This window comes from Myotis myotis, unplaced genomic scaffold (genome assembly GCF_014108235.1).
Source record: "Myotis myotis isolate mMyoMyo1 unplaced genomic scaffold, mMyoMyo1.p scaffold_m19_p_13, whole genome shotgun sequence".
Classification (NCBI taxonomy): domain Eukaryota; kingdom Metazoa; phylum Chordata; class Mammalia; order Chiroptera; family Vespertilionidae; genus Myotis; species Myotis myotis.
This window is the reverse complement of record NW_023416317.1, coordinates 58,211,049-58,352,393: the sequence shown is the minus strand read 5'-3', so window position 1 is coordinate 58,352,393 and position 141,345 is coordinate 58,211,049. Positions and strand designations below refer to the sequence as shown.

General features: G+C 50.4%; 4 protein-coding genes across 16 annotated transcripts in view; 2 read left to right on the top strand and 2 right to left on the bottom strand.

Moving 5' to 3' along the window:
• The window catches only part of CCDC12 (coiled-coil domain containing 12), a 39,089-nt gene extending 22,355 nt beyond the window's left edge, over positions 1–16,734 (bottom strand). Inside the window, exons 1-3 of one of the 2 annotated variants that reach the window (XM_036333771.1) lie at positions 16,557–16,734; positions 15,123–15,250; positions 14,079–14,279 (exon numbers count right to left, since the gene is read on the bottom strand). In XM_036333771.1, coding sequence (XP_036189664.1) covers positions 14,079–14,279; positions 15,123–15,250; positions 16,557–16,692 — 465 coding nt within the window. In that variant the 5' untranslated portion in view covers positions 16,693–16,734. The remainder of the gene's footprint in view (positions 1–14,078; positions 14,280–15,122; positions 15,251–16,556) is intronic. The other variant, XM_036333770.1, reaches the window with a different exon arrangement.
• NBEAL2 (neurobeachin like 2) lies at positions 16,608–43,889 on the top strand. 6 transcript variants are annotated; one of them, XM_036333757.1, is made up of 54 exons: positions 16,608–16,741; positions 23,304–23,392; positions 23,463–23,591; positions 23,980–24,061; positions 24,143–24,270; positions 24,477–24,559; positions 26,233–26,318; positions 26,414–26,696; positions 26,826–26,932; positions 27,427–27,507; positions 28,755–28,838; positions 29,069–29,167; positions 29,571–30,178; positions 30,260–30,392; positions 30,526–30,642; positions 30,824–31,145; positions 31,346–31,428; positions 31,530–31,622; positions 31,933–32,107; positions 32,230–32,363; positions 32,858–33,017; positions 33,220–33,322; positions 33,480–33,633; positions 33,729–33,887; positions 34,006–34,165; positions 34,338–34,423; positions 34,575–35,090; positions 35,860–36,038; positions 36,135–36,294; positions 36,439–36,576; positions 36,666–37,025; positions 37,122–37,271; positions 37,358–37,515; positions 37,698–37,822; positions 37,907–38,042; positions 38,479–38,639; positions 38,733–39,049; positions 39,146–39,241; positions 39,612–39,736; positions 39,820–39,960; positions 40,081–40,211; positions 40,406–40,515; positions 40,618–40,735; positions 40,835–40,932; positions 41,007–41,123; positions 41,648–41,728; positions 41,812–41,909; positions 42,026–42,198; positions 42,305–42,399; positions 42,620–42,736; positions 42,831–42,989; positions 43,065–43,213; positions 43,534–43,669; positions 43,748–43,889. In XM_036333757.1, the coding sequence occupies exons 1-54, from the start codon at positions 16,691–16,693 to the stop codon at positions 43,847–43,849; spliced, it is 8,235 nt and encodes a 2,744-aa protein (XP_036189650.1). In that variant the 5' UTR covers positions 16,608–16,690; the 3' UTR covers positions 43,850–43,889. The 6 variants fall into 6 exon arrangements, with proteins under 6 accessions (XP_036189650.1, XP_036189649.1, XP_036189654.1 ...); XM_036333756.1 differs by having other exon boundaries at positions 23,968–24,061; XM_036333759.1 differs by lacking the exon at positions 16,608–16,741 and adding an exon at positions 22,655–22,736 and having other exon boundaries at positions 23,968–24,061.
• A 918-nt stretch (positions 43,890–44,807) lies between these two features.
• Positions 44,808–47,990, top strand: LOC118668539 (death domain-containing membrane protein NRADD-like). The gene is made up of 5 exons (XM_036333772.1): positions 44,808–44,933; positions 45,799–45,877; positions 46,853–47,042; positions 47,152–47,294; positions 47,374–47,990. The coding sequence occupies exons 2-5, from the start codon at positions 45,835–45,837 to the stop codon at positions 47,691–47,693; spliced, it is 696 nt and encodes a 231-aa protein (XP_036189665.1). The 5' UTR covers positions 44,808–44,933; positions 45,799–45,834; the 3' UTR covers positions 47,694–47,990.
• Positions 47,991–50,164: 2,174 nt separating this feature from the next.
• Positions 50,165–138,377, bottom strand: SETD2 (SET domain containing 2, histone lysine methyltransferase). Of its 7 annotated transcripts, XM_036333763.1 has the most exons (22): positions 138,171–138,377; positions 132,348–132,440; positions 122,260–122,275; positions 115,405–119,750; positions 113,324–113,455; positions 111,304–111,432; positions 105,209–105,332; positions 104,356–104,433; positions 102,454–102,551; positions 100,781–100,907; positions 97,298–97,432; positions 96,165–96,284; positions 94,113–94,775; positions 69,760–69,808; positions 68,345–68,528; positions 66,091–66,760; positions 59,892–60,020; positions 58,830–58,969; positions 55,562–55,673; positions 53,031–53,111; positions 51,300–51,401; positions 50,165–50,966 (listed from the first exon to the last, which is right to left on the bottom strand). In XM_036333763.1, the coding sequence occupies exons 1-22, from the start codon at positions 138,206–138,208 to the stop codon at positions 50,805–50,807; spliced, it is 7,728 nt and encodes a 2,575-aa protein (XP_036189656.1). In that variant the 5' UTR covers positions 138,209–138,377; the 3' UTR covers positions 50,165–50,804. The 7 variants fall into 7 exon arrangements, 6 of the variants coding, with proteins under 6 accessions (XP_036189656.1, XP_036189657.1, XP_036189658.1 ...); XM_036333764.1 differs by lacking the exon at positions 132,348–132,440 and having other exon boundaries at positions 122,260–122,299; XM_036333765.1 differs by lacking the exon at positions 132,348–132,440.
• Between the last annotated feature and the right edge of the window lie 2,968 nt (positions 138,378–141,345).

Here is a 141,345-nt window from a genome sequence, read left to right as displayed (position 1 = left end):
TCTTAGGACTCAATCAGCCTGTGTGATTCCAGAGGCACCACCCTGAGCACACTGTGCAAGGGGAGGCGCTGTCCTTGAAAGGACAAATGTTTTCTGCTCCAGCCACACGCTTTCTCTAGACAGAACGGTTCTTTCCAGCCCTGAGTCAAAGCAGCCCTGGAGTGTGGCTTTTACTCCCCACGGGGCGTCGTTACCACAGCAACTGTATTTCCTCTTGGAATTCTTTCAAAAATTCAAGCTGTAGATTCCCACCAAAACAAAACCGGAGAGAAACCAGGGGAGCTGGGAGCTGGGATTAAGGGAAGGCCCCTGAGGGAAGGAGGCCACACATGAGGCTCTGGCCAGGTCAAGCAGAGACGGGGCTGACGGCAGGTGTCCGATGGCAGGTGTATTAATCCAGAAGCACAGAAACGAAGGGCAGGCTTGCTGACTAGAAGTTTATAGGCCAGGGGTGTGACTGCACCGCGACCTGCCCAGTTAGGAATCTATCATCAGATCACCGGGGAGGCTGCTTTCTGCAAGACCCTGTTCATCGCCCAGACCCGCCCCTCCAACCTTCCAGAGATTCCTCCTAAATGCCTGCAGGGTGAGCCTCAGGGCACGGAGCTCGGCTTCACCTTTGCTGTCTAAACTCGGTAGCTGGGACCTCATCCAGCCCTGGGGCTTCACCTGCCTCCCATCGGAGCCCAGATCCTGCCTGCCTCTCTCCACGGAGAGCTCTAACTGTCACCCCAGGCTTACACAGCCAAAACCAGAGGAACTTCCCCTTCAAACCCACTCTCCCTGCAGGGCTCATCTCAGAGGCAGGCACCCTCACCGCCCGTCTATCCAGTCGCCCTGGGAGGGCCACTGCCTCATGGGGGGACTCACGCAGCCACCTCCGACCTCCACACAGTCAGGCCTCCAAGGGCTCCCCACCCCCATTATGGAGTGGGGTCCAGCCTCAGGGGCCCCGCCTCCCGGGCCCTCTCTATTCTCAACCCCACCTTGCCCCCCAGCCCTTCACTCCGACCCTGCCACCCAGAGGTCCTTTCTGGCCCTCAAAAAGCCAAGCGAGCTCCCTGCTCAGCCAGAAATGCTCCCCCCTAGATCTTGGTATCCCCTTTGCCACTTGCCTCCTCCCCGCCCCACCCCATCTCCCACACCGAGATCCTTCCATGCTCACAAGTTCCTCACTTATCCCCTTTTACATGCACACTGTCAGCCACCCCTCCTGTGGGAGTCCCGTGAGGCAGGCCCCTGGCACTCCCTGGTGCTCAACAAACATGTGCTTGGGGCCCTAACCGGTTTGGCTCAGTGGATAGAGCGACGGCCTGCGGACTGAAGGGTCCCAGGTTCGATTCCGGTCAAGGGCATGTACCTTGGTTGCGGGCACATCCCCAGTGGGGGATGTGCAGGAGGCGGCTGATCGATGTTTCTCTCTCATCGATGTTTCTAACTCTCTATCCCTCTCCCTTCCTCTCTGTAAAAAATGAATAAAATATATTTTTTTTAAAAACAAAAACAAACATGTACTTGGGGGCGGCTGCAGAGTTCCCACAGTGAGGACGGCAGCCATGCTCCAGGGAAAGGAGGTGCTCAACTTCCAGTGACAGAAAGCCAGAGCGATCAGAGATTCCAGAAAAACGAACCATCTGCGGAACTTAAAAAATGCATGGACTTCTAGGCTCTACACCAAGATCTACACCCAAGAAAGAAGGTCTGGGGTGGGGCCAGAGAAGAGATTGCAAACTGTTCCCCAGGTGACCCAGAGGCACAGGGAGGTCTAAGAACCTGACTGAGCAAACATCTTCATTTCACACGCGTCAAGGCCTCAGCGAGATGACTCAATGCAAAGTGCCAACACCGGCTCATCAACAGGTGTCTGTGCTGGGAGCCCCACATGCCCGCCCACAAGGCCTCCCTCTCATTGGCCGAGAAAGTCGGTCCTTGGGAAGAACAGGCACTGACTGTTCCCCATCGTGGCTGCAGAACTTAGAATACAGAGCTTAGAACACTTAGAATACAGAGCTCTATCCACTTCTAAGTTCCCCATCGTGGCTGCAGCTCTGCAAATCCGCTTTCTCGCTAATGTAATCCTTCACACGAAAAGGGAATTTCACCTTCAAAGAGGTCAGGGCTCTGCTGAAAAAGCCAGGGGACAGGAGGGCGTCCTCTTTGCTTCCAATGGAAACAGGGCCAGTGGCACCCACGGTCACTCAGCAAAGAGGACTGGAGGACCACCCACCCTTCCCCCTTAGAAAGGGCCAGCGTGCAAGGCCCCGAGCTAGACACTTCACAGCCACCCTCCCCGCACTCCCGGCTACTGAGGGGGTCAGGAGCTGTCTCCATTTTTCAGACAAGGAGAGGAAGGCTCCAAGTTTAAAGCTCTGTTCCGAGTCCCACAGATGTGATGAAGAGAGCTGAGATTTAAACCACATCTGCCTGGCTCCAAAGCCCACTCGCTCCACTCGCCACGCGGCTCCCACCAGTGCTGGGGTCGAGCCCCAGCGGGTCCAGGGGTCCCCAAAGGTGTGGACGGAGTCGGCGAAGAAGGAATGACATGGAGGCAGCGTTCAGTTGATCATCATAGCCAGGTTCTGTGTCCATGTTCTCTTGCTAGGTTCTCCAGGTTCTCCAGCCAGGTTCTGTAGCCATGTTCCCTCGCTAGGTTCTCCAGCCAGGTTCTGTCCAGGTTCTCCAGCCAGGTTCAGTCACCAGGTTCTAGTCAGGTTCTCTTGCCAATTTCTGTAGTCAGGTTCAGTCCAGGATCTTTTGCCATGTTCTCTCCAGCAAAGTTCTTCTGTCTGTAGGTTCTGTCTTCTTAGTTCTGTGTTCTAAGCTCTGTATTCTAAGTTCTGAGTTCCAAGTTCTATGTCTTGCTGTCTTGTTGCATCTGTATTTATACCAGTTGATTCAATCCTATCAATCTCTATTACAAAGGTTAGGGCGTTTCTTATCTTCATTCCAGGGAGTAAAGATTATGTAGCTTAAGCACGATTGTTCGTAGTTAAAGTGATTAATTACCCACCTGGCACTTAGTTAAGAGGTTTTATTCCCTCCCTAACTTCAGGGGAAAATCCCTACCTGGGGAAACAACCTTTCTCAGAGAGGAGACCTTGGTTAAAACACATAGTGCCAAGAAGGTGAGCAAACATATTAAGAACAGTATGCCATATATGCCAGGTCCTTTGAAACAGCAAGGATGGACCGGCTCCCGGCACACCAGGTAGCCTGATGGCAATTTCTGTCTGTGATGGAGACCTGCTTGTTCACAAGCACCTGGAGTGAGGGCTAGAGAGGGACGCGGGGACAGAGCTCTGCATCGCCATGAGATCCCTTCAGCCCCAGGTTTCCTGGTCGATTAAACAGGGATAAACCAAGAGCTGCCTCAAAGGGCTAACTGAGATCCCGTCACACACTGCCAGGTAAATGCTGTGACAGCCAGCCTGCAAAAGGCCCCACACACGACCTCCTCAGCTGACTTTGCAGCCAGGCTGTGGGCATGGGGAGTGCCACATGGGGTTGGAGACAAAGGCAATTCCTGAGGGGTGAGCAGGATACAGACAAGTCAGACTCCTCACCCAGCACACCGGGCTCTTCCCTACCCACCCCCCACGTCCCCCAACACTTGCTAGCCCCCCCTCCAGCTCCTCTTCTGCCCTCATCCCACACTGGTCAGGACCCCTGCCCATGCACCCACATCAGCAAGTATCAGCGTGTTCCCCTCTCCTACCTTGGCACTGCTCCCTCCCACACTGCCCCGTGCCTGGATGCTGGAGTGTGCAGTTCACAACTACACTGCTCTGAACTGTAGCCAGGAGGGAGCATCTGCTGGAGACACTGGCCGTTAAGACTGACCACTTCAGCCGAAACCGGTTTGGCTCAGTGGATAGAGCGTCGGCCTGCGGACTGAAGGGTCCCAGGTTCGATTCCGGTCAAGGGCATGTACCTGGGTTGCGGGCACATCCCCGGTGGGGGATGTGCAGGAGGCGGCTGGTCGATGTTTCTCTCTCATCGATGTTTCTGACTCTCTATCTCTCTCCCTTCCTCTCTGTAAAAGATCAATAAAATATATTTAAAAAAAAAAAAAAAAAAAAAAAGACTGACCACTTCAAACCCTCTGTTCCAATTCTAGGCTCCAAGGCTGATCTGATGGTCAGCGTCTCCACCTAACCTCTTAGCTTTCAATAAGCGGGAGTTTAGGTAGAGACATGGTCCTCATAAGTGAGGCTAGATGGAGCAAGTCCTCAGAGATGCTGTCCAATAAGACAGCCATAAGTCAAGGGTGGCTGTTTAAATGTACAGTAATTAAAACGGAATAAACCTAAAATCAATAAAATGTCACATTAGCCACATTTAAAAAATATTTTTATTGATTTCAGAGGAAGGGAGAGGGAGAGAGAGATAGAAACCTCAATAATGAGAATCATTGATCAGCTGCCTCTTGCACGCCCCCTACTGGGGATCAAGCCCACAACCTGGGCATGTGCCCTTGACTGGAATTGAACCTGGGACCCTTCAGTCTGCAGGCTGACGCTCTATCCACTGAACCAAACCAGCCAGGGCACATTAGCCAGATCTTAAGGCAGAAGATCTATGTGGCCTGCAGCTATGGTGCTGGGCAGCGTGGTTTACACACAGAATACCACCAGCATCGCATCCGGTTCCAATGAACAGAGCTACTCTCCAGGGCTGGTCTCCAGAACCCGTGAAAAACAGGAACTGCTGCTGAACCTGCAAGTTGACTGCCAGACCTTGGCCCTGAGGTCACGTCCAACCCCTGAGGGGCTGGCCTGCTGCCCAACCAGTCCGCCTGTCTTAGGGCAGAGACAGCACAATCCAGGCCAAATGCTCAGGAAATCCAACAGCCAAGGGCAAGTGTTTGTGCCAAGTTCATTACCTTTTGGAGTCTCCACTTAGCTGCTGAGGAAGAGGGAGGGAGGAGGACGGTGTGGCCTCACACTGCCCAGTGGTCAGCACCACAGAGATGCCCCAGAGCTTCATCGGCACAGCCGGGACCTTCTGGATGAGTTCCAAAACATGAGGTTCAAATACAATACAGAAAAGTGTGCCTGGGCTGGCCGCCCTCCCAGCCGGAAGCCCCAATGCACCCGGAGCCCTTTCAGACCTCACCCGCCCCCATCACTGCCAACTGCTTGCTGTCAAACCCTCTGGAGCATCCCCCACTGCCCCCCTGTGTACCCATGGATGCTCCCACCTCTGACCTGCTCCCCTGGAACACTCCTTTCAGCTACCTCAATACTCGCTTCCCAGCCCCCCTCCATGGCCCAGCTCAAGTTCCACGGAGTCTTCTTATGAAGCATCCCCAGGAAATGAACCCCAGCAGCACTAGACTGTATGTCATCCTCTCACCCATCAACCTTGCTGGCGGGCCTGCAGGACCCGCTTTAGGCAGTGCCTCAGCTCCAGAGTCCCTGCCCTCAGGGAGTCTTGCATGGGCTAGAAGCCAGGAGAGTCACTTATGCTCCATGACTCTGACCCTCTTCCAACCTCATAAATCCATCCCATCAGGTGGGCTAAAAGGGAGCGCTCTGTAAAACTGCTGCTGAACTGCATGGCTACACCCCTTTTCTTTACTGAATATATGGGAAGTTCATGACCCTAAGCTAACCTCCACCTGTCACAGTCTTGGGACTGACCCCTCCATAATATCACGATGACATCATGAGTTTCTATTCTGGAGGTAGGAGGAGGAAGAGACCACAAGGGAAATCAACCCCATGGCTGAACTCCACCCTGAGCACAGCCACGTGCACAGCAGGTCTCGGGCATGGCCTGCCACTGAGTGGCAGCGGACTAGCCAGGAGCCACCTGCGGGGCCAGCGGGCACTCTCCATCCGCAGAGCAAGCTGAGTGAGCTCGGCGCTGGAGTCTGCCCAACAGGGGCCTTGTCCACACATCAGAAGACTGAACCAAAAACGGGGAGCCACTTCCTTCCTGAGGGAGGACTCCTAGCTGCCAATCTGCTGGCCGCAGGCAGGCCATCCTTTGTCCCCAGACTCACCATTCACAGGTCCCACAAGAAATGACTACGAGCTAGAAAATTAACTCAAAATTTAGACCCTTGACTGTCTTTCTTCCCTAATAGGAATGTCACTCAAGAGCTGTGGAGACTAAATGACATTAAAAGCACATGTAGAAAAGAAAAAATAATTTGGATTTCATCAAAATTTAAAAACTTTTGTGCATCAAAGGACACTACCAAGAGTGAAAAAACAACTCGCAGAATGAAAGAAAACATTTGGAAATTCCATAACTGATAACAGTATAATATCCAGAATATATAAAGAACTCAACAACAACTCAAACAATCCAATTTTAAAAAATGGGCAAAGGACATGAATAGATTCTCCAATGATTGTACAAACAGCAAATAAGCACATGAAAAGATGCTCAACAGCACTAATCATTAGGAAAATACTAATCAAAACCTCACACCCAGTAGGATGGCCATAATTTTTTTTTAAGGCAAAAATGTAGAGAAATTAGAACCATCTTGCATTGCTGGTGGTAATGGGAAATGGTACAATTACTGTGGCAAACAGTTTGGTGGTTCCTCAAAAAGTTAAACACAGATGCCCGGCGGTGTAGTTCGCTGGTGGGTTGAGCGTCGACACATGCACTAAGAGGTCACTGGTGCGATTCCCATTCAGGGCACATGCCAGGGTTGCAGGCTAGATCCCCAGTGTGAGGTGTGCAGGAGGCAGCCAATTCTCATCATTGATGTTTCTATCTCTCTCTCCCTCTCCCTTCTTCTCTGAAATCAATAAAAATATATTTTAAAAGTTAAACATAGGATATGACCCAGATATGCCGTCCCTTAGGTATATACCCCAAAGAATTGAAAACGGGGGCTCAAACAGATATTCATACAACAGCAAAATCACCACCACACCAATGGCAGCACAGGTCACAACGAAGATATCATCAGCAGATGAACGGATAAACAAAATGTGGTATCCTATATAATAAAAGGCTCACATGTAAACTGTCCCCACGGGCGGGAGTTTGACCGACCGGGAGTTACCGGGGGTGGAGCGGAACATGGCGGGCATCAGCAGCGCGGTGCTGGCAGCGGGCGGCAGTGGAGGCACTGCCGGCCCCAATGGGCCCCAACAAAAGCAGGACTGCGGCGGGATGGTGAGGCAGGTGAGCGGGCGGTGCCAGGCCAAGGTGGGTGCAAGCGGGGCCCCTATCGCCCCTCTAGTTGCCCTGCAGATTGGCCCTGATAGCTGGCCAGGCCTAGGGACCCTACCCGTGCACGAATTTTGTGCAATGAGCCTCTAGTATGCATATAATGGAGTATTATTCAGCCTTAAAAACGACTGAAATTCTGTAACATGCTAGGATATGGATGAACCTTGAAAACTCATGGTAAGTGAAATAAGCCAGTCACAAAAGGACAAATATTGTACGATTCTACCTACATGAGGTATAGAATAGCTAAGTCAGAGACAGAAAGTAGATTAGAGGTTTCAAGAGGCTGGGGTAAGAGAAGAACGGGGAGTTATTGCTTAAGGGGTGCAGAGTTTCTGTTTGAGATGATGAAAAAGTTTAGAAATAGTGGTGATGATTGTGCAACATTGTGAATATACTTAATGCCCCTGCGAAATGGCTAAATGGCAATTTTTATGTCACATCTATTTTGCCACAATAGGGACAGAGACAAAAAAAGGAACTGAGGCACGTAGGCTCCACCTGTCCTCGCCAGCAGGGAGAGGGACAGAAGCTGAATCCAGAGGGATTAAGGCATGTACGTAGAGGCAGCTTGGACTTGGGCCTATACTCTTTTACTGCTATTGTTTTTGAGCAGGTAATTGACAAAACATAAAGGGTATCAGAAAGTATAAAGTGAGGCTTGGCCAGGTAGCTCAGTTGGTTAGAGCGCCGTCCTGATATGCCAAGGTTGCAGGTTTGATCCTCAGTCAGGGTACAGACAAGAATTAACCAATGGATGCATAAATAAGTGGAACAGCAAATCGATGCCTCTCTCTCTCTCTAAAATCAAGAAAATAAAAAAAAGAGGGTCACCACCTGTCCTCATGGTCCCTTCTAACTCTAGCACTCACCTGGGACACCTCTTGGTTATGTGACCTTGGACAAAACACTTCCCCTTTTATCGGTCTCAGTGTTTTCCATTATAAACTAACCCTTCTTCCTTCTTCTCAGGGTTGTCATCAAGACCAGATAAGATAAGCCAGGCAGCTGGTATCACCAACCATGTTAAATCTGAAAACACTGAAGCAGTTAGAGCTGCAGAGGGAACAGGTGCACTATGCACTCCCCATCTCTTTCCTTTTCTCCACAGCACCACCTCCATCTACCACTACACATGTCTGCTTGACCGCCTTCTCTCCAGCTGCAAGGGGGCTTGCTGGGGCAGCTTTGTTCACTCACTGCTAGACCCCCAGTGCCTGAATGGCTGGTGCACAGCAGGTGTTCGGTATCCACCTGTGGAAGAAATGAATTACCAGCTCCAATAACCCATTTTGAACCAAACCAAACACTTTATCACCTGCTACTGATCTCCACTGCTACCACAGCCTGGTGACTGAAAGCCAACAATATGTTCCAATTTCCCCTTCCATGCAGGAAAAGGACTATATGGGGGGAGGGGATTAAGGGCTCCTGGAGAGAAAAGACACACCAGGAAAGGAAAAAGCTTCCAGTGGAGTCAAGAATGTGGCTTCACAATAACTTCTTTTTATTGTTTAAAGTATTACTTGTCTCCTTTTTCCCCAGGACCCCCCCCCCCACTCCCACCCACGAGGGAAAGCCCCCACCGCCCCAGGGTCTGTGTCCATTGCACAGTAACTCTTGTGGCTTAAAAAGAATGCAAGGAAACGACAAAGGCAGTGACCTCTCAATTCCAAGAGAAAGCCATGTGATTTCCCAATGCAGCTTTTTCAGAAATGAGCTTGCAGCCAACAGCTTTCTGAAGCCAGAACTGTTAAGAGTAAACCCAATTAAAGTAGCCATTAGTATGTCAACCATGATAACACAGAAGAAATGGAAAAAAATTCCTAGAAATACACAATGTACTGAAACCGACTCATAAAGAAATAAAAAATGTTATATATAGAAGCCTAATATGCAAATTGTGCCCCCGGGAATTCAATCGCTCACTATAACATGCACTGACCACCAGGCGCAGCATGGAACAAAGGAAGACCCCAGCCAGCAGCTGGGGAAGGGAGGCCCCGGCCGGCACCCAGAAGGCCCCGACCGGCCCTGATCGCCGGCCAGGCCTAAGGACCCTGCCTGTGCACAGATTTCGTGCACTGGGCCTCTAGTAATTAATAAGGAAACTGAGTAAGTTATCAAAAATTTCCCAACAAAGAAAAACCTGGGGCTAAATGGCTTTGCTGGTAAATTCTGCCAAACACTTAAAGAAGAATTAACACCAATCCTTCTCAAACTCTTCAAAAATAGTGAAGAGGGAACACTTCTTAACTCATTTTAAGAGGTCAGCATTACCCTGATTCCAAAGCCAAAACACTACAAGAAAACTACAGACCTGTATCCCTCATGAACACTGATGCAAAATCCTCAATAAAATACTAGCAAATTGCCCTGGCCAGTTTGGCTAAGTGGATTGAGCGTAGGCCTGCGGACTGAAGGGTCCTGGGTTCAACTCCAGTCAAGGGCACATGCCTAGGTTTTGGACTCAATCCCCAGTGGGGGGTGTGCAGGAGGCAGCCAATCAATGATTCTCTCTCACCGATGTTTCTATCTCTCTCCCTCTCCCTTCCTTTCTGAAATCAATAAATATAAAAAATACTAGCAAACTGAATTCAGCAGATTAAAAGGTTTATACACCATGACCAAGAAGAATTTATTCCTTAAATGCAAGGATGGCTCAACATACAATAATTCATTCATGTAATACAATAGAAAGGAAAAGGAACACACACATGTTCACTCAATTGATGAAAAAAAGCTTTTGACAAAATTCAACTTCCTTTCATAATAAAAACATTTAACAATCTAGAAATAGAAGGAAACTTCCTCAACATAAAGCCATATTTGAAAAACCCATATCTGAACATCACACTCAATTGGGAAAGACTGAAAGCATTTTTCTAAAATCAGAATCAAAACAAAAGGATGCCTACTTTCACCACTTCTACTCAACATGTTACTGAAAGTTCTAGCCAGAGCAATTAGGCAAGAAAAAGAAATAAAAGGCATCAGAACAGAAGTATAATTATCTCTGTTCACAGATATGGTTTTACTAGAGGCCGGGTGCACGAAATTTGTGCACGAGTGGGGTCCCTAAGCCTGGCCGGGGATCAGGGCTGATCAGGTTCCCCACCACCCTGCCTCCTCCTTCCCTCGCCGCCTGCATCTGCCACCACCCACCCCCAGTTCCCCATCCCAGCTCGGGGCCTGGCCCCGATTGGGCTATCGGGACCTGCTGGCCAGAGGGAGGTACTGGGAGGTTGCCCAGCAGGCCCTGATCAGGCGATTGGGGCCTGCCAGCCGGGGAGAAGGACCCAGGAGGTTGGCCACCGACCCCAAGGAGGGAGCCGGCCTCAGCCCCCCTGGAAAAGGGGCCACGTCTGCCGCCACCCACCTCCGGTTCCCTGTCCCAGCCGGGGGGCCTGCCAGCTGGAGGAGGTACCGGGAAGTTGGCTGGCAGGCCCCATCAGTGATCGGGGCCTGCGGGCTGGGGCAGCTCCTGTGTTGAGCATCTGCTCCCTGGTGATCAGTACGCATCCGTTTTAACAGTCACTTAGGCTTTTATATACAGAAGGTCCTCAGGTGACGTCAGAGATCCGTTCCCACAGCGTGACGTAATGTGATTTTCACCATAAGTCGGAACCCACCTACATAAGCACCTACATCACTGACATGGAGCACACACACAGCAGTAATGAAGTGAAACAGTAAAAAAAATTTAAAAGAAAGATAACAATTCCTGACCTTTACTTGTGGTAAATAAATAATAAAAAACATAAAGCACATATGTACATACATCGAAATGACGGAACTATTTTTTTTTTATAAATAAATGAGATGGCGACGTAACACGAAACGACGAACACTGAGTCCGACGTAACCCGAGGACTGTCTGTATATGGTTAAGATATCCAGAAAACCTAAAAGAGGCTACAGAAGCTGTTAGAACTAATAAATGAATTCAGCAAAGTTCCAAGATGCAAAATCAACAGAAAAAATATCAATTGCATTCTACAGACTAACAATGAAAAATCTGAAAAGAAATTTAAGAAAACAATCTCATTTACAAATGCACAAAAAAAGGATAAAATACTCAGGAATAAATTTAACCAAGGAGCCCTGGCCAGTGTGGCTCAGTTGGTGGGAGTGCTGTCAAAAATTAACTGAGAATGGATCAAAGTACTAAACACAAAAGCTAAAACTATAAAACTCTTAGAAAAAAACATAGGCGAAAAGCTTGATAACCTTGGATTTGACAATGGTTTATTAGGCTTGACACCAAAAGCAGAATCAACAAAAGAAAAAAATAGATAAATTAGACTTGATGAAAATTAAACTTTGTCCATCAAAGCACATTATCAGGAAAGTGAAAAGACAACCTTGGGAATGGGAGAAAAGTTTCAAATCACCTGTCTGGTAAGGGGTTAATAGACAGAATATATTACGTACTATAACTCAACAACACAAACCCAACTTAAAAATTGGCAAGAGCCACATAAACATTTCTCAAAAGATACACAAATGGCCACCATTGCACGAGAAGACGCTCAACATCATTAGGGAAGCATGAGTCAAAGTCACAATGTGATACCATTTCATACCCATTAGGGTGGCTATAACCAACAACTGCAATTCTTGTGCACTGCTGCTGGGAATGTAAAATGAGGAGGTTGCTATGGAAATCAGTCTGGCGGTTTCTTAAAAAGTTAAACATAGAATTGCTATGTGATCCCCAAATTCCACTTCTGTGTATATACTCAAAGGAATTAAAACTAGAGACTCATTCATTCCAACAGTCAAAAGCTAGGACAACCCAAATTAACAAACAAATGTGGTGCACACAGTTGGCCCTTGGAGAACACAGGCTCGAACCACATGGGTCCCCTTATAAGCGGACTTCTTTTCAATAAATATAGTCGGCTCTGGGCATCCCAGGTTTCCCACCCTTGAGTCAAACCTTGGATTGAAAACAGTATTTTGACCCAAAGTTGAGAAGCCATGTATGCAGAGGGCTGGCTTAAGATCTACACAGATTTTTGATTGGGGGGGGGGGGGTCAGGCACCCCTAATCATTGTTCAAGGGTCAACTGTACATACGATGGAATATTGTTCAGCCTTAAAAAGGAATGAAATTCTGGCACATGGCACAACATGGAAGAGCCGTGAAGACGTTAAGCTGAGTGAAATAAGTCGGTTAGAGAAGGACAAATGCTATAGAATTCTACTTATATAAGAGATCTAAAGTAGCCCAATTCATACACAGAAAGTAGAATGGTGGTTGCCAGGGGCTGGGATAAGAGGGGGATGGGGTTTGATTCTGATATTTAAAAGGTAGTTTCCATTTGGAATGATAAGACTATCCTGAAAACAGTGGTATAGTTACCTACCACTGTAAATGTACTTAATGCCACCGAATTGTACATTTTACATGGTAAATTTTGTTATGTATATTCTTACGATAAAAAACAACCACCACCAGGCCATATTTCAGCCCATTGAGAGAATTCCTCTTCAAGGCCAGTTCTCCTGATGGCCTTGGGCCCTAAAGATGTGGATGCCATCTTGTCCTTTGTGTTGACCTCAAACCCAAGCCAACAACACAGGTTGACTAGCTGCTGTCAAAGCGCCGAATGAAGCCCGAGAGCCCCCAGGCCAGGTGGTTTGTGGGGGCAACTGTGGGACGTGCTGACAAGTTGCCAACAAAAGCAGATGCCGATCGGGCAAGCTTCACTGCTACGGGGTCCCCCTTCGGCTTTCCCACAGAACCGCAGCCCGCCACGCGGAAAGTAGCCAGGGGCCGGGCTGACCAGCCTGGTGGTTTTTAAGCTGGAAAGCGGAGTCCCTGTCCCCCGCCACTCCCCGCTTCACCCATCTAGACAGTTCATGCATTTTGTTGAGTTAGGACAGTTTCCATCCATCCAAGAGCAGAACCAACCACCTCCACCCCTCCGCTGTCTTTAGGCCTTTTCACACAGATTATCCTGTGAAATCTCAAAACACTCCGGTGGGGATGGATGTGTGGGGGTTATGAAGAAGACGGGGGCTCACAGCGATGCAGCAATGTGCCCCCAGGCCCACGGCCCCAAGAGCAAGGGCCGGGGTTTGCACGGCGCTCGTGAGCTTCAGGCTCTGCTTCTTCGATGACTCCGGGAAGATAAGGAGGAAGGGAAGCAGCCCGTCCTGGCGTCCAGCAAGAGGAGGGGGAAGCTGGCAAGTGTGGCGGCCCGTCGGCTTACAAGTCCGCCCCGAGAAGCAGGCCGCGGAAGAACCGAAGAACCGAGCGCCGTGCTCTCGCCCTCGGGGCCACCCTGACCCAGCAGCGGGTCTTTCCCTTTGGAGGCTCGTACTCAACGGGTCCAGCTGGGCGCCTCGGGGCGGGTCTGCGACTCCTGGGGCTGCACCTGGGACGGCACCCGGGCTCCAAGGGGAAGGCCGGCGGGGTCGTGGGGAAACGGGAGTTTCTGCGCCTGCAGACGCGAACCAGCCACGCCTAAACCAGCCCGCCTCGGAAACGGTCGCAGGCTCCGGAGACCCAGGAGGGCAACATCCAGCAGGCAAAACGGGGTCCAGCCCTGGCTGGTTTGGCTCGGTGGATAGAGCGTCGGCCTGCGGACTGGAGGGTCCCAGGTTCGATTCTGGTCAAGGGCATGTACTCTAGGAGAGTCTTTAAAAAAAAACAAAAAACCGAAACGGGGTCCACTGCGCCCCGACCACTGCCCCGCCGCCCACCCGCGAGCACCAGCCTGGAGGGGGCGGACGCCGACGCCCCGCGCATGCTCCAGCCGCGCGCGCATGCGCGTCCCCGGCGGCGGCCTTTTCCTAGTTCCCAGCCCTCTCGCCCCGGTTCCGAACGCTGGCTGCCACAGCCACGGCCCTCACCCCCCACTCCTCACCTTGCGCCCGGTTTTCTCCCGCAGGGCCTTCAGCCGTTCCTTTCGCCGCAACGCTTCTTCCTCTAGCCGGCCCACACCGGCCGCAGCAGCAGCCATCTTGCCCGCCAATCCCTCCTCTCCGTCAGTTTTACACTGCGCAGGCCCAATGAGTAGATGACTCTCACAGCCAATCCGAGGACGAAAATGAGAGAGCCGGAAGTCCTGAAAGCCAATCAATGCTAAGTTGCTCTAGGGGGGCCCGCCCCCTCTCTCCCCTACTACTCGCCCCGTCGGTAGGGGGCGGGCAAAGCTTGAGGCGTTCAACGTCAATCAGTGAGAAAGCAGCAAGTGGCATCAGACCTGAGCGAAGGAGAATAGAGCGCGTCGATCGCTCAGGTTTTGCCTAAGCGCTAACCACAGCTCACTCCACGCCGGCCCCTTGGAATGCGCTGACCCAACCTTTGCGCACTTGTTCTGATTCTTCAAGGCTCCAAAGCCTTCAAGAAGCCTCGTCTGACTCGCCACTCCGACCCCAGCCTAATAAGAGGTCTACCTCTCCCTTTGTGTCCACTAGCAGTGGCTCTTGGGATGTCCATGGGCCCCTAGACCCTTCTGTGTCCACTCTCAGCTCAGACAAAGCCTGCGCAATGCAGGGCTTGCCTGGATGGCAATTTCCCTTCGGGCTCATGGATGGTCCTCTCCCATCTCTCCAACACCCCTGGAGTAAAAGTACCCGGGGTCAGACTACCTACCCTGGAGAAGAGCAATCCCCAGCCTGGGCCCAGTGGGCCCCAAGGAACCCCTAGAGCTTAGTTCCCCGGAACTAAGGGGAGAGTTGGTTTGGCCTCGACTGCACTAGGTGGCCACCAGGGCACTGCTCCCTAGCAGGCTCTTCCCTGCATTGGTCAGTATGCCCTGACCACCGAGACCCCTTTGGCTGAAGCGAAGATCTGACAACATGTTGGGGTCCTCAGAACTCCATCTCCTCCCACCTGAGAAGACAAATGCCCCTTTGCCACAGACCCCCGCCTTGTTCCCCCACATGACCTTCTGGACCTCACGAACCTGGGTCTTTTGGCTCCCTATCTCCTGCATCAGGTGGGGTGCCTGGTATGCAGGTAGCAGATACAGGAAATGTCCACTCAGTGGCAGGATGGACGGGGCAGGAGAAAAGGCCAGTGTAGAGGGGCTGCCTAAGAAGCCAAGAGGACAGAGCAGGATGAGGATGGAAATTGGAATGGGGATGGGGATGGGGATGGGGATGGGGACAGAGTCTGTCTTCCCAAGGTCCAGGGGCTCCAGACTGGTCAAGTCCTCAACTGGTCAAGTCCTACACCCTCTCTGGGCCCCACAAACTTCCCTCCAGCCCCAACAAAGGGCCTGGCCCCTCCTCAACACCAGAGGGCCCCCTCAACTCCCAAGCCAGCTGGAAAGGTTGATGGAAAGAAGTCTAGGGGTGAAGGTGGCAGGGCCCAGCAAGGAGTGAGTCAGGCCTCTTGTTCCTGTCCATGCTGCCCCTGGCTGCCCAGGTAGTCCTAACTTGGCCCCCTCTAGGCTTCAGTTTCTCCTCCTTGCCTCTAACCTCTTAAGGTGAAAGAATTCGAAGTATGTGAAGCAAGCACTGAACCTGGAGTGGCCTGTGCTTCCACCAGCACATCTAGGAGGGCTTCCTGGAGGAGAGGCCCCGCGGAATTGGCTAAATCTCCCAGGAATGTGCCCCACTGATGAGGGAACTGCTCTTCCAGGTCATTTCCGGCGTGTTCTCCTGCTCTCTGACCCCCATTCTGCTCCACCAACAGTCCATGCAAAAAAGTGGCACTCAGGCCCGAGCCGGCTTGGCTCAGTCTGCGGACTGAAGGGTCCTGGGTTCAACTCCCCATCAGGGCACAGGCCCAGGTTGTGGGCTTGACCTCCAGTAGCGGGCGTGCAGGAGGCAGCCAGTCAATGATTCTCATTATTGATGTTTCTCTCCCTTCCTCTCTGAAATCAATTTTTAAAAATGGTGTGTGCTTGTTTGTTTGTTTGTTTTAAGTAGTACTAGGTCTTCCTATAAAACGCTTAAAGCAGCTCCTGCACGTGGTCAGCTCTACAAGTGGTCGCCATGGTTATTGTTACAATTACTTGTTGAAGGACACTGGGCGCTGCGCGCGGCCCGCAGCTCCTTCCCCGCACCCCGCAAGCCTTTCCTTTGCACACAGGGTGGCAAGCCCGGCCGGGCGGGCTGCATCCCGGGACAACTCGGGAACCCCGGACCCGACAGTCACGGGGCTCTGGGGGAGCGCGGGCTGCGGGGGCGGGGCTGTGGGGCGCCCCACCACCACCACCCCCCGGCCGCCCTGACCTCAGGCTCCTCCTCCCGCCCGCTCTCCGCCCCGTGCACGGTCCCAGGAGGGGCGGGGCGGCGGTGGCGGCAGCCCAGTGCAGGAAGCGGGCGGAGGCCGGCGCGAGGAGGAGCGTGCAGATTTGAGCGGCTCGGCGGCGGGGGCCAGGACGACTTACCCTGGGAGTTCCTCGCCGCTCCGCCCCGGAGTGACGCCCGCCGCCCATGGGCCTGGCCGAGGGCAACCGGCGGGCGGCGCGGAGGAGGTGGCGGCGGCAGGTGGCGCGCAGCAGGACCGGAGCCGGGCCGGGCCATGGCCGCCTCGGAGCGACTCTACGAGCTGTGGCTGCGGTACTACACGCAGGTGAGGCCGCCCGCCCCGCCCCGCGACCGCCGTCCCCAGATCCGCGCGCCCCGCACCTGCTACACCTGCGCCCGCGCCCCGAGGCACCCGGGCCGCGTAGATGCGCGCGCGAAGGGGGTGCCCGCGCTCCGCGCACACGCGTGCGCCTTACACCTGGGGACTGTCCTCGCGGGTGCGCACCTCAGAGATCCTCTGGAGGGTGGGGACCGCGCACCTCGGTCGAGCCGGGGAGAAGGGCTCGGATCGCGGCCCGGCACTTCCCCCTTTTACAACTGGGGAAACTGAGGCTGGGAAACGAATCGAAAGGTTGGCGGGGTCGGGAGGAGCGGAGCGGCTTGGTTTGCCTTTGGTCTGGCCCCTCCTGTAGGTGTGGCCCCGTCGCTAGGGTCTGAGTGAGCTGGGGGTGTGCAGCCCGGGCGTCCCCACTGAGGTCCGGTCCCGCTTGGACACCATTCCTTCCCCGGGGGATGGGCAGTGCTGGGCTCCTCGCTGGCCCCAGGCGGTCTCGCCCTACACGGTGGGGGGGGGGGGGAGTTGCGGGACTAGACGGGGTCCAGGCAGAAGAAAAGATTTGCCTTAGATGCTGAGCGTGGGGGTAGGGGCTGAGCTAGGAGGGAAATTTGAAAGGGACGGAGGGACCCCGTTCCTGCGGAGCTCCCCGTCTTGTGTCTTGTCTCCGAGGCCACCTCAAATGGCTTCAGCAGGTGAAGGCGGGGACCCACCCAGGCGTCCGACAGAGCTGAGAACCCAGTGTCCCCCAAACTCTGTCTCGTTTACCCAGGCCCCCACTTTCCTTCTGCATCCCCAGCAGGGAGGACTCCCAGGATAATGCCCCCTCCCCTTGCCCAGCACCGGCCTCCCTCCCTGCACCTGCTTGGCATCTAGCTGCTGGCTCAGGTGTGCCCTGGGCACAATGGACTATTGTGCGCCCCTGATCTGGTCACTGGGGGAAGTTCCTGCTCAGATCAGCTGGCCCTCTGTGAAGAGGCTGTCCAGCCATCTCCCGGGACTACAGGCCAGCGTGGGGGCCCCAGGGATCTGGAATCCAGGCCACGGGGGCCACAGCTTCTGGAGTCCACTCTGGTGGCGAGAGGGCGAGGGCCCTGGCAGGAGGCAGCGTGTGGATGAGATCGAGTCCTTCTGTGGTGTGACCAGGCCAGGCTCTGTACACCTCTGAGCTTCCCTGTCTGGAAACGGGGCCCAGCCCTGGCCTCAGGAGCGGCCTGTACCCAGAGGGGTGGCCAGTAGGACTGGTCCAGGCCAGAGGAGGCTGCTGCTTCCCTGGCTGCACTGGGCTCCCTCACCCCAGCCCGTCTCCACCCCCAAGGGTTGGTCTCTGTGAAGGACACCTGTCCCTGGCCCTCATGCCTCTCCTGCCCGTGGCCGTGGCAGGTTCTTGGTCCTCAGCTTCTCCTGTGACCAGGTGATGAAACTGAAGGATGCTAACAGAGGGTCCTCAGGCTGGGTGGCCCCTGCTAAGGAAGATGCCTCTGCACCCCCCCCCCCACTAGATGAGCTCAGCAAATGGTCAGCCCCCGGTTCCCTCAGGAGGTGTATCTGTGGGCCCCCCCCTCCCAGCTCCTTACCTCGCAGGGCAGGTCTGGGGCACACGCTGGCTGGTTGTGGCCTTGGAAGCCTGGACAGGCCGGGGCAGCCTGGGCCTGGCAAACAAATCCAGGATGTGAGTGTGAACTGGGAGCCAGGCGGGGCCAGGCTGCCCCAGAGGAAGCCCGCACCGCCTTCCTGCCCACTTGGTGCCTGCTCCTGCTCCCGGAACACTGTCCCCACCCAGCTGGCTCCGGGGAGGTGGCTGTGCCGCCTGGAGCCGGGCTGGGGACCCAGCGTGTGTGCTGGGGGGGGGCGGGGGGTAAGATGAGGTAAAGGGTTGAACTGATAAAGGGTATGAATAGACCCCAGAGTTGGCCGGCCACCCAGCCAGGAGGCTCCCCCAGCACCTGCGCCCCTCCCTTTGGCAGTGAGAGCTGACATCAGCTGGCAAACCTGTTTCCCCAGTTGTGGGTCTTGGCCCGCCCTGGGGAGCAACCCCTTTCTGCCCTTCCTCTCCCCTCACAGTTCCCAGGCCCAGACCCACCCATGCCCTCCCCCTGGGGCCCTGCTCAGCGCGGGGCTACCTGTGGGGGAGGGAAGGGGCTGTGGGTGCTCCTGCAGGAAGAAGCCGCATCATCAGTCTGAGGTCCCTCGGGGCCCTGGTGGGGACACCAAGGCAGGGTCATACCAAGGTCAGCAAACAGTTTGGGGCAGAGTTCCGGCCCGGCCTCCATCCTGTGTGTGTCACCTGTCCTATGGGCAGGGGCTGCACAAGCTGTGTTCTCCATGGGACCTTCCTCCCCTTTCCCCAAACCAAGCCGGACCTCAGCCCAGGGGTCCCCGTGTTAACCCTCATTGTACTTGCTACTCCGGGCTCCACGGCGCCTCACATTTAGTAGGTGCTCCTTGAGTCCAGCTGAGTGGCTGGACAGAGAGCCACAGCAGTGACCAATCAGGCAAGCCGGGCCTGAGCGGGCTGAGTTTGGGCCCTAAGGGCTTCAGGACCGGAAACAGCGGGAGCAAGAACAGGACAGTGGAGTGAGGGGGGCCTGGGGGCAGGTGGGGGGGCTTCTCTGGGGATCGCATGGGGAAGGGGCGAGAGGGGGAGGGGACAGCACCCAACAGGCTAGCAGTAGGGCAGCATGGAAAGTTTATGCAAAATAACATGCAAATGAGTAGCCCCTTTTCTGCTGGAGCAGGGATGTCCCCCAAAAGCTCCCCAGTGAAAATGAACATTGTGGGGGGAGAGGGGCACCCCAGCTGAAGGGCACTCAAGGTCACAAAGGTCAGGATAGGACATACATTGAGGTTACAGGTGGGGAGCCCAGGTTGAACTCTGCAGTTTTGCCTTTGAGGACTCAGGTTCCAGGGAGGTCAGGTCAGAGGTGGATGGGCCTTGCTCTGCCCACCCCTCCCTGACTGGTGACCTCATGGAAACCTGGGAAGGCCCTCTGCCCGCTCTGGGACCTCAGCTGGGTCCTATGCTTTCCTGTGCCTCAGTTTACCGTCCTCCATTGCCAAGGCAACCCAAGGGGGTGGGGCTGAGGTGTTGGGGAGAGTAGCAGAGCCCAGGGGCTGGTAATCCCTGGGGTTGTTATGGCAACTGGGGAGCTGATGTGGAATTGTGGGGTCCCCATGGAAACAGGGTCTGTTACTCTGGGGACCCTGGAAGGAAATTCCTGGTTTCCATAGTGATAGGACAAGGGTAAGATTAAGCCCCGGGTGGGGTGTTGTGGAGACCAGCAGGTCCACCCCTTTCAAGATCCCCTCCCCAAGTAAAGGGGGGAAATGCCCCCCCGCTGGGCCCTGGGACCACTCTGCTCCAGGTCCTTGCCCTGGCAAAGCGCCCATCTTCCTGCTTCATTCCTTGGTCCTGCAAGACTGACCTCCAGTCCTGGTGTCGTCAGAGCCACTTCCAGCCTGGCCTTGCCGTCCCCCTCCTCGTGCTGAGGGGGGAGGCCCCCGTCCCCACAGAGGTCACCCTGATCAGGCCTGTCCCATGTCTGCCTGCCTCTCCCAGGAGGTGGTGCTCACCACCACTCAGGAGGCTCTGACAGGAGCAGTCCCCGCTGTGGAGCGCCCATCTTCTCTCCCTCCGCGGCTCCCAGCTCTCTCCTGGGCCCACCAAGGTGCTCCGTTCCCCTGCTGGTTCAGCCAGCCGGGGAGGGGCCCAGGAGACCGTGGCTCTGCCAGTGAGCCGAGGTCTGACACTCGTCTGTCACTCATGGAAGGGGGTGGGGAGGAGACAAGCGTTGCCCTAGAAAGCTCACACCCCTGGCCTGGCCCGCGTGGCTCAGTGGTTGAGCATCCACCTATGAACCAGGAGGTTACACTTCCATTCCCGGTCGGGGCCCAGGCCCAGGCTGTGGGCTCCATCCCCAGTGCGGGCCGTGCAGGAGGCAGCCGATCCATGGTCCTCTCTCATCACTGATGCTCCTCTCTCTCGCCCTCTCCCTTCCTCTCTGAAGTCCGTATCTATATGAAAAAGCTCGCAGCCCTGGATTTGGGGTGAGTGCCCACTGACCTGGCCACGCCTTAACAAGTGAAGCAAAGGGGTGCTTTCAAAGAGGCAGCTGAAGTGCAAAGAGACTAGTTCATGTTACGTAACAAGCTACCAAGTGGGAGAACCAGGTGTGGACTCCAGAACCCGTGCCCTCAACCCGTTCAATTTGGCAGCCCCAGCCTCTGCAGCACCAGAGGGGGTGGGGTTGGGCAAGGTCCTGGCTCCGGCGGGAGCACCAAGGCAGAGGAAACATGGACAGCAAAGTGTGTGCAGACCTGTGGGGTCGCTGAGGCAGGAGGCAGGGGTCATATGGTCAGCTGGGGCTGGCTGGCTAGCAAGCAGGAGTGCTCCTGGCCGAGAACTAAGGTCTGGCTTTCAGCATCCTCAAGGTGCAGCCAGACTGATGAGGTGTTCCCTCTGGGACCCCCCAGACACCCCCCCTGCTGTGGGAAGAGTTCAAAAGAAATGGTCTGAGCGTCCTGGCTTGTCTGGGGTCTCAGGGTTGAGCATTTTGGGTTTTTTTGTTTGTTTGTTTTAAATATATATTTTATTGATTTTTTACAGAGAGAAAGAGAGAGGGATAGAGAGTTAGAAACATCAATGAGAGAGAAACATCGACCAGCTGCCTCCTGCTCACTCCCTACTGGAGATGTGCCCGGAACCAAGGTACATGCCCTTGACCGGAATCGAACCTGGGACCCTTGAGTCTGCAGGCCGACGCTCTATCCACTGAGCCGCACCGGTCCGGGCGGGGTTGAGCATTTTGGTGTCCCTGCTGCAGGGGGGGAGAGGTCGCCAGAGGTGCCTGACAAGGAGGGCAGGGGTGCGGGCCTGCACCTTGGTGGCCCTAGCCCCTCTCTGAGTTGCCTCAGTTTACAAGAGGGTAAACTGAGGCTCGGACCTGTGACAAAATGCACACTGAAGGTGCCCAGCCACAGGGCAGAGGCCTCCACCTTGGTTTCTTAGGGGCCTGGCTCAGGCTGCTGGGGGCCGGCCCCCTTCCCTGGGGTTTATTCCGTCCTGGCCTCTGTGGTCTGAGGCGCACAAAAATTAGCCATCCGTCCAAAGGCAGCGCTAGACGTCCTTGCGTTGAGGTCTGTGGCCCCGGGGAGCGGCCGCGGCTGCTGGGTACGGCCTGCGAGGTGTCCTTGCCCCTTCATCCTTCTCCAGTTAGTCCCCGGCCATCCCCTCTGCCCCTGGGAAGGAAAGTTGTCTTCAGTGCTCAGCTGGCTGGGATGGGAGCTCCAGATGGGGCCAGCGCGGAGGGAGAGAAGGCAGGCTGAGGGCAGGACCCTCACAGGCCCCGGCCAGGACCCTCTCGGCTTAGAGCAGCGGTCGCCCACCGGTGGTCCATGAGGTCCGAAAGGTTGGCGGCCGCTGGTTTAGGGCTCAGGGCAGATTAGAGCTGGGCTAGCACTTACTCAGCTGTGTCCCCTGAGCAGAGGCCACAGGGCCGGGTGCAGAGGCCAGGACACGGGAGGGAGTGGGGATAACGGACGGATGAGTCCTCCTCACAGCCCCTGGGGCCCTGGACCCAGGTCAGGGAGCTCCGGGTGCCTTGATGAAGGGCACTAGGGCAGTAGGGTCAGAACCTGGGCCCGATAGGCCGGCCCTGACTCCAGCCCCCACCTCATGCCCTGGACCCAGGCATCGCGCCTCAGGCTCTGACCCAGAGCCGTGTGCCCCGCCCCTTCATGTTCCAGGCCCCACCGCTGGTGCTGGGCCCTGGGTGCCCGGTCCCCCCACCCCACCCCCACCCCACATCCCTGCGGTCTGCCGGGAGGAAGCCACCCTCCTCCCCCACCGTGACTCTGCGCTTCCTGCCCCGGCTGGGGCGGGAGGGGACGTTTCCCGTTCACACCCAAGGTTCCCTGGCGGCACCTAGACTTGGGCTCAGCCGCTGCCCCTGTACCCATGGAGCCGGCTCTGGGGCCTGGGGTCCAGGTAACCAGCAGGGTGGGCGGAGGTTCCCAGGGCCAGGAAGGACGTCCTGTCTGTATGGGACGTGCGTGTGCACGGGTCTGCCTGGCTGATAGTGCACATGCACCCTGGGATCTGCGGTCACGGAAGGCTTCCTGGAGGTGGTGGCTGCTGAGCTGGAAGAAGGTGGCAGGCGAGGGCTCAGCCCACGGCTTTGGGTCAGGCCTGGCTGGTGGGTGTGGGCCACAGCCATACCCCAGGCATGCACACACTTAAGCCCCTCCCCTGCCTCTGCCAGGCCTGCCTGGGTCCCCAAAGGCTAGGGAGGTGGGAACAAGAGACTGGAAAGCAGAGGGGCGGCCTGGGAGAGTTGTCAGTACGTACAGCCATCTTCTGGTGCTGACCTTCCGACTTCCTGCCTCCCTCACGCCCAACCTGTCTCTGTCCCTCCCTCTCTCCACCCCCTCTGCTCTCCCTCTGCTCCCTCTACGCGTGCCCACTTCCGTTTACTCTCCCCTTCTGTCTCTATTCCCTTGTGCCCCACGGCCACTGCAACCCTTCTGGTCCCCCTCCCCGTCCCCAAACCTGCAGAAGGACCTGGGCTCCCTGCAGCAGTGGCTGAAGGCCTATGCGGGTGCCTTCGAGAGGAGCATCTCGCTGTCCTCACTGGAGCCACGCAGGTGAGGTCGGCTCTCACGGAGGGGGGAGGCCGCGGGGTCCACAGCACCCCAGTGACCCCTCTCCCCACAGGCCCGAGGAGGCCGGTGCCGAGGTGCCGCCACTGCCACCGGACGCGCTGCGTGTGCTGGCCGAGCAGCTGGACCAGGGGGACCTGGAGCAAACCCTGCTGCTGCTCAAGCTCTTCGTCGTCCTCTGCAGGTGGGTCCGTCCTCCGCAGGTGGGTCCGCGGTCCTGCCCGCGGCGGGGGGCGCGATGGGGCGGGGCACCGGGACACCTGGCCTCTGCAGGTGGGTCCGCGGTCCTGCCCGCGGCGGGGGGCGCGATGGGGCCGGGCACCGGGACACCTGGCCTCTGCAGGTGGGTCCGCGGTCCTGCCCGCGGCGGGGGGCGCGATGGGGCGGGGCACCGGGACACCTGGCCTCTGCAGGTGGGTCCGCGGTCCTGCCCGCGGCGGGGGGGCGCGATGGGGCGGGGCACCGGGACACCTGGCCTCTGCAGGTGGGTCCGCGGTCCTGCCCGCGGCGGGGGGCGCGATGGGGCCGGGGCACCGGGACACCTGTGGCCTCTGCCATAGTTCACTCCCCAGGAACCTGGAGAACGTGGAGGCCGGCTGGGGGCAGGTGCTGGTTCCCCGCGTACTGGCACTGCTGACCCAGATGGTGGCCAAGGTGAGTGGGCTCCCCCTGGGGGCGGGACAGGTGAAAGCCACCACCCAGCTGACCCCTTCCACCTGCTCCGCACACCCACAGCTGAAAGGGCGCTCGCCGCTGCCGGAGGGCCCTGGCCCGGAGCTGGAGGAGGTGGTGGCCCTGCACGCCCTCCTCCTCTGTGAGGGCCTCTTTGACCCCTACCAGACCTGGCGGCGCCAGCACCACGGGTGAGAGCCGGCCACCCACCCACCAGGACCCGAGGGGCTGGGAGAGGGTGCGGGTGGCATGGGGGCTGTGGCCAAGGTGTGAAGGTGGGAGGGGCTGTGTCCTGGCTGGCATGGAGGTGGGGGGTGGGGAGGGTAGGGGGGGCATGACCCAGGAGGGGTGAAGTGCCCAGCCTCACCCAGCCCCCTGCCCCCCATCGCCACCCCAGGGAAGTCATCAGTGCCAAGGAGAAGAGCAAGTACAAGTTCCCTCCTGCTTCTTTGCCTGCTGAATTTGGAGCCTTCTTCGCAGGTCAGGCCCCGCCCCTGCCCTGCTTGGCCCCGCCCCCAAGCCTGTCCTGGCTGCAGTTTCCTCCTCCAGACGCTGGACAGGACCAGCTTAGCCTTGGCTGCCGTGGGGAGGGGGAGCTCTGCCCGTTTGAGGGCTTCGGGGCAGAGAGGAGAGAAAGGGCAAGCCTGGGAAAGAGGAGTAATTTCTGGGCTGCAGAGAAGGCCTGGCATCAGGCGGGGACACTGATTTCCCTTCCCCCTTCCCTCCCATCTCCTGGGTCCCCCCAACCACCTGGACCCCACTCTGACCTGGACCACCGTAAAACCATCCCTAGTCCAGTCCCTTTGTCCCTGGAGCCTCCACCTGGTTGGCACCCTCCTCAGGACAACGTCTACACTAGCTGTTACCTCCACTTCCTCCTCCCTCCGTCCTGGAGGAGCTGACCCCCCAGAATGGCCACCTGCTCTCCCTGGGGAACCCCTTCTCCTGGGTCCCCTCTTCTGTCATCAGAGAGAGACTGGCTAGTGCTGTAGGTGGGCCCGGGCAGGGTGCTGCGGGAGGGGGCAGTGAGCTTGGGAGGGCGTTTTCTGTTGGGATAGAAAGTATGTCCTTGCCCTAGCCAGTGTGGCTCAGTGGATAGAGCGCTGGCCTGCGGACCGAGGGTCCCGGGTTCGATTCCGGTCAAGGGCACGGTCCTCGGTTGCAGGCTTCTCCCCAGCCTGGGCCCTGGTCGTGGCTTGTGCAGGAGGCAACCCATCGATGTGTCTCTCTCACATCGGTGTTTCTCTCTCTTTCCCTCTCTCTCCCACTCTCTCTAAAATCAATGGGAAAATGTCCTCGCGTGAGGACTAAAAGAGAAGAAGGCACGTCCTTGTCTCTGATGTCCCTGGAGCTGCTGGCCTGGGCCCGGGGCAGGGACGCAGCTCCAGGAGGGAAGGCACCCCGGGAGCTCCCTGCCTCCCTCCCTGCCCGAGTTCTCTCCTCAGAACAGAACTAAGTCCCTGCCCCAGACGTGGCCTGACACCTCAGGGCCAAGCCCTGCTCCCCCACGGCCTTCCTCCCCAGCCCCACTGCCCCCTGCACCCCAGCCAGGCCCTGTCCCCCACCCGGCCTCCCGCCCCCTCTCGCCTGAATCAGGCCGCCCTGCTCTTGCTCCTCCACCCCCCATGCCACCCTGTGACCCAGGCCGGGCCTTTCTGCTCTCTGGTTTCAGTCTGTGGCCTGGCATCCTGTCCATCCAACGCTGTGAAAGCCCCTAGAAGTCCCGGCGGGGGCAGGGGCGGGGGCGGGGGTGGAGTGAGGGCATCTATACGCTAGACACAGGCAGCCCCCCTCCCCCAGCAGGTCACTGGGGGAAGCACCAACTGTCAGGGCAGAGGGACCAGGAGATTTGCATCTGAGGGACTAAAACCTGGGTTTCCATGGGGAAGCGGGAGGGGTGCTCACACAGGGGCTTAGGGTCTAGGGGGCTGGCTTGGCTCTCAGGGTCCTGTTCCTTTTTGAGCTCCCCAGAGAGGGCTGTGTCCCCCTCAGGCCCCTTGGTGGAGAACCATGGCTTTAAGACCCCTCAGCTCAGAACCAGGTCTCCTCCCTCAGCCCCCACCCCCGGCTCCCACCTGTTTGTAGACCCTGAAGATGCCCAGCCCTGCAAGCTCAGTGACCTTATCCTGCTCCCCCCCCTCCCCCCCCTCCAGAGAGCCTGCAGGAGGCAGAGCGCTTGCCTCCCACGCTGCTGCTGCGGCTCATCCACCTCTTTGGGGCCGTCCTGGCAGGAGGGAAGGTAGGCTGGGCGGACCCTGCGGCCAGAGGGTGGCTGTCTCGGGGTCGCCGCTGGAGGAGCCCTTGCCCATTGCCCGTCTCCGTCCCGACCTGCAGGAGAACGGGCAGCTGGCCCTGAGCGCCGGCTCCGTGCAGGGCCTGCTGGGAGTGGTGCAGGGCTGGGGCCGCGGGCCGGCCCAGGACCCCCTCCTCGTGGCGCTGGCGCTGGAGGCCCTGGTGGGCGCCGTCCACGTCCTGCATGCCAGCCGCACGCCCCACCGAGGTCCAGAGCGCCACACCCTGCTCGAGGGCTACTTCCGCGTCCTGAACGCCGACTGGCCGGCCGGGCCCAGCCCAGGCCCTGACGAGGCCCTGATCAGCCGGCGAGTCAGCATGCTGGGTGGGCCTGGGCCCGGGCTCGGGAGGTGGCCTGGGCAGGCTGGCCCGGGCAGGACGGGGAGGCGGGGCTCAGGCTGCGGTGGGCACTGCTGGGAGGGGTGGGCAGGGCTGACCCGTGGCCCCTCCACAGACGCCATCCCCATGATGCTGGCCTGCGAGGACCGGCCAGTGCTGCAGGCCACCTTCCTCAGCAACAACTGCTTCGAGCACCTCATCCGCCTCATCCAGAACAGCAAGGTGGGCGGCCGGGCAGGGGTGCAGGGCCTGGAAGCGGAGGGGGAACCACGTGTGGGTGTCCAGATGCTACCGAGCACACCTGGGCTGCACCGGCTGGAGGGACGAGCTGGTGTGATGCCTGCAGCGCAGTAGGGGGCCTGCGGCTGAGGATGGCTCCGTACCCACAGGAGGGGGTGCTGTGGAAGGACAGGAGCTGCCCTGGCCCCCGTTTTCCCTTTCCCCAGGTCCAGGGCAAGAGGATGGTCGGTGGTTTGGATGCAGTGCCTGCTCCTGTCCATTTAGCCGCCCGACTGTCCCTCTGAGCAGGGCATGGGGCGAAGCTTCCCTCCCCTTCTCTAGGGCCTGGGGGGCCCTCAGCCTGGGCTCAGGGCGCATCCTTCCCTCTAGGGCAAGCCCCGGCAGCTGCCACAGGCCCTGCTCTAACCCTGCGCCTCCCTCATCTCCCTTCTCTCTCCTCTGCCTCCTCCACCCTGTGCCCTCCCCCTTCCCCACAGCTATACCTGCAGGCCCGGGCGCCCCCTGAGGGGGACAGTGACCTGGCTGCCCGGTTACTGACCGAGCCCGATGTCCAGAAGGTACCGCCCTGGGGCTGACCCGCTCAGGCACGCGCCTCCCTGGGCACCCACCCCCGGGCTCCTCAGCCCTTCCTGCCCTCTGCAGGGGGTGAGCCGACAGGAGGAGGCCTGGCGTGGCCTGGCAGCGGGGCTGGGTGTCCCAGGCTGTCTTACCTTCTTGCCACGTCCCTGTCTAAGGGGGCAGGGCAGGGGTGACCTGTGTCCTGCCTAGTATCGCTTCTGGGCGCTGGGGTTTGGCTGTGCCAAGCCGGAGGGAACCTTCGAAACCCAGCCACCTACACCCATTCCCCAGAGAGACACAGAGCCCAGTAGATATGCAGGGATTTGGCTGGTCATTCCCGGAAAGGGAGGTCCCCCGCGTGGGGCCACTTCTCCCCATGGATCTCTGCACCTGCTCTGGGAAGGTCACTGGGAGCCCCCCTTCTGCCACCCCCTCCTGAGGTGCCCCCGCCTCACCTGGCACCGGGCCGGGAAGCTCAGGGTATCAGGGGCTCCACATGGGGCGCCCTCTGGTGGCTCCGTGCCTGGGCTCCAGCCTCCAAGGCCCCTCCCGAGGCAGCCCCCGTGTGTCTGTGGCCTCGGCTACACCCTGAGAGCCTGCATGTCCGTTCATCGGCGAGGCAGGCGAGGCCCTGGTTGCTATAGATGAGGAAACAGCCCGCAGAGGGTCAGAGGTGCCCGGGTCACTAGGAGGATCAGGCAGAGCTGGTGGCACCTGCTGACCATGTCCCCAGCCCTCCTGCCCCTGCCCCTCAGGCTAGGGCAGGGCGAGTGAGCAGCACGCCTCGGCTCTCGGGTCAGCAGGGTGAGCCTCAGTGTCCCCACGTGGACCTAGTGGGCAGGGGCAGGGGCAGACTCCAAGGTCTCGAAGGTTCTTCTGGTTCTAACATTCTGTGATGATTGCCCTCCATTCCCTGGCCCCCTGTCAATCATTCTGGGTGGTGGGCACTTGCTGGCCCGCCTGCACGTGTGTCTGGCGTGGGTGGGAATGGGTGGGCTGCGGCCCATAAGCTTCCCAGCCTTGGCGCCTTCCCTGGCCTCTTGGTCAGAGTGGCTCTTGCCAAGCGGCTCAGAGAGGGCCCTGGGGCCCGGGGGAGGGGCACCGCAGTTTGGCGAGGAGTAGAGGGCCCAGGGCCCCCAGCCCGCTCAGCCGCCGGCCCTGGGGCACCCGCTCCTGGCCCTGCACCCCTCGTACTGCAGGGCGCTGCCAGCTGCAGTGCCCGGCTCCTGACTGCCCTCCCCTCCAGGTGCTGGACAAGGACACGGACACCATTGCCGTCCACGTGGTCAAGGTGCTGACCTGCATCATGAGTGGCTCCCCCTCGGCCAAGGTGAGGTCGCTGCCTCCGCCGCCGCAGCAGGGTTGTGGGCGGGAGGGAAACTCACCCCAGGGCCCCAGAGCTGGCAGGGGGTGTGGGGGACCCAGAGAGGTTCCGCTCAGGCCCCTGGGCGGGCAGGTCACCAGTCAGCCCTGGAGCTGGTGTCCTGGGTCGGGGCAGCTTGGGGGGTGGACACGTGGGCTGACCCCACCTGCAGCCTGCTGTGTGGACCCCCCCCACAGGAGGTGTTTAAGGAGCGCATCGGCTACCCTCACCTGCACGAGGTTCTGCAGAGCCACGGCCCCCCCACCCACCGGCTGCTGCAGGAGCTGCTCAACATGGTGAGGGTGCAGCGGCCGGGCAGCCCGGACGGGGGCGGGGCCTCCGGGGAGGGCCGCTCTCCACCTGGGGGGCTGTGACCATGGCCAGCACATCCTGTGCCTGTGGCTCACCACGTGTCACTGGGGTGAGGCTGCAGGGGCCCGAAGCTGCTGCATGTTAGCAAGTCCCAGGATTCTGGGGTTTAGGCCGACCCAGACTGAGCCGCGGTTCCGAGCGGGGTTAACGGGTCGGAGGACTGTCGTTGGGACTGAGGGTCGTCCCTGAGCCTCGGCCACAACCTGGGGGCTGAGGGGGAGCGCATGCTGCTTTCCCAGGTTCGGGGCAAGTGCACGAGAGAGGAAGGTGGCAGGTTAGCTGCTCCGGGCCGGGTGCCCAGGAGCTAGGACCTCTCTCCCCCCACAGGCTGTGGAGGGCGACCACAGCACGTGCCCGCCGCCGCCCGTCCGCAACGAGCAGCCGGTGCTGGTGCTGATGCGCTGGCTGCCGGCGCTGCCCACGGCCGAGCTGCGGCTCTTCCTGGCCCAGCGCCTGTGGCGGCTCTGTGACAGCTGCCCCGCCAGCCGCGCCACCTGCGTGCAGGCCGGGCTGGTGAGCTGCCTGCTGGAGACGCTCGGCACGGGGGTGGCCCTGGGGACCCGCTGCCGGGAGCCACTGCTGGCGCTGCTGCAAGCCCTGGGCCGCGTGTCCCTGAGGCCCCTGGAGCTGCGTCGCCTGCTTCGCCCGCCGCCCGGGCTGGACTCAGAGCCGGGAGGGGCCGAGGCCGCGAGTGCCCGCCACGCGGGCGCCGTCATCCGCGCGCTCTCAGGCATGGCCCGGCACCGGGGCCCTGCGCGAGCCCTACACTACTTTGACCTCACGCCCGGCATGGCGGGCATCATGGTGCCCCCCGTGCAGCGCTGGCCGGGGACCGGCTTCACCTTCCACGCCTGGCTCTGCCTGCACCCGCTGGCTGCCGCCCCGGCCCCGGCCCTAGCCCCCGCCCGGCGTCTCCAGCGAAAGCAGCTGTACAGGTGGGTGCGTGCCCGGGACCGGGGCAGAGTGCCAGGGTGCACGGAGGACCAGCAGGCCTAACTGGCTTAGCCTGTCCCCAGCTTCTTCACCAGCAGTGGCTCAGGGTTCGAGGCCTTCTTCACGGCGGCCGGGACCCTGGTGGTGGCCGTGTGCACCCGGAAGGAGTACCTGACCGTGAGCTTGCCCGAGGTGTCCTTTGCCGACTCTGCCTGGGTGAGCCTCCATCCTTGTGTGTGTGGGGGGGGGGGGGGGGGGGCGGGGCATCCTCGTGTGGCCAGGCAGGGGGCCCCCAAGCCCAGGGGGTCCCTACCCCCCGCCTGCCCCTGATGCCGTGCTTCCGTCCCAGCACTGTGTGGCCGTCGTCCATGTGCCTGGTGGGCTCTTCAGCCAGAACCTGGTGCACATCTACAAGGACGGCCACCTGGTCAAGACAGCGCCCCTCCGCTGCCCCTCCCTTGCTGAGGTGCACCGGGCAGGGTTTGGGGAGGCTTTGGGTGTCTGGGGGGACCTGGACAGGGCGGGGTCTGGAGCCTCGGGGGTCTGTGCAGCCCTGGGGGCTACTGTGCAACGCCGGATGCTGGTGGACCCCAGGCTTGGCTGTGAGCTGACTCCCCCCCTTACCGCCCCTCCCCCCGGCCCCGCAGCCCTTCTCTTCCTGCTGCATCGGCTCCGCTGGCCACCGCACGACAACCACCACCACGGGGCTGCCGGCGCCAGCGGTCCCCACCGCCCTCGCCCCCACTCACCCCTCCCTCACCCGCTCGCAGTCCGTCCCGGCCACCGCAGGCCTGGGCTGGGGGTCTGGGCTGGGGGCCCCCCCCCAGGAGGGCAGCATCAGCTCCACCCTGGCAGGCACCCAGGACACGCGCTGGGGCAGCCCCACCTCCCTGGAGGGTGAGCTGGGGGCCGTGGCCATCTTCCACGAAGCGCTGCCCACGGCAACCCTGCAGGCCCTGTGCAGCCTGGGTACGCATCCCCCCCGCCCCCCCGGCCCCGGCCGCCCCACCCCCCCAGGGTCCCCAGACCGGGTGGTTGGAGTCTTAAAGTGCCCAGGCTGGAAAGTGGGGTCTCAGGGGAGAAGGCGTCCCTGGACGTCCTCTGGTCGGGGCTCTGGATGGGACTTGGCCGGAGGGGCAGCCGGGTCTGAAGGCCCCGCCGACCCGCAGGGCCCAACGAGACAGCACCCTTTAAGCCCGAGGGCGACCTGCATGAACTCAGCGCCAAGCTGCTCCTCCATTACTCACCTCAGGTACTGGGGGGGGGGGGCTCACCCCGTTACCTCCCCCCCGGCACCCCACTGTCTGCCGCCCCCTCCACCTGACCCTGGCTGCCCGCTTGTCCTGCCCACAGGCCTGTAAGAACAACATCTGCCTGGACCTGTCCCCTGGGCACGGGCTGGACGGCCGCCTGACAGGCCACAGGGTGGAGACCTGGGACGTGAAGGTGCGTGTACATGTGGGCGATGTGTGCAGAGAGCGTGAGCGTGGGCACGTGTGTGTACAGGGTGGGCTGGGGAGAGGCACGGTGCCCTGGGACGTGAAGGTGCGTGTACACGTGGGCGGTGCGTGCAGAAAGCGTGGGCACGTGTGCGTGCAGGGTGGGCTGGGGAGAGGCACGGTGCCCTGGGAGGCCTTTAGGAGACCTGGGTTCAAGAGCAAAACTTCCCTGGCCCAAGCACCCAGACCAGGCAGGATGGGGTGGCCTGGCCAGGGAAGGGCTGGGAGCTGCCTCTCACAGCCGCCCCACCCCCCAGGACGTGGTGACCTGTGTGGGGGGCATGGGTGCCCTGCTGCCCCTCCTGGAGCGAGTGGCTGCCCAGCCCCAAGAGGCCGAGGCAGGTCCAGCCGAGACGCATGACCTGGTGGGGCCCGAGCTGACCTCTAGTCACAACACCCAGGGCCTGCCCCTTCCTCTAGGCAAGTCCCCAGGTAAGTGTCCCAGGTGCCCGGGCTGAGGGAGGGAGGGTTGTCGCCGTGGGGGCTGGAGGGCCTGAGTGTCTGTGGCCACGGCCGGCCCTTGACACACATCTGTCCCCTCCTGGCGGCCACAGAGGAGCGGATGGAGAGGAACGCGGTGGCGGCCTTTCTGCTGATGCTGCGGAACTTCCTGCAGGGCCACCCTGTGAACCAGGAGAGCCTGGTGCAGTGCCAGGGCCCTGCCATCCTGGGGGCGCTCCTGCGCAAGGTGGGCCTGGGGCGGCGAGGGGCTGCCCTGTCCGGGTGGGGGACCAAGAAGCCATTAGGCAGGCAGAGCCTCCTGGGAGAGGTGGCATTTGAAGGCGCTTTGAAAGGTGGGGCAGGCCCGGCCGGCAAGCTCAGTGATTGAGCGTCGACCTAGGTCACGGTTCGATTCCCGGTCGGGGCACAGGCCCGGGTTGCAGGCTTGATCCCCAGTGTGGGGCGTGCAGGAGGCAGCCGATCCGTGATTCTCTCTCATCATTGATGTTTCTCTCCCTCTCCCTTCCTCTCTGAAATCAATAAAAATATATTAAATAATAAATAAAGGCTGGGCAGGGTGTGGCTGAGGGTCGGGGGGAAGCACCAGCTCCGGCTGGGACGGGGGCTGCTCAGCGGGCTGGGGGCTGGCGTCTGTCCGCCTGTGCCGGGCAGAGTGGGAGCCGGGAGGCTGGCCGGGCGGCGGGCAGGGCCGGCCATCTCACTCCACCTCCTGCTCTCCAGGTGCCCAGCTGGGCCATGGACATGAACGTGCTCAAGTCTGCCCAGCTGCTGATGGAGCAGGTGGCCGCTGAGGGCAGTGGGCCCCTCCTGTACCCTCTCTACCACCACTTGCTCTTCAACTTCCACCTCTGGACCCTCGGCGACTTCGCTGTGTGCCTCGGTAGGTGTGAGCCTTGGGTGAAGGGACGCCGCCAGGCTGGGCGACAGTGGAGAGTCTGAGAAGCTCCGCCCCTGCTCTGAAGGGACATGTTTGCCCTGGGGTGTCTGAGGGGAACACGACCCTCGCTGGGGGTGTCGGGTAGGAGGGTGGGAAAGGGCCCGGCTCAGCCTGGTGGCCTGAGCCCTCGGCGATGCCCCCTCAGGCCACATCCAGTACATGGCCAGCATAATCCGCAAGCACAGACCGAAGCTGCAGAAGAAGTACGGGGTCCAGTTCATCCTTGATGCCCTGCACACCCACTACAGGTGAGGCTGGTGAGGGGCTGGTCGCCAGGGGCTGCCCCCGCGGCCTCTGGCCTTGGGGCCGGGCGGTCCAGTCCCCCCAGCTCACTGCCACCCTCCCTGTTCTCTCTCCTCTCCTTGCGTTCCCCTGGCCCTGGGTGTGGGGCACCGACCTGTGCAGCTCACAGCGGGAGTGCCCCCTGGCGGCCGACGAGCTGAGCATGGTGCAGACGGCACTGCTGGAGCTGGTTCTGGAGCTCCTGACGCCGATCTCCCTGGCCGAAGACCTGCAGGTGGTGCTGAGCTTCCTGGCAGCTGCGGGTGATGCCGGCCAGGTAGGCTGGAGGCCCGTGACAGGGCGGCTTGGGAGAGGCCGGGGTGTGGACCACGTGGGGAGGCCCAGCCCAGTGTGAGCCTTTGTGTCCCCCAGGTGCTGGGCGCCCTGAACCTGCTGCTGGTACTGCTGCAGGGCTCATGTGCCCAGGAGCTCGTGGCTGGCTTCCTGCTGGAGCCGGGAAACCTGGAGGTGCTGCTGGCACTGCTGGTGCGACTGTGGTCACTGCCCCAGCTGCCCAGGCGCGTCTGCAAGGTACGCCCAGCCCACCCGACCCTGGTGTCCCTCCTGCTGTGGCCGCTGCCTGAGGCCCAGGGCGCTGCGTGCGGCTTCGCCTCCGCGGTGACTTCCTCCCGTGGTGCTGTCCGCCCAGGTCCTGCACAGACTGCAGCAGATGGAGCACCTGCCTGAGCACAGCCGCCAGCGGCTTCGGCTCCGAGAGTGTGGCCTCCAGGGGCTCGTCGCCTGCCTGCCGGAAGGGGCGGTCTCCCTCCAGCTCTGCCGGGGCCTGTACAAGCTGTTCCTGGGCACAGGTACCACCTGCTGGGCTCAAAGGGCAGGCCAGGTGGAGGGGTGACAGGGCTCCAGGAACAGGGCAGGTGGGAAGAGGCAGGTGCTGGTGTAGGGGCCGGGGCTGAGCCAGCAGGAGAGGATTAGGGTGAGGGTCAGGCTCCAGCTCTCAGGCCCCTCTGGCCCTCTTCCCAGACTGCCTGAGCCTCTCAGACCTGATGGCCGTGGTGCAGCTGTCCCTCCAGGCTGACCTTGGCGTCCGCCTGGACATCTGTCGCAAGGTGAGTGTGGTGGCAAAGCTTGGGGGGGTCACCCTGAGAGCTCACTTTGTCTGCGGCAGTGAGGGGCCCTGGGGTCTCCCCACAAAGGCTCCGGGCCGGGCCGGGGGCAGATCTCGGGCGAGCCCCTCATGCTCGGTGCCTTGGCCCGCAGCTCTTCCACCTCTTCTACGGGCAGCCCGACGTCGTGCGGCTGCTGGCCCGGCAGGCTGGCTGGCAGGACGTCCTGACGCGGCTGTACGTGCTGGAGGCCGCCACGGCCGGCAGCCCCCTGCCCTTCCCCTCGGAGCTGCCCGCCTCCCCAGAGCCAGCCTCACCCAAGCCACTCACCGAGTCCCCGGAACCTTCAGACGTCTTCCTGCCCTCGGAGGCCCCCTGCCCGGACCCCGATGCCTTTTACCACGCTCTCTCCCCATTCTGCACACCCTTGGACCTGGGCCTGGAACGGTCCAGTGTGGACTCGGGCAACATCGCAGGTGGCGGCAGCGGCGGCAGCGGGACCCTTACTCCCGCCAGCCAGCCGGGCACGCCCTCCCTGCTGGATGGGCCCCGGCCCTTCCCCGCTGCCCAGGGCCGCCACAGCTCCAGCCTCTCCAACGTGCTGGGGGACGGCAGCCTCCCAGAGCCCACCGCCAGTGGGGACGACACCTCTAACACCAGCAACCCTCAGGTGGGCAGGCCCCCCCTGCCACTGCATGGCACTGGCGGGGGCACCTCGAGGCACAGGAGGGCAGGTGGCCTTTCGGCAGGGGTAGCCCTGCCTAACATCAGGGCTGCAGCTGCCAGTGGGGTCCCAGCATAGGGCAGGGCTTTACAGGGTCCGTGGACAGCCCTATGGGTCCTGCCTGGTGCTTCTGGGCCTGGGGTTCGGCCTCTGCTTATTCTATGGCATCCTCCAGAGCATTCTGGGAATTTTTTTTTAATGTATTTTTATTGATTTCAGAGAGGAAGGGAGAGGGAGAGAGAGAGAGAGAGAGAGAGAGAGAGAGAGAGAGAGAGAGAGAGAAACATCAATGATGAGAGAATCATGGATCGGCTGCCTCCTGCACACCCCCCACTGGGGATCAAGCCCACAACCCGGGCATGTTCCCTGACCAGGAATTGAACCGTGACCTGCTGGTTCGTAGGTTGACGCTCAACCACTGAGCTGGGCTCCAGGGCAGTTCTTGAGGCCTGTGAGGACTGAAATCTAGTTCTGTGAACAGCCTAAGCCTGTCTTAGGGGTTACTGAAACCCCGGGACTCTCCCAGGAATCCAGGCAGTGGCTGAGGCCTTGGCACCTTTCCTCCCGGCCTCAGAGCCAGGCCATCTATTGGCTGAATGCTCTGCCCCGGTGTCCCTACGAGTGGTGGGCAAGGGGTGCTGACTGGGATAGCATGAGGCCAGTCTGGCCCCTCTATCCCCGGCCCACACCTTGCACCACCCATCTGGGCCCACAGCAAACCCCTGAGGAGGAGCTGTGCAACCTGATCACCAGCATGCTGTTCCTGGTGACGTGGCGGGGCGTGGAGGACCGTGACGAGGCCGCCTGGCGGGAGCGTGGCCAGGTCTTCTCGGTGCTCACCCAGCTGGGGGCCTCGGCCACACTGGTGCGCCCCCCAGACTGCATCAAGCGCAGGTGAGGGGTGCCCCGGGCCGTCCGGAGGCCTGCGGGGAGGGCAGGAGGCGGGGAGGCAGGCAGCAGGCAGACACCTGAGCCCCTCGCCCTCCCCAGCCTCCTGGAGATGATGCTGGAGTCAGCCCTGAGCGACATCAAAGAGGCCCCGGCCGGGGGCCTGGCCAGCCTCACGCGGCAGGTGCTCTGGCTGCTGCGCCTGCTGCAGGACTTCCTGTGCTCAGAGGGCCATGGTAACCAGGAGCTGTGGAGTGAGAAGGTGTGTGTGGGGGGGGCAGTGGACGTGTGCAGTCCTGGGTGGGCCCGCGCATAGGCCTGGCTCTGTGAGCCCCACCTGGCCCCCTGCCCCACCCTGACCTTGCTCCGTCCCCATGGGTGATGGCTGCTGGGTGTTGTGTGGCAGCTCTTTGAAGGTGTGTGCAACCTGCTGGACCGCCTGGGCGCCTGGTCCCACCTGGCCAACGGCACGGCGGATCTCCGAGAGATGGCACAGATTGGCCTGCACCTCGTGCTGGGCTACATCCTGTTGGAGGACCCACAGGTGAGCACTGGTGGGTGTGGGGAGGGTGCGACGGCCACGGGGAGCCCCGGGAGCCTTGAAGAACACCCACACTTGCCTTGTGCCCGCAGCTGCACGCCCAGGCCTACGTGAGACTGCACTCGCTGCTGCAGACCGCGGTGCCCATGCGCCGGGAGGAGGCCTGCTATGTGCTCTCCAAGCTGGAGGCGGCGCTGGCGCGGGCACTGAACGCCTCCGCCTGCGAGGCGGGCACGGAGGACCCGGAGTCCCGGACCCCAGCGGCCGCCTCTGGGGAGCGCTGCTCGTGGCTGGTGCCGCTGGTGCGGACGCTGCTGGACCGCGCCTACGGGCCTCTGGGGCTGCAGTGGGGGCTGCCCTCCCTGCCGCCCACCAACGGCAGCCCCACCTTCTTCGAGGACTTCCAGGCCTTCTGCGCCACCCCCGAATGGCGCCACTTCATCGACAAGCAGGTGCCCGGGGCGCGGGCGCGGGCGCGGGTGGAGAAGTGGGGCCGGGAGCCCACATCGAGCGCTGGCCTCCTTCCCCTCCGTCCCCCTCCACCCCAGGTGCAGCCCACCATGTCCCAGTTCGAGATGGACACCTACGCCAAGAGCCACGACCTCATGTCCGGCTTTTGGAACTCCTGCTACGACACCCTCATGAGCAGCGGGCAGCGGCGCCAGTGGGAGCGCGCGCACAGCCGGCGGGCCTTCCAGGTGCGCGCGGGCGGCGGGCCTGGGGCTGCCCCGCCCCGCGGGGACCGGACGCAGCCGTGGACTCACCATCGCTCCCCCCACCCCAGGAGCAGGTGCTGGAGCCCGTGCAGCGGCGGGCGCGCCTGGAGGGGCTGCGCTACGGCGCGGCGCAGAAGCAGCAGGCGGCGCAGCTCTCCACGGCGCTGCTGCACTGGGGCGCATTGTGGCGGCGCCTCTCCAGCCCCTGCGGGGCCTGGGCCCTCAGGTGGGCGGGGCTCGGTCCTCAGATGGGCGGGACCTGGGCCATCTGGTGGGCGGGGCTGGAAAGGGGCGGGGTCCTCGGGTGGGTGGGGCAGGGGATGGGCGGGGATTGGGAGGGAGGAAGGGACCTGGAGAGCCAGGCTGCCTTTGGGGGGCCTGGGAGGAACCACCGGGGCGTCTCCGCAGGGACCCGCCCACGCCCCGGTGGAAGATGTCCAGGGCCGAGACATACTCACGCATGCGTCTGAAGCTGGTGCCCAACCATCACTTCAACGCTCACCTGGAAGCCAGTGCCCTCCGCGACAACCTAGGTGAGAGGGTGAGCCAGAAGGGCCCGCCCGACCCCGCATGCTGCCCCGTCCATTTCTGGCTGAACACCCGTGGGCCCATTGCAGGCGAGGCCCCCCTAACACCCACCGAGGAGGCGGCGCTGCCTCTAGCAGTAACCAAAGAGGCCAAAGTCAGCTCCGTGCCCGAGGAGCTGCCGGAAGACCAGCTGGGCGAGGAGGAGCTGGCCTCCCTGGAGACTGCGTGAGTGGGGCTGGGAGAGCCGACGGGCCGGGCGTCTGCTCCGGGTACTTGCCTGCTGGGGTTTGGCCCTGAGTCCATTCCCTCTGCCGCAGGGCTAAACACCCTGAAGGACTGTCCCAAATCAGGTGGGGCTGGCGAAAGGTGTCGCCCAGAACAGATGTTGCTCTTTCACGGCGAGGCACCCAGAGCAGGCAGGCAACACAGACCAGCCTAGGAGGGGCCCACGGGAGTGGGCAGGGGCTGAGCGAGGGGAGGCTGGGCACACGCGCTGGTGTCCTGGCAAGACATTCAGAGACTCAGGGGCAGTACAGGGGGGCCAGTCTGGACCCTGAGCAGCTCCTCCCTCCCCTCTGACTTGACGGCACTGGGAGCGAGCTCCTGGGCTTGTGGGAAGGGGTCCCAGAGCCAAGAGCCTGAAGTGGGTGCTGACCCGCAGGATGGAGGCGGCGGAACTGGACGAGCAGCATGAGAAGCTGGTGCTGTCAGCCGAGTGCCAGCTGGTCACGGTGGTGGCCGTGGTCCCAGGGCTGCTGGAGGTCACCACGCAGCACATATACTTCTACGACGGCAGCGCTGAGCGCGTGGACACCGAGGAGGGTGCGTCTGGTGGAGCTGCGTGGAGCGAGGGCAGGGGGGGCGGTCCGCTGGGGCAGGCTGAGTGGCTCCTGCACCTGCTGTCCGTCCTCGCAGGCGTCGGCCACGACTTCCGGCGGCCGCTGGCCCAGCTGCGCGAGGTCTACCTGCGCCGCTTCAACCTGCGCCGCTCTGCGCTGGAGCTCTTCTTCATCGATCAGGCCAACTACTTCCTCAACTTCCCGTGCAAGGTGGGTGGGGCTGCAGCCTCCGCTCCCTGCCAGGCCCCCAGGCCCCAGCCCGGCTCCATCCCGCCCCACACCCAGATGCGCAACCAGGTGTACAAGTGGCTCCTGCGCCTGCGGCCGCCTACCCAAGGCTACCTGAGCAGCCGCTCCCCACAGGAGATGCTGCGAGCCTCGGGCCTGACCCAGGTGGGAGCCCTGGACTGTGAGGGGTGGGGGAGGGCATGGCCCTGTGGTGGCTGGACATCTCCACGGGCTCACCTCCTGCCTGCCCTGCCCCCCCAGAAATGGGTGCAGCGGGAGATATCCAACTTCGAGTATCTGATGCAACTCAACACCATCGCCGGGCGGACGTACAACGACTTGTCTCAGTACCCTGTGGTGAGAACCCGCTCCATACCTCCACCTACCCCTCTGTCTGCCAGCCCGGTTCACCCAAGTGTAGGCACTGATGGGGGGCCACGCCCTGAGCCCTGTCCTAGGCCGGTGTTGCCTAAGCCATGGCCTCTGTTCTTGCCACCCCCCCCCCCCCCCACACACACACACATACCCAGCCCCACTCTTGTCCCCTCCTGGCCTGTTTTCCATGAAGGGTGCCCTGTCCCAGGCTGTCCGTCCTGCTCCCCTGTGGCCTCTCCTAGTGGGTCCCCACCTGTGGGCTCTGCCCATCTTCCTGAGGGTGAGGGCAGGGCAGAGCGGGCAGGTAGGCCATCAGGACCCTCATGCAGCTCCTGCCCGGGTGGGCGGCCAGTTCCCCTGGGTCCTACAGGACTACGTGTCCCCAACCCTGGACCTCAGCAACCCGGCTGTCTTCCGGGACCTGTCCAAGCCCATCGGTGTGGTGAACCCCAAGCATGCCCAGCTCGTGAGGGAGAAGTGAGCATGTGGGCAGGGCTGGGCTCGGAGGGTGGGACGGGCCACGGGGGGGCTTCTGCCGACCCCCCAAATTGTGACTCCAGGTATGAGAGCTTCGAGGACCCAGCGGGCACCATTGACAAGTTCCACTATGGCACCCACTATTCCAACGCAGCGGGCGTGATGCACTACCTCATCCGCATGGAACCCTTCACCTCCCTGCACGTCCAGCTGCAGAGTGGCCGGTGCGGCCCAGGGAGGGGCGGCAGATGGCCGGGGTGGGGGAGGCCAGCGTTTGAGGGGAAGAGGCAGGTCCTCCACTCCGTCGTCACCGCCTCACTTTGGCCCGTGCCCCTCTCCACCAGCTTCGACTGCTCTGACCGGCAGTTCCACTCGGTGGCGGCAGCCTGGCAGGCCCGCCTGGACAGCCTGGCCGACGTGAAGGAGCTCATCCCGGAATTCTTCTACTTCCCCGACTTCCTGGAGAACCAGAACGGTAGGGGCTGGCGTGGGGATGCAGATGCGGGCCACGGGGAGCAGGTGTGGTGGGGAAGGAGAGCGGGTGGGCAGGTGGGGAGAGGGAGTGAGTGCAGTGGGGAAGGAAGGAGATGGGGGTTGGGGGCGGGTATGGTGGGGAAGGAGACACGGGCCATGAGTGGGTGAAGACAGCTGACCAGTCCTCTCTTCCAGGCTTTGACCTGGGCTGCCTCCAGCTGACCAATGAGAAGGTGGGCGATGTGGTGCTGCCCCCGTGGGCCAAATCCCCTGAGGACTTCATCCAGCAGCACCGCCAGGCCCTGGTGAGGACATGGGTCATATAGCCAGGCAGCCGGGGTGGAAGGTCAGGGTTTGGGGTCAGCTGTCTGTCCCTGGACTGACCGCCCCTCCCTGTCCATCCCCAGGAGTCGGAATACGTGTCCACCCACTTGCATGAATGGATTGACCTCATCTTTGGCTACAAGCAGCGGGGCCCGGCTGCGGAGGAGGCCCTCAACATCTTCTATTACTGCACCTATGAGGGTGGGCAGGCCCTGGGCTCACGTGGAGGCTGGGCACGGAGGAGGAAGGGTGGAGGCAGAGGGCACGGAGGAATCCTGACTGCTTGGTCTGCCCGCCCAGGGGCTGTGGATCTGGACCAGGTGACCGACGAGCGGGAACGGAAGGCCCTGGAGGGCATTATCAGCAACTTCGGGCAGACTCCCTGTCAGCTGCTGAAGGTAAGGCCAGCGCGGAGGCCCACGGGCAGGGACATCCAGGCCACGGTGCTAACTGGCCACTCGCCCGCCCGCAGGAGCCGCATCCAGCCCGGCTCTCGGCGGAGGAAGCAGCCCAGCGCCTCGCACGTCTGGACACGAACTCGCCCAGCATCTTCCAGCACCTGGACCAGCTCAGGGCCTTCTTTGCGGAGGTGAGGAGGCCTGGCTTCCTCCTCTCGGAAATGAGTTCAACCTGCCGTTGCCCTCACCCACCTGCTGGGGCCGAGGGGAGACCGACTCAGGGCCACTGGCACTCAGGCCCCTCGGGAAACCAGAGGACTGTGGGTGCCGCTGGGCAGGAAAAGGCCTGGACGCAGCCACCCGAGGGCCTCGGGGAGACCGGAGGGAGGGCATCTCCGTGGACACTCCCTCGCCTTCCTGCTGCGTCTCGCACGCCCCTGGGCCTGGCTTTCTTAGGCTGTCCTCTCCTGCCCGCAGGCTGGGGGGACATGGAGTAACGGGGTGGGTGGACCAAGCATGAGGCCCTGTCCACCCCAGCTTCTCACTCACTTTCTGAGGTGCCCCCTGAAGACCCACTGGTCTCACACGTGTTTCCCAGTGGGACCTGGGGCCTCTGGGGGCGGAGAGTCAACGAGGCAGTAGTGCCCAGGGAACAGGTGGTGTAGTGGGGCGCTGGCTGGCCTCTCGGACACAGCCAGCCTCCCTCAACCCACAGCTCATCAGCGACGGTGTGCCCCTGGTGCTGGCCATGGTTCCCCACCGGCAGCTCCACTCCTCCATGACCCCAGACCTGCTGGTAAGTGCGCTGGGCAGGATGCCACCGGCCCCGCCCCCTCTCTGACTGCACCCCAAACCTGCCTCTGCTCCCCTTGCTCGCAGGTGACCGTGAGTGCCAACGGACTGCTGGGCACCCACAGCTGGTTGCCCTATGATCGCAACATAAGCAACTACTTCAGGTTCATCAAAGACTCCACCAAGTGAGAGGGCTACGGTGGGGGGGTCCCCACTAAGAGTGCTGGCCAGCCGCTGGTCTGGCCAAGGACCCCGAGGCCTCGGTGTCCCGGCCTCACCTGTCACTCCCGTCCTTGGTCAGGGGGCAGCGGCTGCTGAGTGGCCCCTGGGTGCCGGGCAGTGGCGTGAGTGGGCACGCCCTGGCCGTGGCCCCCGACGGAAAGCTGCTATTCAGCGGTGGCCACTGGGATGGCAGCCTCTGTGTGACCGCGCTGCCACGGGGCAAGCTGCTGAGCCAGATCAACCGCCACCTTGGTATGCTCGCCCTGAGGCTGGGGTGGCGCGGGGCGGGGCGCGTGCCAGCGGCTGGCCAGGAGAGGCGTGACGACTCTGTTCTACTTGGACCTCCCCCACAATGCAGACATAGTGACCTGCCTTGCACTGGACACCTGTGGCATCTACCTCATCTCAGGCTCCCGGGACACCACCTGCATGGTGTGGCAGCTCCTGTACCAGGTGTGCCGGTGGGCAGCTCGGTGGGGCCCCGTAGTCAGACCTGCCGCCCGCCCGCTCCTCAGCAGGCTTCCGGTCCTGCTCCTCTCATCCCCTTCCCTCCACGGCCCTCTAGCTCTCCGGCTTCACCCCATCCCCTCGCGCTCCTGAGCCGTAGCCTCCCTGTTCAGGAGCCGGGATAATGGGGTGCCCCCAGGCCTGAGACAGCCCTGGATTCCTACAGGGTGGTCTCTCGGTGGGACTGGCATCGAAGCCCATACAGGTCCTTTACGGGCACGAAGCTGCCGTGAGCTGTGTGGCCATCAGCACGGAACTGGACATGGCTGTGTCCGGATCGGAGGTCTGTGTATGCCTGCGCCTGGGGGGGGCGATGGCTGGGCACTGCCTCTGGAGCCCAGAGCCCCTGCCCAGCACCCTAAGCTGCCTCCCTACAGGACGGCGCTGTGATCATCCATACTGTACGTCGTGGCCAGTTCGTAGCAGCACTGCGGCCCCCGGGGGCCATGTTGCCCGGACCCGTGTCCCACCTGGCGCTGGGGTCTGAGGGCCAGATCGTGGTGCAGAGCTCAGCACGGGAACGTCTGGGGGCTCAGGTACGGGAAAGGGGCACCTGGTCAGGATGGGGTGGTTGGGATTCTGTGCTTGCTGACACCTCCTGCTTCTCCCAGGTCACCTACTCCTTGCACCTGTACTCAGTGAACGGGAGGCTGCGGGCCTCCCTGCCCCTGGTGGAGCAGCCCACCGCCCTGGCGGTGACGGAAGACTTTGTTCTGCTGGGCACAGCCCAGTGTGCCCTGCACATCCTCCACCTGAACAAGTGAGCCCCACTGTCTATGGGTTCATGGTCCCTCAGGGTGGTGGCCATTGGCAGGGGAACCAGGAGGTGCCCCTGTGGACCCACACCCTCTTCGCCTGCTCACGGGCACGTCCTGCAAGTCCCGTCCCTGACTCCCCGCCCCGCTAGGGAGATCTGGCTCTTGGCCTCTCAGCCACACATCCCTGGGAGACCTCTTCACGAATCAGGGTTTCAATCGCGCCATCCTGCAAATGAGGGCAAACAGGGCCCTGAGGAGTCTGCTGGGTGCCAAGCTGCCTTGCCGTTCCGAGTTCGTGTATCCGCTCCTTCCCTCCCTGCAGACTGCTTCCGGCTGCGCCTCCCCTGCCCATGAAGGTGCCCATCCGCAGCATGGCGGTGACCAAGGAGCGCAGCCACGTGCTTGTGGGCCTGGAGGATGGCAAGCTTATCGTGGTGGGCGCGGGGCAGCCTGCTAAGGTGAGGACAAGGGCGGGAGCGGGGCTCGAATGGGGCGGGGAGTGATGGTCTTGGCTGACCCACCGCTCCTCGCACCAGGTGCGCAGCAGCCAGTTCGCTCGGAAACTCTGGGGGTCCTCGCGGCGCATCTCGCAGGTGTCCTCTGGGGAGACCGAGTACAAACCGGAGGAGGAGCGCTGACCACCTGCCCGTCCCAGCGCGGGCCCCGCCCCCGGCGCAGGCCCGGCCCCCAGCAAGGCTCCGCCCCAGCGGAGGCCCCGCCCCCAGCGCAGGCCCCGCCCAGGAGCCAGCGAAGCTGTCAGCTGGCACTCGGGGTGGGCGGTACCTCACCCCCACCCAGCTCAGGGATTGGCGGGCGGAGTCACTCCCGGAAGTCCCGCCCCTCGCCGGCAGAGGGGCATCCGGAATCCCAGCCCGGGCCCGGGACTGCACAGCACTTTCTGCAGAGCCTGGGGCGGGGAACCCAGCCGCCCGAGCCCCGGTTCCGGCAGCACAGGGACCGGCCGTGGCCTTAACCCCAAGGCGGCCCCGCTCCCGTTCTCGGCAATAAATTTGGCCTCGTTTTGTAGCTGCTCCGCCTCCCGAGTTTGTGCGCGCGGCTCCGCCCCCCCCCGGGTCACCATCAGGACTGGGACCCCTGGTCGTGAGCCCTCCGGGCGGCTCGTCCCTCCCGTGGCCTCCGTTTCCCCGGCCGCCTGCTCCCGGCTCGTGCTCGCACGCTCGGTCCTCCACGTGGCCGCCCTGCAGGCACCCGTGCGCCCCCGCCTTCCGGGCGGCGAAGGGTGGGCGCGTCTGCGCGATCCTCTCTGGGGCGTGGGGAGCCGCCCGGCCCGCCCCGCCCCCGCCGAGCCCGTCCTCGCGCCGCTGTCCGTCCGGGCGGCCCGTACCCGGCCTCCCCGGGATTCCACACGGTCTCCTCGCCCGGCCCTTGGGAAGCTCAGCGGCCGCGGCCCCCCCAGGGTGAGCGGATCGGGGGCGCGCGGAGGGTTGGCAGGCAGGAGCGGGGCCGAGCGCGGCCTCTGCACCCGCCCGGAGACCGCGGTCCTGGTGCCGCGCCCGTGGGAATGTGTGCGGGCAGCCGGGCGTGTGTGGGCCTGCGGGGTGCTGCTCTGTGTGGGCGTGTGTTGCGGGCCCCGAGGCGGGTGCGTGGTGCGGGGCGGTAGAGGCTTCAGTGCCGCAGCTCGAGGAGGGTCAGGCGGACACAGGACCGTCCCAGGCTCACCCACCACCGGGATCAGCCAGGACCCAGAGGGGCCCTCATGCGGTAAGTGACACCAACTCACCCCGACACGTGGCAGGGCCCGGGCAGGCAGCCTCTGTCCCAGACCCACCGCTTGCCAACTGTGCCCTTCGCCGGAAGCATGGCGCACGGCTTCGTGCACGGAAGGAGGCATGGTGGAGTCCTGGGGCGACAGGCCGGTGTGGCCTGGGGGGTTGGAGAGCTTCCCCAGCGGCTTCATCCCTTTTCCAGACAAGATCCTTCCTGGGCCTCCTCCCCAGGCCTCAGAAGGCGGGTGCCAGCAGGATGAGCCCAGTAGGTCCCGATGGGTCCTGGGATGGAGTGGTCCTGTCCTTCAGGGTTCTTGCCTCTGTCCCATATGCCCTGTGACCTTGCTGGACCCAAAGCCCCCTCGTCTCCATCCTCAGCAGGACGTGAGGCTGGCACACTGGAGGCAGGAGTGGGGACAGTCACTCCAGGGAGCCCTAGGCACTGGGTTCCTGGCCTCCTGCTGCAAAGTCTCGAGCCTCCCACCAGCCAGTAATGGGGCTTAGATGGGTGGGCATCTCCCTGGTCCTTCCATGCCATCCCTGGACTTTGGTTTGCCAACCTGCCCGCCTCCGTCCTGAGCTGCACCCCGGCTCCTCTTGGCCAGCTGGGGCCAGTTCTCACCTCCACGCCGTCTGACACGAGAGAAAACTGGTCCAGGTTGATGAGGGAGCATGAGGGGCAGCCAGCCCTGGGGGAATCAGGCCGGAGTGAGCCAGACTCCCGACATCAGGCCTGTGGCGTCGCCTCCCCCCCCCCCCCCCCCCGTGTCCCTACACATAGCGCCCGGGGCCTTAGAGAGGCCCCCCAGCTCCGTGCCTGGGCACTGCCCCTAACACTCCAACCCCTTCTCCACGAAGAGACGCAGCCCCTGGGAGCACTACCGGCTGGCAGAGCGATGCCTCACAACTCCAGCCACGGGGTCGGCCTGGTCCGTGGGGGTAAGCACCTCTTGCTCCACGTTTGGGCACTGGGCAGGATGGAAGTAGCCAAGGTAGGTAAGTCACACACAAGGTCGGTCGTGGGCTCTGGAGTTCTTGTCTGCGGTGCCTGCACAGGATTGTGGGAGCAGCTGGCCTCCAGGCAGAAGGAAGAAAGCAGCAGCATTTACGTGCCTTCCAGTTCAGCTTCATTTTGCGAAACGTGTACAAGGTGTCCTGTGCCGGAGGCCCCATGGAGACCGCCATGAATCAAGGCGGTTGGGAAGACAGGACACATAGTTCAGGCCACAGGAGACAGAAGAGGTGCAACTAGAGGCAGAAACGGGGAAAACCAGGAGAAGTCCTGGAAGCTTCCCACATAGGAGATCTCTTCCAGGCGGACAGGCAGGGAAGGCGGAACAGCAAGTGCAGGCACCTGGGAGGCCCGGAGAAGGAAGGGCAGCTCTGGGAAGGGTGGTGAGCAAAGGGGAGGCTATGGGAGATGAGCAGGGGAAACGGCCAGTCCGCTCTGGATGCTGTGCTTTGAGCTTTTATTATAATTTTAGTTTTACCTGAAATTTACCATTCTAGGTTTTTGAAAACGTATTTTTATTGATTTCAGAGAGGGGGATTGAGAGAGAGAGAGAGAGAGAGAGAGGGAGGGAGAGAGAGAGAGAGAGAGAGAGAGAGAGAGAGAGAGAGAGAGAGAGAAACGTCAGTGATGAGAGAGAATCATGGATTGCCTGCCTCCTGCACACCCCCGACCGGGGATCGCGCCCACAACCCAGGCATGTGCCCTGACCGGGAATTAAACTGTGACCTCCTGATTCATAGGTTGATGCTCAACCACTGAGTCACTGTCCAGGCATGTATGAGCTTTTGACTACAGAGGAGGGACTATATTTCAAATCTTTTGGCAGCCAAGTCTAGGTGAGGCCGCCCAGGGACCTAGCCTGGGTTCCTTGCCCCTGACCCGGTTCTTCCTTCCTTCCACAGATAAGACCTGGAAGGAGCAGGACAGGGACAGGGAAGGAGCGTGGAGAGGCGAAGCGGGCGGCCTGGCCTGCAATGCCTCCTCCCCATTCCCCCCTGAGCCTCCAGGGGCCGCAGGCAGCAGCATCCCTGTCTACTGTGCCCTCCTGGCCACCGTGGTCCTCGGTCTGCTTGCCTACGTGGCCTTCAAGTGGTAGGTGGCCTGGGGACTGCTCTGTGGGACCCCTTCCCGTCTGGACTCCCAGCCAGCTCCCCGTCTCAGTGAAGGTCGGAGCTGGTTGGCAGGGCCCTTGCTCCCACAGCTGGCGCTCCCATCAACAAAGACAGCAGCTGGCCAAAGCTCGGGCTGCAGAGCTGGGCGCCCTCGACAGGGACCCGAGGCACGGGGAGAGCAGTGTCTTCCTGGACTCTCCTAGCTGCCTGGCGCCCTGTGCTCCCAGCCAGGGTGAGTCCCTTTCCCTGGGGAGCAGGGACCTAGCTCTGCCCACCGCCCAGCCCATCTGACCCTTGTGTCTCCCACCCAGGGCCACATCCGGAGCTCGGCCGCCGGCTTTACCTCCATCTCCCTCAGCAGCAGCAAGAGGAAGTGGAGCAGCTCCTGGGAGTGTCGGGCGACCTCGACAAGGGCTGGCAGGGCCTGGCAGGCCGCCTGGGCTACCAGACGGAGGCTGTGGAGACCATGGCCCAGGGCCAGGCGCCTGCCTGCGCCCTGCTGAGGGACTGGGCTGTCCAGGGAGGCAGTGGCGCTACCCTCAGGGTGCTGGAGGACGCCTTGGCCGCCATGGGCCGTGAAGATGTGGTCCGGGTCCTGGGCCTCCCGCCCGAGGGCTACTCTGTGGTGTGAGCCAGGCCCCCCACAGCCTGGCCTCGCGGGGTGCAGCCCTGTGCTCCCTGCCACGCCCTCTCCCATGCCCTTCCTTTCATGGGCTTCCTGGCCTGGGTGGGCCCAGCCTGCTCCGTTCTGGAGGGACTCAGAAGGTGCAGCCACCACCCCCCTCACCTGGTCCCATGTCCCTCTGAGACAGAGACCAGGATCTGGGGGAGCGGGCCTGCCCTCCTGCTCCCTATCCCCTCCCCTTCCTTGGCCTGAACTGTTTTTCTACTTTTGTATCCATAGTAAAGGCAGCTCTGGGTTACTGTGCAGGCTCTGTCTGGCTCCATGGGCCTGTGAGGCAGTGGGTGGCTAGGACGGGGTCCTGAGTTATGGGAGGAACCTGGGCTGCAGGCCGTGTGCTCCCGTGCAGGAGGCAGGAGCTGTGGGGCTCGGCGCCGAGTTCGCCTCCTGCACCTGCCGTGCACGGGCGGGGTCGTGCTAGAGCTGTTACTTTCTCAACTCTGGCCTCCTTCACTGGAGAACAGGGACAAGAATGGCAAGTTCAGCAGGTTCCCCCCACCTGAGACTCAGGTGGCGGCGACCGGCACGGCGGGGAGGCTGGTCCCCAAGGACCTCTGGGCACCTACCTCTGGAGCTAAAGGGAGAAAGGGCTGCCGTTCCCAGGCCCACACTCTGGCCTCAGAAGCGGGAGGGCCAGCGTGCTTCCCTCGCTGCGTTATGTGCTGTCTGCATGAGCCGAGGGCTGGCAGGTCCCCCCACCCACCTGAGGGGCAGGTGAGGACAGGACAGCCGCAGCCCAGACACCTCCAGCCCACGCTGTGCTCCCTCGGGAGGGAGAGGCAGGCAGTGTGGTGACCACCTCGGGCGAGGGCTGCGGCAGCAGACAGGCCTGCCAAGGGAGGACTGACGGCTACCATCCTGGCAGCCACCCCCAAACTGACTCAGGAGACGTGGGGCCGTCATCGTCCAGGGGCCCAGGGCAGGCCCCATCCCCTGCTGAGATGGCACAGACTGAGGACCCAGTGCACCAGCTGCTGCTGCTGGTCCTGAAAAACAGCTCTTGGGGTGGCTCGACCCCCAATCTCTTCCTTCACAGGGAAGGCACTGCCTGGCCAGCCTGGCTCGGGCGGAGTGGTGACCTATGCCAGCAGGTCACGGTTCAATTTGGTCGGGGCACAGGCCTGGGTTGCAGGCTGGACCCCCAGTGTGGGGTGTGCAGGAGGCAGCCCATCAATGATTCTGTCGATGTTTCTCTCTCCCTCTCCCTTCCTCTCTGAAATAAATACAAATATATTTGAAAAGAAGGGGGGGTGGGGAACTGAGCCACCTTCATCCTGAGATGACCCTGGGGCAGCAATAACCCAGGAGAGAAAGCAGGAAGACCCAGCATTCCCACAGCTAGAATCAGACGGGCCCTGGGGACATCACACCCACTTCAGCAGGGAGTGGCCTCGGCTGACCATGGATTGGCTTGGGGTGAACGTGAACCCTGCCTGGAGGGGCACGAACCGCTCCCAGTGAGCTGGCAGCCTCCATCCACTGGGGACTGGAGCCTGAAGGTGTTTGGGGCACGTGGAAGGGAACAGATTGTGGAAAAGCCAACAGTGTGGTCAACTAACAGGACTCCTTCCTCTTCAGCGGTGCCTTGTGCACTGCCCGGCTCCTTGGGCACCTGAGCCCTGGAGCCTGGGTGTCAGCAACGGTGCATCTGGCCGCGGACACTCCTAATGCACTTGAGTGGGCAGGTCCAATGCCCAGTGATTATGACGGAAAGAGGTTTTCTCTTCCCGTGTTAACACTTCCTTTCATACGAGGACAGGAGATGAGTAACTGCCCCTCTCACCTGTTTGCTCATCCGAACGGAGCTGATTCCTGCACCTCAGGGCTGAGCACAGCCTGATGAGTTCTAGGAGCCCTGGTGCAGCCACAGGCAGTGAGCGCTGCGCCCACCCCACCCAGATCTCAGAGCCCAGGTGCACCCACAGGCAGTGAGCACAGTGCCCCCCCTTCCCCCCCCTGGGGCACTGCTGCTGTGAGGAAGAGATGGACCAGACTCTGCAGATGGGCCCGGGCTGGCCTGAAGCCTCTGGCTCTCCTCACTGCCCAGACAGGGATGTGTGGGGGGGTGGTCTCCTCCAGATGCCCACTCATCCACCTGTGCACTGCGCCCCACAATCGGGGTCCCCACCTATCCTATGCCTAGTGTCCAGGCCCCGTGCCAGGTGGACTTGTCTCTGGAGGGAAGTCCCTGCCAGGGAGGCGTCGGCCACGCCTTCGCCGAGTGACTCCGCCCCCAGCACAGCCACAGGGCCTGTCAGTCACCTGCAAGCACTGCCTCAGCCCAGCCCCTGGGACTGTGAGGACAGGCCGGCCGCCAACTCCAACCTCAGGCGACTCTGGACTGCACTCCTTTCCTTTCTCCTCCAGGAACCGCAGACACAAACATGCTCAACTAGCTCGTACGGAACACACATACCAAGTTCTTTAATTAATTTTATTTTTTACATAAAAAGTTCAGTAAAAATTGGATAAAGTAAAGTGATTTTAAGCAGTAAATCAATCTTATCAACATAGCACAAGGCTGGCCGAAACCACAAGGCAGCCTGCTCTGGAATATTTACATGATAACAAATTAAACCTTGCAGGAGAACTTCAACCGTCCTTACAAAGTCTTCCTGTGATCCTAGCATGTAAAGGCTAAAAGCAAAACAAAAAACAAACAAAACCCAGAAAAAAACAAACAGATTATTTTCAATATATTCACATATACATTAAAATATAATACAGGTCGTCAGGGTAGAGGTGGTGGGTGGGGATGCGCATGGTCCGTGCGCCGACAGCACCGCCAAGGAGGAGACCCAGGTGTGAGAGGGGTCAGGCCTGGCCAGGGTCCGAGGGAAGCGTCTCCCTGGGCCCTGGCCTCTGATGGCCTCTAACCTCCCCCCAACAGCTCACGGCCAGGGACTGCCTGCTGGAGACTGAGCTGGTTTCTGGGCTCCCAGGGCCCTGCAGGTGGTCCCAGTGAGGGGCAACAGGAGCACGGTGTGGCGGAGGCGGGCAGGGAGGCCGCAGGCTCCTCGCCGAGTCTGTCCGGCCTGCTCAACCCCAGCCCGGGCCCAGTCACTCCAGTTCCGTGTCCTCTTTGGGTTTGTAAACAGCCCCGAACTTCTGCATGTACTTCTTGATGTACTCCTTGGTCTTGTGCTTCACGTTCTCGTTGCACTCCAGGTCCTCCGGGTTCTTGCAGTACTTCAGCTCCTTGTTCATGACGCCGTGAGTCAGCTGTCGGGACGCAGGAGAGAACAGGCCGCCAGTCAGAGGGGACACGACTGGAGCGAAGGCCAGCCTGTGGCCTCAGGGCCCTTCTGACCAAGACTGGGAGTTGAACAAGGAGACAGGGTGGGGCGGCTGGTGCTGGGGCCACCAGGAGGGGCAGCTCAGCCCTGGAAGTTTCTCGGAGTCACTACACTCGGGTAGGGCCCTTCCTTCTCAAACCTTCCCTCCGTTCCTGGGCACCCAGCCTGGGCATCGGGCCAGGAAAACCCACTGCAGATGGGAGAGGCCTCTCAGGAGGCCTGGTTTGCCCACAACTTGCCGCTCACAGCGGGAGGGTACCTTCCGAGCGAGGTGCTTGAAGTCTTCCGTGGTGGTGATCCTTCCCGCTCTGCAGTCTGGTTTCCGGTAAGGGTTCAGGCACTGGACGATGAACTGGGACATCTGCAGGCAGCGGAGAGAACACACGCTCAACATCCAGGAAGGAAGAAGTCATAATGAGGTCAGCCCTGTGGGGCGGGGGGTGGAGGGGGGCGCCCTGGCGTGGACTGAGCAAGCCTAGACGGGGCCGGCAGCAGGGACAGGAGAAAGCGATCCTCTTTATGCAACTGGAATGCAGGCCCCGGGCTCAGCAAGCACAGGGCACTTCCTTAGTGTAGAGGCGGCAGCTGAGTCCTCTGGCTCCAGAAACAGTGCAGAGAGAAGTGCTGCCAGGGGCTGTGAGGCACAGGTGGAACCACACCGCAGCCGCGTGGAGCGGGCGCATTCACACTGCAGCTGCGTGGAGAGGGGGGGCCACACCGCAGCTGCGTGGAGAGGGGGGGCCACACCGCAGCTGCGTGGAGAGGAGGAGCCACACCGCAGCTGCGTGGAGCGGGCGGGTTCACACCGCAGCCACGTGGAGAGGGGGGGCCACACCGCAGCTGCGTGGAGCGGGCGGTTTCACACCGCAGCTGCGTGAAGAGGTGGCAGCGCAGCATGACAGCTGGCCAGGAAAGCCTTGGGCAGGACCCTCTTCTATATACAACATCTGTGTCCTCTGAGCTCTCGGTGTCTGTCCTGCCCAGTGGCTCTCAGGAGACCCAGACACAGAACCTCTGAAGTATTCATGGCACCAAGACCCCAGGGACAAAGGGAGCGAGGAGGCCAGCGAGAGCCACTTCATCAGGGAGCACTGCCCAGGGCCCACTGCCCTCAAAGCTCAGTGAGCCTTCTGAGCCAGAGAACAACGCCCTATCGCACAGCAGGCACTGAGGAAGTAGCCAGCTGCTGGTTGGCTGAGCTGAAACACCGATCATTTCACAGGGATCGTGAGAGACTAAAGGGGTCTCTGTCTATGAGGCCTCCTGGCCTCCGTACTCTCTGCCTCAATCCATCTCCCGCTGAAAGCCCTGCACTGGTTCCCGTGAGCCACACAGGCCGCGTGGAGCAGTGCAGGACTGTTCAGCCCATCTCCCAATGCCCTGCCCGCCTGGCACGGCCATGGCCACGCACAGCTCCCTGGAGAAACACTGCCGGCTCTCCTGTACATCCATGGCCTGAGGGACACGCTCCCCATCCACCTGCCCCTCCTGACACCGACACCCTCAGCGCCCTCTTCACTCAGCCGCCAGCACACCAGAGTCCCTTCAGGAAACCAGGGCGTGTTAGAACCCAGATCCCTGGCAGACCAGCTGGTGTCCTGGGGCTGGGACCCTGGGAGCAGAGCGGAGCTGCTTTCTCCGGCCCCTAAGGATCAGGCAGTCCCGTGAGGTGTCACAGAAAGAGAACCAACTGCCAGGAGGCTTGAGTTCAAGTCTCTGTGTAGCACCTACCTCTCAGAGGCCTAGGGGTTCCTGCTCCCGCCCACGAGGCCTGACAGTTCCTCCCTGCCCACCTCGAGGGCTGCGTGGACGGAATCAGACAGTGGGCATGGAAGTGCTCATCACCCAAGTGCAAGGCCATGCCATGCGCCATCACAGCAGCTGCACAGCTGAATGGCGGAGGCGAGGGGACGAGCTGTGGGTGCTGAGGACGGGAAAGGGAAGGCTGGTTTAATCAGCCATGGAGCTGAGCAACCCCCACCAAACCTACCTCTTTTCTGAACACTTCCTTGCTTTTCTTGGCCAGCTCGCTGGAGGTGTCTGCCTCTGCAGTCTTGGGCTTTTTTGAGGCCTAGAAACGAAGAGAAAGCAGCAACACTGGGACGAGGTCAGACCGTGATGCCCTGCTGCTCCAGCACCCCCTTCCCCCCTTCTGGCCTCTCGGCTGAAGGCACGAGGCCTGGAGGCATCTGGCTCAGCCCTCACCCCGACGAACCAAGTCCTAGTTCTCTACCCTCACTCAGCGCTGCAGCCGTGACGGAGCGAAAACCTCTACTGTTTCAGAGCCGAGTTCTCTGCTGTGAATGGACCACTCAGATGCCCGCCTGAGCTTCACTACCCCGCGCTCAGCGCCCAGCACTGTCCAGGCCGAAGCTCACTGAGCGCCACTTCTCCTGCTGACACGCCAGGGCTCCAGGACAACGGAAAACACGTTCTGGAACCTTTCACCACATCTGGAGGTTCCCACACACACGTCCTCTCCCCAGTCCTCCCACCCCCCTGGGATACGCCTCCCTTTTCCTCCTGAGGCAGCACTGGCCAGACTGCAGGAGAGGCTCCTGGGAGGGTGGGATTCCAGTTCAGAAATGCAAAGACCAGAGGCAACTAGGATTCCGGGGGAAGAAGACAGGGCTGTGCCAGTCAGTGAGCAGATGAGCAGATGATGAGACACGGTGCCTGGGTCCCAAGCTGGTAAGAGGGACCCCCCCGGGACAGTCCCTTCCAGCAGCGCTGGGGGGAGCGGCCACGTCCCTCCAGCCAGCACTGCTCAGTGGTGAGCGCCTCCATGCAAGGCCGTCGCCCACACTGCCCGCCACCAGCCGCCCTCTCCGTGGAAACGTGGCAAACGCACTTTTCTGTGGAAGGCCACGAGCGCTCCCCGTGGAGCAGTCACTCCGACGGGTGTAGAAGCTGCAGCTGGTATGACAGCCACGTCCTGTTCCTGCTGCCACTCACAGCAGAGAACTTTTCCTTCTCCCAACCACCCCCAGCTGCGACCCCTCCATGTCCATCAAGAATGAAGGTGCTGGTGATGGGAGCCAGGCCTCTCCCTGGGCTGGCTCCTGAGGAAGGTGGCCCTCCCTGCTCTGGGCTACAACCAGCTTTCTCGGACTTGTTATGAAAGGTCTACAGAGTTCCCATTGTCTTACTTTCTTTCTGTGGCTGTGGGAGCGGGATGGGGAGGGGAGGAGGGAGAGAAAGAGCACACAGATCAACCTCTGTTGTCAGGAAATAAAACAACTCGGCAAGCAATCTATTTTCAAATGTTCTGCTTTGGGATTTTGCGTTTACTTTTCCAGGACTAGAGAGGCGGGGTGTGCTTCACAGGAAGACCTCAGGTAGCAAGGGATCGAAAACTGCCTGACAAGCCGAGGACACGGCAGCACGTCCTCCAAGCTCCCTGTGGGCCTCAGACACGAGCAGCGAGAGCAGGGAGGACGGACGCCCTGAGGGAGGACGGCCAGGCTCTCGCAGGAGTGCTGTGCCAACAGGAACCCGCTCCCTCTGAACGGGCTGCGCTGAGCAGCCGTCTGGCTCTCTGGCTGGGAGGGTGGGCTGTGAGAACAGTTACGGAGCACCGTCCACGGGGCACCGTCGGGAGACCAGGGGCCCGTCGAGTGCGGTGCTACTGGGACTGAGAAAGGGGCTGTTCAACTGCCAGGCGCCGAGACTGCAGCATGGGCACCGAGAGCCAAAGGAAGTGCTCTTGGGGGTACTGACATCCACACCCCCGTGGTCTGTGGTCTGCAAACGGCACGGAAATCACTTCGGAAACTGGCTAACGCTCACTCAAGCCCGACACCACACAATCCCAGGAGCCAGAGTCAGAGTCAAGGACAGTTTGATGGACAGCGACATGAACGCCTTCAGAGACTTAAGACTAAGTGTTGGTGACCTTCCCAAATGCCCGCTGCCAGTCAGAAACCCTTCAGCACCAGAAAGGACATGAGTGGACCAGTGGTCCCCAAGACATCACAGGCGACCTCACGGGTCGGGAGCATCTTGGGTGCTGCAAGGGGTCTCGTGTCGATTCTAGAAACCCACGGGTGGGGGAGGGGAAGGCGGGCGGTGCTCTTACTTTAAAGCAGCGATGTGGGAGGGGAGGGGGGCACTCCTGTGCATTTTGTTTTCGTGGTTTCCCTGGCCTTTAATCCCTAGCAGCCAGTAGCATCCCCTTGACGACAACCACCAATAATCTCTCTAAATATTGTCAAACGTCCCGAGGAGCACGCCTGATCCTCGCTGAGAATCCTGCCCTAAAAGGCTATGTATCCCGAGAGAGAAGGGAAGGAGAGCAGCTGACCAGCGATTAAGGGCTCTTCCCTGCTGTTCTACAGACCACATTTCCGTGTTGTCAGCATGTCCGGGCTGCCCTACCGGCGGCCCCAGCATTTATTACACGTGTAATTCTCCAGAGCCAATAGGAGAACAGAACCCGAGAACAGGCGGCTACCGGCCCTACAAAACGACAAGGCACAGAATCCCAAGCGACCAGGAAACACCGGCGTCAGCCACACCCACCTTCATGGGGTTTTCATCGTATGTTGGGGTTCCCAGGTCCATCTCAGCTTCATGCTCAAGGCTGGCCTCGTCTCCTGGGCTTTCCCACGTGGGAGGGTCCCACTGAGTCTGCCTAGAAGGAGGTAAGAAGAGCCCTGCTGTCATGGCCAGAACACGGAGAATTCTGGCCCGGCGTCTCTGCTCACACCCACGCAGCAGCACAGCCACCAACACAGAACGAGGCAGAGCCCTTCTTTTGACATCTTCCCAGCAACAACGACTCTATCTCCGAGAGGACTGTGTAGCCCACTGTTCTTCTGTAGCCAATGGTGTCAAAGAGAGCAGCACAACCAACCACCTTTGTCTCTCGCCCGGCCGTGTCCTCAGAGGTGCTCGGTAGGTCCCCGTGCAGAACCGTCCCAGCACCTGCTCGGGACCCTGGGCGGTGGGAACGCCTCCTTGCTTTAGGAGCCTCTGGCTGTCTCTGTGCCTTTTGGTTTAAGGACTGACAGCATGGAAAAGACCTACAGGCTAAAGACTGGTGCCCAAGTCTGAAAATATCTTCAACTGACTGCAAAAAGAAGGGTTCAACCTGTGTATGTTTGTCGTTGTTTTGAAAATAAGGAGACAGATTTTTTTAAAGCTAGGTCTGCGAGGCAACAACTGGGAGTGAGGGGATTCATGTTCTGAAGTCAGTTCCCACAGGGGGTGCTTTAAGGGGAATCACTTCGTACGTGAAAAGCCCGAGACGCTGTGACGTTTCCGCCAGGCGGCTCTGCCCGAAATCTCTGCTTTCACCCCACCCCGTTCAGCCAGCAACACGAGAGGCACCGATGGAGTCAGTGTTCAGGTGACTGGGAACACAGGCTTACCTCTGACCAACGCAACTTTTCTTTTTTAAATGGGCTCAGCTCTGGCCGGTGTGGCACAGTGGATAGAGCCTCAGCCGGCGGACCATAGGGTCCTGGGTTCGATTCCGGTCAAGGGCACGTACCTGGGTTACAGGCTCCTCCCCAGCCTGGGCCCTGGTCGGGGCTCATGCAGGAGGCAACCAACCGATGTGTTTCTCTCACATCGATGTTTCTCTCTGTCTTTCCCTCTCTTTTCCACTCTCCCTAAAAATCAACTGAAAAACATCCTCAGGTGAGAATTAACCAAAAATAAAAAAGTAAAAAATAAAAAATCGGGCTCAAGGCCAGCTGGCGTTGACTCAGTGGCTGAACATTGACCTATGAACCAGGAGGTCATGGTTCAATTCCTGGTCAGGGCACAGGCCCAGCTTGCAGGAGACAGCTGACCAATGGTTCTCTTTCATCATTGATGTTTCTTTCTCCCCCTCTCCCTTCCTCTCTGAAATCAATAGAAATATATTTAAAAAATAAAAATGGGCTCAAGATTTCTACTGTACCCAAAGAACCACCAGCAGCTGTGGCTTTATTATGGAAAGTGAACAGAGAAAGAAGTATGATGCTCAGATGCTAGCTAAGGAAAACTTAGGAAAAACTTGGAACAAGTACCATGTAAATAAGAAATATAAGCTTTTTCTTTTTGGAAACGTGATAATACATTAAAAAGTTTGCTTTGATATTGAAAAACAAAGTTCTGATAAAATTTGCAAACAATGGTTTTTAAAATTACTATGTTTTCAGTTAGTAATATAATGAAGGCTTCTTTTATAGAAGTATTTTATAGGAAAAACAAAGGCCTTTCTAAAGAGAAAACATAAAGGGAAAATACTTGTATGAAAATTTTAAACTTCCTTATGTCACAAGATACTACAAACAAAAATATACTTGCAATACCTTTGATAAAAAGACAAAAAGGATAGAAGACCAAAACAAACAATTCACAAAAGATACAAACTGCCAATAATCTAATGAAGACAAGACGCTCCATCTCAGTAAAAACTGTACATGAAAATAAGATTTCTCACCTAATAGACACACAAGATTAAAAGAACCTACATGATGAAAAAGGCACCTCTTTACTTTTTTGGGAGTCTAAGTTGGTAAATAATTTTTTTAATGGTCGTCTATTTATCAATTTAAAATGTGTAACTAAAAAAAGAGAAAAAAGGAACTAAAATGTATATTTCTTTTCACCAACAATTCTACTTCTAAGAATCTAACTGAAGAAGGTACTAAGATGAGGTTTAAGGGTGTCCAGGGTTAGCGTTACATATAAAACAGGGAAAACCCGTCAAGCAGGGTGGGTTTAAATAAAACTTGGTGAGGCCATACAAGAGAGCAGGGGTTGGCAAACTCTTTTCTATAAGGAATCAGAGAGTGAATATCTTTGGCCTTGTGGCCTCTGCAATCACTGTTCTACTCTGCCACTGTAGCATCAAAGCAACCACAGACAATTCCTAAGTAAGTGGGTGTGGCTGTGATCCCAAAAAACTTTATTTGCAAAAATAAGTGGGCCATAGATGCATGGTTTGCTAACCCCTGCAACAAAATATAAGCAAGCATTAAAAACAACGTAGTTGCAAATTATAAAACATGCACCCAAACAATTCATATAGATTATATACCGATGAGTGCAACCACACACACACTCAGAGGAAACACAAATTCACAGCTGTCCTGTCTAAAATACATTTTTTTTTTAATTTCTAAGAAAAAGATAAATTGATTTTTTTATATAGCAGGCGTCATTAAACTATGGCTCAGAGACCAAATCTGGTCCATTGCTTATTTTTGTAAATAAAGCTTTATTGAAACAAAGACATGCCCATTCATTTATGTATTATCAAAGCTGCTTATACAACAATGGCAGAATTGTGTAGTCATGACAGAGGCCCAGCAACACCTAAAATATTTATCATCTGGTCTTTTTTTTTTAAATCCTCATTGAGGATATTTTTTATAATTTTTTTTTGAGAGAATGGAGTGAAGGGAGGAGGGAGAGGAGAGACAGAGAGAGAAAAAAACATTGATGTGAGAGAAACATCGATTGGCTGTCTACCACATGTGCCCCGACCAGGGCCAGGGATCCTGCCTGCAACAGAGGGAGCCTACATGACCTTGACCGGAAATCGAACCCACAACCCTTCGTTCCAAGGGCTGATGATCTAACCACTTAGCCACACCGGCCAGGGCTGGTCTGGTCTTTTACAGAAGAGGTCTGCCCATGACCCCTGACCCCTGATAGCTACGCTAATGATGTCATTACCATTTTTTAAAAACCCCTTTGTTTTCTCCAAAAGAGCTTTGCAGATCAAAAATACACCAAAACACCTGAAAAGGACCAAAGCCTACGGTATATGAGACACCCAGCAGCCCCTCACCTGGTGATGACGTGGTAGTAATAAATCTTCCCCTCAGGGTCGCGGGCCGTCTTCCAGTTGGGAGGCAAGACGATGGTTTTTGGTTTTGGAGGAGAGGGAGGCGGCAGGTCCAGGAGATTATTTGTCACAACCATTTCAGGCTAAAAAACACAGGCACACGAGAACAGCTCTTCCAGCTTTACCTTTGCTTGGGCGGTTCACGAGGAGCCTGACGCCAGGCGAGAATACGTTTCCTCTTTGCAGTGCAGGCGGGCCTTTGAGGCTGCTGCTTTGTGCACACCCCCTAATCTCTGCTTAAGTCCCACCTCTTCCCTCCCTGCAGTCCTTTTCTGGCCGCTTTTCCCCAAGCTTTGGTGTCACTTAATATTGCATGTCATTCAATATTTAATAAATTATTAGTCCTCCCCCACCTGGGAATGATTCTTTCCCCCAAACTCTTCATCTGTACCTTTCACAATAGTAAATACCATTCATCGTGATCCTCAACTCTTAGGATATCAACTTCTAGTAACAGGAACGCAATGTTCTATTTGTATTAAGAATGCTAAGGAGGGCCCAGCACGCACCAAGCCCTCGAACTCCTGCTGTGAGTGCTCACTGACTTCCCCCCTGCAGCCTGGGTCCCCCTCTCCACTTCCCTGCCTGTCTACAGCCACCAGCACTCGCCAGGTCGTTCAAGAGCCGTCGACAGACCTGCTATTCTGATCATGTGAATCTGTTAGTTTCTCAATTGCTTCCAAGACCAGCTTCCTGTTTCCCATTTCATCCCCAAACAACCCTTCATCAAGGTTTCACCATATCTTTCTACAGATGGTGAATACCAAAAGCTCCCCTCAGTACACAGTGCACAGCGTTCAATTCTACACTATACTAGTTCATGTCGTCTAGTATAGTATCCTACAGCATCATAAATGATAGCTAGTCTAAAAAAGTATTACTTCAGAAATTCATAGCAAAGTATAAAAATATAAGGTCAGTCAGTTTAAGTTACAAATTAAAAAAAAACAAAAATAAAAGCCAAACCAAAACGACGAGCGTTTTGACGGCCGGACGATTTCTTACTGGCTGTAAGGGCGGAGGCTGCCCTGGTGCCACGACCGTCGTCACAGCGGCGGCTGGCTGGACCACCACTCCTGGAGCTGAGAAGAGCTGCTGCCCCTGGAGGTACTGCAGACTCGGCTGGGCATAACTCTGAAAGATAAAATGCAGAAATGCATGATGTATACTTTTCTAGCTCCAATAAAGCAGCAATTAACACCCGCGTTGGCATCACCTTCCACCTGCAGGTATAGTGTCAACAAGTAAAGGGAAAGTGAACACTTTCCAGGGTTCTATGGTATCTACCCAAATCAGCTGGCAATCATGTGCTAATGCCAGAGCCAAAACCAACAACAGCAATAAAAAGGGAAAACCGGTTTATAATATCACTGAAATAACACAAAGATGCATACACTTGTGAGAAATATTTCAATAGCATGTGCCTGTCAAATCTCCCCATTGGCTGCGGGGAAAGCCGTAGGAAATGACTATCCCCTTCAGGCAACTTGAAATTACACAAAAGCTAACTTCGCAAACATAAACACAGTCTTGAAATATCGTCAAGCTCGGTTGGTGTGGCTGTGGTTGAGAGTCGACCTATGAACTGGGAGGTCACGGTTCAATTCCCGGTCAGGGCACATGCCTGGGTGCAGGAGGCAGCTGATCAATGATTCTCTCTCACCATTGGTGTTTCTATTTCTCTCTCAGCTTCCTCTCTAAAATCAATAAAAATATGTTATTAAAAGAAAAAAGAAAGAGAGAAACCAAGATGGCGGCATAGCTAAACACTGGAGTTTGCTGCCTCGAACAACCACTTCAAAAATACAACTAAAAGACGGAACAGACATCATCCAGAACCACAGGAAGGCTGGCTGAGTGGAAATTCTACAACTAGAAGGAAAGAGAAAAGCATACCGAGACTCAGAGGAGGTGCGGTGCGGAAGTAAAATACTAAGGTGTGGAGGTGCACGCGGAGCGGGCTGGCGGCTGAGGGCGCGGTTGTCATTTTCAATTGGGAGGGAGTCTCAGGCTCTGAGCTCCAGTTCCGGGCGAGTCTCTAGGGACCCAGACTCATACGGGAGAAGCAGGACTGTCTGGCATCGGTCGGAACTTGAGGGCAGCTTTCTCTCAGAGGGGCTTGCAGTGATTGCCGAGACACTGAGAAGCTGGGCCTCTGAGAGCAGCCATAACTGCTACCCCCGCCCTGTTGATCCCGTGGGACCCGCCCCGCCCAAGCCCTGCAGGGAGGTTTTTGCTGGATAGCCTCAGGCAAAGGCTAGATTAGCACCTCCCTAGAGATCCAGGAGCCAGGAAACCCAGAGGTCAGAGTGGGACCATCCAATTTGCAGCTCCTCGGAACCATAAAGGACACACTCAGGGGGCAGACTCAGTGAGCACCAAAGCCCCATTGAAGCAAGTCACACCCCAGAGGGGTGTCTCCAGCACAGAAGTTCCCCCACTGCAAACACAGCTGATTCTCACAGCCAATTGGCCTGGAGGTCAATTCCTCCCAGTGATACCTACAACAATCAAGGCTTAACTACAACAAGACTGTGCACACAGCCCACAAGGGGTGCACCAAGAGTGTCCTCCTCAGGTAATTGGGGAGGCTGAACCACTGGGTCCTAGAGGACACTTAGCACAGAAAACCACTTTATCAACACAGGGAAGCATAAAAAATGCGGAGACAAAGAAAAAGGACACAAATGACAGAAATTGAGGAAAGCAAACTACTGGATATAGAGTTCAAAACCACACTTTTACGGTTTTTCAAGAATTTTCTAGAAACTGCTGATAAACTTAATGAGATCTACAAGAAATCTAGTAAGACCCTCGAGGTTGTGATAAAGGACCAACTAGAAATTAAGCATACACTGACTGAAATAAAGAATATTATACAGACTCCCAACAGCAGACTAGAGGATCGCAAGAATCAAGTCAACGATTTGAAATACGAAGAAGCAAAAAACACCCAACCGGAAAAGCAAAATGAAAAAAGAATCCAAAAATACGAAGATAGTGTAAGGAGCCTCTGGGACAGCTTCAAGCGTACCATCATCCAAATTATAGGGGTGCCAGAAGAAGAGAGAGAGCAAGATATTGACAACCTATTTGAAGAAATGACAGAAAACTTCCCCTACCTGGTGAAAGAAATAGACTTACAAGTCCAGGAAGCGCGGAGAACCCCAAACAAAAGGAATCCAAAGAGGACCACACCAAGACACATCATCATTAAAATGCCAAGAGCAAAAGACAAAGAGAGAATCTTAAAAACAGCAAGAGAAAGAAAGTCAGTCACCTACAAGGGAGTACCCATATGAATGTCAGCTGATTTCTCAACAGAAACTTTGCAGGCCAGAAGGGAGTGGCAAGAAATATTCAAAGTGATGAATGCCAAGAACCTACAACCAAGATTACTTTATCCAGCAAAGCTATCATTCAGAATTGAAGGTCAGATAAAGAGCTTCACAGATAAGAAAAAGCTAAAGGAGTTCATCACCACCAAACCAGTATTATATGAAATGCTGAAAGGTATCCTTTAAGAAGAGAAAGAAAAAGGTAAAGATACAAATGATGAACAACAAATACACACCTATCAACAAGTGAATCTGAAAATCAAGTGAATAATCTGATGAACAGAATGAACTGGTGATTATATAATAGAATCAGGGGCATAGAAAGGGAGTGGACTGGCTATTCTTGGGGGGGGAAAGGGGTGAGGGGGATGCGGGAAGAGACTGGACAAAAATCGTGCACCTATGGATGAGGACAGTGGGTGGGGAGTGAGGGCAGAGGGTGGGGTGGGAACTGGGTGGAGGGGAGTTATGGGGGGAAAAAAGAGCAACAAATGTAATAATCTGAACAATAAAGATTTAATTAAAAAAAAAAGAAATATCTTCAAAATGTGATTTACAATGGGAGCTACAAGAGAAAACTAAGGTCCAATGTTATAGAGGCAAAAACATAATTGTTCTTCCCCAACTACTAGAGGGGGAAAAATCACTATTACTTTCTATCTGAGGCACCTGACTTTATAACATAAAAAATTATAGTCTAAGCACTCAAATTTTTTTGAGATGTGATTCAGTATAACTTTGAAAGGTCACTCATTAATGTCACAAAACCACTATAAATCATGTGGCCTCAGTTAAAACTGAGCTTTTTATATTTAATAAGCAACTGTGACAAAAAAGTGACATGGTCACCTTCCAATAACACATCTACTTTAAATGTCAAAAATGTTGTATATGCACACATACAAATTTATACCGTACCGCATAATCCTTCACTGTCAAAGCTATCATATCTATAAACTCAGTCCCCATCCTGTGATGGTTGACACGAGGCTTGACGGACATCGACGGACACCGACCTCCAGGCCCCCTCCGGGAGTCAGGTCTTCAGGCCACACAGAGGTAGGTGACCTGGATGAGCTGCACGTGACAGCTCGCTAATGGCATATTCTCTCAGTATTACTATGGTAACTGTTTGAGTAGTAACTATAATTAAACCTTTAAGGTAAATGGTGCTTTAAATCGATCATTATTAATTCATCATCTCATGCAAACCTCAACCACTCTGAGGCATTCTGCTCATGTTATAGACAAGAAAACTAAAACTGAAGAATCTAAGCGCCTGTCTTCAGGACACACAATAAATAATGACAATAAATAATGAATTAGGACTCACAACACACACAACATGCTCTACGCCACTCATTACCCAAAGCCCAACATCATCTCAGCTCAACTCAGCTCATCTCAGGGAAGGGAAGGGTGGTCTGAATCATCCTCATCCATTTATCTACGACTCAGCACACAGAGTGGGTTAGGGAGTGAACAGATGACTTCTTGGTAGGAGCAGCCTGGAAAACTGGGAACAAGTAAAACTGCGACACTCGAATCGTACGGCTACTTCTGATGAACCCTAGAGAAGCCTTTTGCTCACTGGGATGGAAAAACCCGATTCTATTCTATCAGAACCACCAGGTGACCAGCGAGCGTTCTGCTGCGGCGTCTCTGCAGGACTCTCACGGCTGCTGCTCAGGCCTAACAGCCAGGCTCGTACACACGTCAGACAGGAGCGGGACAGAGCGGAGGTTTCCTTTACTTGTGATACGTCTTCTCAGGGGAAAACTCAAAAATAATGTCTTGGTCCAAGAAAGAATAGGGCAAGACAGAAGTCAGGATCTAAGAAACTTGTTTAAGGTCCCTAAACATTGTGTAAAATCAATACCTAATAACCAATAATGAACATTTTCTTACTACCCTTATTTAAGCACTTTAGCATTCATTTTAAGCCAACATGAAAGAAAAAAAAATACACAAAACTAAGTATAAGAATATTCAGTGCACCCTGTCCGGTTTGGCTCAGTGGATAGAGTGTCGGCCTGCAGACTGAAGGGTCACCGGTTCGATTCCGGTCAAGGGCACATGCCAAGGTTGCGGGCTCAATCCCCACTGGGGGTCGTGCGGGAGGCAGCCGGTCAATGATTCTCTCTCATCATTGATGTTTCTATATCTCTCTCTTCCTCTCCCTTCTTCTCTGAAGTCAATAAATATATATATATAAAATAAAAAGAATGTTCAGTACAGTGCTATTTATAATTATGAAAAAGAGCTTTCAACTTAAATGACTGCCCCAGAAAAATAGATTGAAAATGATCTTATAAGCAAACGAAATATTATATAGACATTAACATGGATGCGTATACATATGTATGTATGTATGTATATACATACAAAAAATCCAAAATTTGGAAAAATGGTTAAGAATAATGTTAAGTAGAAAAAATGGGATAAAAAAACTTCAGATCTTTAAGGTTACACGTATATAAAAATATATAATCGTGGGCAAAGAGATCATAAAAATGAAACTATAGTTAATATAGCTAAGGCTTTAGGAATTAAAGGAGGACATTTTTGTCATGACTTTTGGAACTAAATTCTGATACAGCTTCAGCTCAGTAACACTAGCAGAAGTGAACATCACTGGTCAACACTAAATAACGTGCAGGAACATCCGAGTCGTTGCTCTCCACATTCTCCTTCAGGGACGATGAAGAGTGATGGGGGGGCAGACAGACACAGGAATGTGGTAAGAACGATGCTTTATACATTCTCCTTTTAATTTTAACGCTTAAAATGTATCACTTTGTTTTATAAGAAAAAGTAATGATTTAAAAACATAAAACAATACATTTTGAAATATAAAGTCAGTACACTCTTAGTTTTTAAACTTAACAACAGTTTCCTACCATAGTAATATCCTTAGGCTCAGTGCATTAGAGTCACTCTGGCAAACTTCTTAGTGATAAACATGTAGGGTTACAGGAAATAATATACAAGATGGGTCTAGAAAGGGCAAGCCATGTCCTAATTCAGGTATCAGGACAGAGGGCTCCTTCGCAGGGATACAGATGAGTAAACTGTATATAAGTCACCGCCTACAAACAAAAGGAGAGGAGAAATCCAAAAGTCATTTTGCCCTGGCCAGTGTGCTCAGTGGTTAGAGTGCACCAAAGGGTGGCGGTTTCGACTCCCAGTCAAGGCTCGTACCTAGGTTCCATCCCCAGCCCCAGTTGGGGCTCGTGCAAGAGACAACCAACTGGCGCGGTTCAGTGGCTGAGTGTTGACCTATGAACCAGGAAGGCGTGGTTCAATTCCTGGTCAGGGCACAGGCCTGGGATGCGGGCTGGATCCCCAGTGTGGGGCGTGCAGGAGGCAGCTGATCAATGATTCTCTCTCATCATTAATTTCTTCTCTCCCTCTCTGCAAAATAAAATAAAATGAAGTAAAAGGAAGCAATGGAAAAAATATCCTTGGTGAGAATGAAGAAAGCCCCTCTCTCCCGCATGTGCTTGGGGGAGACCAGCTGGCATGCTGTAAACAGCCCTACTGAGAGGTCAGTAAACGAGGTGAGTGAGCTTGAAAGTGACTCTTGCATCCCCAGCGGGTCCTCCGATGACTAAGCCCTGGTTAATGTAAATTCATGGGAGATTCTGAGCCAGAATCACCCTGCCCGTGCTCCTGAATCTCTGGCCACAGAAACTGTCAGATATTACTTGTTGTCTTACGCAGCTAAGTTTTAGAGTAATTTTTTATGCAATACGTAATTAGTATTGGTCAATATATAGAAGTGATCAATGCCAGGATTTCCCCATGTATCAGTTTAGTATCCCATAAGCAAACTGTAAGAGAAGAGAGGTTCCAGCATTAGTCACCTGTACAATCGGTGGCGTTGTCTGTGAATAGGGTGATGTCACACCATAGACGGTTGGACACGTCTGTCCTTGGTAATAGATGCTTGGCTGCGACTGTGCGGGTGTCGAGTACGGCTGCTGCACACTGACGGGCTGTTGGCTGGAATCCCAAACACCGTAGTTCTGTCCCTGGACTGGGCCCGTGGCCGGCACAGGCAAGACGGTGACGCTGGAGTCTTGGTGCACCACACCTTCACTTTGGGCCACATACTGTGAACTGGACACTTCCACAGGGGCTGTCACATGTGGCACCACTGGCACAGGTGGAGGGGCAGCCAGGGGCTCTGTAGAATGTCCCACCAAGGGCTGAGAATGGTCGTAAGGAGCAGGAGAGCACACAGGGTCCAGGCTGGGGGTGGGGAGGAGCACCTTCCCAGCATTGGGGTTGCTGGGGTCCACATAGGCCTGCATGGGGTACCCTGGTGGGTAGCCGGCAAAGGGGTGATGAGGGGCACTGTAGCCAAGAGAGTCGTAGGGCAGTGGAGATGCTATTCCCAGGTTCTGCATCTGCTGCTGCTGTTTCTGAGCCTCCCGCTGAGCCACCTCTTGCTCAAACAACTTCCGACGCTCCTCCGTAGAAAGTTTATTGCGGTCTTTTCGTACTTTCTTTTTAGAAGTTGGTGTATCATATCTAGAAAGAAAAGAATAAGAGCATCACAAAACGTTGTTCCCTAAATTATAAACATAATCAAAGCACTAAGTGTTGTGTCACTCAATACTAAATCATTAATTACACCAACTCCAATTTGGCAATGGTTAAAAATCACCCTCAAAATTACTTAAGGAGTCTTGCAAATAGAAAAGAAGCCCAAGGAAACAGACACATAAATTGAAAAAAATAAGTTTGTCATATTCCAAGTTTCTAGCTTTTCAAATTAAAGATACATATAGCACCCTAAATAGATTCTTCTTTATAGTTGGGGACAGATCTATAACCACACATTCTGAAATTAAAACAGAAATCAAAATACACTAATAAAAGATAAATATAAAGAATAAAAGATAAAGAATGACACGTTTTGGCCACACACATTTATAACAAATACCAACAAAGGATGAATATAAACACATGAAAGAACAGAGTTATGTTCATATACTCTTCTCTGTTCAATACCAAGTATATGTTACTGCTAAGCTAGGAAAGAATTTCTTAAAACACAGTAAGCTCTAACCAACCATAAAGGAAACATACAGTACATAATATACTTAATTAAACCATAATGAACAAATTCTGTACATCGTAAGTACAAAATGAGCCCAACACAAGGCATAAACTAGGGAAAAAATGCTTGCAAAAATTATCAGTAAAACATAATTATATTTAGAATGTAGCATATAAAAAACTCCTAACAGCCAGTGTTGCTCAGTGGTTGAGCGTTGACCCATGAACCAAGAGGTCACTGGTTTGATTCCTGGACAGGGCACATGCCCAGGGCTGCCAGTAGGAAGCAACCAATCATCATTTCTTTCTCACTGATGTTTCCATTTTTCTATCCCTCTTCCTTCCTCTCTCTTTGAAATCAATAAAAACATATTAAAAACAAACAAACAAAAAAACTCCCAATACTCAAAAAGACAAATAATAAATGAATAAAACATATAAAGATGCTTCACAGAAGAGGAAACAGAAATGGCCAATAAATATACGACAAGATGTTCCATCTCTTTAGTGGTCAGGGGAATGTAAACTGAAATCATGATGAGCTACGATTATACACCCAGAGAGCCCAAAATTAAACACCCTGACAACTGCTAAGTGAATGCAAATTTAATATTTATAAGGAACTTCTCCGGAATAAGTGTTCTCTAGTCCCTAGTGGCGATCAGATGGCCTTTCCCCTACGAGCATGACAGAGCCTCGGACACAGGATCAATCAGCACTCTGACTCGTGGGGCGCAGTCACTAGGAAAGCTCTGACAAGAATCACCGCTACCTCTGAGGAGCTATCCCGCTCCCCCCGCCCCCACCCCCACCCCACCCCCCTGTCCCTTAGAGAACACGTCTTTGGCTCCTCAAATAGGATTTGAATGTTATCAAGTGGAAAACACTCAAGAACCAAAAACCTATTCTTAGTCTTCACAGCTAATACTAATATCAAGAGACGGTCTCCACACTTCCTGGTGAAGTTTTATACTCACTCATCAAGAGGGTATACTTACTCCGAAAGCCCCTGGGTCCAAAGCCAGGTGTGACCGAGCACCTTTTGCCACTTACCTGTCATCTGGCCTTTTTGTCCCTCGCTCATAGGCAGAGGAGGGCGGTGAGAGGGAGCCCCTTCGTTTCCTTTTCTCTTTACTTTGAGTTTGCTTGTCTGTGTCTCTCTCTCTTGACCGGTTAGGAGTCTTTGGGGCAGTGGTTTGATCTCTGAAGACAGCAGCATCCCTTCCTCGCTCAGTTACTAAGGATGAAAAAAAATTTACTTGGTAGACTTTTATCCATCATGATGCATCAACCATGTAATAAAATTTCTATCCAACAAATGAGCCCATGGACTCCTCCCTCATGTCTGCCTGGATTTGGACGAGACACAGGCCTGTGTGTGAGTGCACTGTGCTTCCCGAAAGCCTCTTCTGCGATGCCCTCTTCTACTTTCCCACCAACGTGTCGTCCGCGCCTTCAGCAGCCTTCACAAGTTCCGTGGACACGGCACACATGACCTTTAGCAAGGCAGTCTGCCTGTCAGTTCTAAATGTGAACGCCGCCCTAACCGGTTTGGCTCAGTGGATAGAGCGTCGGCCTGCAGACTCAAGGGTCCCAGGTTCGATTCTGGTCAAGGGCATGTACCTTGGTTGCGGGCACTTGCCCAGTAGGGAGTGAGCAGGAGGCAGCTGATCGATGTTTCTCTCTCACTGATGTTTCTAACTCTCTATCCCTCTCCCTTCCCCTCTATAAAAAAATCAATAAAATATATTTTTAAAAAAATGTGAACACCATCCACTGCCCCTGTAACTCTGCATATTTACAATTTGCAGAAGAGCAGCCTGGCATAAAACCTCAACAGGAAATGTCTCTTTAATTAAAAAAAGGATTAGATAATTTTTATCAAACCAATGTAAGAATCTTTAGCCCTGGCTGGTTTAGCTCAGTGGATAGCAAAACTATTGTCAGCCTGCAGACTGAAGGGTCCCAGGTTCAGTTCTGGTCAAGGGCACGTGCCACATGCCTGGGTTGCAGGCTCGATCCCCAGTGGGGAGCGGGCAGGAGGCAGCCGATCGATAATTCTCTCTCATCACTGATGTTTCTATCTCTCTCTCCCCCTTCCTTTCTGAAATCAATTTTATACATATGTACACAGATATATATATATGTATATATATGTATGCATATATACGTATGTACGTATATATAAAGAACGTCTGATCTAAAGGAACCAATGCATGGAAATAAGACTACTAAAGGCCATGACTTCAAGGAAACCAACAACAAAGATAATACAAAGAGACATCTCCTTAGCAAAAATTTACTAAGATAGCGTAAAATTACACGTTTCCAAACCTTTACACTAAAATATTCCATTTACCTAACTACGTACTGTCTGGTTTCAAAAACAAAACTACTCAAGTTCTTATCGGTTACCTCTGTATATTCCAAAGTGTTTGCAAAGCTACAGAGGGTCTCTGAGTATTTACCTGTGCTCTCCTTTTCCGTCTGACTTTTCTTTGGAATTCGATAGACCTCCTGCAAAAAATACACCAAAGGAGGGTTGTCAGTGTGGGCTGGAAATGGTGACTGCTTTGAAGCACAGTGATTTTACATGGCAACAAAGAAATGCAAAGAAAACAGGCTGGTTCATTTTTCTCCAAAATCTGACTTACTCTGGCTTTACATAAGAATTATATCCCAGTCCCTTAAAAGCAAGTGAACATACGTAGCACAAGTGAAAACATTCTAACATCTACAAGGCCTGTATGACCTCCTTGGTCAATAACACACCGAGTAGGCATTTTACTTCTGATATAAACACACTTCCTGATGATTTCTGTGTGCTTTCCACATATAAAGCTAAGTCGTCTATAGTTCCTCTATTGAGATTATTCATAAGGACAATTCTAATGTCTCACTTACCACCCCTACTTAAAGAAAGGATAGTAGTAACTACATGAAAACACTTCAGAAACATTACATGTGCGAAGACAATTCCTGCTATTTAGCATATTTTCCTATAAATGCAAAATCAACTTGGCTAATGGCCAAATGTAATATCTACTTTCACACTGTTGTCATTTAGAAAAGAAAAGATGACAGGCTGGTGCTGCTCCGGCTGGATTCCCAGTCAAGGGCACATACCTGGGTTGCAGGTTCATCCCCTGCTCGGCCAGGACGCATGCAGGAGGCAACCAATCAGTGTGCCTCTCTCCCCTGCCCTCCCCTGCCCTCCCCTCCCCTCCCGCTCTCTCTCTCTCTGCCTCCCTCTCTTCCATTCTCTAAAAATCAATGAAAAAAATATCCTTGGGGGAGGATTAAAAAAAAAGGAAAGAAACATTAGGTCATTGTTGCTCTTGAAATAGCACCAAAATTGTTCTTGAGAAATGTAACGTGTGTTTCGAGGCCTTAAGCTACCTTTCCTGCTACATGAATCGAAGGCCCAGAACCAGCTCTGTTCTCCGACAGTCCCTCACGTAGCTCTTGGGCACAACACTTCTTACCAGTCACCTTGTTAAGCGGGAAAATGACAAACCCACATATTCTCAATGGCACATCATATGATACCTTCCCTTCAGAATCATCTCATAATATTGAACATATCTATATGACCTGGTAATTCCATTTTTAAAGGAATTGTACTCCTAAAAAAAAAAAAAAATCAAAGAACTCTCCCCCCTTTGATGGTTGATTCTAGTGATATTTGTAGAAAATGAGAAATAACCCAAGTGACAAAAAATTGAGGAGGGGTCAAGATGCACTACTGGATTGCCACTAAAAGTGACCAATGTGGACCACACGGATCAGAGAACTCTGTGCTCTGAGTCTCGACCTGGCTGCACAAGTGGGCCATTCTGGGAAACGCTCATTGAATCTAAAACTATGAGCATGGGTACAGGCATCTGTACTTTAAGAAGCTCCCGGATGATTCTGGATGCCCAGAGAAGGTTGAGAACCACTGAGCTACTGGCTTCTTACTGCCCTCACTCACGACTCAACAAGAGACTCCGAGAGAAGGAACTACGAACGCAGCACGCCTATCCTCAGCTCAGAGCCTCTGGCCCCTTGGCCTGCCTTTGCCTGGAGAGAGGGCACGTCCCCATCGGCCCCTCTGCAGGGAGCTTGGAGTTGCCCAGTGTCAGTGTCCACCTGAAACATTGAGTCAGGGACAAAGACAGGAGAACAGAGCCGACACTCTTGGCTCTGTCTGATCCGCCTTCCCCTTCTCAGAGGGGTTACCAAACTTAGGAAAAAGCAATAAAGCCACGCATCAGCACTTGCCCACACCACAGGGAAAACAGGTGTTCTACCAATGATGGCATTCCAAAAGACAACACGATTATTCACGAAAGGTGGTAGAACAGATATATCAAGGGATGTCTGTGTTAACTAAGAATAGCACTATCTTAACCTACTTAGCTTCTTTTACATGAGGTCTTGGCGTTACAAGCATTCGTTACAAGCATTTATAGTCATTTATTATACACATCTCAAGGTGGGGACTTCTGTGGTGGCCATTAGGTACCAGAGGGGGATAAGCTTCTCAAAGATACAGTCTATTATTTTATTTTGTTTTTATTGATTATTATTATTTTTTGAGTGAGAAAAGGAGAGGGAGGGAGGAGGAGAGGGAGAGAGGGAGAGAGGGAGGGGGAGAAGGGGAGGGGGGAGAGGGAGAGGGAGAGATTGATCCATTGCCTCCCATATGAACCCTAACCAGGTATCAACCAGAAACCTGGGCATGTGGCCTGACTGGCAATCAAACCAGCAACTTTTCGGTGCATGGAATGACGCTCAACCAACTGAGCCACACCTGCCAGGGCTCAAAGATATATTCTTAATTCCATTCAAAAGTCTATAGCAACTGTTAAGTAGAAAGTGTATTTCCATGTTCACAAAGTGAATGACTAGTGGCCAAGAGCAATTGATCAGAGAGTCGTGTGTGCCTAACACCAATGCAGAACAAGTTCTATCAATTACACCTAAGCACTTACAGTTACTAGCTTGGTCCTCCTTTACATGTAGTCAAAACTGCAGATAAAATTTATTTTATTTTGTCAATCCCAGCAACAACACAGCACTGGTAACTCTTACGCAGCCAGCTCTGGGCAGTGAACTTCCACTGGACAGAGAGGCCCTATAGCCTCAGAGGCCAACCCCAGAACACTGCCACCCAGAGGCTGACCCACAAACTGACTCTTTGCTAAACACAAAATAAGGCGGTCCGGGAAACAAATGCGGCTTGCTTTAAAATAAGGACTGTGGTTTACAACACAGAGGAACAGTGTATCGCAGGGAAACTCAACACTCTCCTGAATACCTGGCAGGTCTAAGGCGAGCCACACTGAAGAATAGAAGAACCGAAGGACCTTCACTACTGCAATATTTTTTTTTCTTTTTTCACCTTTTAACTAAGAAACCAATTTTTTTTTCTTTTTTTGCTTTTCTTCTACTTTTTTTTTTTCTTCTTTTTTCCATCACCTGATTTTACCCTTTTAATTACTACCTTCTTATTTTTAACCAGTATTATTACTGCTACCATTTTACCATTTTTTTTTAAAGTGCCATTTTATTTTCTCTTTATTTTATTTTGGGATTAGAGTTCTCCATTCTATTTTCATCGTTATATTATTGGTTGTTTCTAGTTTGCATTCATCTCCAGGGAGCTGTTGCTGGAATTTGTTGGGATTAATGGCTGTTCTATAGGAGTATTTTCCTCATATAAAAAAGTCTCTTCCCCTCTTCCACTTCATTCTCTCTTTTCGCTCTTTTTTTTTCTTTTCCTTTCTTTTCTCGCTTTTATTTTCCCCCCTCCTTTTTCCCAATTTCATTTTTGCACTCCTTTTTTTGGTCCCTAATTTTCTTTTCTTTTTTCTCTTTTCTCTTTTTCTCTTCCTTCTTCCTTATCCCCTAATTCTCTTAATTCAGGTGGTCACCTTTATTTGGGGTTATTAATATCGTGAATATATTTGTGTATAGTGCCTGGTACGTGGTGCCTTGTTGTGCTGTATTTTGTGCCTTTAAATCAACACAGCAGATCCAAGCAACAGCAACCTCCTGAGCACCACACCCTCTGCTGAGGAACAGCAGCTGTATGTGAAACCTCGCCCCACCAGCCAGAAGAGCCACCACAGCTGTGAACAGCACCCACCAGAGGAGCTGCTGCCAACTGAAGAGCAGCTGCTACCGCAACCGCCCGAAGAGCAACCGCAGACCAAGGAGTCACTGCCACCAAGGGAGCAGCCACTGAACGACTCAACGTCTAGATATGTCAGTGAGATCAAACATGGGTAGACAAAGAAACCCCCAAAGAAAAGAGAAGGAGGACTCTCCAGAAAAGCAGCTAAGTAATACAGAGGCATGCAACATGACAGAAAAAGAATTCAGAATAAGGGTCCTAGAGTGCATAAACCGGATGGAGGAAAAAATCGACAACCTCTGCAAGAAGCAAGAAGAAACAGATGAAAAAATCAACAACTTAAGTAAGACCCAAGAAGAAATGAAGAGTGATATAGCTGCAATGAAAAACTCCATTGAAAGTATCAACAGTAGACTAGGAGAAGCGGAGGACCGAATTAGTGATTTAGAAGACAAGGAAGCAAAACACACCCAAAACGTACTGCAATTGGAGAAAAAAATGAAAAGACAGGAGGAGAGCCTAAGGGAGCTTTGGGACAACATGAAACGAAACAACATACGAATAATAGGGGTACCAGAACAACAGAAGGATGAACAAGGATTAGAAAACCTATTAGAAGAAATAATATCAGAAAACTTCCCTGAGGTGGGGAAGAAAAAAGTCACACAAGCCCAGAGAGTCCCAAACAAGGTGAACCCAAAAAGACCCACACCAAGACACATCATAATTACCATGGCAAATGTTCAGGACAAAGAGAGAATCTTACAGGCTGCAAGAGAGAGACGGAAAGTTACATACAAGGGATCTCCCATTAGATTGTCAAATGATTTCTCAACAGAAACACATCAGGCCAGAAAAGAATGGACGGAAATTTACAAAGTGATGCAAAGCAAAGGACTGAATCCAAGAATACTCTATCCAGCAAGGCTATCATTCAAACTTGAAGGGGAAATAAGAAGCTTCACAGACAAAAAAAGGCTAAGGGAGTTTATCACCACCAAGCCAGCAATGCAAGGAATGCTAAAGGGACTGGTATAAAAATAAGAAATAAAAAGCTCAGAAAGAAAACAGCCACACAAAAACAGAAATGCCTACAAACAAGTACCTTTCAATAATAACTTTAAACGTAAACGGACTAAATGCTCCAAACAAAAGACATCGAGTGGCTGAATGGATAAAAAAACATGACCCATACATCTGCTGTCTACAAGAAACCCACCTCATTAGAAGGGACTCACACAGACTGAAAGTGAAAGGATGGAAAAATATCTTTCAGGCAAATGGAAAGGAAAAGAAAGCTGGGGTAGCAATACTTATATCGGACAAAATAGACCTCAAAGTGAAGGCCCTAACAAGAGATAAGGAAGGCCACTTCATAATACTAAAGGGATCAATACAACAAGAAGATATAACCCTGGTAAACATATATGCACCCAATGCAGGAGCACCCAAATTCATAAAAAAACTCCTGGAAGATATCAAAGGAGAGATCGACAACAATACAATCATAGTAGGGGACTTTAATACACCACTGACAGCACTGGATAAGTCCTCTAGACAAATAATCAGCAAAGATACAGCAATCCTAAATGACTCACTAGATCAGATGGACTTAATAGACATCTTCAGAACACTTCACCCGAAAGCCAGGGAATATACATTCTACTCAAATGCTCATAGGACATATTCAAAAATAGACCATATATTGGGTCACAAGCAAAGTATCCCCAAATTCAAGAAAATTGAAATCATAAAAAGTGTCTTCGCAGACCACGATGGCATAATATTAGAAATAAACTACAATAAAAACAACCCAAAATACTCAAACACCTGGAAGCTGAATAGCATGCTATTAAATATTGATTGGGTTACCAATGAAATCAAAGAAGAAATTCGAAACATCCTGGAAACTAATGACAATGAAAACACAACAATCCAAAACCTATGGGACACAATGAAAGCAGTCCTGAGAGGGAAGTTTATAGCTCTACAGGCCTATCTCAAAAAACAAGAAAAAATGGTAGTAAATCATCTAACTCTACAACTCAAAGAATTAGAAAGAGAGCAACAAGAAAACCCCAGAGTGAGCAGAAGGAAGGAGATAATAAAGATTAGAGCAGAAATAAATGACATAGAGACCAAAAAAACAATACAGAAAATCAATGAAACCAAGAGCTGGTTCTTTGAAAGGATAAACAAGATTGACAAACCTCTAGCCAGACTCACCAAGAAGCAAAGAGAGAGGACCCAAATAAACAAAATCAGAAACGATAGAGGCGAAATAAAAACAGACCCCACAGAAATACAAATAATTGTTAAAAAATACTATGGACAGCTCTACTCCAACAAACTAGACAACCTGGAGGAAATGGACAAATTCCTAGAAAAATACAACATTCCAAAACTCAATCAGGAAGAATCTAAAAATCTCAACAGGCCAATAACTATGGAAGAAATTGAAGCAGTCATCAAAAAGCTTCCAGCAAACAAAAGCCCAGGACCAGATGGCTTCACAGGGGAGTTTTACCAAACATTCAAGGAAGAACTAAAACCTATCCTCCTCAGACTACTACAAAAAATTCAAGAGGCAGGAACACTTCCAAGCTCATTCTATGAAGCCAGCATCACCCTAATACCAAAACCAGGTAAAGACAACACAATGAAAGAGAATTACAGGCCAATATCCCTCATGAACATAGATGCCAAAATCCTCAACAAAATCTTAGCAAATCGGATCCAGCAGTACATCAGAAAGATCATACACCATGACCAAGTAGGATTTATCCCAGGGATGCAAGGATGGTACAATATCCGCAAATCAATAAACGTGATACATCACATAAACAAATTGAAAGAAAAAAACCACATGGTCATATCAATTGATGCAGAAAAAGCATTTGACAAAATTCAACACCCATTTTTGATAAAAGCTCTCAGCAAGGTGGGAGTAGAAGGATCATACCTCAACATAATAAAAGCCATATATGACAGGCCCACAGCCAACATCATACTCAATGGACAAAAACTAACACCATTTCCCCTAAGAACAGGAACAAGACAGGGATGCCCCCTCTCACCACTCCTGTTCAACATAGTACTGGAAGTGTTAGCCATTGCAATTCGGCAAGAAGAAGAAATAAAAGGCATCCAAATTGGAAAAGAGGAAGTAAAACTGTCCTTATTTGCAGACGACATGATATTATACATACAAAACCCTAGAGACTCCATCAAAAAGCTACTGGACTTAATACATGAATTTGGCAATGTAGCAGGATACAAAATTAACCCCAAGAAATCCGAGGCATTTCTGTACACCAATAGTGAACTTTCAGAAAGAGAGATTATAAAAACAATCCCGTTTACCATTGCACCAAAAAAATTAAGCTACCTAGGAATAAACTTAACTAAAGAGGTAAAAGACCTCTACTCAGAAAACTACAGGACGTTGAAAAAAGATATAGAGGAAGACATAAACAGATGGAAGAACATACCGTGTTCATGGATTGGTAGAATCAACATCATTAAAATGTCCATACTACCCAAAGCAATCTATAAATTCAACGCACTTCCCATTAAAATACCAACGGCATACTTCAGAGATCTAGAACGAACTCTCCAAAAATTCATCTGGAATAAAAAAAGACCCCGAATAGCTGCAGCAATCCTGAAAAAGACCAAAGTAGGTGGGATCTCAATACCAGATATCAAGATGTATTACAAAGCCACTGTTCTCAAAACTGCCTGGTACTGGCACAAGAATAGGCATATAGATCAATGGAATAGAATAGAGAGCCCAGAAATCGGCCCGAACCAATATGCTCAATTAATATTTGACAAAGGAGGCAAGAACATACAATGGAGCCAAGATAGTCTCTTCAATAAATGGTGTTGGGAAAATTGGACAGATATATGCAAGAAAATGAAACTAGACCACCAACTTACACCATACACAAAAATAAACTCAAAATGGATAAAGGACTTAAATGTACGACAGGAAACCATAAAAATTCTAGAAGAATCCAAAGGCAACAAAATCTCAGACATATGCCGAAGCAATTTCTTCACTGATACAGCTCCTAGGGCACTTGAAACTAAAGAGAAAATGAACAAATGGGACTACATCAAAATAAAAAGCTTCTGCACAGCAAAAGAAACCATCAACAAAACAACGAGAAAACCCACTGTGTGGGAAAACATATTTGCCAATGTCATATCTGATAAGGGCCTAATCTCCAAAATTTATAGGGAACTCATACAACTTAACAAAAGGAAGATAAACAATCCAATCAAAAAATGGGCAAAGGACCTAAATAGACACCTTTCAAAAGAGGACATTCAGAAAGCCAAGAGACATATGAAAACATGCTCAAAGTCACTAATCATCCGAGAGATGCAAATCAAAACAACAATGAGGTACCATCTCACACCTGTCAGACTGGCTATCATCAACAAATCAACAAACGACAAGTACTGGAGAGGATGTGGAGAAAAAGGAACACTTGTGCACTGCTGGTGGGAATGCAGACTGGTGCAGCCACTATGGAAGACAGTATGGAGTTTCCTTAAAAAACTGAAAATGGAACTCCCATTTGACCCTGTGATCCCACTTCTAGGAACATATCCCAAGAAACCAGAAACACCAATCAGAAAGGATATATGCACCCCTATGTTCATAGCAGCACAATTCACCATAGCTAAGATCTGGAAACAGCCTAAGTGCCCATCAGTAGATGAATGGATTAGAAAACTGTGGTACATCTACACGATGGAATACTATGCTGCTCTAAAAAGGAAGGAACTCTTACCATTTGCAACGTCATGGATGGAACTGGAGAGCATTATGCTAAGTGAAATAAGCCAGTCAATGAAGGAAAAATACCACATGATCTCACTCATTCATGGATAATAGAGACCATTATAAACTTTTGAACAATAATAGATACAGAGACAGAGCTGCCTCAAACAGATTGTCAAACTGCAGCAGGAAGGCCGGGGAGGGTTGCGGGGCAGGAGGTAGGGGGGTAAGAGATCAACTAAAGGACTTGTATGCATGCATATAAGCATAACCAGTGGACATAAGACATTGGGTGATAGGGGTGGCTAGGGGACTGTCTAGGGCGGGGGGATAAAATGGACACATATGTAATACCCTTTGTAATACTTTAAGCAATAAAAAAAAAAATTATTTTATTTTTATTTTTTTTTAAATATATTTTATTGATTTTTTTACAGAGAGGAAGTTGAGAGGGATAGAGAGTTAGAAACATCGATGAGAGAGAAATATCGATCAGCTGCCTCCTGCACACCCCCTACTAGGGATGTGCCCGCAATCGAGGTACATGCCCTTGACCGGAATCGAACCTGGGACCCTTCAGTCCGCAGGCCGACGCTCTATCCGCTGAGCCAAACCGGTTAGGGCAAAATTTATTTTATTTTTTGGTAATCTTCACAGGAAGATATTGTCCACTGATTTTTTTGGGGGGGGCGGGCACAGAAAGAGAGAGAAACATTGACATGAGACACAATTGGTTGCCTCCTGCAAGTACCCGGACCGGGGCCGGAGCTGACCCTGCAGTGGAGGTGCTGTGCCCTTGACCAGAATCAAACCTAAGACGCTTTAGTCCTGGGCCGATGCTCTACCCACTGAGCCCAACTGGCTAGGGCATCACAATAAAATTAAAAGTGGAAACTCAGACCACTGACTTTGGAGCCTGGAAAGGCACTAAGGTTTCCCAAAGTCCCGCCGTGTTGAGAACGGAGGCAGAAGCAGTCATGGGAAAGCACTGAGCGCCTTTTAAGACCCTTGGTCTGGTGAATAGGCAGCAGCAGCACCTACGTGCCTGGAAGTCTGTTTGGAATATTGTCATACCCACAGGCTCCTGAATCCCCTGCAGAAAGTATCTATCGGAGTTGGCTTCATGTACTTTAACCCTCTATGTAAAATCACTTTACTTCTTAAAAAATTCTACTCAAGAGACGGGCATATTATTAAAGAACACTGAGCTGTGAGTCAGGGGACCCGGATTCTGGGGCAAGCCCTGCCCTCAAAGGGGCCTACATGAATCTGGCTCCCCACTCCCACTAACATTCTCTACACATCACCCTCTTTTATTTCTTTTGGTGTCGAGGCAATGCTCCCAACTAACACACAGGCTCATAGACACTCAGCTGTAATTCTTTAGGGCCAAGATCATCTTACGCTTTGCTGTATGTCTAGCACCAAGAACAGTGCCGGGCACATAACACTCAATTAATTGTTGAGTGGACCAACAAGTGAAATTCTACTTCTAATTTGTATAAATCCACCACACATTGCTAAATAACTCAAAAGTATTATATATCTCATGCTTTTTTCTTGTTACTAAAGATACCATCACTAGAGGTCAGGTGCATGAATTTCTGCACCAGGGGAGTCCCTCAACCTGGCCTGCAGGATCGGGCCGAAACTGGCTCTCCGACATCCCCCGAGGGGTCCAGGATTGCGAGAGGGTGCAGGCCAGGCCGAAGGACCCCACCAGTGCATGACTGGGGCCAGGGAGAGACGTGGGAGGTTGGCCGGCCGAGGAGGGACGTGGGAGGTTGGCCGGCTGAGGAGGGACGATGGGAGGCTCCAGGGCGTCTTGCTCAGTCCCGATGGGCGGGACCCCAGCAGCAAGCTAACCTACCGTTCAGAGTGTCTGCCCTCAGGTGGTCAGTGCACGTCCTAGTGAGTGGTTGAGCGGCCTTAGCATATCATTAGCATATTAGGGTTTTATTATATACCGTTCTCTTTCATCGCTGGTTAAAAACACTATTTACAGGCCTCAGGTATCACCACAAATATTTCCAGGGTCAGATGAGTAAGTGTGTCTGTGCAACATGTTAAACTTTCCAATGCTTAGAACAGTCTACACGTGACCAATCTTCCTCTTCAATCAAAGCCTTGAAAATCAACTTTCAGATATTGTTTGCTAAGCACCAAGTCATTAACAGGCTCATGAGACACCAATATTCCTTTTATAAAAGTGTATACATGTAGGTGGAGATGCTACTTGTGGAAATATGATTTGCTCACTTATAGGACAACTACTTAAGCAACAGCTACGTGCTAAAAGCAGGTATGAAGGGTCTCCTATGCTTTGGACATTGGAGATGCACAGTACCTGTTGCCAAGGGTTCAGACTAATAAACGTGGCTGGCACTGCCTGCTGTGTGCCTCACCCTCTAACCGCACTCACATGCTCTTACCGCACATACAATAGGCCCAGAGGCTAACTACCCCAAGGTCACAGTGACAGAGCGAGTGATATCGCGGACCTAGACTCCAGACTTAGATTCGCCTCTGCCCAAAGCACACACTCTTAGCCACAATTAGCAGGACTCCACAAGCATTCAGGACGAGAAGGGAAACATACGCTCTCTGAGGACAGGTACACAGGAAACGGTAAGTGAAGCATGTTGAACCTGGTTTGGAGAGGCTTGGGAAAAGCATCCGGAAGGAAATGGACATTTGGCTTGTCTTGCAGGGTGACTATGAGTTATACATAGAAAGGGGTGGAAAACGCAGACATGGAAGACTCAACACGTGTGTTTATTCCAAGTCCAAGATCTAAAAAAACGACAGCGAGCCAGTGTTGCTCAGTGGTTGAGTTGTCAACCTACAAACCAGGAGGTCACAGTTCTATTCTCTGTCAGGGCACATGCCCAGGTGGAGGCCTGGGCTGTGGGCTCGATGGGCGAGCAGGGGGCAGCCGACCAATGATGCTCTCTCATCACTGACGTTTCTATCTCTCTCTCCCTTCCTCTCTGAAATCAGTAAAAAAAAAATTTTTTTTTTAAACATGACCGTGGAAGAATAAAATGGTATCAACTCATCTTTAGTATCTTTTGCCCCTAAGAATATTAATTATCTGGTAAAGAATGTGTGTGTATTTTTAAGTATTTTATTCCATCCCATCAATTCTTTCATTATTTTTTTTGTTTGATGATTCATACATACACAAAAATACTGTATCCATGAAATTGCCAACGCTTGATCTAGAGCAGGGGTCCTCAAACTACGGCCCGCGGGCCACATGCAAATACAAATATTGTATTTGTTCCCGTTTTGTTTTTTTACTTCAAAATAAGATACGTGCAGTGTGCATAGGAATTTGTTCATAGTTTTTTTTTAAACTATAGTCCGGCCCTCCAATGGTCTGAGGGACAGTGAACTGGCCCCATTTAAAAAGTTTGAGGACCCCTGATCTAGAGAAATAAAAGCACTTCTTTGGGTGATAAGTGAGTCTGCCATATACCTGATTTATGATCCTATACACTAGTACAAAGACTGAAAATCCATTCTCTCAATTAACAAAACTAAGTTCTGTGAAAAGACTTTCAGTGGTAATGATTTATAACCAAGGTTTACCTTCCCTTAACAGAAAGGATTGTTTAACTGTCATCATCATGGACCTATAAAGCAGAAGAGTCTGTGATTTTCTCTCATAAATTGTATTACAAGTAGCGGGGGTAGGGTATTGCCATTAAGTCACAGAGGTCCTGAGATCTGACCGGGGGAAAAACTTAGAAGGTAACATACATGTATGGAAGTTTCATAAAATCTCACACAGGAGAGGGGTAGAGGAAGCGAAAGAGAGGAAAAAGTGGAGAATAGCTTTGTTTATAAAAACCCGAGGATATACTCTTCTAACTTCGGAGAGCTGAGCACTCAAGGACGAAAGGTGGTAAGATTCAGCTTCAGTGTTAAGCAACTCAGATAAATGGGCAAAGAATATGGACACAGTTCCTAAAACAAGAAATACAAATGTAAAGATATTCAATGCTTCATGCATTAAGAGAAATGCAAATTAAAACTACAATAATACTTCACTTTTGCCTCTCAGTCTGACTATAGTTACATAATTGTGTTGGGCAGCATGTGGTGAGTAGGTGCTCTTATGCACACACATTACTGATGAGAATTAGACTGGTAACACTATGAAGAACAATCTGGCAATACCTATCGAAGTGACAAATAACAGACTCTGACTCAGATTACTACTTTTAGTAATTTATCCAAAATGTATATTCCCATGTGTGACTGTGTTCAAAATGACTTAAGTAAAAGTTACTTGCTGCTAAGCTAAAGAAAGGAATCAACCTAAATGGCCAAGATAGGGGACTGATTAATATGATTAACAGGAGACTCGTTACTGCATAGCTATATAATGAAATACAATGCACCTGTGAAAAATGCGTTCTTTATAGACTGGGAGAATACAGTGTTTACAACCCCATCTAATAAAGATGGAATATGCAGATGGCGGTGCCCAGTCCCCTCAGCACCACCGGAGTCCCCCAGTCCTTTAAGCTCTCACTGCGGGGGCAAGGGGCAAACAGTCCCCCGTGGCAAGCACACAGCAGGGCCCTGCTTGCCCCTGGCCGCGGCGGTGAGGGGCAAACAGTCCCCCGTGGCAAGCACACAGCAGGGCCCCCGCAGAGAGCAGACACCAGGGCCTGCGGTGGCACAGAGCAGGCAGGTCTGCAGAGAGCAGAGAACCATGGGGAGCAGGCCTAAGCCGTCAGTAGGACATCCCCTGAGAGCTCCCAAATTGGAGAGGGTGCATGTCAGGCTGTGGAACTACCCCCCCGCCCCAAAACCTGGTGCACGAGTTTCGTGCACCAGGCCTCTAGTATAGTAAAAAAAAAAGCAAGGAGCTAAATAGTGTTGCCAGCTTTAAAAACAAAACAGCCTGTCTAGTGTGGTTCAGTGGATGAGTGTTGACCTATGAACCAGGTCATGGTTTGATTCCGTTGGGGCACATGTCCAGGTTGTGGGCTCAATCCCCAGGAGGGGGTGTGCGGGGGCAGCCAATCGATGATTCTCCCTCTTCCTCTATGAAATCAATAAAAATGTTATAAAAAACACAAAACAACAAGCCCCCATATCCATAACATACAGGCCTGTCTCTGAAAGGTCACCGGCGCTGCTGGATTGGTTGTCCCCAGGAAACAGGATGTGGGGCAGGGAAAGAAACAAGACACCTCACTGTGTGCCTTCTGAATTTCCTGTCGCGCAGGGTAATGGTCTGTCTTAAAGATTAATATAGAAGGAAAGACCTCTGTGCGTTGGGACTACGTTCATGGCAAAGACCATGCGCGGGGGCTGGGCGGTCTCAGGCACAGGCCTAAGGAACTGGGCGCCCCACGGCAACCTGTTCCTGCTGTGCTGTTTCAGCAAGTGTCCTACCTGAAAAAGCCCTCTGAGCTCACCGCCATGCAGTGTAACTTGTCCTCCCCAGCCTCCCCCTCCTGTCTCCCCGCCTTAAAGAACCTGCCTCCGCGATGCTGTGTCCTCCACGTGCATATACAACGTGTGAGGCTCACAGGGCGTCCTGAGCGCCAGGTGAGCAGCCAACACAGATCCCTGCGTTCCACTCCCTCCAGCCCAGCAGTGAAGTGTACACAGAATCACACGCGTCCGCAAACTCTGATCACTGAAGAACATCAAGGTTATGACCGCCTCAAGGTCATAATGATTAAATGCTTTTCCAATTTCAGATTTGTTTTCTAGGCAAATTAATTTCAAAACTAAGCTGTCCCCCCACACTTCAAATGTGGCTCCTCTATAACGTTTCTAATTATAACTTAAAAACCCCAGTGGCTTCCTATTGATTGTACTAGTCAAGCCAGCACTGCAGTGAAGACTGGGAGCTCTCCCCTTTCCAACTACAGCTCATGCCTCTCCTGCTTGAGAGGCTGCTCGTATTCATGGACTCCTTGGCCCAGAACCTCCCCCTCTCCAAGGTTTTGCAGGCTCTGAAAATCCCCTGAAGTTCAGTCCTGGGTCACAGGCTGAGATCTCTGAAACAATAAGGAAAAAAAGCCACTTGAACAAAACATTCAAAGGACAGTTTCTATGCTTTCAGAAGGAATTTGGACTTACTAGTTTTTAAATCAAAAGCAGATTAAGATAAACCTGAAAAGTATTCACCATAATTACACGAACTGCCTAGCAAGGGTATAGACATCACTATTTGCTGGATCAGAAAAAGGAGTAGAAAGATACAGGAAATCAAAGACCTTTGTCACTTCCTATCTCTGTCACTTAAACAACCTCACGGACCTGTTTGTTCCCACTCACAGCTGATAAAAACACGTGCCCGGGGAAAGCCGAGACCGAGACCGAGACCAGCGAGCAGCAGCTCTGCCCTCACACAGTGCACAAGCATGAACGGTTGTCCCCCAGGACTGGGGAGGCGTCCTAAGACAGCGATGGCGAACCTTCTGAGCTCGCGTGTCAGCATTCTGAAAAACCCTAATTCACTCTGCTGCCGTGTCACATACAGAAATTTTTTGATATTTGCAACCATAGTAAAACAAAGATTTATATATTTTATATTTTTTTATATACTTAAATGCCATTTAACGAAGAAAAATCAACCAAAAAAATGAGTTCGCGTGTCACCTCTGACACGCGTGTCATAGGTCCACCATCACTGTCCTAAGAGCACATGAAAGGGTAGAATGCTTTTTCTGGGAGGAATAGGAATGGCTCTCCTGGGGAAAGGAGACATCTGAACGAAAGAAAGTGTTTTCAGGAATGAGTGAGTGTGTGTTTACCTGTATATATGAACATCAGCAGCACAGGCCAACTGGTGGGCCAGAAAGGCTTGAGGTGAGACTACATCAATAAATGAGGACTAGACTATGCCATGACACGCAAGCCTCATTAAGAAAAATGAACTTTGGGAGTTAATGGGGGGGGATAAGGACACATTTGTAATACCTTGACTAATAAAGAATTTAAAAAAAAAGAAAAAGAAAAATGAACTTAATTTTAATAACGTAGTAAGGAACCATTTAAATGGTTTAAATAGGACACGGACAGGAACATGTCTCTATTTTCCAAAAGGTCACTCGGCTACTAAATGTAACACAAACTGTTGGGGCACGGTCACTCACTATTATTAAGCAGTAACTATTATTATAACCGCTAGTATGACGATACAATAATAAAACTAACTCTTACCACAAAGATTAAGAAAAGGTCCTTGCCCTTGAAGATCTCATGGCCCAGTGAGGGGAAACAAGAATCTAAGCAAGTAATTTCAGTAATCTGTTAAGATTACTACCACAGTATAGAAATATAGGCCAGGACAGAACACTATAAAAGATGAACTGCAACTATAACTCGTAAGGAAGGAAGGAAGGAAGGGAGGGAGGGAGGGAGGGAGGGAGGGAGGGAGGGAGGAAGGAAGGAAGGAAGGAAGGAAGGAAGGAAGGAAGGAAGGAAGGAAGGAAGGAAGGAGGGAGGGAGGAAGAAAGGGAGGGAGGAAGGGAGGGAGGAAGGAAGGGAGGGAGGAAGGAAGGAAGGGAGGGAGGAAGGAAGAGAGGGAGGAAGGAAGGAAGAGAGGGAGGGAGGAAGGGAGGGAGGGAGGGAGGGAGGAAGGAAGAGAGGGAGGAAGGAAGGAAGAGAGGGAGGAAGGAAGGAAGAGAGGGAGGGAGGGAGGGAGGGAGGGAGGAAGGAAGGAAGGAAGGAAGGAAGGAAAGAAGGAAGGAAAGAAGGGAGAGAAAGAAGGGAGAGAAAGAAAGAAGGAGGAAGGATATTCTAAGCAAAGAGAGCAGCATATACAAGTACATAAAAGGTGAAAACAAGGTGAGGTAAAAGTAGGTTTATAGTTTTTCTTGTGGGAAATACAGTAATTAATAAATAAGAATACAAGAATAAACTGTGTTTCGCATGCTCACAACTGTAAACTTACTTTTGCCCCACGCTGTATATATGAACAGTTTTATGTGACTCTTGCACTGAGTGTTTAAGTGAAAATATTGGGCAAGAAGCTTAGGTAAACATAGAAGTACCTCCCCTGATTTAGTTCCCCGGACATTTACAGGCATTGTTCTTTTAGTAACAGGAGTTTCTGTGATGCTGCTAGAGATTCCTATTATTGATCACATCTGTGTTTTTAAAAAGATAATGCTACAGCATGATCCTATATAATCAAAGCATAATATGCAAATCAGCCAGAAGACAAAACCTGTCACTATGACACGCACTGACCACAAGGGGGCAGATGCTCAACACAGGAACTGCCCCCTGGTGGTCAGTGTGCTCCCACAGGGGGAGTGCCGCTCAGCCAGAAGCCAGCGCAGCGGTGGTGGTGGAGCCTCTCCTGCCTCTGCTGCAGGCAGGTGGTAAGGAGTGAGGGGTCCCGGACTGCGAGAGCCCCAGACTGCAAGAGGGATGTCTGACTTCCGGCTGCCCGCCCACCCCAGGGGTCCCAGACTGCAAGAGGGCGCAAGCTGGGCTGAGGGGCCCACCCCCAGTGCATGAATCTTGTGCACTGGGCCTCTAGTGAAGGGTAATTAAAGGGGGAAAGAATGGGAGCAGGAAGTACAAATAGGAAGCTGTTAACATATCTGAGAAATAACCAGAACCTAAATTTAAAATGGCAAAGAAGAGACGATAGGACCTATTTCACATGCAGGACAAAGAAAACTCAGGTGCCCCAAGAAATACCGCCTTTAAGGGGCAGGCAGAACAGGAACATCAGTGAGAGCCAGAAGGAAATGCAGATGCCTCAGGAGAGGGCGTGGGGTCAGACGAACAGAAGGGAAGGCAAGAGAAACGATGGAGAGGTCAAGCACCCCACGCACGCACTCATTTTTATATGTACGCACAGACAGACATACGTACGTATTTTTTACAGTCTGCTGACAATCCTACAAGTGACGTCCCAGTAGCAATGACTTCAAGGGACAATTTAAGCACTGAATAAATAATGGATAACTATTCATTGAATAAAAACAAGAACCCATGAGTCTAAACTGACATTATCAATGAATAAAGAACTAAATGGGAGAGCAGGGAAAGCTCTTGCTTACAAAAGAACGGCAACCAAAAAACAAAGCAGCAAAAGAAACGATGGATTAGAAAATCACCATCTGGCAGCCATCACAATTATGTGACTCAGGCAAATCCGCGGGATGGTGAAACTAATGGATAAATCTGATGGAAAAACAGTATTTCCGTATTTCCAAAGGTGCTTCTAAGTGACACTCCTTCATTACAAAGGGAAAAAGAGTGACTTCACACGGAGGACCCTGGAGACACCCCTTTAACCAAGTGACCCACGCTGACAACGCCAACAACGGCACAAACCCACATCCTGGACGGACACGCCTGTAACATTTCTAACCAAGAATGTATGACCCGAATCCACACCAAAGAAAACCTAACAAGCCAGAATGGAGAAATATTCTAAGAAACTGAAAAGCAGTAAAAAAATGTGAAGGTTATAAACGACAAAGACTGAGGGACTATTCCCAAGTAAAGGATATTAAAGCCATACAATTCAATGTAACTACTGATCTCAGGTTAGATTCTGGAACAGAAAAAAATTCTTTTTCTTTTCTTTTTTGCTATCGAGAACATTATACGCACAACCAGCACAATGTGAAGGAGCTCTGTTGTGTCACTGTGATTTGCTGGTTTTGATACGTTTACTGAAGTCATGAGGAAGAATGCCCTTGTTTTGATGAAATACACACTGAAACATCTAGGGGCAGTAGGTGTCCATCTGTAAAACTTACCTCTTTAGAAGATAAACTTTTTAAAAATATATATATTTTATTGATTTTTTACATAGAGGGAGAGAGATAGAAGAGTTAGAAACATCAATCAGCTGCCTCCTGCACACTCCCTACTGGGGATGTGCCCGCAACCAAGGTACATGACCTTGACCGGAATCGACCCTGGGACCCTTGAGTCCACAGGCTGACGCTCTACCCACTGAGCCAAACCAGTTAGGGCAGAAGATAAAACTTTTTAAGAAAAAACGATATGACAAATTTGGTAAAATGTTAAATTGGGGAATCTGGGTGAAGGGTTTAAAATTTTTTAAGCTAAAAAAGAAAATGTCCTAACTGGTTGGGCTCAGTGGGTAGCGCATTGGCCTGCGGACTGAAGGGTCCCAGGTTTGATTCCGGTCAAGGGCACATGCCCAGGTTGTGGGCTCGATCCCCAGTAGGGGGTGTGCAGGAGGCAACCAATCATTGAGCCTCTCTCATCATTGATGTTTCTCTCTCTCTCCTCCTTTCCTTTCCTCTCCGAAATCAATAAAAACATATTTAAAAAATAAAATAAAATGTACAGAAGATCAAATTCTTAAAAAAAAAAAAGTTTTTTAAGCTGAGTTCTTTTTCCTGCACTTGTCACTAAAATGTGTATTATATGCAGAATACATATACCAGGGTTTGCATACAGTTTTCCTGTATGTCGAAAATTACAGGAGCATGCCCTGCCCGGTGTGGCTCAGTGGATAAGAGCATCGGCCTGCGGACTGAAGGGTCCCAGGTTCAATTCCGGTCAAGGGCATGTACCTTGGTTGCGGCACATCCCCAGTGGGGTGTGTGCAGGAGACGGCTGGTCAATGGTTCTCTCTCATCAATGTTTCTAACTCTCTATCTCTCTCCTTTCCTCTCTGTAAAAAATCAATAAAAAGTATATTAAAAAATAAAATAAAATAAAAAATAAAATTACAAGAACATTTCAGAAGGAAAATTTTTATTTTTTAATTATGATTACATATAAAACTAAGTCACACCAACTTATTTATATTCAAAAATTCTCATTTCTAACTAACATGATCATTGGCCTGAGGGAAAACCAATATTCCTTAAAGGTCTCTTCCAGACCAGTAATCCTTCCCTATATAATAAAAGGCTCATATGCAAATAGACTGAACAGTGGAACAACTGGAACCAAACAACCAGTCGCTATGACGTGCACTGACCACCAGGGGGCGGAACATGGCGGGGGTTGGCCGCAGTGGGATGGTGGAGCAGATGAGGGGGCACCAGACCAAGGTGGGGTGCCAGTTGCTGTCATCGGGGCAAGCCTCTGGCGGTTACTGAAAATTCTTTGCTCCCACGCACCGTGGTCCCGCCCAGCGCTCAAACTTGCTGCCAGCGCCGGAGCCACTGCTTGCACCGCTGGTGCCTGGGGCCGTCAGCACATGGAATGGCGGCAGGAGCGGGGCTGCTGGCAGACAGGGGACTGGGGGCCGTGGTGGGAGGGGTTGGGCGTGGGTGTGGAGGATGGGCCGAGACCCGCCCCTGTGCCTACCACAGCCTCATGGCCCACAGTTCCTTTCAAGGTGCACAAATTAGTCACTGGGCTCCTAGTAATGTATATAGTCTCCCACTTCTCAGACAGTCTTACATCCAAATAAAGTAACTTTTCCTAAATAGTGTCAAGACTTTTTTTTAACTTCATGGTTATAAAAACATGATTATTATGCCTTTAGGGAAATAGAATTAAGAGCGCACCCCAAATAATAAATTGTCAAAATGACTTGAAGCCGAACCGGTTTGGCTCAGTGGATAGAGCGTCGGCCTGCGGACTCAAGGGTCCCGGGTTCGATTCCGGTCAAGGGCATGTGCCCTGGTTGCGGGCACGTCCCCACTGGGGGGCGTGCAGGAGGCAGCTGATCGATCTCTCTCATCGATGTTTCTGACTTTCTGTCCCTCTCCCTTCTTCTCTGTAAAAAATCAATAAAATATATATAAAAAAAAATGACTTGATTCAGTATCAGAATGTTTAGAGCAACCACATTCTGTACTTTATTGTTTAGATCAAGTGTTGGCAAACGTATTCGGTAAAGAAGACAGTAGATACTTTAGGCTTTGCTGGTCACCTAGTTAATGAAGCAACTACTCAACTCTACCACTGCATGAAAAGCAGCCCCAGACGAACAAACATGGCTGTTAAAAACAAACAAACACACAAAAACCAAAAAATATTTATTTACAAAAACGGGCAGTGGAGCAGATTTGGCCAACCTGCGATTTAGATGGAAGTATTTATCCAATAATAACAAAGGGACTACTAATAAGTTTAAGGCCAATTTACCTTTTACCAAGGAACCAGTATCTAATACAGTGTTCTTGGGGTCAATTATACATTTTAAAGATAAAGATAGGTAATACTGATCTTTATGAACATAGAATAACCTCTACTAAGGATTTAAAAATTTATTACAAAAATTCAGGGCACAAAATTTCATTTTGAAATGTTGCATTGCAGATTTCACAAAGAATATTAGTTACAGATCAAAATTCCAAGCAGAAACTCAAAACTTTTAGTTGGATAACTCCATGTTATTTCTATAGAGAGTTTAATGCTTAAATTCCTAGGAAAATAATGTGTTTGTTGAATTAAAGGTAATATCTGGAGATAAAGATGAAAGGTAAGAATAAGAATGGCCATTAAGAAGTGTCCAACTTATCATGTTACAAAATGTTGACCGTAAATCATCTCATCCAGGTGTAACTATAACTACCCAGAATTCATCTTAAGGAGAGGCACATCCCTGTACCTACAGGTCTACAAGACAGGCTCTGGAATCAACAGCCATCACCATCTCTTGGGTGTTTAATTGCAACTGAAGCTGCCAAATTCACAGGAACCTTACCTCTTTGTCTTATGATCCAAATGAATGAAGATTTTCCAGTCAAGGTTATAATTAATCACCACTTACAACCAGCTGTTTTACCCTGTGAAGTCTAGGGTGTATTTTCAGCATGAGGGGTGATGTACAACTCCTTTTGCGAACAGAAATACATGTACATGTCCCTGCTGAAAACGTAACCCAGTGAGTTTGCGTGTGAACGTGAAGGCGTGCTCATGTGCAGCCGTGTGCTAGAGGATGTTTCTCGTTCAGGCTTACTTTACGAGTCAGAACGTGTAAGCCTGGAGCCAAGGCAGGCAGAGGTCCTGTGTACAGAGGCACAGAAAGCAGCTCACTTAATCCTCTCTCGCCAGGAGTCGGGATTTTCCCAGAACGACATCCATTGTCGGCAATGGACGCACCAAAATAACGCCGGCGCCATGAGTTAACCACCTCTGTCCTCTTTTCACCTATTATATTTTTCATGCATCATCCAACTTCCCAACCTTCTTCCTGTTTCTTCACAGAATGCACGCTAGGTTCTTGTTTTTCTTCAGCACGAAGTTGAAAATGGAGTTGAGAAAAGGAGACACATGGTCAGCTGGTGATGTTAACAAGCTCCTTGCTGCCCTGAGAAGCTAGATGGAAATGGTTCAAGTTACAAGAGGGATCATCATCAGATCTGGGAGGACAAAGAGTAATTCATGAAGCTTCATTCCCTTCCCTCCCGCCCTCTCATTTGTTGATGATCCCTAGAGTCTGCCTTCACAGCAAAACCAAGACTAAGGAATCTGAAGCCACTGCTTTGCGCTCTTCACTCCATCCAGGTGCAGGAAGGCCAAGTGGGACTCACTCCAGCAAAGTGCAGGTGGCCCAGGTCAGGGAAGCCAGGAGTGGCTAACATAACCACAGCCTAAGCCAATGCTTTTCAGTATGATCTTGGAATTAACCTCAGCAACTAACACGGTGCTGGGCAACAGGTGCTTAGTAAAGACGGGTTGAATAAGACCTTTTCTTTTCTGCCAAGACCTTTTCTTTTCTTTCTACTTGAACACATAGGTGGAAGTCAGACAGAAGTAGTTAACTCTTTCAATGCCGGGAGAGCACGGATATACTGTACAGTCATCACATCAAGTCAATGTATTTCTCTAAAATGTTCAATCACAGGTTCCTGATTTCAGAGTTCTTGCTAGATGCTAGCTAAGGAATATTTTTAAAGGCAACCGTAATCCGTGTTGAAGTTAGAACCATTGTAAATGTTAACAGAATAGATGAATTAATTAAGAACCCTAGCACCAACGTGTAACAAGACATCACAGTCAGTCAAGCAAACACATGTCTCAGCCATGCAATCGCAGATGGGTAATGATTCCAGAGCAAACTCAACTTTGAAGAAAGAGCATTTAGTTAATGGCTTCCTTAATGCTAAAAATTGGGATAAACCCAAAGTAGAAAGAGTGAGGAGGATATATTTTAAGTACGAATAAAATTTTAAACCTCAAGAGGACCATCAAGCTACACAGCACTGTGCAACTCCTTTGATCTTTCAGACAGGAGTGGGGAGGATTAAAAGCAGGGGCAGAAGTAATTCTGTAGGACTCAAAATGTATGTCTAGAATGTGACTTTAAAATACATTATCTCGAACTGGGTTAAGGAAATCCCAGAGAATAATTCATACCATTACAATTACAATAAAAAAACTACCATATAGAGAAATAAAAATATTCACTTTCTCCAGATTTTAAGAGACAGGGTTTTAAGGAATTATGATAATCATGTCTTTTTCTTTTTTTTAGTTATACCAATCAGAGACTTCTCAGGCAAAAGTGAACTGCTGGGTCTACAACTCCCTTCTCTCTCTATAACACCCTGTGTATAAGGCCTTTTCTATGTTCACCAGTGCACTTGTCCCCATTTCCAGCTCCCTATGAGCCAGCCGTAGCACAGGCTCTCCTAGCAGTCTCTAAACACAAACCACTTCTTTCAGGGAAGAATGAAACAAAAGCGGGCCTTAAATGAAGATCCACCCAAGCGACTGTCCCAGCATCTCTTTCAATTAATTGCAATTCCAATTTCTGTAGTTCACATGTTGTGTCATAAGCAGACTTATTATGAATCCTTCTTTTTAGATTTATAAAAAGGTCAGATTTCATAAGGCTGAGTTTACACTGAACTGTAAGTGATGGAAGAGTAGCATGAGTAAGAGCTCAAATGGGTAAGTGAGCTGAAACCACACCATACTCCAAGAAGGGTCCTGACACAACAAAATGCAAAAGCCAAAAATAAGCACGGTGCAGGAACACTGAGCTACTCATTTTGCTCAGTGTGAGGCCAGTTCCATTATGGCTCAAATCACAGGATCTACTCGGTGAGCTTTGTCGTCATAACTGGGGGCAGGGAGGGCTCAGGTGTCCATCTCGCTGCAAATGAAAGAGTACTGCTGGGTTACCTGGATGCTTCACCTCTGGTAGCAGAAAGGAGGAACAGAAAATAGGAGCTAGAAATGTAAACTGTCCCCACAGGACCCTTAAGACCTGGATCCAAGATTCAGATGCCTTGGGCCCACATCTCTCATAGGCTCATCCTGTTACATCTGTTTATCCAAGAGCCAGGCAGGTTTTCTGCAAAGCAAACCCTGCACACCTTGCTCCCTCCTTAACAGGAGATGATGTCTAAGCGCAAGGCTTCCCCACCTCTATTTTCCCGCTAGATAGCGTATTTTTTCTAAAGAAATAGGTATTTAAAGACAGGTCTATTTCAGACATAACACTGGAACTGAATACCAACTAGCGCTGCTCCATATGAAGTTGTTTTACTGGAACAGAAACTTAAGCTAAATCATGTTTTATGAAAAGGTGCTATACAACCTTGGTTTTCTAATTAATTTTTCATTTAAATTAATTCTCAGTTAATCCAAAACATTCTTTGTTTTCTGCTATAGAATTTTACAGAGAATTTTCAAATGTAGAACCACACATTTGTACCTCAAAGGATTTTTTGTTTTTGTTTTCACTGTGAAGAGCACTTGAATTACTAAATTCCCTGTTGTGATACACTTTCCTAAATGAGAAAAAGGGGATATTTGTATATTAGTTTAGCTGGTATATCTCTTTGCCAAAGTTTAAAATATGTTTGAGACATTTATAATAATTAGCTGATAGTAAGATGGTATTCCATTTCTCAAAAATACATGTATAGCTAGAAAAGTAGATAATCCTACTTAAAGTTTGTGCAACTCTAAACTTGAGTAATTCAGGTTAAAATGAACAAAACTGTTTTTCTTACCTTTAGGTCTTTCCAACTATCCAGGAGCTTGGTGGCCAAATCGCTGATATCCACGGTTTTATCTGGTGGCTCCTGGCTCCTCTCACTCTCCACATCAGACACGCCCTCCTCTTCATCTTGGGACGGCGTTTCCCCAGCAACATGCTCTTCTAGCTTCGCGCTGTTGCTCTCTTTCGGCTCTACTTCGACATCAGCCTCCGGTTCAGGGGTGGGTAGCTTACTGGCCTCCCCAGCAATTTCACCATCAACTTTAGACTCAGGCAGCTGTTGTGTGAGTAGCTGCTGTGACTGTAACTCATCCTCTTCTTCTACAGGGATGGTTTCTAACTGGTCAAGGTCCTCTTTGCCATCTTTGCCTTCTAGCTCGCTGGTGGCATCAGAGATGGCACTGTCCATGCTATTCTCACTTATAATTTTAAGTCTGCGAAACATGAGCTTCTTGGGGGTGTCTGTGTCAGCTTCGGTGCTCAGCTTGGTGGAAGGATCAGGTGTGTTGAGCGGTGTGTGAGCCCGTGACGTGTTCTCACTAGAATACCCATCTCCTTCACTCAACTGAGGAACAGCAGTCTTGGTCTGAGACCAACGTTGAATAATTGGAAGTACTTTGCTTTCTTCCAACATATTTTTTGTAGGAATAGGTAAGTGTTCCAAAGTCTTTATAATCTGATTAAACACAATAAAAAAAAATCACATCACTTTGTACACCTGACTTTTCAAACCTCTGGATGGGGGCCAGATCATTTCTGCAGGAGCAGTGGGGTTTTTTTGTTTGTTCTTTGTTTTTTTACCGTCTTATTAAATTAAGACCTAAGTCTCTGTAGTCGCAAAAAGATTCAACTGTCATAATATTTATCTATCAAAGGGAAGGAAAACTTTCAATAAGACTCAACAGCAAAAATAACAGGTACAGCCGGTGACTGCTCACATCAAATAGGAGTGATTCATATTAATATTCCCCACCTGGTTAGATTTTTAAAAATATTTTAACTACCAGACATCACCTTGGGTATCTTTCTCTAAAAGTTTCCCAAGTGACTGTGATACAGTACGGGAACTATGCAACCACATATAGTTAAATGATGTCTCACAGAGACTCAGAAAACCACAGATACTTACCTCTTTAGCCTTTGATACACCCAGGAAAGAGACTCTCTTCATTCAGAAATAACCACCCTCCCGCCCTAAATACAAGAGTTCCTTCCCAAGTTCAGCCTGCACTGCAGTTCTGCCCAAACTCCAAGGTCTCCCCACTTCTGCTTGCTGCCAGGCCCCCTGGGAGGAGAATCAAGGCCAGACAATGGCTTATGTGCCCACTTTTCATCGTGACTAAAAGGAATGACGTCTGAACCACATCAGATTTTATTTATTTCGTGGGAAGGTGTAAATAACAGCCCCACTGACAATGCTACCACCGAACATTCACCTGGATCTTCTAAAACACTCATTTATTCCCCACAATGTTCTTACTCGTCATCCAGAATTCAGCTCCTCACTAATTGTTTACAGCCCCAGAAGTGAGTTCACGTGGTTCCTATCTTTTAAAACTATGGTTTTAAGCAACCTGGCTGGTGTGGTTCAGTAGACAGAGCATCATCAGCCTGTGGACGGAAGGGTCCGGGTTCGATTCCGTCAAGGGCACATGCCAGGGTTGTGGGCTTGATCCCCAGTAGGGGGCATATAGGAGGCAGCTGATCAATGATTGTCTCTCATCATTAATCTTTCCATCTCTTTCCCCCTTCCCTTCCTCTCTGAAATCAATAAAAATTAAAAAACAACAACACATAAAGAACTATGGTTTTAGCAACAGACGGGATCTTTCACTTAACTATGGTATTATATCTTGCACTCCCAGTTCCCAACTATGTAATACTGCCCTTAAACTCGATACTAGACAAGTACATGTAAAGGTTATAGTTGGGATGACCTTGGGATAAAAATACTTCACACCAGCAGTAAATGTGATGCTAAACTCATCGTCTCTGATAGCTTCGCATCCCGCCCACCTAGGCAACAAGTGGCTTTAAGAATCAAGAGCACTGACTGTGAACTGACCTCCTCCTGAAGCTTCCGGTTGCTTTCCCGGCCGTCCCCCAGCTCCGCCATCCAGATCCACAGCAAAGACAGCCCATGGCGCTCCAGAAAGGACTTCAGACGAGACTGGGAGTGAGTGTTCTTTCATGGCGGCAGGGAAGCAGGGTGCGGGGTGTTGGGGGGGGGTGGAGGGTGTAGAGAACACCAGACAGAATGTTAAAGAGGGCCCACAGAGAAAACTAGAGTTTGTTTATATTCCAAAAAACCTAGAAACTACTTTACCTCAACTAGAACTATGTAACTGAAAAATGCTTTCAAGTAAGAGATTATAATCTTTTTTGATACCCAAAATATATCCAGTCAACCTTTACTTTATTAAAGTAGAAAATTATATAAACATTAATATGTCATTTACAATGAAATCCAATTCTAAAGGAGTAAGAAAAAATTTACATTCAACATTTTTATTGAAAAAGCTAAAACTGCCGAAACCGGTTCGGCTCAGTGGATAGAGCATCGGCCTGCGGACTAAAAGGTCCCAGGTTCGATTCCGGTCAAGGGCATGTACCTGGGGTTGCAGGCACATCCCCAGTAGGAGATGTGCAGGAGGCGGCTGATCGATGTTTCTCTCTCATCGATGTTTCTAACTCTCTCTCTCTCTCCCTTCCTCTCTGTTAAAAATCTATAAAATATATTTTTTTTAAAAATATTTTTTTGAAAAAGCTAAAACTATAAAGATAAGCTGGAGTAAATGAGATTACTGTTAAAATTTTTTGCTTTGAGATCCTGTGGTTAAAATGGCTTTGTTATGCTAATAACCACGGGAGAGCGTCTAGCCCTCTATCCACCTACCACAGCAAAGGAACATATCAAGTATCATGAATTGTTGCACAAAAAAACTCACCATGTTCTCTGATTAAAGAGAGAAAGCAAGTAGGATCTACTAACAGACTAAATTATGCTGAAATCTCAAGCCGTTTTTAAGAATACATGCTTTCAAAGTCATGCAGAACTCACATATCCATTTTTAAAATAACAGAAATTCTTCTCATCAGAATTATTCCTTCTTCATTCATTTATTCTGAACTATAGTTTAAATGTCCCACATCAAATTCAGAAATAAAAAATATATTAATAAATATCAAAGTGTTCACCTGGATGAGCTTGAGACAGGTAAGTTTCTGTTCCAAAGTTTCAATTCTAACCATTAGCCGGGATAAGCTGAGCACCTGGTTTTTATCAGAGAGACCCTCCCCGTTCTCCATCAGCGCTTCTAGCTCTCCATCCACCTACCACAGCAAAGGAAACATCTGGTTATCAAACAGCATCGACCCATGCACCAAGAGGTCACCCTTTGGATTCCCAGTCAGGGCACATGCCTGGGTTGCGGGCTCAATCCTCAGTAGGGGGCATGCAGAAGGCAGCCGATCAATGTTGATGTTTCTCCCTGTACATTATTTAAGTAAGGGCTTATTGTGAGAATTAAGCAAGTTAATATGTCAAGTGCTTAGAATAGTGCTTGGCATACAGCTGCACTATATATGTTCTCTAAAAAGAGAGCTGAAGCACACACAACACTTTGAAGAGTTTTTTTTCCCATATTGGGTGGTAGAAACATGGGTGTTTATTATAAACTTTCCCCCTTTTTTGCATTTTAAAAATGGCATTTTTCAAAGCTTTCTGCTATCTATGTCTTCTTATAGAATTTAGTTTCTTCATAATTAATTTTCAATTAATTTGGGCTTAATCACATAATCTTGAACCATTATACTTCTATCTACTCCATGTTCGTTGTGTCTCATCTAAACCGTAAGATTGACGTCATTTATGATTCTGAACAGTAGCCTATATAATAAAGAGCTAATATGCTAATTAGACCGAACAGCTGAAGGACCGTCTGGATGACCTTCAGACAAAGCCGGGGCTGCGAGGGCCGAGCCCCTTGCACGAATTTTGTGCATCGGGCCTCTAGTTGGTTCATAACAAGCCCAGGAATGAGCTAACTGCAAAAGATCACAGAGGGATATGCTAACTACCTCCCCAGCCCCCCACTAGGATTCACAGGTGGTTGTGAGGCTCGCACACACAGCTCTGAAAAAGGAATCCTCAGGGAAGGAGGGGAATTTACAAAACAACAACAATAACAGAGACTTTGTCCCAGTGAAGAGCCCCTGTAAGTAACAAGAAATCCCCTGCCTTCAGTAGTGACTCAGGTGAGCCGGGTAGAAAAAGGCTATCAACTACTGTTCTAATGTATTAAGTGAAAAGACCACTTGAGACTATTTCTCTAATGTTGCCTGTTACCTCTCAAAACTCACTTCACATTCCAAAGAGGGTTTTTAGAGATTTTCAGAACACTTGCAAATTTTAGAGGTCCAAACCAAACAGACCAATATGAAAGATTAGGGATACAGACCAGCCTCATGTGAGCTAACAGAGAAACATTTTAATTTTACTTAGGATTAGTTTTGGAGAACCAAGATGGCGGCATAGGTTAACGCTGGAGTTTGCTGCCTTGAACAACTACTTCAAAAGTGAAACCAAAAAACGGAAGGGACATCACCCAGAACCACAGGAACGCTGGCTGAGTGGAAGTCCTACAACTAGGAGGAAAGAGAAACGCATACGGACACTCAGAGGAGGCGCAGTGCTGAAGTCAAATTCTGAGGTGCGGAGTGCGCGGAGCGGGCTGGCGGCGGAGGGCGCGGTTGGCGTTTTCAATCGGGAGGGAGTCGCAGACTCTGAGCTCCAGATACGGGCGAGTCTTTAGGGACCCAGACTCAAACGGGAGAAGCGGGACTGTCTGGCTTCGGTCAGAGCGAGTGCAGCTTTCTCTCCGAGCTTTGCAGCGGGTACTGGGACTCAGAGAGGCAGAGCCCCTGGGGACAGGACTGAGAGCCGCCATAACTGCTCTCTCCAGCCCACCCTGTTGATCCTGTTCGACCCGCCCTGCCCAAGCCCTGCACACAGGCATTTGCCGGATAGCCTCAGGCAAACGCCAGATTAGCACCTCCCTAGAGGACAGAAGTTCTCTCACTGCTGACACAGCTGATTCTCATAGCCACTTGGCCTGGAGGTCAAACCCTCCCTGGAATTAGCTACAACAATCAAGATTTAACTATAAAACTGCGAACAAAGACCACTAGGGGGTGCACCAAGGAAGCATAACAAAATGCGGAGACAAAGAAACAGGACAAAATTGTCAATGGAAGATATAGAGTTCAGAACCACACTTTTAAGGTCTCTCAAGAACTGTTTAGAAGCCGCCGATAAACTTAATGAGATCTACAAGAAAACTAATGAGACCCTCGATCTTATATTGGGGAACCAACTAGAAATTAAGCATACACGGACTGAAATAACGAATATTATACAGACTCCCGACAGCAGACCAGAGAAGCGCAAGAATCAAGTCAATGATTTGAAATGCGAGGAAGCAAAAAACACCCAACCGGAAAAGCAAAATGAAAAAAGAATCCAAAAATGCGAGGATAGTGTAAGGAGCCTCTGGGACAGCTTCAAGCGTACCTACATCAGAATTATAGGGGTGCCAGAAGATGAGAGAGAGCAAGATATTGAAAACCTATTTGAAGAAATAATGACAGAAAACTTCCCCCACCTGGTGAAAGAAACAGACTTACAGGTCCAAGAAGCGCGGAGAACCCCAAACAAAAGGAATCCAAAGAGGACCACACCAAGACACATCATCATTAAAATGCCAAGAGCAAAAGATAAAGAGAGAATCTTAAAAACAGCAAGAGAAAGAAACGCAGTTACCTACAAGGGAATACCCATACGACTGTCAGCTGATTTCTCAACAGAAACTTTGCAGGCCAGAAGGGAGTGGCAAGAAATATTCAAAGTGATGAATACCAAGAACCTACAACCAAGATTACTTTATCCAGCAAAGCTATCATTCAGAATTGAAGGTCAGATAAAGAGCTTCACAGATAAGGAAAAGCTAAAGGAGTTCATCACCACCAAACCAGGATTATATGAAATGCTGAAAGGTATCCTTTAAGAAGAGGAAGAGGAAGAAAAAGGTAAAGATACAAATTATGAACAACAAATATGCATCTATCAACAAGTGAATCTAAGAATCAAGTGAATAAATAATCTGATGAACAGAATGAACTGTTGATTATAATAGAATCAGGGACATAGAAAGGGAATGGACTGACTATTCCTGGGGGGGAAAGGGGTGTGGGAGATGCGGGAAGAGACTGGACAAAAATCGTGCACCTATGGATGAGGACAGTGGGTGGGGAGTGAGGGCGGAGGGTGGGGCGGGAACTGGGAGGAGGGGAGTTATGGGGGGGAAAAAAAAGAGAAACAAATGTAATAATCTGAACAATAAAGATTTAAAAAAAAAAAATGGAGCAGGATTAGTTTTATTGGCTCTAAAAAATCATCAGCACATGTGTTTTCAAGATGACTTCATTATTTCTCAAACGTATCCAATTCTAATCCCTGTGACCCTGAAGTAAAAACGGCCATCATTCATGCTTCTTTTCCATGATTATCTCACCTGACCCTGAATTTCTCTGGTTGTAGTTCTGACTTTTCAAACTTCAATCAGAAAAGCTACCTCCCTTAAAATGTCTATGGTGAAATCTGAAAAAAGACACGACACTTACTGAATCTTTCTTACGGGATCGTTCCTTCTTCATTTTCCCTCCTGCTGCTCGAATGCTGACTCTGTTCTCTCCTCCCAGGTAACCCCGGCAATTAGCTGACCCACAGAAACATTTCTGCGCTTCTTTTCTGTTCAAGGAGCGCAGGAGAAATGTCAGTGTGTGAAGGTAAACCATATAAAAATGTTGACAATATAATAATTACAAGAGAGAAGTCAATCTAGACTAAAGAAAAAATAATTTATTTTGAGACTGCAAAAAACCTGATACTATCTAATGCAAAGCCTGAAAATTTCTCTTAAAAATATTCATTCTTTTTCTAATATTCCTTTATTAGCTAGACAAAACTAGCCAAGAGGTTAATTAGTAATTTCTTCATTTTATAAAAGTACTTACTAATATATGAAAATAAGAGCTCATATACATATTTGGACTAAGAACAAAATTGTTTAAATAGTTTAATATCTATTACTTATATGTAAATATTTGACTGGCACATAGAACAACTAAATGTATTATTATAAAAAGATGTATAGAGGACAGTAAAAAACACGACCACTGCCCAGCTACATTAGTCCATGAGGTGTTGTGAAATGGTGATACCGTTCATTATACTTCATTTATTAGCTGAAATAACCTCTATAAAGAACTTCTTCTCATCAAATATTCGGTTAAACCTGAAGTAGAATTCACTAGGAAAGGCAGAATAAATGCTTTCTTTCTTTCTTTTTTAATTCTTAAAATTCATTTTCAAAGTCATGAATTGGTTCTCATCAATTACGATGAATGCAATTTTATTTTCAAAATGCTATTAATATTCAAGGATTCTACATAATGTGTTTCAAACTGCTGCAGTTGTTACCCTATTGATGCTTAAGTGTTACTAGGAACTCTCCCACTTCTGGTAAGTGAGAGCCTATTTGAGCTAGCTCCTGAGCTCCTTGGACATGACCCTCCTAATCTAATATGTTAATTAGACCGGATGTCCTTCAGGACCAAACCAGGGCTGCAAGAGAAGCCCGGGTCCCAGGAGCCAGAGGGGAGCCGGTGCCGGCAGCCAGGGAAGGAAGGCCCACTCTTGCATGAATTTCGTGCACCGGGCCTCTAGTGTTTTATAACTGGCTTTCTGGTACGACAAGATAATCCAAGATCACCTTGTTCAATGCGTTTTAAGCTTGAAATCAGCTTGCTCCAAGGACCCATGTTCCTTTTTAGTGGGGTTTTGTAAAACCACAATGTAGATGCTTGGGGCATTCACTGCTGCTTCATTACTTATTGACTTTGGTAAACAAAACTAGGTAACAATTTTTTTTCAAAGCACAATATGGCATAGATGAAACAAGATTAAGTGTGAGTTGAATGACGAATAGAGATTTATTGTACTATTTTCTTTACACACACACACTGTTGACATTTCTATAATTAAAATTTTTTAAATTACATTAAAAACATAATTATATGAAGTATGAAGTTCAGAGGAAAATTATGCTGTTCAGGCACAATATCCCTTAATGGCCAAAAGTGCATAACAATAGGAAAAATACAAAATTGAAAGTCCACTACAGGTAAGAGCTGGTAATATCTGTAGCTTCTCAGGAGCTCACATCAGTTTTCTCTCTGTGTCTGCACAGTCTACTTCCCCACAGAAGCAGCAGCACAGGAAGAGCAATACTCACCCATATCTCTGGAACTGGTAGTCAAATGTCAACTCTGAGCCTGAAGGAACCAGTTTGGTGGTAAAAAACCCAACCCTCAGCTGTCCGTTCACAGTCCACTGAGATGTTGTTTGTAAAAGAAAAGAAATTAGTAACTAATTAATCTTTTTTTAAAAGATCACCATTATCAACCTTAATTATGTGTGTTCATCTTTAGAAGATAAAGGCTTTTCCAAATAGGTAAATGGGGAACTTTTTTTCTTTACATAAACTAACATATTAAAGTGCTACTCTTATTTCATGAACTATCAGATTGAATATCATCTATAATTTGTATCTAATAAAAGTAACTGTTACTTTAACTAATTTTGATGTGCTAATTTCCACATAGCAAAGATACAGTATGTTAAAAGTAACTGTGTTCTAAGATAAGATGGGGTACGGAACCAGGGGGAAATGATGCCAAAAGTTGACCTTCATGAAGCAGTGGTCACAATGCTGGGTGTAGCGAGAGGGAAGGTGTATAAAACTCAAGAATTAAGACGGGGTTAGTACACAGGAGTTAGGCCTTGTAGTTCCAGATCATTTGCGGTGGAAGTCAACTGTAGAACGCCTTTCCAGACCATCTGAACATGTTACCAATGGAAAAAACGTCTTAAAAAGACGAAGGGACACCATGCAGTTGGAGTCTCACCGCCACACATATGGCCACCAGCTGCAGGCGAATCTGAGCCAGAACTGTAGGCTGAGTCATTTATTTCAGACCAATGTCTCCCATTCATGATATGGCCCAGCTCTCAGAAAGAGACCTATTTAAGGTTGAGTGGCACACAGGTCAAAGGCAAAAAATACCAGGATTCAAAACCACTGTTTCGATGAGAGGGGGACCATTGGATCTATTTTTCCTAGGGAGTGGATCCATAGTTTTCTTAACCTAAAAAAGAACCAAAGTTCTAATCTATTTATATATTTTAAATCTAAGCTCAAAACACAAATGAGACACATTCAAAGTGACAAATCCACCGATGAATGGATTTATCAAGTGCCAACTCTGTGCCAGGCACAGCACGTGAAGGAAAGCAAGACCCGAAGCCTGGCCTGTTGAGGAGCAGTGTGCCCACATGCACCCTCACAAAATCCCTCTCACCTATGGCTGATTTGCCCTTTATTGCGTCATTACAACTGTCAAATTTGGAACCTGGATAGGAGCTGATAAAAATCTGAATGGGCCCAGTTGGCATGGCTCACTGTCGACCGATAAACCAAGAGGTCACTGGTTCGATTCCCAGTCAGGGCACATGCCAGGGTTGCAGGCTTAATCCCCAGTAGGAAGGGGGGGAGAGGGGGTGTGTATACAGGAGGCAGCCCACTGATGTTTCCCTCTCATTGATGTTTTTCTCTATCCCTCTCCCTCCCTCTCTAAAAATCAATAAAAACATTTTTAAAAATTTGAATAGTGCACACACACTCTGGACTCCATTAAAAACAAAATTTAGTTTTGTATTTTTGGCAACTTTGAAATAATATCTAAAATTTATAGGCAAATAGAGGTGAGAATTAAATGCAACAGGAGTTTTCTGGACCGAATACTAGACCCAAAAAATGACAGATGGTAAAATTTGAATAAGGTCTTTAGACTAGGTAACAATTAACAGTATATCCTGGGTTGAGTAATTGTATTATGGTTATGTACAATGTATATTTGGAGAAGCTTGAGTGAAGGATGGTACGAGAACTCTGTACTATCTCCGCACTATTTATTATTTCATAACCTAAACTTACTTCAAAATACAAACTTTTAACAACAGAGTAGGAAAAAATGATTTAAAAATATTAGTCCTGGGTGCTTTTGATATACAATCTGAAAAGGTCAGAATAGAATCTTAAGTAAATACCCCAAACTCTAAATCCACCCCAACTTACTTTTTGAGTCTCACAGTTTGGCTCACAGCTATGATTCATAAAACGAGAGCAATTTCCTTTCTGAGTGGCATCTATTATCTAGGGAGAGGGAAAAGGAAGAGTTAAAAACGAGACCTAAACATATACTTGCATTTTGCAAAGGAAAGGCATCAGGCAAATGTAAAATCCCATTCCTTCCCAACCCCTTTCCTTTAGAAAATACTCTGATACTTCTTTATACTTCCGAGTGGTGACCATGTCCTCTGGAAGATCTGCCGACTATAAACATTTTACCCCCAGTCAAAATTATCTCCTTCATCTATTGTTCTCTCATCTCCTTTGAGCTATTTCTTATACCCACTGTATTCCAACCTCACTTCATGTGCGTCACTGTATTCTCAAGTGCACCCCATGCCACAGTGCAACAGCTCTCAACCTGGCCTATCTGAGAGCCCTGGACCGCTTGCTACTGGGCCCATCTCCAGAGTTAGATTCAGCAGATCCTGGAGTCCATCGCTAGGATTTGAATTTCCAGACTGAATGTAGAGAGGCAAATATGAGAATCTAGGTAAATTCTATTAAGCCAGGTATTAAGGAGATTTGTAAAAAAAAAAAGTCAATATAATGAATGGGCTTATTACTTTGAAAAGGTCTAATAAATATTTCTCAGCTTTAATTTTCAATATAATAAATATTGACAAATATAACCCACATACACAAAAACTCGTGGGGGGGGGGGGGGCACTGATAATTGTGAAGAGCTGTACCAAGGCCGGCCAGTGTGGTTCAGTGGAGGAGCGGTGACCCATTGTATCAATAACCCTTTGCATGCAGCAAGTTCCAGGTCTGCCTCACAGCACCCCGTGCCGCTCACCTCGTCGTTCTTCAGGGCCATGAAGTAGTAGTGGATGTTCTTGTTCCGTGCGTACTCCTTCACCCGGGCTTTAAACTCTTTGTGGTCAAGCACCTCCCCACAGTACTCCAGGACAAAGGTGTTCCTGCGCAGAGAGAACAGCAGCTCCTGCCTAGGGGCACTTTCTTACACGGAAGACACATACGTCCGAGCAAAATCAGTGAATTTAAAGAAATATCCCAACGCGGATAAAACTGGTACTGCACAAGACGTAGGAAAAATGTGTGTGAAGTGCCTGGCATCTACTCCAGGCTAATTTCCTCCGTCCGAATACTTTTAAGAGTGTTGATTCTAAGAAGCTTTGATAATTTATACATAGTGCCAAGATGCATATCCTTATTCTAACTAGATATTAAAACAAACTTGCAACTCTGGTTTTCATAATAATGAGAAAAAAAAATGCTTCACAGATACACCTCTGAAGAAATCAGGAAGCCCTGAAAAATTACAGGCTTTATGTTCCAGGAAAACAGAAGGCAAAGTAAACAAATACAGCAGCCCTTCTACTGCCTTTACCATAGAAGGTCTCGAACAAACGTTAAAGGTCAAATATGCGGTTTCTGCCCTGGCCAGTCTGGCACAGAGGTTAGAGTGCAGCCTGTGTACCGAAGGTCTCGGGCTCAATTCCTGGTTAAGGGCATGTACCTCAGTTGCAGGTTCGGATCCCCATCCCCGATCAGGGTGCATGTGGAAGGCAACCAATCAATGTGTCTCTCTCACGTTCACATTTCTCTCTCTCTCTGTCTCCCCCGAGTCCACTACCTCCCTTCCACTCTCTCTAAAAATCAATGGAAAAAATATACTCGGGTGAGGACTTTTTTAAATGCTGTTCCTCTGGCTGCGTTCTCTTTAAGTTTTCTCAAGCATTTATCAGTAATAATTATTAATTTCTCTCCGTGGCTTCTTTCAGGTACTTTCTACCCTTGATTGTTCTTTCCTTGGTTATTTACTGATTTTATTCGCTATTGAAATATTAAATTCTCATTCTTCCCCCGTTCCCTTTATTCTATAAAAGTTCATTCCCATCAGTGACTTCATGTATTACTACCTCCATGTAGTCAAATGCTTCTCTATGCTTTGGTCCCAAGACACCCTGAACTGACTGACCTGGAAGTCTTATCTTACCCCTTCAAAAGGAATATGCCCTCACTCTAACCAGAGACTTTATCTTATGTTTTTTTGTTAATCCTCACCCAAGGATAGAGTTTTCCATTGATTTTTAGGGAGAGTGGAAGAGAGGGAAAGACAGAGAAACCAGCTAGGGCTAACCAGAGATTTTTAAAATGTAAATCATTTCTATTTGCTTACAACTTGTTGATATAATCAGTGTACTAATTAAAGGAGAAATTAATTGCCAGTTTAAAAAAAATTAAACCCTTTTAGTTTAGAAAATAAAGCAGTTATTAACAAATGAGAAAAGAACAATTATATAAAAAAAGCAAACCTCCAAACAGGATTATAATGGTATTATACATGCATTTGTGCAGCAATCCATCACAAACACATCTAAATCTCAATAAAATCTATTACTCACAGATTAACCCTGAAAGGTCTAATTACTATCGTTATAAACAACACTTAAATGTTCCTTTCCAACCTCAGAAGCTTATCATTTGGTAAGAAATGTATTAGAATGACGACAAAATTTGAGCTCTCATACTGTTGGACTCTCCACTTCCTGGATTAGTCCCTTCTCTTGAGAAAAAGAAAAAAAAAAAACATCACAGGCTGACATGTAGGTTAAATATGATAACTAGCTATAAAACATACCTTATGCAGGATTTGGAACCTCATTCGTAAAAACATATCCATTTCCTTTCCTAACAAAAACTAAACGCTCCCCCTGAACTGGCTCAGGTAAAGTCCATGGACGCCCTGGGACATCGGCATTACACCTCATTTGACAGGCAAGATGGGAGTTAGAGAAGCTAGGTGAGCAGCACCGGTCACAAAGCCTAATCAATAATCTGGGACTCAAACCTCACCTGATTGACTGCTTGCGCCATCCTATATAATAAAAGGCTAATATGCAAATTGTCCCCTCAAGAGTTCGACTGACTGGGAATTCAACTGCTTGCTATGATGGGCGCTGGCCACCAGGGGGCAGCATGGAATAAGGGAGGCCCCAGCCAGCAGCCAGGGGAAGACCCCGGCTGGCAGGTGGAAGGCCCCGATTGGCCCTGATCGCTGGCCAGGCCTAGGGACCCTACCCGTGTGCACAAATTTCATGCACCGGGCCTCTGGTTATATTATAAAGATGCTTTTTGCTATTACACTAAAATATTCAATTCTGACGGCACTGCTCTCAAATCACCTCTACATTTAGAAAAAGTTCTTAAACACCAGAACCTGACCAACTATTAAATCACTCAGAGCAGAGACCTCATGCCATGTGGAATTCTGAAGGACATGTCAATATCCATGGAACTGACAGCTTGGGCTTGACGAAGCACCTAAGAAGAGTCTCAATGTCCTCAGGAACGTAGGAAATGTAGGAAGAGTCACTAGATCCTTCAGCTGCCCCACCTACATGAAACTAAATGAGGTCAATGTGAAAGCATACAGTGCAGGCCTTAAAACTGGCTAAACTAATTTGCGATTCTTACAAAAGCTATGTCTCAAACACCAACAACCAAAAGGAAAAAAAGAGTAATATCAAACTGCCTGACAGAGAGATTAAGCCCCTAAAGGCGGAGACCATGATTTTTCCTTTTTTCTTTTTAAATATATTTTTATTGATTTCAGAGGAAGGGAGAAGGGGAGAGAGAAACATCAATGATGAGAGAGAATCATCGATCGGCTGCCTCTTGCATGCCCCCTCCTGGGGATCAAGCCTGCAACCCAGGCACGTGCCCCGACAGGAACTGAACCCAGACCCGTCAGTCCGCAGGAGAATATTCTATCCACTGAGCTCACCCAGCCAGGGCAGATCCTTCATGTTTAGTTAATCTTTGTCTGCGTGTGACATTGCTCCTGGCTTGATGAGGTCTGCTCACTGAACTCCTTCAAATCTTTCAAGGCAACAATGCTGCACTGTGGCAGGCAGAAGGCTGAAGGGAACAGACAGGTGTCATTATCACTGCAAAGCTAGATGGCGACAGCTATGAACGGCTTAGGGATTAAAGGTAATGTCTGCAACTCCCCTTAAAATTCACCGAAAAGATGGATGAAGACTTGAGCACATGGAAAATATATAATAAATACAGCAAAATGTCAACAACTTTAGACAATAAGTGGTGACTATATAGGTATCAACTGTTCAACTCTTTCAGCCTCTCCACATTTTTATAAAACATTATGGGAAAAGTCAGTTTTTAAAACTCAAACTCGCCGTAACCGGTGTGGCTCAGTGGATAGAGCGTCGGCCTGCGGACTGAAGGGTCCCAGGTTCGATTCCGGTCAAGGGCATGTGCCTTGGTTGCAGGCACATCCCCAGTGGGGGGTGTGCAGGAGGCAGCTGATCGATGTTTCTCTCTCATCGATGTTTCTGACTCTCTATCCCTCTCCCTTCCTCTCTGTAAAAAATCAATAATATATTTAAAAAAAAAAAAACTCAAACTTGTCCAAATGCCCATCATTTGTTCAATAAGCAGAATGTGGTATTTCACGTAAAGAAGGGCTGCTACCTGCCATGAACAGGTAAAGCTCCAGTGGGGGTTCTACTTGTGGGGAGATTCTATTTTCCTTTCGGGGATAATGAAAAGGCTTTGGAACTAAACAGAGGTGATGGCTGCATAATATGGTGAATGTACTAAAGGCCACTAAATTAATGCATTTAAAAATGGTTACTCTTATTTCATGTGAATTTTACCTCAGATTTTTTTTAAAAAACCCATTTGGTATATAATAACATTAAGTCACCTAAACAGGACTGCCTGCCATTCCTACAGTTTAAAACGAAAGGATTTTGACAGGAATTTGCTTGGGGTTTTTTGGTGGAATCTATCACACTTGAACACTATCTAGCAGCTTGGCTCCTAATGCTTCCTCGCCCTATGCATATCTGACAATAGGTCCTTATTCCTGGTAGAGTGTTCCATTAGCATCTAAATAGTTTAGTACTAAAGATCTATGAATCTGGTATTACCATCAGCATATAAAAATTACATGAATTAGGAAGGTGTGGGAAACATGGAAATATTAAATCCCAGTATATTTTACCAAAGCAGGGTTCTCTGTCAGTAGCTAAGGAAAGGTAAAGAGCTGCAGAAAATTTTAACCTGCTATGTGAACCAATAAAACATCCTCCTCCCTCCCCCAGCCCCTCCCCTAAGACACTAAGCGTCTATGTTGCATCTAGCAAGAATTCACATTAGGTTTGAAGCTGTGTGTTTTAGTGAAACCCTAAGAGGCAGTGTTCAGACATATCACCCACTACTATTCCTACAACAGAGGCTTAAGTCTAAACTGGAATTCCTTAAAAAAAAATTTAAAAAGACTCAAAGAGAACAGCCTAGCTGGCTTGGGTCCCTGAAAATCTGTATCTAGACCAGAGTTAGTTACTTTAGAAACGCACTGGGCCCTGACCGGTGTGGCTCAGTGGATAGAGCGTCGGCCTGCGGACTGAGGGGTCCCAGGTTCGATTCCGGTCAAGGGCATGTGCCTGGGTTGCGGGCACATCCCCAGTGGGAGGTGTGCAGGAGGCAGCTCATCGATGTTTCTGGCTCTCTATCCCTCTCTCTTCTTCTCTGAGAAATGCACTGGACTAAACTGGGAAGTTCTATGTCATTAACTATGTTCAAAGGAAGCTCAGCCTATTATTTGTTTAAAATATTATAAAGTATCCAACAAAGTCGATATAGAATACAACACGATGATTCTGCAGAGAAGGAAATATATGAGGTTCTGACTATCCCCTCTTCATATAATGAAATGTGTGTTTTTTCCTGGTTGGTTCCCAAAAGACCAGACTGATACAAACATCATTTCCTACTTTCACAAGAAAAACAGAATGATTTGGCTTTTAGAAGACCGATGAAATTTCTCAGGAAACGAAATTACCTGGTAGTGGTAGTCGTGGTGATGGTTAGGTTGTTACCTGTGGGGATTCCTGTGACTACACATAATAAACAGACTAAAAACCCTCGCCCCATTCCAATCCCATCTAAGGGTGGCCGTGTGATTAGGATTCTGAAGGAATAGTTGTGCCCGAGTCCCTAGAATCCGGCAAATGTTTTTTCTACCTTTATTCCTTTTGTGTATTTAAATCATAAACACATATCCCCAGCTAGTGTTGCGCAGTGGTTGAGCATCAACCTATGAACCAGGAGGTCATGGTTGGATTCCCGGTCAGGGCTGCAGGCTTCATCCCCAGTGTGGGGCAGGCAGGAGGCAGCCAATTCATGATTCTCTCATCACTGATGTTTCTACCTCTCTCTCCCTCTCCCTTCCTCTCTGAAATCAATAAAAATATATTTTTAAAAATGAAATAAACACATTTAACCTGTATTACTTAACTTTAAAAGAAAAAGGCATAAGAATATTTTAATATGTGACATGTGACAAAATTATGTTTAAAGGAAATATTGAATATGGTAGAAAAGAAAGTGAATCTTTTATTGCATTACATATAAAAAGTTTACATGCATTAGGTGGAAGCAACGTACAAATGTTTACTGAGTGTCTGTCAAGTATGCTTTAATTCTCTGCCTCAGTATCCTCAGATATTGTCTTCTACTCTGATCCAAAGTCAGTTTTATATAAACTAATATATTCTGTTCTTACTCCTTTTTACCTTTACAAAATTTCACAAGAATTTTGGGGATCTATAGCCAATACTTCAGCAATTGTTTGGAATGAAAAGAAACATAACTATTAGACAAAAAAGGACCTGCTTAGTCCAAATGTCAAAAATGTCCTTCTTTTATATCCTTAGACAGGAGAGGTGGTTCCCTTACCCCACAAAAGTGGATTTTTTTTACATACTAGCTACGAAGTGGCCATTCTGCACAATAATCATTATTAAACGTCAGTGTAATCGACAAATTATTTTCCTACAAAGTAATCAACTTCAACAACACAAAAATGAGGTGAAAGGTGATGCAAACACCACTTACGAAGGAAGGTCTTTGGCAGCTCTCAAGCCCCAGCCTTTCTTCTCTGTGAGTATGACTTCCACATCCGCATGCTGTTTCCTCTGAAATCGTCTATTGGAACAGTAATCCCCATTTGGACACCGAGAGGAACTGTGAGAAATGGAGAACATTCATGTTGGCTCGCGTGCACGGCACAGCCCCCGCTTTACAGCGCCGTCAGCCTGTGTGTGGCAGACCCCGGTGAGCCGTCCTCAGGAACCCTTTCCACCACGAAGGGGTCCTTGGACTGGAGGATGCCCGCCACAGTCCTGTCGCCTCGCCATCACCCCCTCTGGGTGTCTAGGACACATGTCCAGGCGTCCTCCTGACCACTCTGCAGGGCTCATTTATTTCCTATCCGGCACCTTCTCTTCTATTCCACTCCAGTCATCATTAATCCGATCTTCTGAATGTAGCTAACTGATCTGCATTTAAGAGACACTAAAGCCATGAAACACCCTCGTTCAGAGTAAACACAATATAAAGGGCAAGCCCACTCCCATGTGTATTAGATGAAAATAAAATCAAACATTCACTAAATTCTCAGTATCCCAAACTGGCAGAAACAAAGGTTTAAATGCTGAGTGAGGCTAAAAGAGTAATTACCAATCACTTCCAATCCATTCTATTTTGTCAAACTAACAGTAAGGATGTTCACAGATGTTCAGAGGAGGAAGGTTCACGTCCGAGTGAGGTGGGAGGGAAAGCTTTCAGAGGAGCAGGACTGAGGCAGAGCCTCTAACGACCCCACGACACGGACAGTGAGGAAAACGAGACGCAGCAGCGCGTCTGTGCGCAGAAACAGGAAGCAGGCCCGAGAGGAAGCGGAGCCAGCACTGCGACGGTGGCTGGCCAGGCCGGCGGCTGCTGGAAGATGGACAGGAAGGAGCTGCTTTACTGTGAGGGGCTCTGGACACCAGGCTCAATCTGAACACAATCCCAAGGACTTCCGAAGGTCTGAGTATGGGAATAACACGAAGAAAGAACTTCTGCACTTCATTCCTATGGAGCAAGGCTGCAAGGAAAGCCAGAAGACTGCAGAGACCAGGGCAACAGTGCCAAGTCAGGGGAACAGGGTTCATTCTATGTCTCTTCTTCGTACCTGCATATGTCATCCTACTTTTAGTTTAGGTCAAGGAATACTAAAAATGCTTTCTCTCCTTTTTGTTTACAGTATCTATGTTTTATTTTTATAACGTAACATGAGCAAAACCAAAAACTTAGCCTTGAAAAAAAACCATTCATTAACACTAAAAATAAGGTAACCATACCATAAATCACCTTTAATAGTCTTTTCATGTTAAAAAAAATTTATTAGACATTTTTTAATGTATAGATATTCGCTACTTATAAAAAATATATATATAGAAGCAAATGCCTACCAATAGGGATTAATACTTAGGGGTTAACTATGAATAGAATATGTAAGGCAGCTAAGGCAAAGATTGAGGTAGGTCCTTTATGCATGGCTCTGAATAGGTCTTCAAAGCATTTTTATTAAGTGTGTTTATGGCGGGGGCGAAGGGGAAGAGAACAAAGATTTTAAAAGTAGATACAGTAAGATTTAATTTCTGTACATAAAGAGTAAATATTTACTAATGTTGACATAGACATAAAACTTACCTGGAAAGACTACAAAGAGAGAGTGCGGTTTGGGAGAGAAATACATTTTATTTTATGAATTTTTTTTAAATAATAAGGTTTTATCTCATTTTACAGTAAAAGCTAATGAATAATAACACTTACCTCTCAAGACAAACATTATAAGAAATAAAAGGAGACCGGATAAAAATTAATATGACATGATGAGCATTGTAGGGCTACTTTACAGAGCATTTACAATGGGTATTATACTCGAGTACAGAATATAAGGGCAAGAGCTTTACTGCTCATAAACACTCAACAAAAGGTAGAAGGGAAAGGTGAGACTGCTCTCCGCTAGCAATTCCCTCAGTGTTGCGAGACGCGTCAGAGCTGGCAGGGGCGCAGCCTGCGGCCTTACCATTCGATCATGAGGAGGCGGTTGAGGCAGTCTTCCCCACAGGCCGCCTCGCCCTGGGCCCTCTCCTCTTTAGAGAGCGGCGCACACTCGCACTGCATCCGCTTGATGTCCCGGTGGGACTTGCTCTTCTTCCTAGCGGGTGAAGGTTTACAGAGACGGTTAAACAGACATCCCGGCAATGACACTGCACACACAGTCAGACAATGTGCTAACTCCCACTGGCTTCACACTCAATGATTCTGGGCACCTCAATCTTTCAAAAGGAAGAAGACATCCAATCACTAGAATTTGTGAGACCGGAACATGACTAATTATTTTGCAAAAAAGATGAGAGGCAACATGAACCCTGGCAGATGGGACAAGGGGTAAGTTCAAGTCTGTCACTTTGTACTCAGCCCCTATTCCCTAGTCCAGGTCAGCTAAGCCTGGGATTTTGTGCAATTTCACGTGTTAATACTCAACGTTTGGCTCAGGAGAAAAACAGAAAAACCCACGAGTACCAAATAGTGATATCGCTAATTAAAGAGTTTAAAAATCAGTCCTCAAGGATGAACAAATAACAGCTGAGACACAGGCTGAGGAAGAAAGGGCGTTGCTAAAAAAAAAAAAAAAAAATTTTAAATTAAGAGTTTAACTCAAATCTTTCAGAGAATCTTTCAGCAACATCACATTTGTACAAATCCTACTTAAAAGAAAAATGAACTATTTAAAAAAGAATTTAAACCTCATTTACAAATAAACGTAAATGAATATAACTGTAGGAAGTCCTTTACACCAAAAGGGGGAGTTATTTTTAAATAGAAAAAAATTTCTGATGGGACCTAACTTTACAATGAGATCTTTTATCTCATCCACGATATAAAATAAAGCCCTGGCCAGTTTGGCTGTGGATAGAGTGTTACCCTGTGAACTGAAGGGTCCCGAGTTCAATTCTGGTCAGGGACACATGCCTGGACTGCGGGCTCGATCCCCAATAGGGGGCATGCGGGAGGCAGCCGATCAGTGATTCTCTCTCATCATTGATGTTTCTATCCTTCTCTCCCTCTCCCTCCCTTCCTCTCTGAAATCAATAAAAATATATTTAAAGAAATAAAAATTCCTCATCAAAAAAATTTTGAATACTTAATGGGATGGCAAGGTTAAACTAGAGGAAAAATTTCCATAAGGAGAAAGTGGTTAGTTAGAAGACGACAGATTTTTTTTAAAAGGCAGATTCAGCATATATTTATATTGGGAAAATGAGACTAGTGCAAGGGGGGAAAGCAAGCATATGAGAAGTTCTGGAGTAAGTAGAGGAATATGTTTTCATTACTCCTATTCTCATTATACCTTGTTTCATGTTAGGGGTTTGTGACAAACCATTTTAACATCTATTTCTGAAACATCTGTTCTGCTATTGCCAAATTTAACCTATTAACAATAGGCTAAAAAGCCTGACAAACCCATATTCTACCCTAGTTCCAGCTGCACAAAGTAAAGACACTTCATTCCGAACTTTTTTGAAAAGTAGAGGGGAAAAAATCGAAACTAACTACTTTTTACTTCTCTAAGAGTAGATTATTTTAGTACAGCTTGGTTTCATCTTCTGCCAGTTTCACATGTAAAAGGAATTATTTAAAAATTGGTTGGCCGCCCTAACTGGTTTGGCTCAGTGGATAGAGCGTTGGCCTGCGGACCAAAGGGTCCCAGATTCGGTTCTGGTCAAGGGCATGTATCTTGGTTGCGGGCACATCCCCAGTAGGGGATGTGCAGGAGGCAGCTCATCGATGTTTCTAACTCTCTATCCCTCTCCCTTCCTCTCTGTAAAAAATCAATAAAATATATTTTTTTAAAAAAATTGGCTGGCCTAAATTATACTTCTAGAACTATAAGGTAATGAGACAAAAAAGAAAATGAGACACTCCTCTGGGGATGGGGGGATCTAAATAAGTAAATACACGTTAAAAATCTACGTTTTAGATTTTTCTATTTATATTTTATCATGCAATTACATTTCCTACAATGAAGGTCATATATTCCGAATTGTTGAAAACTAATGTTTTAAAAAGGTTAAAATTTGTCAGATTATTAATGATGTTTACCTTTCTGTTAAATAAACATTTTCTTCAATCAGATCAAAGTAACAAGGCATCTTCCCCTGCTTGGCGCATTCCTTCCATCGCTGGGGGTCTCTGAAGTCCTCCATGACACAGGAAGGCCCGGCCAGCGCGGAGCCTGGGGGCGCTGCCGTCTCGCACAGCTGTGCCTCCACTCGCACCTTCTTTCTGTCCTGAAGCTCACCATCACTTTCAGAATCACTCTCCAATTCCTGCCTCCTTTTTTTAGGAGGCCCTCTATCTTTCATATCATTTTTTTCTAAGTTTTTTGAAAGAGCTTTCTTGTCATTTATGACTAATGAGTCCTTAATGGAATTGCTGCTTATTTCAGGTGCTTGCACTGACCCCTTGTCCTGCTGAAGGGATACACAAAATTTACCGGACTGGCTTGAAAACTGTGATCCTACCCGAGGGTCCCAATTCTCTTCCTCTTCACGATCATCTGTTAAGGAATCTGGTACCTGACCTTGAACTCGATCATACACAACCCCAGTTCCAGGAGGTCTACCTGCTGACCTGGGATCCCAGTAGCCATTGCCTTGCCAGGAACTCCGTGTCCCAGCATAGGGCTCTGTGCCCTGCTGATACTTGTGTCCAGCACGGCCTCCATAGCTGCTGTCAGGCTGCTGGTACGTGGTCGTCGGCTTTTCTTGTGGAGAGAAGTCCCAGCCCATGTTTCTGAGCTCTTCCGATGAATGGAAGCCATCCACTCGGGAGATCTCGTAAGAGGAAGAGAAATTCAATTCTGTTCTTCCCAGTCTACTATCTGGCCTATCAGGGAAAGGGGTCTGTTGCCAACACTTATTTTGAACATCTTCAAAATCATCAGAAGAATAAAGTGGCAACTCCTCTTGCCTGGAAGCTATTTTGGCTCTCAGTGTTTCTTCAAAACCTGGGTGACCTCCAGGGTCCGACTTTACATCAGAATGACTTGTACTATCAACTCCGTCACTCTGAGGGTGAGCAACTTCAGTCAGGTGGTTGTCTATCTGCTTTCTGCTCATCTGTGCGAAACACATTTCTGGACTCTTCTCTGTTCCTTTATGAAGGAAGAACTTCTCCGTTTGAGGACAGGCTTTACTTGCTATGCTCTCAAATTTTTCCTCATATGAATGCCTCCTTGGCTCCAATCTCTCATCTTCCCAGTGGTCAGAATAGTGTCTGTAACTGTGACTGCTCCGAGAAGAACACGGACTTGCTTCTTCCATGGGCAAAGTCGAATTCTTTGGCACAACCACCACCGACTGAAGACGGTTCCTGGGAATACTGCTGTCGTCAGAATCTGTCTCTTCCGAATCGCTTTCATCACTTGAACTTTCAGAGGAACCAGAATACTCTTCGTGAACAGTAGACACGATCTCTGAGGCATGACCACTACTGTCACACTTTAAGGTGTATGTCATATACTCGCTGTCTTCCGTGGTTAAATTCAACTCACAAGAAGAAAATACAACTTCTGAATCATCAGAAGTGTGTTCATGTCCTCTACCTCCTTCTTCATCTATAGAGATTTCTGGTCTTCCTCTTTTATCAGGCAATATGCTATTCCCTTCTTCTTGAGCCTCATGCAGACATTTCCCAGAGAGCCCATTATTATGCCTGTTTTCCCAGGAAGCAACCCCCCTACCTAAAGCAGGAAGGCCACTGCCTACTTCTAGCATTTCTTTTTCTCCATGCTTTGCAAACTCTGTGCTTTTACTCTTCAGAACAGCACCCAAAACTGGAGATGTGTTCTCTCCACATTGCAAGAGAGCTAAACTGTCCACTGTTATTCCTGGTGGAAGACTCTGAAGAGATGAAGCAATGCCTGAACTCTCTATAGGTTGATATAAATCATCAAAATGATTAACAGAAGCCGAACTAGTGCTACCAACACTCTTATATTCCTTACATGCAAATTTTGAGTGCTGATCTGTCAGACTTCTATTATCACATATAACTGTTTTTGATTTCAAATGTACATTCATAAAGCTATTTGAAGAAATCTTCCTAACTGGAGGCTCAGTATCTTCAGCTGCAGAATGACACAAAGAAAGGTTGTTGTCATTTGAAGCACAATACACATCTGAATCTTTGGTTTTACAGCTAGAAACTCTCATATCAACTGGTTCTTTAACTACTGTTTTGCAGTAATCTACAGTCATAACAGGCAACGACATGAGTTTATCTTGGTGTGGTGACACCGGAGGTTCTGCTTCTCTAAATGGGCTTTCTGCCTTACTACACTGCATGCAAGTATCGTCCAAGTCTTTTTCTTTACAACTGTCAATGTTCTGAAATCCATTTGATGAAAACACACATGCTTTGACCAAAGAGGATACCTCCGATCCAGTCACACTGTCATCAGAAGACATCAAGACAGTGTCAGTTTTAGAAGTGCAAAATGTTACCAAATCAGATTCTGCATCAGGAGATCCATTTATATTTAATTCCATGGGACAGTAACTTCTTAACTGATCATTCTTCACTTTAGATAAAGAATCTAATTCCTTAATACTATCATGGCTATCATGTCCTATAAATTCTGATTTAAAAATAGGCGGTTCTTCTAGCTTTTTAAAAGATGGTGAATCATTTAATCGATTTGATAGAGGAGGAGATCCCGTCTTTTCTCTTTCAGGAAGTTTACTAATCACCCTGACTTCACTACCCTTTGAACAATGAGTCTGTAAACTAAAAGAATGAGTGTGTTTGATTTCCTCAGTTAATTCTGCACAACAGAAAGAATTTTTTGATTTATCAGATTTGGATATAGATTTTGAAGGAGCAGGTTTATAACGGGAAGCACTGTTTTCGTGCTTGGAATATGATGACCCCCGTCGGAATCCCAGTTCATTAAGGGGAGAACAACACCTTTTCATTGCTTCATTTTCTGAAATCCTCCTGGATTCTCTTTCTGGTTTTGAAGAATACTTCCCTCTTTTCTCCATCTCTGAGTGAGATTCAGTTTTGCAGTCCCGATCGGATTTAGAATAGGACGATGATGTCCTTAGGTCTCTGTACGAGGAATGAGATGAGGTGCGCCTTGAGTGTGTCTTTTTATGCTCATCTTCGGAATCAGAACTCTCTCGTGCCCTGTTATCTGTATGCGGCCGAGAATAACGTGCCCTCTCTCGATACGGGGAACGGTAGCGACGATCAGAGTCATAATAATGGGATCGTTCCGACCGGGAATAAGATAAGCTAGTTCTAGAGCCTCTGTCAGATCTAGAACGAGATCTGCTTCGCCTTCGCTCTCTCTCTGATCTACAGCGAGAGGACATATACCGAGTATCTCTTTCAAGTTTTGAGTAACTAAAATGTTTGTCATCTCTTTCTGTTTTAGATCGGGAAGATTTCCCTAAATCCTCACTTTTTAAAGGTGCTACGCTCTTTTTTGAATCTCTTTCCTTTTCAATGCTTGCTGGAAATTTTAAATCATGTGATCTCTGACTTGAGGAAGTCCGGACAGAATCTTCATCAGATTCTGAACCAAGAAAGGTGCCTTCAGATTGTGAGGGTTTCTTCTTAGAACCTGTCTTTCTCAAGCTCAGACTCCTCTTAGAACTATCTGGACTTTCCTCCTCCTTCCCAATATGGGAATCTTCTTTCTGTAAGGGAAGATGTGCTTGCTCATTCAAAGTCGGAGCTATGTGTTCTTCTGAACTATTAGATACAGTGTCCTGCTTAGTGTCCACTTCCGAAGATTCCGGCTCAATTGTAACTGGTGGTTCCTTCAAGGCTCTAACTGCTGTATCTACCGGTGCTGTCATCAGAACCATTATCGGTGCATGTGGCAAGGCCACTGGCTCTGTTACTGGTGCTAGTGGTGAGGGTATTGTGGCTTGGGGGGGTGGAGGAGGTGGAGGAGGTGGAGATGAAGGTGGTGAGTCTACAGTTGTTGATTCTGCTATGACTGCTGGTAACGGTACTGTGGGCGGAGGTGATGTCACTGGTGTGGTCGTAGCTAGCAGTGGCCTGGATGTTACATGAAGCAGATGTTTCTTAAAATGAATTTTTCCCAATTCTACCCTTGATTTTGGTGGGGAAGAGTCTTCTGCAGTAGATACGGTCTCGCCAACGTCCACTTTAATTTTAGGGGTCAAGTCTACTTGAAGAGGTACAGCTGGGGAGGCTGGAGTATCACTTTGCTTGTCGTTGCCAAGTGCAGTCAGAAACCTGTTCGGCAAAGTCTTCTTTGTAAGGCTGAAGCTGAAGGACACCTTCTGTCGTCCCTGCTCCTCCAGATTGACTTTCGTCTTGGTGCCTTTGGGCAAAAACCGACTGGAAGCAACACCTTTGAACACCGGTCCTTTGATGAAACCTGTTTTCTGCACATTTTCAATCTTTGCCTATAAATGAACAAAACAAGCAGTTACTACCACAACACAGTTACTTTCAAATGGCTATCATCACAGTTTTAAACATCAGGGAAATTAAGTCTTTTGTTTTTTAATGACAAACAGTATAACTTTCAATAAGTACTTTAGTATTCTTTTTCCTTTATTGTCTTTATTGATTAAGGTATTACATATGTGTCCTTCTTCCCACCCCCCCCACCCCTGCCCCCATGTCTGTGTTCATTGGTCAGGCTTATATGCATGGATACAAGTCCTTTGGTTGCTCTCTCCCTCTCTCCCCACCATCCCCCACCTTCCCTCTGAGGTTTGACTGATCGCTGCTTCTCTGTCTCTGGATCTGTTTTTGTTCATCGGTTTATGTTGTTCATTATATTCCACAAATGAGTGAGGGCATGTGATATTTATCTTTCCCTGACTGACTTATTTCACTTAGCATAATGCTCTCCAGGTCTATCCAGGCTGTTGCAAATGGTAATAATTCCTTCTTTCTTACCGAAGTGTAGTATTCCATTGTGTAGATGTACCACAGTTTTCTGATCCACTCATCTGCTGATGAGCACTTAGGCTGTTTTCAAATCTTAGCTATGGTGAATTGTGCTGCCATGAACATAGGGATGCATATATCCTTTCTGATTGGTGTTTCTAGTTTCTTGGGATATATTGCTAGAAGTGGGATTACTGGGTCAAATGGGAGTTCCATTTTTAGGGGTTTTTTTTTGAGAAAACTCCATACTGTTCCCCACAGTGGCTGCACCAGTCTGCATTCCCACCAGCAGTGCACGAGGAGTACTTTAGTATTTTTAAAAATTAAAAAACATACTCCAAAATTTGGAAAATAATAAAGCCCCAAGTACCCACCTATGTTCCACAACCGAAGCCTCCCATCTCACTCACTGTACAGACGAAGTCTGAGGCCTTTCTGCCATCTCTGCCTTGGCACACTATCACTCTCTGCCTGGGCCCAACCCATCAGGCCACGCTGACGTGCAGTCTGATCCCACTGCATGCGGGACAAGTACAAACATGATTTAAGAAGATTCTCCTGCCCTGACCAGTCTGGCTCAGTGGATAGAGCATCGGCCTGCGGACTCAAGGGTCCCAGGTTCGATTCTGGTCAAGGGCATATACCTTGGTTGCAGGCACATCCCCAGTGGGGAGTGTGCAGGAGGCAGCTGATAGACGTTTCTCCCTCATCGATGTTTCTAACTCTCTATTCCTCTCCCTTCTTCTCTGTAAAACATCAATAAAATATATTTTTTTAAAAAGAAGACTTCTCCCTCCATTATTAGCCAAACCACCAAAGGAAAGTTAAAGGCATAACCTAGGGTATAGCCCAGAACTTCAGAAAAATCGACAACAGGCTCAAGCCTGAATTAAAGATGGACCGTTGCCATCTGCAGCATTCTTCTAGTAGATGTTCTCTTATCAACACTGGCTGTTTAAGAGAATAGTTTTCCCCCCAACGTGGTAAAATCTAAACCCAGCTTTCGAAATTATACAGTGGCCATTCAAGCGGAACAGTAAGTATCTTCACATGCATTCCCACAGAGCAGCATTCAAATACAGTGGGGCTTTAACTTACGAGTGTCCCGACCAACGAGTTTTTGTGAGATACCAGCTGTCTCTCTGCCGATTTTTTGCATTGAGTTGATAGAGTAATTTGAGTTAACGAGCTCCTTACTGAGCTTGGTCTCGGAACGAATTAAACTCGTAAGTCAAGGCTCCACTGTACTTATAAAAACAGATTCCACTTTTCAAATTAAATCTTCCCCGGAAGCTCAGCCCCTGAAAACAAGGTGAGAAATGGTCTCCAGCCTGGCGGGTGGCTCAGCGGTGGAGAGTCAACCCATGCACTGAGGACACTGGCTCAGTTCCTGGTCGGGGCACAGCCTGGGTTTCAGGCTTGATCCCCAGAAGAGGGTGTGGGAGAAACAACTGATCGACGCTTCTCTCTACCTCCTTCCACTCCCTTCTTCTTTCTCTCAAAGTCAACAACATATTTTTTAAAAAAAGAAAAGAAACTCTCCAGAGCCGAGGCCGGTTTGGCTCAGTGGATAGAGCGTCGGCCTGCGGACTGAAAGGTCCCGGGTTCGATTCCGGTCAAGGGCATGTGCCTGGGTTGTGGGCACTTCCCCGGTGGGGGATGTGCAGGAGGCAGCTGATCGATGTTTCTAACTCTCTATCTCTCTCTCTTCCTCTCTGTGAAAAATCAATAAAATATATTTTAAAAAAATTTAAAAAAAAAAAAAATTAAAAAAAAAAAAAAAGAAAAAGAAACTCTCCAGAGCTGCCGGCTTCCTTTATCTTGCCTAAAGCTCGGGAAGTGCTGAAATTTAAAACTATTTCCTTGATATATATAACGGCCCTCTCTAGAATAAGTTACTGTTGATCCAAAACCAAAATTAAACAAAAACCATTACTTCATTTCACATTCCAAATAGCAAAATTTTAAATGGTTTCAATTCCACAATTACTGAATAACTAGTTAAATTATACTTACCTCATTTTCTTCTTCTCTATTGTCATCCAGCCAAGAAAGCATGCAAAAGAATAGAAAAAAATCATAAATACTTAAGACCAATTGAAATGATACATACAATCTACAAGTATATTCTATATGGACTATCCATCCCTTCACGGCCTTGGGTACATTTCAACATAGCAAATATTTGTTTTCTATGCTAGGTGCTAGAAATAAAAGGTGAAAAAAGCTGCCCTAGAGAGAGCACTGGCCCATGGACTGAAGGGTCGTCGGTTCAACTGCAGTCAAGGGCACTTACCTCGGTGGCAGGCTCAAACCCCAGCCTTGGTCAGGGTACAGGCAGGAGGCAACCAACTGATGTGTGTGTCTCACATCAGTGTCTCTCTCTCTCTGTCTCCTCCCTCCCTTCCACTCTCTCTATCAATGGAAAAATATCCTCAGTGAGGATTAACAACAAAAAAGGTGAATAAAGCTGAGTCCCCTGCCCTTAAAAAGCTTATAGTTATAAATACAAAATATAATTTTGTTATAAAAGTAGGTACAAGGATAGAAATATGCTCAGTGCAACAGCAAAGAGTAAGATAAGGCCCAGCCGGGTGGCTCAGCTGGTTGGAGCAGCATCCGTGCAAAAGGGTTGTGGGTTCAATTCCCGGTCAGACAACCAATTGGTGTTTCTCTCACATCAATGTTTCTTTCTCTTTCTTTCTCCCTTCCTCTCTCTCTCTCTCTATCAGGGGGAAAAAAAAATCCTTGGGTGAGGACTAAAAAGAATAAGATTTAGTGAAAGGACAGGAATACAAAGAACCCTCCCTAAAAAAATCTAAATTTTTGAAAAATTTATTTGTAGGAAGACTGGGCAAAGGTACAGAGATTAAAACATAAAACTATTCATGTGCAAATAAACGCTAACAACTCCTATTACCAGAGTGTAAAGTGTAAAGCAGGAAGAAGCCGTTAGTCAGGTGGAGGAGGAGGCAGAGGCCAGGCCCAGAGGCCAGGCTCTCCTGAGGGAAACGTATTTGGTAAGTCTTACGGGTCATGGTTCTCAAGCCTCTTCGGTGTATATCCCATCGTTTCTTGCTGAGTGCTAGGTATACCTACTCTGCTGCACATCACAGCACGCCTCTCTCTGAGCTCCCAGTTCCCAGTTACGTCCTAACCAAGGTAACCACAATGACTTAGGAATCCAAAGCCAAAGGTCTGGTGTGCACAAGTACCCAAGGGCATGCGGGGGAAAGGAGAGCTACAAAGGGCTTAAGACTGACAGCCAGGTTTATATGCTAAGCAGGTGACTAAGCCGCTTGTGGCCCACAACAAATATTTTTGCAGCCCAGCCAATATAACAGTAAGTAAGAAACATTTTAATCAGAATTTTGTAACTTAATTTTTACAATATCCTGTTAAACATAATTATCACCGTGTTGCATTCATTTCCCTTACACACAGGCGCACCATTTCTCCCCACTAATACTAGCAGCGAATATTTTAGCAGCCAATGGCCACATCATTAGTCTTGGCCTCACTTGTTAGGTGTGCACAACAGGAAATATTTCGCTTTCGGAGAACAAGAAAAATAGGTTTATTTGCATTACGCTTATTCATTTGTGCAGTTATTCAGTGTCTGGTAAGTTAATGTTAAAGAAAAAATATTCATTTTTATTAAAATGTTCTATTATTTTATGTTAACGATGACTCATTTATTTCAGCCCTTTGTATTCAGCATGTCTCTATTGAAATAAACCTACATTTCTAGGAAAATTGAAGCTTTTGGGGTTTTTTGTGGCCCACATACACTTAAACCTTGTTCATTTGGCCCATGTGAGCCTCTGAGTGTGACATGTGTGCTGTAGGCTATGTAGCAAGACTGGCATGCATACAGGAATGCTTTAAATGGCCCTTAAAAGAAATGTGCCAAAACCTTCCCCCAAATGTAGGCCTAACGCCACCATAATTCAGTTCATTCACCAGTGTCTAAGGCAGCCATACAAAACCAAGTAAAAAAGGGTAAAAAAAAAAAATAATAAGTTAGTCATGAAACCTGAAGCAGTGCCTAGGCTAAACACTTTTTTCTACTCCATAGAAACGACTCAAAATTTCACAGCCATGCCCTGGCTGGTTGCTCAGTGGTTAGAGCGTCGGCCTGCGGACTGAAGGGTCCCGGGTTCGATTCCGGTCAAGGGCATTTGCCTGAGTTGCAGGCTCCATCCCCAGGAGAGGGCGTGCAGGAGGCAGCCAATCAATGATTCTCTCTCATCACTGATGTTTCTATCTCTCTCTCCCTCTCCCTTCCTCTCTGAAATCAATCAATCAATATATATACATATAAATACCTGTAGTCTTCAAGGCATCACATACATTAAAAAAAATTCACAGCCGAGATGGAACAGCTGCCTTTCTCCGTGCTGTGGTGCCCTTCTCAGGTCGCACCTGGCAGATGCATCGCACCAGCAACAGCATCACGTGTTCGTGGCAGTGTTCCTCCTCTCAGTGATTCATGAACTCATGTGTCTCACAACCCACGGCACTGGATCTGATTTCAATCCGTACAATGTGGAGTTTTCAAACCCTTGCAGTGCCATCTCTGTCTCTGCTCCTCCCTCAGTGGGCACTCGAGCGCATCCATGCTTGTCTGCATGGACCCTACACAGGAAGTGCTGGAGATCTGAGGAGACGGAACCCTTTCCCCAGCCTCAGCCATTTTACTCTCAACAAGCAAATGAAGAGAAAATCCTGACAAACTGTGAAGAAAGTAATGACACAGTCAAAGGGCTGAAGAGACATTGTACATGTGGAACTGGCTGGGGGGAGGGTTCATTTCAGAAATCAGACAACTGCTAGACAGAGATGGCAAGACATATCCCTTAACTTGATAATAAAATAAAAAGTTTATAATAAAAAGGGTATAAGCACGAAAATTTGGAGAAAAGATCAAGTTTGTCATCCTAAGGGCATTTCATGTTAATAAAGAAAAGTCAAATTACAAACAAACAGAAAGTGTCAGAGCCGGGTTAGCAGTAGTGTCTGAAAACAGTACAGAAAGGGACAGAAAAGGGCAGTGCAGCGCCCAATCCACAGACTCTGAGCACGCTGGAGACAGGAGTCAGATCTTTCTAACCTCATACTCATCGATGAGAATAAACTACATAGAAACTAGACCCCATGACAGAATATGAAATTGCAGAAGAAGGGAACTGTGAAGAGGCAAAACTCAGAGAGAAGACAGGAGAACTGGTTGATAACAAAAGGCAGGCACTAGTGCCACCCGAAGGCCACGGGGTCCCAGTTACACAGAGTGCATCCCAGCAGAGGCACAGCTAGCACTCGGAGCCCTTCTCAAGGACTCAGTGATGACCTCACCATGAGGAGAAAAACAGGATTTTACAGCTTGTTTATTTGTTTAGGTTTGTTTCCATTTTAGTGTTCATTTCTTTTTTAGGTTTCTAAATCTGTGGCCTCCTCAACAAGCACAAATGAACACATCTGACCTGCAGGAGAAGCTGGAACTGCACTGAAGTCATGCATGTTTCGACATTTATACACTTGGCCACTTACAGTGCCAAACATTCAAGACTTAAATTTAAACGCCTCAGACAGTCAACGATATGGAAGAGCACGTCAAAAAGAAAGTCTTCATAAGAAAAGTTTTTATCACAAAAAATCACATCTACCTAGTTCCCTGCTTAGTTTATGGTCGTGCATGTGCACGTTTGCAAACCTCTTCTAAGCAGAGTTAGTCCTTCAGGAGCCCAAGGTTTTGATTGGGCAATAGGTGTCCAGCTGACTACCATGAGTTAGCTGGGCTTAAGGCAACTGTGGCATACAATCACCCATTGCCCAATGGCTGTTTTAGAAAGGCAACTCTGTGAACTGTAAGTACAGTACTCCTATTGATCACAAGGCTGTTTGTTCAGCAGTTACTAAGGATCTACCTTTCTCACCCTGGCCAGTTTGGCTCTGTGGATAGAGCGTCGGCTGCAGGTTGAAGGGTCCCAGATCTGATTCTGGTCAAGGGCACATGCCCAGGTTGCGGGCTCGATCCCCAATAGGGGACGTGCAGGAAGGAGCCAATCAATGATTCCCTCTCATCATTGATGTTTCTCTCTCTCTCCCTCTCCCTTCCTCTCTGAAATGGATAAAAATATATACTTTAAAAAAAGGATCTACCTTTCTCTCAAGATAGTATTAGTTCTGTAAAGGCCAGAGGTCAAGTTCACCCACAAGGAATTTCACACTTTACTTGAATATGGTATAGGATATACAAAGTAACTATAATACAATGTAAATAATTGCCATAAATGAAAAGACTAATAAGGGGCTTTCTTTTAAATTTTCCTTTTTTCAGTTCATCCTACTCTCACTTTCCTGATTTCCTGCATGAAAGCACATCTTCTTTAGTATTAATTACTTTGCTTACTAGCATGGTAATATAACATGGCAAAAAGATCAAACTTCCATGATACCTAGGTTGCAATCCTGTTTCTACCATTTACTAACACTGTGACTTGTGCCACTCAATTTCCTTTCTTACTCCCCTAGATGCCTAGCCCCAATTTCTGTCACTACCATCTCCCTGATCACTATTTAAAAAAAAATAAATGTTTTGCCCTCCTGGTTGGCTCAGTGGCTGATCGTCAACACAGGAACCAAGAGAGCGCTGTTAGATTCCCAGTGAGGGCACATGCCCGGGTTGCAGGCTCAATCCCTAGAAGGGAGCGTGCAGGAGGCGGCTGATCAATGATTCTCTCTCACCACTGATGTTTCTATCTCTCTATCCCTCTCCTTTCCTCTCTAAAAATCAATAAAAACATTTTTAAAATTTTTTATTTATTTCAGAGATAGCGAGAGAGAAACATAGGTGAGAAACACTGCTCAGGTGATTCATGCATGCCCCTGCCAGGCATGTGCCCCTCTGGGATCGAACCGGTGGACTCCTGGTGCATGGGACGATGCTCAACCAACTGAGCCACACTGGCCAGGCTCCCTGACCACTCTTAGATGATGATCTCACCACTTAACTCAGTGTCCTCTCCCTCTTGCCTTCCCAAGTATTTTCATTTCCTACTACTGCCTTTCTTCTATGCTTTCTGTTTCTCTCTCCATTCTCACTGGCTATTCCCCCCGAGTCTTATCTGTTGGTCTTCCTATAATTCCAATGTCTTCACATTACAGTCCCCAAACTTTTCCCTGCTTGTCTTCCTCTTTCTTCTCCACCTACTCTTTTCTCTCCTACCTCATCTCATCCAGATCCAGGGTTTTAAGCACCATCACTTGGTCTGGCCCTGCCAAGGCATTAGGGTGAGTTAATTAAATGTTTGGCCAAATATAGCGAGCTAATATTAAGTTGATAATTTTGTATGGTTCAATTCCGGGTCAGGGCAAATGCCCAGGTTGTGGGCTCCATCCCCAGAAGGTGCAGGAGGCAGCTAATCAATGGTTCTCTCTCATCACTTATGTTTCTCTCTCTCCTTCTCCCTTCCCCTCTGAAATCAATAAAAATATTTTTTCTTAAAAATAAGCACAAATAGTAAGGGCCTTGCTTTTTTTTTTTCTTTTTTTAATCCCCAGGTCTTGGTAAGGTGCACAGTAAATAATTTTGAACAAACGAGTAGAGATAAGAGATGAAAGGTAGAGCCCTAACAGGTTTGGCTCAGTGGATAGAGGGTCAGCCTGCGGACTGAAGGGTCCCAGGTTCGATTCCGGTCAAGGGCATGTACCTTGGTTGCGGGCACATCCCCAGTAGGGAGTGTGCAGGAGGCAGCTGATCGATGTTTCTATCTCTCTCGCTTCCTCTCTGTAAAAAAAAATCAGTAAAATATATTTGAAAAAAAAAAAAAAGAGAGAGATGACAGGTAGAGAGACTGCAAATGGCAAAAAATATGGAGTAGCCACAGAGGGCACAAGGAGTTACTGACACTTAACTGTAGTCTTCAGGCCAGTGCCAGCTGGCCAACTTTCGTTACATATCCAGAAATACATAAATTGAGACTAAAGTTTAGAAACTTTTACAGCAATCTGATATTTACCAGTGATCAATATGCTTATACATTTTTAAGCTTTTTATTTTTAAATAATTACAGATTGACAGGAAGTTGCAGAAACAGTAGCTCTGTACTCTCATCTAGCCCCCTTCCAATGGTGACATCTTATATAGCCATACTCAAATATTAAAACCAGGAAATTGACATTGGTACATTACTGTTAGCCAGACTAGATCTTATTCAGTTTACACCATTGTTTTTAACCTGCATTCATATTCATACCTGTGTATGTGTGTGTTCTATGCAATTTTAGTCCATACATATAGATTCACGTAACCACCACCGCAATCAAGATACATGACTGGGAACTGAGCTCACGGGCTGTACGGAAACATGCTGGTATGCTGAATTTTGCCAACTAGCCAGTTTGCCAACCCGTTCTAAATCGTGCCTTTTACAAAATCAAAATATATGCATTGATGGCCTCAAAGAAATTACTTTAATAAACCTAGGCTTAACCTAGAACCTGAAATTTCACTGAAGCAGAACAAGGTCACTCACTTTCCTCACACTTTCTCTTCATGAGGACAAAAAAATAAGAAAAGTCACTAACGGGGAAATTTCAAAGTATGGCCTAAGTTCTTCTTGGAGATATTCGCCAACCTTGTACCAGTATACCTTCTGCCTCCGTAGTACCGTAAAATGAGCACAGGTTTTAACAATTAACTGTGAATAATGCAAATTTCTGAATCAGAGAATCATTACGTTAGCGTCTTAATGTTGTACGACTTAGGCTAGAGAAGAATGGTCCCATTTTTCCAAACAATTCTTTAAGTAGAGAAATCATCCACGCAAGTTACACGGAAATTTCTCATTTCAAAGGAACCATAATTGCACAGCCTCTTGTGAATCCACAACTACCTGGATTCCTAGTGTTAGCAGTGAGGAACGATAGCTCTTGGGCATCTTATGCTCCCACAAACATGTTCATCATTGCTCATGGGAGCTCTGTCTGTCTGTCTGTCTGTCTGTCCAGAAACCATGACTTCAAGTCCTATGAACACCGTGGACTGGGACTACCTCACCACCTGGACACAATTTGCACCGAAGCAAGACAAAAGTAGCACAAGCAGCAGCACAGTAGTGTGTGACCTGAGAAAGGCATAAAATAAACATTGCCCCTCTCCACAGAAGGCAAATTATCTACAGTAAACAGATAAATTTCGTTGAGGTAGAATTAAATATTTTGTTAGAAATTGGTGAAAATGTATTCCTGAAGTTTTCCCCAAGGTTAACTATGACAGGCATACTCCTTAAGCTTAAGTTTACCATGTCCATTAAAAAGTAAAAACAAAACTTTATTGTCACAATTATGACAGCAGATCAACAGCAGTTTATTAAGGAAGAATGTCAACATTGAAACAACCAGTGGTAGTTGAATATAAAACCAGCGTTTCCCCAACCACAGCACTGCTTGCACGCATTGGAGAAACAAGGAGGCCACCAAGAAACAGTTGGTGCTCACCTTCCTTTGACTACTTTTCTTCGTTATTAGAGAAGAGAAGCTCGGTGTCAGAGGATATAAAGTTGGGGCACAGTTGGAACCTGGCTGTGACGGGACAATTTGTCAGCTGGGCATGTGCTGGATGCCAAACCTGACAGGTGTGTGTGTGTGTCTGTGACGTACACAGACTGCCTGTGGATCCTTATTTCCATCATTTCTACGTTTTACATATAAAAATGTTTTAAATGTGTTTGCAAGCAGGTGTATTTTTATAATTCTCCAACTTTTAAGATACTTCAGGTGGTTACTAATACAAAGCATAAAGAAGAGCTAACAGTGTGACCATTTACCCATTCCTTCACAAGGTTTAGACTTGTTTGGTTCTGTTGCTAGGACCTAAGGGATTCTGTAGTCCCATCGACTAGAAAATCCAAAGACCATGATGAACACCTGATACAGCAGAGACTGATTCTTTTAAATGGAGGAATCCCAGTACCTAGCAGCTGGGTACAGAGCAGTACATGCTTAATAAATGTTTCCGCTGACTTGAGTCTTCATAACGTTATTTCCACCACAGAAGTAGGACATAAAATATGCAGCTTATGTTACAGAGTTGAGATAGATACTCTGGTCTAGAGTTGGTAAGTTAATCGAAGAGTTGCATTTTTTAACCAGGCAATTTTAGAAAGCCTTTGTGTGTGCTCAAGGTCAGAATAAATGGATTTCAATGTGAAGGGTTTCTGCAGCCCTGGCTGGGTGGGTCAGTTGGTTGGAACATTGTCTCACAGATTGAAAAGGCTGCAGGTTCAATCCCCAGGTAGGGTGCATATGGGAGGCAACCAATCAACATTTCTCTCTTTCTCTTTCTTTCTCTCTCTCTCTCAAATCATTTTTAAAGGGTTTGTGCAGCCATCTACATAATTTATAAAAAATGTTAGCTCTACTTTACATTAACACAAAATTCATAAAAATTTTAAAACTGACATGCATCATCTGTCAACTAAAGTAGAGCATGTCATGAATAATTATTCACCAAAAAATAAATAACTATTCACCAAGAGGCTAAATATCAGACAAAAGACTCAAAATACAAGTCACTGAAGCAAATATTGGTGATTACTATACAACCCTCCCAGAGAGACCCTCACTACACTTGGCAGAAGTGCGTGGCAAGAACAGCTCTAGTCGGAAAGCAGAGTTGCTCCAGGTTCTTGCCAGCCCACAGCAAGCTCCCAGACCTCCTCCAGCCTGCAAGCAGTATCACTCATACCAACACCCACACGCCCTCCCAAGGATATTTTCACTTGTGAGATGTTAGCATCTGACAGAAAAAGCATTCTAAAATAAAAGGCATCTAATTCAGACCAATTTTAAACCTCCATCTAATGGCCAATGTATATGCTCAGTTGGAAAAGTCTAAAGTAATTGTTAGCTTGATTAAAAAAAAAAAGGCCCTAGCCCAGGGGTGGGCAAACTTTTTGACTCGAGGGCCACAATGGGTTCTTAAACTGGACCGGAGGGCCGGAACAAAAGCATGGATGGAGTGTTTGTGTGAACTAATATAAATTCAAAGTAAACATCATTACATAAAAGGGTACGGTCTTTTTTTTTTTTTTTTAGTTTTATTCATTTCAAACAGGCCGGATCTGGCCCACGGGTAGTAGTTTGCCCACGGCTGCCCTAGCCAGTTCGGCTCAGTGGATAGAGCATCAGCCTGCGGACTGAAGGGTCCCAGGTTCAATTCTGGTCAAGGGCACGTACCTCGGTTGCAGGGTCCTTCCTCATGGCACGTGCATGAGACAACCACTCGATGTGTTTCTCTCACATCAATATTTCTGTCTTTCCCTCTCTTCCACTCTCTCTAAAAATCAATGAAAAAATATCCTCAGGTGAGGATTAAAAAATAATAATTAAATTTTTAAGAAGGGGAGGCTACCAAATTCAACATAAAGTACATTATACATGAATTCCAAAGCTAGGGGGTACAAATACAAACAACATTTTATCAGCATACAATAACCAAAATCTACACAAGGTAATAATTGTCTCTCGTTGGAATCCATGGAAGTAGACTGTCGAATATAAATCCAATTATTAAAAACAACAAACCTACTGAGTGTTCAGTCGGCCAACATGTCGGCCAATTTCAAACCATTCATTTTCAAGAAACTGCACTTAAATGCCTTAAGTTTTCTCTTTAAAATAACCAAGCAACTGCCTGACCAGCGTGGCTCAGTGGTTGAGTGTTGACCTATGAACTAGGATAGGAGGTCATGGTTCGATTCCCAGTCAGGGCATGTGCCTGGGTTGGGGCTCCACCCCCAGTGTGGGGCGTGCAGGAGGCAGCCAATCAATGGTTCTCTCTCATCATTGTGTTTCTATCTCTATCTCTATCTTTCTCCCTCTCCCTCCCTCTCTGAAATCAATAAAAATATATTAAAAATAAAATAACTAAGCAACTAATCAAAGTAGGGCAGGAATGAAAATTCTTTAATCCATCAGCACCATGGCAAACATTTAGTATGGACAATAAAGTACACTTTTTTGAAAAAAGAAAATGGTATAGGAGTCAAACTCTAAATAAAATCGTCAAAACACTATCATAAATTACCAGACATACTCACCCCAGGGGGAAACAGATTTGAAAGGAGACACCTTCCACATAGCACAACATGTCATAAGGCCCTTTTACACTGCTTAACATGATAACCAGACACCTTAAGAAAATAAAACAATATAGTAAATCCATAGTACAGTATAGTACCTATTAAAAAAGCGATGAGCACATCTTATATGTAAATGCAAACATGATACAATCAGTAGAAGAAAGTGGTGTGGAGAGCATCGGCTCCTTATCCACACAGAGGAGCCATCTGGAGAGGTGGAGCAGGGAAGAGATGTTACGGGTAGATTTCTACCTTTTTTCTCTGTAAACACCTGTACTTTCTTAACCTTTTGCAACAAGCATTTGTTGTTTTAGTGATTTAAAAAAGAAACCATTTCGCCGTGGCCAGCTGTCCTCAGTGGCTAACATCGGCCTGCGGACTGAGGGATCCCAGGCTCAATTCCCAGTCCAGGGCTCGTATCTCCGTAGCAGGCTCACTCCCGGCCTCATCGTGTGCAGGAGGCAACCAGTCAATGTGCCTCTCTCACATTGAAGTTTCTCTCTCTCTTCCTCTCTCCCTTCCACTTGCTCTAAAAATCAATGGGGGAAAAATATCCTTGGACGAGAATTAACAAAAAAAATAAAAGAAACCATTTTAAACACAGTGTCAGACATCGTTGTTTCTAAAATATCACTTTTAAAGTTAGTACAAAAAGATCATAGCAAAGTAAGTACCTCCCAGAACTTGAATTTAAAGCTCTATATTCAGATATTAAAGAAAAAAAGACTAAGAAACATGACAATTAAGTGAACTATGTAATCCTAGACTAAAATTAAAAGACACTATTGAAAAAGAGAAAAAAAGACACTATTGGAATAATAGGCAAAATTTAAATATGAACTATATACTAGTATAAGGTAACCAAACGTTGTTAACTTCTATGAATTTGATTACTGTATATTAGTTATCTAAGAGAATGATTGCTCTTTGTTAATACTATGAAATATTCAGGGATGAAGAGTCATGTTTGCAATTTATACTCTCAAATAGTTTAGCCAAAAAGAAACAAACACGTATATGTCTTTTATATAGGAAAATAAAGCAAATGTAGTAAATTTTCAATTACTTGTTAATCTAGACAAAAAGTATATGGGAATTCATTATACTATTCTTGCAACTTTCCTGCAAGTTTGAAATTTTTTCAAAATAAAAGGTGTTTTTCTTCCCTAAAGAATGAATCTCAGAAAGAAAAAGAATTCTAAAGCTGATTTTCAGTGACTCTGGGTATAAATGGTTCCGTTTCCATATAAATAATCTCAGGGTCTTAATAATTACCTAGTGCATTACAAAATAAGGTACTCAACAGTACTGAAAGAATTTTAAAAAACGACGAAGCTGGTCAACTTCTGCTTCTGTAGCCCAGTCGAGTCATATTGTGCCATCCAGAATATGACTACTCTAGCTTCTCTGCAAAAACTGACAATGCTCATGGAACACTGAATATCAGGGTCAAGAAAAACTATTCTATCTGTTAAAGAGTAAATCATAATGAATTTCATGTCTTAAAAGGGGGAATAGATTAAATCTAGTCACTATAGTAAAAGGTAGCAGAAAAGATTTGGGAATACCAACGTTCCACTAAGGAAATTAGGAAAGTATGATTGATAATCTGTATGTACAAAGTGTCTTAACCACTGGAACATTGCTTAGGAAAACACAACTGTATCAACAGTTGCTTCATACCCTGCTAAAGAAATAATGTATCAATAGGAGAATCCTCCACCCCGAAACCAGAGAGGAGGGAGCCCGAATCCTTGAGGGGCCAATGCGATTCCACCTTCAGCCGTGGGTTCTGTTGTTGCTGCGGCACTACTGGCCTGAATCTGGCTTACTGCACACTTGCTTTTGCGTTCCACACCCTGTACGACAGCAACTTTGCAGAGTGCCCTCTCCCACTCCGGGGCCTCTGGGGGGTTGGGGGTGGGGGGTTGTCAGAGAGCCGGTTTCGGCTGATCCCCGCAGGCCAGGCCCCGGGACCACACCTGCTGGAGGGACCCTGCTCACCACAGATGCGGGGGAGGGACCGCAGGAGGTTGGCTGCAGGGCTTGCCTGGCCCTTCTCCCCAGCCCAGCCCCGAGCAAGGGCCACCTTCTAATTAATTTCCTTTCAATGTTACTTGTATGTTATAAAGAAATCTGTGATCTGTACTAGTAGACACACAGGTACTGTTAATAGTACTGTAGTGTGCTGTTTACATTAGTAATTAAAAGAAACGCCAACTTCTAGTTAGGTGTTAGTGAAGAGGTAATTTCCCCAAGTTTATATTATTTTAAAAATATCCACATTAAGACCCCTAACACTGCACACTATAACAATCCTCTCAACACTGCAGTTTAAAAGGACTCGACCTGGGTCCTCTTCCCACACGGACCCCTTGATGATCGCGTCCAGTCTAGTGGTTTTGAATACCCCCTAAGTGATGACTCCGCAAGTCACCTCTAGTCCAGACCTTCCCCTCAACTCCAGACTTGGACATCAACACGGGCGTCTAGCAGGCACCTCAAACTCATCACGTCTAAAACTGAACGACTGGTCTATTCCCCAAACTTGCCTTCGTGCATCATCCTCATCATGGTTGACAGCAACTCAATCTTTCTAACTGCTCAGACCAAACACCTTGGAACCATCTTGGTTCCTCTCTCACATGCCACATCAAACCTAGCAACAAATCATATTGGTTTAATCTTCAAAATATATCCAGAATTCAACCACGTCTCACCATCTCCTGTTACCACCTTGGCACCAGTCACCACCAGCATCTCCCTCCTCGTTACGAGCTTCCTACAAGCCTCCCTGCTTCTACTATCTCTCCCCTGGCACATCGAGAGCCTTCGGCTCACACCTGTGAGAGCTCAGGGAAGAGTCCTTGTAGCAGCTTCACAGGTCTCTGTGGAGACCTGTGAAATGTGCCCCCCCCCCCCAACCCAACCCACTCTTCCTTCCTGTTGGTTCCATCCTAGCCACACTGGCAGGACTCACCAGAGCTCCGCCTCAGTGCTGGGAGCTCCTTCTTCCCTCTACTTGGAGCGCCTTCCCACCAGGTAGTACCATGGCCACCTCCCGCCCCTTAAGGCTCACCCGGTCACCTCATTTTAAACTACAACATCTTCCCCAGAAATTCTGGATCCCCCTTGCTGCATTTTTCAAAGCATTTACCTTTGAACATTCTGTATTATTTACTGTTTGCCATCCCTCATTTGCAGGTGCCCACGGGGGCAAAAGTTTGTTTTGTACGCCCCATAGTACACCTGTGTTTGGCACAAAATAGACATGTTCTGTTTGAAGAAGAGCATCTCTATCACTGCAAAGGACTTGCCTGTCTCTAGAAGAGTCCCTTGGAGCCTGACCAGCTCTAAGGTGCAGTGTCCTCAACACCTGGGCCTGGGCCTGCCCAGCAGCAGCCACCGAAAAGCACAGACCCGCAGGTGCTTACAGCCGCTTTCACCTGACACAGGGCCCTTAGGCCACGGGAAAAGCCTCTGGCAGCTGTGCCTGATTCAAGAGCGAGCACAAGACAAATACAGAACATCAGGTTCCAACTGTTACTTCACACCGATTTTACGTGTTTCGTGCCTCAATTTCTTCATGTATCTAAGAACCATTTCAAACAAAAATCTAACAGGAGCCCGCGGTCACTCCTTCCCCCAGCCTGTCACCGCCTCTCCTGCCACCTCATCTCATCACGCTGGACGTAAACTCCTCACTCCCGTTCTTCCTGACGACCCAGCCAGAAGCAGTGCACGTGCCACTCTGTGCCGAGCGCTTTTCACACGATGCTCATCCCATCCTCCCAAAGCCTATGAGGTGCTACCTTCACACACCTGTTTCAGATGAGAACTCCCACTCAGAGGTGAGGTCACTTGTCCAAGGCTCACCTAGCGCTCAAACCCAGTCTGCCTCGGAAGCCCTATTTCTTTCCCCCTGCACTATGCTGCTCCTCTCCGGCCGGCACATTCCACCTCTTAGGGTTTACTGTCACTTCGCTTCTCTAGGCTTCGGTCTCTGCGTCTGTAAAACAGGGGTGACGTTCGGGATGCCTATCGAGAGCCCCTCCAGTTCTCGTAATAGAAAACACTTCATAACCCTTTTACAGTCCAGGCAGGTCCGCACGCACACACTTCACAACTTACTTCGTCCCTGTTAGCAATCCAAAGCAGCGGGAACAGAAAAGCAGCGAAAAAACTGTAAGACCTTATGTAAAACAACAAAAAGTCTCGATTCCTCTCCACTCACGTCTATCAAGATGCATTTGGGTCTATTTTTCCACAGGGTATGAAAAATTACGTTTTCATAACTAAACAACCTGGAAAGGAGCTGGAAGCAGGCACGCATCGTCCCAGGCCTGCCGCGCTATCCTGCACCGCACAGGTGAGCAGCCGGAGCTTCGCTGGGTCACAATGTCTGTTCTTTTGGTTTTCCAAGCCCCAAACCAAAAGCCAGTAGCATGAGCTTTGTAATGCCACCAATGACTGTGCAGTGAATCAAAACAACCTAATTAGGATACTGTTAACCTAGAAGCAACAACCCGGGCGAGGAGGGAAGCCACGTTGTCACCGCGCAGGGCACATAAAGAGCCGGGTCCCTCTGCAGCGGGCCGGACAGCCCTTCCTCCTTTTGTGCGGAGCTGCCCATCAGCACCCCCAACAGAACCAACCCCGCGGTGTCGGCCTGGAAACTAACGACTGCTAAGATCCAGGCAGCTCTGGACCAAGGGGAAGAGATCTGGGGAAGAGCTGCAAAGGAAAAAGGAAGGGAAAAGCCAGGGGAGAACTAAGGTAAAAAGTGTCCAAAGAGGGACCTGTGGGTGCCCTTCTGGCCTAAAAGTAACAGTTTCGTGGGAAACCCCTTCGCGGGGCCGGTCTAGCTTCCCGGCACCAGCGAGCAGTTGCAGAAGAACCGCTTTGCAAAACAATAGTCTCCGCGGGCAGCGAGTCCAGGCTGAGGGGGCGCCCCGAGGTGCACGGCGCCCGCGGGGGGCAGACACGGCCGGGCCCGTGCAGGGCCGCCCCGGGCTGCAGACAACACACACCGGCCGCACGGCCCCGGCCCCCAGAGCGGCCGGCAGGGACGCCCGGCTCCCACGCGAGTCTCGGGGAGCGAGTCACCCCTTCAGGGCGAGGTTCCGGGGTCCCGCCGAGAGCGCAGGGCCGGGAGCCGGGGCGACCCCGGGGGCCCCTCCGCGGGCTTTCACTTTCGGGCGGAAAAGCGGCCCTGGTGTCACCGCGCCGTCGGGCGGCGGAGGCCTCGCCACCAGGAAGGAGACCCCAGCGCCGAGGAGCCGACGCGGGCCGGGCCCGGTCCCGGCGGAGAGACCCCACCCGGGCGCGCCGCGCGGGCCCCTCCAAGGCCCCGAGCCCAGCGACGCGCGCCAGGCCCTTCCGGTCCCAGCCGCCGGGGCCAGGAGGCCGGGAGCGGGGCGGGCTGCCACCCGAGCCCGGGGATTCGCGGCCTACCCGCGCCGGGGCCCTCTCGCCGCGCCGGGAGCCGGCAGCTGCCCCGCCTCGGCCCCCGGGCCTGCAGCGCGGCCGGCGGGGAGCCAGGGGCGTCAGGGGAGCCGCGGGCCGGCCGGTCGGTCGGTGCGGACGCGACGGCGGCGGCCGGGGCCGCCCCTCCCCCACCGGCCCGGCCCAACCGCCGGCCCGTGGCGGCCCGGCCCAGGCGAGGCGGCGGCGCGGGCCTGTCCCCACGCCGCCCGCGCGCGTCCCCGCCGGCCCGTTACCCCGCGCGCCGGCCGGGCTCGGGCGGAGGCGGCGGCGCGGGCGGCGGGAGCTGGTACTTACTCGGGGGTCGGGTGCTCGGGGTCGTAGAAATCGCCCATCTTCGCAGGCGGCCGCGGCGGCGGCGGCTTCCCCAGCGGCGACGACGCGCGCCCCCTCCCCGGCGGGCGACGCGAGGGGGAGGGCGGAGGCCGCGGGTCCGACCGCGGCGGCGGCAGGGGCGGCCGAGGCGCTGCGCGCTCCCTCCTCCTCCCTCAGGCCCTCCGCCCGCGCCCGCTCCCCTCGGCGCCGCCGCCGCCCGCCCTCCGCAGGCCCGGCCCCTTAAAGGGGACGCACCGCCCGGCCGCAGCCCGGACCCGCGGCGCAGGCGCGCTTCCGGGACCACAGCGCCGGCCGGACCCGGCGGCTTCCGGGACCACAGCGCCGGCCGGACCCGGCGGCTTCCGGAACCACAGCGCCGGGCCCTGCGAGGCGGGCCCAGCCGACGGCGCCGGGAGAACGGCCCGAACCCGCCTGGGCACCAGCGCGGGCCCCGCACCGCCAAGACTTGCACCTCCCGGAGCCCCGGGCACCCGAGCCCGCGGCGCCGAGGCCTCCCGGCCCGGGTGATGCCCGCCGCGCCCCCCGCGCACCTCACCGTCGGTTCTCCGCCCCGCGGCCGCTCCCCGCCGCTGCATCTCGGCCCCGGCGAGGGCAGAGCTGGCGCCAACCGGGGGTGCGCCCCACGCCGACCCCCGGGCGCCCCCTGACCCCGCCCCCGCCCCCCTGCCCCGCCCTCCGCCTTCTTCCTGCCCCCCTCCCCTTCCTCCTGCCCCCGCCCCTCCCCCTTTCTCCTGCCCCGGCCGGGTCCCCCTGCCCCCACCCCCTGCCCACAACTCCGACCCCCTGCCCGCACCCCCGACCCCCTGCCCCCGCCGGGCACTCCCTGCCCCCTGACCCCACCCTGACCCCCTGCCCGCACCCCCGACCCCCTGCCCCCGCCGGGCGCCCCCGACCCCCTGCCCGCACCCCGGACCCCCTGCCCCCGCCGGGCGCCCTCTGCCCGCACCCCCGCCCCTCTGTCCCCATCCCCTTCCTCCTGCCGCCGCCGGGCACCCCCTGCCCGCACCCCAAATCTGCAGCCCGCAGCTCGGGTCTCGGGGTTCGGAGGCCTCAGCGGACACATCCTTACAAAATGAAAGTAGTTGCTCACTTTTCTGCTCCGACGGCCGCGGGCTTTGTCCGGAGGAGGGGCCGGAGCGCACAGCGCAGCTCCCCTCGGGCGTGGGGAGTCCGTGGCCGTGGGAATGGAGTTCGTGGGATGGACTTTCGGGTGGGTTTCCTTTTTTCCACTGAAATGTGGAGTCGGGTTTTACCAGCAGACAAGGAGGTGGAGGTGGGAGCTGCGCCTGGCCCGCCGACTCCTGCGTTAAAGCCCCAAGCCCTGGGGCTGGTGGTCGGAGGTGGGGCCTTGGAAGGGGATTAGGGTTGTTTCTTTAAAATATTTTTTTATTCATTTCAGAGAGGAAGGGGGAGGGAAAGAGAGAGAAACATCAATGATGAGAGAGAACCAGTGATCAGCTGCCTCTTGCTCATCCCCCACTGGGGATCAAGCCCACAACCCAGACATTGACCCTTGACTGGAATTGAACCCAGGACCCTTCCGTGTAGGCTCAGGCTCTGTCCACTGAGCCAAATCAGTGAGGACTCATCATTGATGTTTCTGTCTCTCTCCCTCTCCCTTCCTCTCTGAAATCAATAAAAATGTTTTTTAAAAAATAAATGAAAGTTACTAAAGCCCAGCTGGTGTGGCTCAGTGGTTGAGCATCAACCCATGAACCAACAAGTTACTGGTTTGATTCTCGGTCAGGGCACATGCACCAGTTGCAGGCTCGATCCCCGGTGTGGGGCATGTAGGAGGCAGCCAATCAATGATTCTCTCATTGATGTTTCTATCTCTCCCCCTCCCTTCCTCTCTGAAATCAACAAAAAATGCATTTAAAAAATTTTTTAATGAAAATATGCTCCTTTAAGCCTATTTAATCCATAATTTTTCTACACATTATCACTAAAGTTATTCGTTTTTTCATTTTAAATATATTTAGAAAAATTTTAAAAAAGAACAAAAATATTCTTTTGAGTTTATTTTTACTAGTACATATTGTTTAGAAAACACTCGAATCTTTGAAAAATCTTTGTATCAAATGTGTTTGCTTATAGCTTTTGTCAATGTGAGTTTTATTTTGTGGTCTGTCTTTACCTCTTAAAGCCAATTTTCTCAGGTTACATTTTTCCATCTTAATGTCATGATGAAGATTTGATTCTTTTGTCAATTTTCAGTCAGCAACAAGTTTTATTTTGTGTCAGTTATTTACTATTTTACTTTTTCCTGCATCAGACTTTAGAATTCAGTTTTACCTTAAAGAATGATGTGTCTGAAATTTCAAATTTAGCCCTTCTGTATCCTTCCAACTATCCTTCCAATTTGTGTCAAATATTTACTCTCTGTGCTATGCTATTGTATAGACAAAGAGCAAAGAATGTCCTCAAAGTAAAAACCTTAGGAACAAAGACATTTAGTTAGATTTATGAGACCTGATAATTCTGTCCATCCATCTATCCACATATCACTTTGTCCACCAGCCACTCATCAGTCCTTCCATCCACTGTCCACCCATCTACTCACATTAATCTACCCCATCTAACTACCCATCTGTCCATCCATTCACCACTTACCCATCCACTCAACCATCCATTCATCCTTCTATCCAAACATCCACCCATCCATCCATCCATCCACCAATCCAGTCACCTCCCCATTCATTAATCTACCCCTGTGGTTTGTAACCAGGGGCAATTTTGCCCCCAGGGAATAATGGGAAATGCCTGGAGACATCTCTTGTCATAAGTGGTTGATGCTGCTGTCACCTAGTGGATAAAGGCCAGAAAGGCTGCTCAGCAGCCTACAACACAGGACAGCCCCACAACAAAGAATTATCCAGCTTAAAATGCCTTCAGTGCCCAAGTTGAGAATCCCTGATCCATTCCCATCCAGCCACCTGCCATCCATTCACCACACCCATTTATTTAAATGTTTATTGAGTGCCTATTGCTGTGTCTCCCAATTCTGACTGGGGAGCGGGTAAAACATAACAAGTACACAGGTGTTACCCTTGAGTGTTCAGAGTTTTATAATCAGAAACCATAGAGCCCTGGCTGGTGTGGCTCAGTGGATAGGGCGTTGGCCTGCGGACTGAAG

Bases quoted from the DNA above. Each gene is read 5' to 3' on its own strand.
- NBEAL2 (XM_036333756.1), top strand. From the start codon at position 16,691: ATGGCCGCCTCGGAGCGACTCTACGAGCTGTGGCTGCGGTACTACACG. The intron at 36,577-36,665 runs GTGAGCACTGGT...TTGTGCCCGCAG, and splicing joins TCCTGTTGGAGGACCCACAG to CTGCACGCCCAGGCCTACGT. The intron at 42,737-42,830 runs GTCTGTGTATGC...GCCTCCCTACAG, and splicing joins TGGCTGTGTCCGGATCGGAG to GACGGCGCTGTGATCATCCA.
- LOC118668539 (XM_036333772.1), top strand. From the start codon at position 45,835: ATGCCTCACAACTCCAGCCACGGGGTCGGCCTGGTCCGTGGGG. The intron at 45,878-46,852 runs GTAAGCACCTCT...TTCCTTCCACAG, and splicing joins GGTCGGCCTGGTCCGTGGGG to ATAAGACCTGGAAGGAGCAG. The intron at 47,295-47,373 runs GTGAGTCCCTTT...TCTCCCACCCAG, and splicing joins GCCCTGTGCTCCCAGCCAGG to GGCCACATCCGGAGCTCGGC.
- SETD2 (XM_036333763.1), bottom strand. From the start codon at position 138,208: ATGGGCGATTTCTACGACCCCGAGCACCCGACCCCCGA. The intron at 96,285-97,297 runs GTGAACACTTTG...CCGCCATGAAAG, and splicing joins CCTGTCTCAAGCTCATCCAG to AACACTCACTCCCAGTCTCG. The intron at 55,674-58,829 runs GTGAGGGGCTGC...ACCTCCTTCTAG, and splicing joins TACTACCACGTCATCACCAG to GCAGACTCAGTGGGACCCTC.